General features: G+C 33.5%; 2 protein-coding genes across 8 annotated transcripts; both read right to left on the bottom strand.

The window, feature by feature from the left end:
* Window positions 1-11,655: 11,655 nt before the first annotated feature.
* On the bottom strand, window positions 11,656-76,728 carry FHL5 (four and a half LIM domains 5). Of its 4 annotated transcripts, XM_031964502.1 has the most exons (9): window positions 76,604-76,711; window positions 69,957-70,020; window positions 61,324-61,502; window positions 35,649-35,820; window positions 27,857-28,031; window positions 26,639-26,808; window positions 21,191-21,377; window positions 20,596-20,606; window positions 11,656-11,895 (listed from the first exon to the last, which is right to left on the bottom strand). In XM_031964502.1, the coding sequence occupies exons 3-9, from the start codon at window positions 61,428-61,430 to the stop codon at window positions 11,809-11,811; spliced, it is 909 nt and encodes a 302-aa protein (XP_031820362.1). In that variant the 5' UTR covers window positions 61,431-61,502; window positions 69,957-70,020; window positions 76,604-76,711; the 3' UTR covers window positions 11,656-11,808. The 4 variants fall into 4 exon arrangements, with proteins under 4 accessions (XP_031820362.1, XP_031820361.1, XP_012404677.1 ...); XM_031964501.1 differs by lacking the exon at window positions 20,596-20,606; XM_012549223.2 differs by lacking the exons at window positions 20,596-20,606; window positions 61,324-61,502 and having other exon boundaries at window positions 76,604-76,728.
* Window positions 76,729-83,732: 7,004 nt separating this feature from the next.
* On the bottom strand, window positions 83,733-117,714 carry UFL1 (UFM1 specific ligase 1). Of its 4 annotated transcripts, XM_031964505.1 has the most exons (21): window positions 117,478-117,714; window positions 113,760-113,905; window positions 111,275-111,303; window positions 109,642-109,739; window positions 108,549-108,663; window positions 107,184-107,314; window positions 104,360-104,418; window positions 102,758-102,904; window positions 99,631-99,806; window positions 97,447-97,626; window positions 95,332-95,452; window positions 93,404-93,526; window positions 91,305-91,422; window positions 87,903-88,069; window positions 87,691-87,821; window positions 87,401-87,481; window positions 86,923-87,008; window positions 85,906-86,086; window positions 85,441-85,655; window positions 85,064-85,107; window positions 83,733-84,796 (listed from the first exon to the last, which is right to left on the bottom strand). In XM_031964505.1, coding segments are annotated over exons 1-21 (2,427 nt in total). In that variant the 5' UTR covers window positions 117,555-117,714; the 3' UTR covers window positions 83,733-84,794. The 4 variants fall into 4 exon arrangements, 3 of the variants coding, with proteins under 3 accessions (XP_031820365.1, XP_031820364.1, XP_003769349.1); XR_004233645.1 differs by having other exon boundaries at window positions 85,064-85,655; window positions 117,478-117,554; XM_031964504.1 differs by having other exon boundaries at window positions 83,733-85,107; window positions 117,478-117,554.
* Window positions 117,715-144,179: the final 26,465 nt, after the last annotated feature.

Here is a 144,179-nt window from a genome sequence, read left to right on the forward strand (position 1 = left end):
AATAAGAAAAGTCAATAAGTATTTATTAAGTACTAAAATGTGCTCAATATGCATTTACTAGTACAGCTACAAAGAAAAGCAAAAATAAAACCTGCTTTCAAAGAACTCACAGTCCTTTGGGAAAGGTTACATGCAAACAATTATGTACAGACAAAATGGAGATATGTACATATATACACACATATATGTGTATATTTACACATATACATGTGCACATATATTTATGATAAATTGAATTTAAAAAAACAAAGTGAAGCTCCTAGAATTAAAGGGAAATTGGGAAAAGATTCTTGAACAAAAGTCAAAGAGGGCAGAGATGATGAGTAAGAGAATTCCAAACATGGGTATCAGCTAGTGAAAATATATGAAAGAGTTTGTAAAGACAGAATCAACAGAATTTGACAACAGATTGGATATGTGTATAGTAAGAAAGTGAAGGGTTCACAATGTCACGTATATTGAGAATCTTGGTGACTGGGAGGTTGATGATAACTTGATAAAAATAAGAAAAAATAGGAAGAGGGGAAGACTTGGATGTAGGGGAAGATAATGTAGGGGATAACTTTGGACATGTTGAGTTTAAAATTTCTATAGGACATCCAGTTTGTGGTATCTGGTAGGCAATTGGAAATAGATTAGAAATAGATTTGAGAGTAATCAATATAGACATGATAATTCATTGCATGGGAGCAGATGAGATAATCAAACAAAATAGTATAGCAAATTATTGCTTGTTCTTCTTCATCAAAGAAGACAATGACTTTGGATAAGTGCACATCTTTTGGCAAGTCTTACCACATCACAGTCTTCAACTAAGGGCCTGATGATAGGTTACATTTCTAGTGTAGCTAAGTCAAATACAAAAGTTTTGGTGCTTCAAGTGATGCGAGTTTAGTGGTAGAGAATTGACGTGAGAATCCCCTCTTTGGTCAGACATGCAGGTTCAACATGAAACAATTCATGAACCCGAAATCTGTTTGTGGCAAAAGAAAGTTTTATTGACACTGAGAAGCCAGCTTTGCTAGGAAGACAGACTTAGACAGACTTCTTAGTGTCAAGAGTCTTATTAGGGAAATAAAGGTTATCACTGAGAAGAGGATGTCTCAAAAGCGGGCAAGAGTCCTGCTAGGCAATTGTGCCAAGAGGAGAGGTCTCTTAGCAAAATATAATCCTACTTTGGACTTCTGCAAAAATTTGGAGTTTAAAATGGTCGTTTTATAAGAAGTCTGAGACTTGGTTCCAGTTGAAAATAGAGTCAATGCCCCCAGAACTGGATAAATATCTTGGAGTTTCAAGCCACTCAGTAGGAATGTCTGACCCAGATCTCCAACTGAATAAAATCATTTTGAAGGCTTTTTCCCAGAGCCTGAAATTTAAGAGGATCCAGGCTACCCCCAAAAGATCAATGGAGGGTGATTTGACCAAGATTTCCAATTGAATGAAGTCACTTAACTTGTCTGGGAACATAGGCTTTCCCAAACTTTTTGGAGTTTGAGACTCTGAAACTCCCTTCTTTTATAGATCAAAGGGGACAGTTTCAGAGTTCATCCCCATTGCTACCCCCCAACCGTCAAAGGGAATAATTTCAGGATTCACCCCCATCACAAGGACACAAGAGTTTCCTGCGTCAGTATTCTCTCCCTCTACTCAAACAGATAACAATAACCCTCATACCTGGATAGCTTTCAAGAGTTGCTGTGCAGGAAAACCTTTTTATTATATTGGGGCAGCTTTCTGATGTCCCAGAGTAGGTATGACAGGTGTAATTTGCCAGTCCCATACTTTAAGACTTTTCAACCAGAACTTGTATTTTGTTGGCGTATCTTTCCAGATGAACTGTTGGAGTAGAACTCCAATGGAAGGTGTCAATCTAATCATTTGTAAGATATAAAACTCCCAAATTAAAAATTCATCTGGTACCAAACATTTCATTTATTTATGTCATTCACTTTAGTTTCTGTTGGGTATTCTATTTGAAAACATAGTATTTTTAAAAATTGAAGGCTTTAAAAAGTCCATTTTACAGTAATTTCAATTCTCTGCCCCACCCCCAGCCATTTTCTCATTTTTACCCTCCTCTTATTATGCCACAGTTTTCTTTTATTGTCCTGACTCACTTTCCCTAATCATCCTGACTCAGTTTCCCTAATTGTTCTGCCTCAGTTTATAATTGTTTTGCTCAATCCTGCAAAACCTCCCCTCCCGCTTAATCAGAATATTTGATAAGGATAAAAGATCTCATATTTTAAAATATCAGAATGCTTCTCCCCATCCCAACCTATCAGAATATCAGATACTGTCTTATCAAGATGCCTCTCCCCATCTCTGGAGTGCCTCCCCCTATTATGTCATCCCATCTCCAGTGGCTTGCCCCACCCTGTGGGAGTCCTGTTCCCACTCTCAGCACCCTGACTCTGCCTCTCCCTCAGTCTACCCCCTGAGTCTGAGCCACGTTGTCTCTATGTATTATGAAATACTCTCTAATCTCTATCTTGCCTCAGTTTCTCTGGCATTATACTCTCTTCTCATTTCTATTCTTGAGTTTCCTGCTTGAGGCAGAATAGTAGTATAAGATTAGTTTTCCGAGTCAACAGTCACAAGACGAAGAGGGGATAATGCAGAAAAGGGTCCTTGGGTTTAGAAAAGAAACTTTTATGACGTTAATTTTATAGGCATTGCCATAATAATCAAACTATTTTTTTTCTGGTGGGAACATCATCTTAATGTTACTGAGTCACTGAAGGGATGGATGTCTGTTAAGCTCATTAATGTTTCTCAGTGAAAGTCCTTTATGGAGATCCACTCCCTAAATTTATTACCATTCATGGGAAAGCACTTGACCTAGATACTCTTTGCTCAGCAGAGACACAAAACATAATTTTGTTATAGTAAACTATTCTCACTTTTTTTTTCAACTGTATAAGTACTCTAATCTTTCCAAAAGGTAAGATTAGCCTTTTGACCTTGAATTTGTTATCATCTCCTACTCCTTTCTGACCTCCTAATTTTATAAAGTTCCTTCTTTACCTCTATCCCTAAACAAAGCTAGACTCCATTTGGGCATTCTTCAAGGTGGCTAAAAGACAGTATATTCAGACTAGCGAATCAGAATGAAAAGAGTTTCCACTTAGGAATCTGTAATGTTAATGTCCTTCAGGGACAGGGCTCAGAGAGGAGAACTGAGTTGAATAATTTATTTGCAATTGACCTTGAATAGTTAGCTCCACTTTTTAGCTAGCATGACAATTTCCAAGAAAATCAAATGACCTCCCAGAAATATCAACTCTGCAATCCTTATCTGCCCCCCTGCCCCACCCCGATCTTGAAGAATCTGTTTATCATTAATTTTCTTTCCCATTTTCCAGAAACTTTATTGTATAAGATGTTATCAATGATTTGTAGTTTCTGCAGGACAATGATTCACTAGTCCCATGGTCACTGTTAAGCATTGTTCTTTTTGGTGCCTCATTGTAAAGTTTTCCCTGGTTTCCTGTTTGTGGAGTCCATTAGAAATGGAATCTGTTCTACCATCTTTCTTTTAAATCTCAGAGGCTTAAGCCAACGCTCTTACAGTAAGGAAGGCAGACTTTCTGCACTTAACTTCTTTCTCTCCAGTAAGGAAAGGAATCTATTAATGTTTGTAATTTTACCTCTGCACATCTTATCTCAAAGGGCAAAGGTCTTTTGGCAAAAAGAACAATGAGCTAAATATAGACCACAGATGTTGAATGCACCACCTTTGAAAATGTCTTTCATATTCTCATCAGGAATGAGTAAATAATTTAGGTTTGAAAATTATTTTGGCAATTCTTGGTCATTTTCCTAAATGTCTTTGAAAGAATGCCTTTTTTCCCCTCCTAAACATATTTTCACATTTATCCACAAGAAAAGTCAGATCAAAAAAGGAAAAAATGAGCACAGAAAAAAATCAAGTAAACAATAACAAAACAAAACAAAAAAAAAAAAGGTGAAAATACTTTTGTGATCTACATTCAGTCCTCCAGAGCCCTCTTTCTGGCTCTCTCCATCACAAATCTCATTGTTGAAAAAAGTCAAGTCCATCACAGTTGATCATTTCATAATCTTGTTGCTGTGGGTACAATGTTCCCTTGGTTCTATTCACTTTTATTTAGCATCAGTTCATGTATGCCTCTTCAAGCTTTTCTGAAATCATCCTTTTGATCATTTCCAAAAGAATGCATTTCAACAAACTTCTAAGAGTTCTCTGGATTTCAGGTCCCCTAATTTTTTTTCTCAATCATTTAAAGATTCTGTGGTCTCCCAGGTGAACTGAAAGGGGAGAAGTAGAAGGAAGAAAAGAAGGGAAAGGAGGAAAATGAGGAAGAGGAAAATGACGATAGATAACAATCACCATCAATTCAAGAGGTTAGGCTCAGCAAAACATCATCCTCTACTTTAACTATTTGTTCCAAATGTTTCCCTTTACAATGTATATGTGCCTAAATAAGGCTTCCAATCTTTGAGCTGTGCTACCCATTGTACACCAGGAGAAATATGTTTAGACTGTGGAGGTAACCTTCTAGCAACTAACTGTTAGTGGCCTCTAAGATTATTTAAGAAGCATGATTCTTACATACCTTCTCATTATTTTGAGTAACTTTTAGGGAATATTCTCCTTTATAAAACTTTTATCCTAAGGAAATGACCCAAATTTTTGTAGAAAATATTTTTTCCAAATATTTCTTCACGTAAGAAGAGATTCTAAATTACAAATTTGAGGAAAATCTTGCCCTCTGAATTATGAGAAATTTTTACTCAAAATTAGAGATATCTAATCACTATGTATAGTATGTCCCACTCTGGTGTTTTAAAACAAACATCCAAAATTGTGAGGTATATGAAAACAAAAAAAAAAAAAGGGGTGTTGATTCATACTACAAAGAGAGGCACAGTATCTGGAGGAAAAAAGTCCTGGAAAGGACATCCTTTGTATGGGTTGACATGAAAGAAGAGCTCAATTAGAGGATCAAGGGGGATGTAATAAAAGTTTACTGACAGTACCACAAGGGAACTCTGAAAAGGCACCTAGTACCTTAGTTTTACTTACATTATTCCCCTAGTAGAGCCAATATATCTTATAAAAATTAACTTGCAGTATTGTGTGTAATTTGCAAGGTATGAGAAAAGCCCTTGTGTTCTTTTTGATGACAATCTGAATAGCTTTAGAGGGAAGTAGCAGCTATATTGAGAGAAAAGAGGTGAAGTGAGTCCTGGGAGTTATTGATGAAGAATCAGGATCAATAGGAAGAGCAGATAGTGGAGTATCACATAGTTTAAGAGGACAGATTTAGCATAATCCTACTGGTTATAGAAATGGTCCAAGTCAATATCAAAGCACAAAAATGAACACTGAAATGGGCTGTTTCTTTTAAAATATTTTATTTAATATTATAGAAGTGAAAATTGGAAATATAATAGTCCATAATTTATATCAATTTTTATTTGATCACATAACTGTGGTGGTCCTTGAGAAACTAATTTACTGAAAAGCTTAATAAAATATTAAAAAGATCAGAAATTGTGAATTTCTCTGGTTAACATGACAGGAATGATTACTATTTGAGGGCACATCAAAAAAAAGTGACTTAATAGCATAGTGCTTATCTCATAACATCTTGATAGACAAATAACTTTTGGTTTGGAAGAAATATCTAGAGAAAATAGTTCATGTCCTCCTAGAAGGTGGAAGTAAAAATAAATCACAATTGTTATTTCTTATCTACTTAATACATGCGCAGCTAATTTTAAAAGAATTAGGTAGCAATGAAAAAGAAAATTCTAAAAACATTTTCAGGAATACAAACTCCATAAGACTCAAATGTATTTAAAACAATTTACAAGAGACACAAAACTTTTGGTGCACTTATAAATATATATCAGTGACTATATATGTCTGTATTTTGTTTGTACTATTTAAATATCTCTAAAGTACATTTTACCAAGAAATGATGTGACTTTTCAGTGAAGTAATTTTTCTTGCAAACATTAAACTACTAATCATTTAATCAAAAGGATAATGTTTAAAAATTAAATTTAACTTTTTTTACATTTTAACTTCTATTCATATATTCACACAATGATACTAACTTATCATTAAGTCACATAAATGTTAATCATCTGATGTCCCCAGATTGTGCTCTCTCAGCCCACTTCAGGATCAGATCCCCTCTTCCATAAAGGTACAGTTTGAGGAGCATCTTTTGCATAAATTTTTTTTTGAAACTCCCAACTTGACCTGTGCTCTCCCTCTATACTGCTTGTCTTCTCCCATCATAATGTAAGCTCCTAATAGGGATTATTTCATTTCTTTTGTCCCTATATCCTCAATGCCTAATATAGTGTCAACCACTGGTGCTTAGTATGCTTAGTAAATAGTTGATTGATTGATAGTAGGGATGATTTGTAGTGACTCACTTGGTTTCTGCCATTATCAATGACATTCCTTTTTAATTCAACTACCAAAATAATAAATATTTCTGAGTGACTTACTACTAAAAGTTTTCAACTATCTAACATTTTATTTTTTGTTTCATAATACTTTTCCCCTCTCTGATCCCATATTACCTTAATACCCAACATTTTAGCTTTGGGGTAATTTTAAATCCTTTTCTGTACTCACTGTAACAATATATCTTAAGAGATGCTTCCTCTTTCCTTAGCCATTATTTTAGCATAGGGCCTCATGACTTTATTCTTATAATTTTATAATAGCTTTCTCTCTAATGTTCCCATATCTTATAATCTCAACTCATTCTAAAATTATATGCTTGAATAATCTTCCTAAAATGCTATCTTCATTAAATGATCAATGATTCATTCAAGAACCCTCGATGGCTCTCTATCACCAATTTTTATCAAATCTCAACTCATCAATCTAACATTTGACAACATTTAACAATTGACCATTTGCTGGTTTATCAGCCTCATTTTTTATTACCCTTTATAAACAGACTCTGTGATTTCTGAATCATTGGATTGCTTGAATCCACATGACTTATTTGTTCCTGCCCTCATCATTGAGTATGTCATTCTTTCACCTTGTCCCCTTCCAATTCTACTGCACTAAATCTATGTCACTTACATCATACATCTGATAAGTCTTTTATATTTGGAAGTAACAGCCCCACTATACTTTGTCCTGGTCGGATAACATCCAGAATATTGTATTTGGATCCAGGCACTACCTCAGAAGAGGGAATTTGATGGTAAAGTGTCTCAAGTTTATATCATGGGAGAATCAGTGGAAGAGACTAGGGAAGTTTAGCTTGGAAAAGAGAATATATTATATATTTTCTTCAATCATGTAAAGGATTTTCTGTGGAAGAGGGATTTGACTTAATTCTTTATTATTATTATTATCAATTGACTTGAAGGATAAGACTAGAACTAGTGAGTGGAAATTATAAGGAACTAGATTTCAGTTTAAGACAAGGAAAAATAATCTTAATAATTGGAATTTCCCCAAAAGTAGAATAATGTGGATTAAAAGATTGTAAATTCTTCAGTAATGGAGATATTCAAGTACAGGCTAGAAATCCACTTACCAAGACGGAATTTTCAGATACAGGATAGACTAGATGGGACTGAGGTCTCTCTGAAACTGTGATTCTGATTCCCATCTGATTCTATTTACTTTTTCACTTGGCATTATCTCATTACTAAGATATTTAGACTTTATTAATTTACCTTTCTTGATCATGTTATTCTGTGCATATATTCAATTATTTTCATATGTGTATGTCAGGTCCTAGAATCTTTCAAGCTCCTTGAGGGCAGAATTTGTGTGTGTGTGTGTGTGTGTGTGTGGGGTGGCTAAGAAGGGGAGGAGAACAGAATCAGATTTAAATGACTTGCCCAGGGTCAGACTGCTAGTGTGTCCAAACCTGGATTTGAACTTAGATCCTCCTGACTCCAGGACTAGTGCTCTATTCACTGTGCCACTTAACTGGCTGTGTATGTGTGTATGACATTCTAATTTCAGTGTACAATAGATATAATAGTACAATACTCTTCCAATTAGAACATGAATATATAGAAAAAAATTTGCTTTTAATAGATATAAACTTATTTTCAAATGTGGTAGTGTGATACTTTACATTCAAAGGTCAAAAACAAAGTATAAGGGGAATGATTTGCATTGATTATCTAAGTTTAGAACTTATTTATTTAGAATTTATTATCACAATAAGAAGTGATTTTTGTGATATAGATCTATGGGTGTTTTAATTGAACAAGTCTCCAAAAAATGCCAAACTCTTAAAAAATTATGTGTGAGTGAATTGAATGTCACATTCAATTGGACACAACTGGACACAATTCAAACTGGGCAGACAGCTCTGCTTTCACTAGTTTTCTTGATATATTGAAGAATTATGATTTCCTTAAAGTGGGACAGAAACTTCTATAAGTTATCTAAAACTTAAGAGAACTTCTTGAAGTTGAGAGGAATGAAATGACTTGTTTGTGATCATATAAGTCATGAGTGATAAAAGGAGAATTTGAACTTAAGTATACCTAACAATAAGTCTACTACTCTGTATTCCACTTGACATCATGTCTCTACTCTTTAAAATTTGTGATACAATGTCACTTCTCTACTCTTTAAAATTTATGATACAATGTCACTGTTGAGATCTTGGGTACATCCATTGTATTCAATTTTAGGTATGTAATTTTAGAATAATACTCAAAACATATAATATTGATGATTATTCTTGGTATTCTACTATGTGCCTGTGGAGATGTCCAGGCACTATTCATTTAAAAAAAAAAAACTTTGAGCAACTTTTATCAAAATTTTCAAGGAATTTGACATTTTTATCAACATTTTAAAATGTCTTTACACTTAAAATGTTTCTAAAATTGTTTTCTAAAACTCTATAACAATTTTAATCATATCTCTTTTGATGTTATTTTAACCAGTGAAAGGATGTAATTAAGCCCCATCATTGTTTTTTAATATGTATCATTAACCACTCTGTGAAAATTTTTTAAAGAAAATATATGTGTTTGTGTATATGTATTTATCCCTTTTCTTTCTTAGCTGGGAGGTCTAGGAATCAAGAAGTATGACCATCCTTGGATAGTAGGTATTACAAATTATAGGATCATAGACATAGGATCATAGATTTAGAGCTGAAAAAGGGTAGAAGGAATCATTAATTCAACCCCCTCATTTTATAAATGAGTAAACTGAGTCACAGAGAGTTTAAGTGCCTTGCCCAAGGTCATAGAGCAATTAAGTGTTTGATATAGGATTTAAATAGGGAGTCTTCTGGACTCCCTCCTGCCAGTTTAGCATTCTATCTAGTAAACTAATATGTCTTTGATACTTTGAATACTTTGGCAGATCTATGATACAATCACTGAGAGGTTTCAGGTTTAGTTCAGACCATACTGAATAAAATAAAAATTGAATGCTCCTAGTGTAGATCATAACTGCAATTCTGGGCAATCCTTATACATGTGTTTCTATAAATCTGGCATAAATTATATTCCAATGCAATAGAGGCTGCCTTCTTTTAATATTTTGCAGCTATCAGGGCAATGTTTAGGTTTCCCATTTTCTATCCATCTTGATGAATATGACCTGCCTGCTCATTTTCCTGTCATACATACACTTGATGAAGGGTCTTCAATTCAAGTGATATTAGCATCGATTGAAGATACTGGAGATGTTTGGCCCAGGAAAAACATGATGTACAATGTATGCAGCTCTCTTCAAATATTTGAAGGATTGTTGTATGGAAGATAAATTATATTTATTCTGTTTGCTCCTAGAAAAGACTTTTTTGGAGAAAGTGATTTCATCTCAAACATATAGAAAAACTTTAACAATTAGACCTGTCTTGAGAGAAAGTAGATTCTCCCAGAAGTCTTTAATCAAAACCTGGATGATCGCTTTGGCATATATTATAGAATGGATGCTCATTCAGGTATGAGTTGGGTTAGATAGTCTCAGAGGTGCCTTCCAAATTTGAGATTCTATTACTCTGTCTTTTATATATTCTCAAGCACAAATTCATAATGGCAAGACATTGGAGCCAACTTGCAATCAATATGCATCTTTTCTTTACCCTGTGAGTCATTTGTCACTGTAATTCCAAGAATTTCGGTGTATTAAAGATATTTAGTATTAAAGATATCATAGAGGTGGAAATATCTCAGGATTCTCTTAATGATTGATGTCATAAATGAAGAAATGGGAGGGGGCAGGAGAGGGTCTCTGGAAGCATCCCCAAAGGATGTGAGGAAGGAGAAAGAGAAAGGAAGCCAAGAGAATGAGAGATGGGGTCATCCTTAATCTAGATGTGCAAAGAAAAACATCTGTGTCCTTAAGCCCCACTGAATAAACTTTCTGATGGGGTTTGCATGACATCAAGATGGAAAACATCTAATAACTGTCATCATTTTGACTAGTATCATCCTTCCTTCTTTCTAACTCCTTTGCAAAAACTTCAGACACTCTTTGGTCCCCAGTTTAGTTACTGATCAGATCCTGAGACAGTGTATATATTTTCATGGTTCTTATAATGTAGTCAGATTCTGTTATAGCATTACCATTATATGTGCATTTTTTAAAATGCAAAACCCTCAACCTTTCCCTGACATTTCCTTTCCAAAAAAACACAACTAAAAGACAACGTTTATTTTAAATTTGTCTCTTTAGGGATAAGGATAATCCTGATAATCCTGGTGAAAGAGCAAGCTTTCATATTTCATGGTATCTGTAGTGTTTCTTTTTAAAACGTACATTTAAAAAACCTATGGAATATGTGGAAACTGTGATTAGATTGTACTAGAAGTGTGGGATATCTTTTGTACTTTAACAGTATACCTTAGCTTTAGGGGAGGAGATTTCAAAATTTTGTTTATAAGTAGGAATCAGCTTGTTTGGAAACAGTTTCGGCTCCTGAGTCAGTGTGTGTGAACAAGATTGAGAGACAGGTGATAAAAATCCAATCAGCCTTGCCTGATATTTTTTCTGCAACTCACAAAGAACCCAATTTTGTAGCATTAGTATATCTTTTTAACTAGTGGAAAATGATTTGTGTTAATTGTATATATATATATATATATATATATATATACACATAATTCCTTCTCTTTGAAGTTTTTGGATATACTTACTTGTGCATTATGATTATTTTGAGATTATTCTCATCTCAAAGAGTTAAGTCATTTAGGACTCCTAGATAGAAATTACACATTCAATTTCAGTAAAGTGAAACTGTCTTTAGGATCTAACAGTAGAGTGCAGTGTGATATAAGAAAAGGTATATTTTAGATGGAGGAGCTAGATAAGCTTTTTAAATGTTAAAATGGTTGCAAATAAAGTGTACAAGAGAACTATTCAGATAATTTTTCTCCCCTAAAACTTTTTTAGAAATTAACATCAGTATCTTGAATTCAAGATAGCTAGATGGCACGGTAGATAGAACATCAGGCCTGGAGTCAAATCCAGTCCCAGCTGAGGAACCCTGGGCAAATTAATCCTGTTTGCCTCAGTTTCCCCATATGTAAAGTGAGTTGGAAAAGGAAGTCACACTCCAGTACCTTTGCCAAGAAAACTTCAAATGGGGATTATGAAGAGTTAGATATGCCTGCAACTACTGAACAATAACAAGATCTTACTTTGACTTTGAGTGAGTTCTAAATTTAGTGAACGAGAAACCCTCAAGAAACACAAGTGAAAGGTAAGTTGCGCCACTCAGATCTCAGATTCTGTGTTGGAACCACATTCCCTGCAGAGAATGGCTTCCTGATGAGTCAGGAAGCCTTGGCCCACTAACGAGGCATTGCATTTTCCACATTTGAAGCAGTCGCTGTGCCATTGTCGTTCCTGGAATGAGATGTACTGGGGGCTTCCGAGAGCTAGGAAGGAATTTAGAAGAAAACACATTTTTTCACATGTAGGCAAGTAACATCAACCCACTATTATCTACTTTCAAGCCCCATAATCTGTTCTAGAGAAGGATTCCTGAATTCACCAACTGCATTTGCAGACCAAGTTCTTCCATTACACACAGAAAAAGCAAATAGAGAAACAGAAATGTAAACACCTTCCCTATCCCCATAAACTCAAACTCAAAAAAGAAAATGACATTGAAAAAAGGTAAGAAAAAATATAGTATATAATAAACATTGTCATTGAATCACAATGAAAATAAATCTATGTCTTTAGTGAACTGATGCAGAATAAAGCAAGCAAAACCAAGAAAGTAATATATTAAATGATTTCAGCAATGCAAATAGCAAAACATAATAATTCTACAGCATTCTAATCATGAAGTTTGTCTGTAGAAGGGTCATAGAAGAGTGAGCATTATGGTACCATATGGTACAGGTTGGGTGGGGGAAATGCACTGGTTCTGGACTGAGGATCTGGATTTGAACCTAACCCCCCTGATATTATTTCTGTGGTGATGGGCCAGTAAGTTAACATCCCTGAGCCTCAGCATTCTTAACTGTGAAAAGTTTGGACCAGAGGGTCTTTGAAGTCCCTCTCCGCTCTAAATCTGTGATTCTATCCCATTCTATCACTGGAGAAGTGAAGAGCTATAAGGAACATTGCATTGTGTGATATATTGGCTGGTTTTCCTTCATTGCTTTTTTCTATTCTATCTAATATATTCTCCTACAAGGGAAAGCTCACTGATTAGGGGAGGAACAAAGAATATATTTAGAAATCCAAGTGATGTAAAAACAAAAGATACCAATAAAAAAAATTTGTCTTTTAAAAAGATCTATATTTCCTGATATTCCATGCTTCCATATGTTTTTCCTGCACAATGGCACCTTTACTATATGCCTGATACCAAGTTGTTTTGGGGGCATGATTAGTGAGGCCTGCTAAGCAGGTGACCTTAGAGGTATGCTACCTAAACCCTCCTTTCCAGTGAGTGATTGTCCCACTATCTCAACTTCAAGTTCATAAGACATGGAATTAGGATATAAGGTATACACAGTCACATTTCCACATGATCCTCCCCCTTTTCCCAGTCTTGTCAAGGAATGTTGAATTTAGTTGTGCTCATCAAGGGTGTTTGGCAATGACTTAGTGAGATTATGGGGACTTTAAAAAAGGAGCCAAGGACATGGATTTTTATGGGAAAAAATCTTATCTCCATATTGTGATCTATGTGGTCTTTCATTGGTATTTCACCGAATGATGAATATTAAATATTATATTCAGAGGATAATAGATTAAGAGTAGAAGCTACCTTAGAAATCATCTAGGTGAATGGTGGTATCATCAAAAGGAATGGGGAAATTAGGAAGAAGGGAGCCTTTTTATAGGAAAGAATGAATTTTGGAGATGTTGAATTCATCTTACAGATTGGCAAACTGAGGCCCAATTCTAAGAATTATAAAAGGAACCTTGGAAATCACTTAGTTCTACTCATATTCCTCAATAACATCCCCACAAATGATCATCCAACTTCTGCATGAAGAGTTGTTATGGCATTTTGTTTTCCTTCCATTGAACTTCATGAGGCATTTTTGTGTTTAGGAGCAGAGATAGCCGAGTGTTGCCAAACATACCAGTTGAGATACTTAAATCCTTGTAGTAATCTCTTCCATCTTTTTATAAGTGAAGAAAAAGAAACTCTCTTAAGAGTTACTGGGCACTTTGCTTTAGGAATAATTATTATTATTTGTCTTTTCACAAAGAGGACTAATAACATCAGGAAAGTGTTATCTTGACTTGTAAGTGAAATTGGATTTACTTCCAAAGTTACTATCCTCACTCTTCCTGGACAAGACATAGATTAGGACCACTGGAAATGGGCCTAGATGCAGTGGGAGACATTAGTCTTTTTAAGCTAGGGTCTTAGGTTTCAGTTTGTCTGAGACAACATTATTCAGTGATTAAATCTAGATAAAAAATGAGGCAAAGAATGGCCTCTTTTACATACTCCCCCCAAAAAAGAGAGAGAGAGAGAGAAAAGGTAAGTCTGGGAAGGGAAGACCTTCATCGTTTCAGGCCAGAACTGAAATACTTATTTTGCTTTCCTTTATTCCATATGAACTTTTTCATATTTCCATATTTCTCATTTGTAAGAATATTGCACATTACTCTTTTTGGAAGAATACTACACAGAAGGGTTATAGGACTTGATTCATTGTTGGGGTCTACCATTCACTAGCTGTGTGACTTGAAGTGGGTTGATGTCCCTTCTTTGTGCCTCAATTTCCTCAAATGTCTAATGAGGAGTCAGGGAATAAACTAGGTGATTGCTAATGTTCCTATCAGCTCAAATATTTTATGATTCCATGAAATATCTACATGCCTATTGGGCATGTGGAACTAGATGTCTATTATACATCTTAAACTCAAAATGTCCAAATCTAGATTCTTTATCTTCCTTCTCCCAAACTTTCCTCCTTCCCAACTCCCTATTACTGTGAATAGTACTATCATCCTTCCCAGTCACCCAATCCCCAAATCTAGGTGCCAGTGTTAACATTTTTGCTTCCCATAACTTTTTTAAAGCATGATGGTGCATATTTGCATTATAGGAGATTTATTTCCAACACATTTATTTCTAGTCTTTTTTTTTGTTGTTGACAAGCATTTTACATTTTAGAGAAAACTTATAACAAAATTTTCTCATCTTAAACTAGTTTTACAATCCTTTGCATCATATTTCAATCATGTCTAACTCTTCCTAACCCCATTTGAAAGTTTTTTCTCAGTAAACATACTAGATTGGCTTGCTATTTCCTTCTCCAGCTCATTTTTATGGATGAGGAACTGAGGCAAATGGGGTTAAATAACTTAACCCAGGGTCAACTCAGCTAGTAAGTATCTGAGGCTAGATTTGAACTCCAGAAGAGGAGTCTTCCTAATTCCTAATTCCAATTCTTTACACTGTACCACCTACCTATGAAATTGATGCTTATATATATATATATATATATATATATATATATATATAGAGAGAGAGAGAGAGAGAGAGAGAGAGAGAGAAAGAGAAATAGCAAAAATCCATGAAGCAAAGATAAATCAACTTTGTGCTGATTGGTTCAAATGAAGTTTTTAAAAAATCTCTTAAAAAACATTGAATTTTGCCCTAGTGTCCTAATTATATTCAAGTTATTCACAAACAGCTCATCATGCTCAATCTCTTCAGGGTTTCCATATGCAGGAGTATTTCTCAAGTTCATAAATATGCCTTATTCATGTAGCAGAGAGACATCAAGGTAGTTCATCTCAAATTAAATTTGAACATTAAAACAGAAGCAGCTGGTAGCAGTGATTTGAAATAGGCTTGACCTAACTTTTAAGAGAGTATCAAATCGCTCGGTTCTCAGATTTTCATTTACTCTCTGGCAGGAAGACTTCTTTATAGAAAATGAGATCATCTATTAACTGGATACCATAAGAGAAAGAGTTTCTCCTTGCATGACAGACAAGTCAGATTTCATTTGCGCAGAACACAATGCTATGACAATAGTGATTCCTTTTGAAGAGACCATAAGCTTTTGTCTTTCTATAGACTTATAGCATTGTCAGAACTGAACGGGATTAGAAATCACAGGTTTATAAGGCTCATAGATTTAGAGCTGGGAATCCAAATCTCTCACTTTATAGATGGAGAAACTGAGGCACTAAGAGATTAAGTGATTTATTTAAGGTTACATAAGGTAATAAGCACAAGAGAAAGGATTAGAACCCGGATGTCTTGTCAATGCTTTTCTCACTGTACCATTTTTCTGGACTTTCCTTACTCTAAAAATATATAAAATGGTGGTAGAACATTTTTTGATAAGGGAAAAAAATCAACTTTTATTTGAGTTTCTTTTGAAGTATAAAAAGCTCATAATTCTTTATACTACATCAATACTTTAAACTACTTAAGATTTTCAAGATGTGCTTCTTTATCCAGACAATCATATTTTATAACTAAATGACTTTTGTTTTCTTTTGCTTAATGTAAGATGAATTGATGATAAAATTTCTGTTAACTAGCTTAATCTCCCTTCTCTCTCTCTCTCTCTCATATTTGAAGGAAGATTGGGTTAAATGAGATGATCCCTGGGAATTGCTTCTAGAATAATTATTTTTATAGCACTTTTTGCTTGATATCAATGCTTAACCATGTGAGGGTAGTTAAATGTATTGTTCTTAAATTCTCCTTGATGGTCTTCTAGTTCCATCAAATTTCAGTTGTTTTAATGATGAAAAAAACGACTCAATGATTAGTGAACATGACTCAATGATTAGTGAACAGTCCCACTTAAACAATCTTAGCCTATGACTGTTTTAGAGTAAATCAGGAACTAATAGGTTTTTCAGTGTCCCCATTTGTACAGGCAAACACATGGAAGCTTTCTCATTATTTTTTAGTTATTTCATTCATTTCCAACTCTTCATGACTATTTGGAGTTTTCTTGGCATAGAAACTAGAGTGATTTGCCATTTCCTTCTCCAGCTCGCTTTATAGATGAGGAGACTGAGGCAAAAGGGTTATGTAACTTGGCCAGGGTCATAGCTAGTAAGTGGCTGAAGACATTTTTTAATTCACAAAGATGAATCTTCTTGACTCCAGGCCTGGCACTGTGTACACTGTACCCACATGGTGGAGTTGCCACGTGGAAGCTTAGGTATATGTCTATTTACTCTTTATGTACAAGGTGGAGTTCCCCTCTAAGGTAGATTGATGCTACAATGGTAGAATTATAGGAGACAAAGTGCAGAGTAAGTTAGTAGTTAGAACTTTCAGAATATCTTTAAAATTCCATAATATGTTCTTTTAGCTTTCTGGATTCTTGGTCAGTTCAAACAATTTGTTAAACATACAAAACTGTTAATTCTGGAATATCCCTAGGCTTTGGAGATTCCATTTTTAAAATTTCATTGAATAAACATTGAAAAATGTTGCAAAACCCATCAGGGAACAACTCTGATCTTGGGTTCACACTTAAAGACCTTTCCCAAGGATTTCAATAGATACAGAATATATTGACCCAGAGGGCAACAAGATATGAATTACAGTGTATAACATTGAGAATGTATTACCTGAATTTTGCTAAGGGCAGGCAGAATGTTTATTTCAAAATAGGGCAAAACAGAAAAGACACACACACACACATATATATATGTATATAATGTATAATATATATATATATTATACATCTATATATAACACAATATATATATATATATTATATACACATTATGTTTTATTTTATATATTATCTACTATATGAATCTGTGTATATACTTATATATACATACATTCTACTTTCACATACAGAGACATACAACATGGATAGCTAATTTTAAAAAAAGACTAAAGTTAAAATGAACATGATTTAACATTTATTTGATGTATTAGCTAATTCAGGCTTCCAACCCAACAACATGAAGATGGTTTCTCATTTTATAGTATGTAAAAATAAAAAAGATATAGGGCTGGACTAAATCCTTTTTTGACAATAATAAACTTTGAAAGTTGCTTTTCAAAAAAAATCCCAAAGATCACCTTGACTGACAGTGAGGCATAATGGTTAAAATGAGGCATAGTGAGTTAGGATAGCCTCAGTTCAAGGTCTGATGTTGACAGACATATATAGCATTAGCTGTGTTGACTTTGACAAAATCACTTAACCTCTTAGTGCTTTAGCCAGTTCTTAAGATTATAAGTTACAGCTCAGTTGATATAAGTTGGGAGAAAGTTTTTTTTTCTCCAGAGTTCTTCTCAACCATTGCTGTTTTCTGTGGCAAATAACCTGGCTGAGAAAACTGATAGACACGTCTTAGAGCTCATACAAAAATCATAGAAGCATATGTTCCTCTCCTCTCTTTTTTGTGCTCTCTGTCTCTCTCTCCCCTCTCTGCCTCTGCTTCTCTCTCACTATCATACACACTCATTTCCCCCTTTTTACTTAAAAAAAATGCTATAAGTGAGTGGAGAATATAAAAATCCAGTTATTTGAACACAGATTTTTTGGATTCCAAGTAATTGACTATTTTTTATCAATTCTGCATATTATTTTTTTCAGTAGTCTAAAGACTCTGGCATTTGCCACTTGTTACAGAATTCTTTGTCAATTTGCCAATATCCAGGGAAAATAACTTATGTTTTAAATAATATACATATAGATGTATATGCATCATAGACATATATGTGAACATATGCATATATTATGTCCAAATATCTGTGTGAATATATAACCTTTTAAAAATATGTCTGCAATGGTGACTCTCCTTTAATATGTGAATTGGTTGTGTTATTTAATGTGTCTCCTATACACACCCAAGATCAAGCTCTTTGTAACCTGGATTCTATATGTATATTTTCAAACTTTTCAGACAGATGATGATTGAACTATCATACTTTGGCTCTCAATTCATATGTGCTTCTTCTATGTAAAACTTTTTTTTGTATTAGAACATTACCATACAACAGAATAAACAGGTGCCCAGTTATTTTGTTTAACGGTGGTTATAATGTGGCTCCAGGGTCACCTTGCTGTAATTACCACTAATTCAGATAGAATAAAAAGTCAAACATCTGGTATTTAATTTGTATCATTTCAAACATCTGTATATTTAGGAATAGATGGAAAATATTTGACTGATATTTTTTCTTAACTAGATGTCTAAGGCTTGTTAAGCCATACCAAGGCTAAGAATTTAAATAAATAAATAAAGTACATGTCTTGGGACCAATTTAGTGCTCCTAATTAGAAATCACAAGCAATCTAAGTGATTCTTCCTTTTACAGTTGGAAGGCACTAACAGTAGCTATTCTCCCCACCTTCCAAAATGTATAAAGTACAAAGTAAATTTACTGGTTAAGAAGGATTTCCCTGGTGGCAAGTAGTTAGAAGAGGTTTACCAAGCAGCTTGGGAAGACTTTTAGGCTTGCCTCTTTGCAGGCTTTAGCTTCCATCCAACTGTCCTCCAATTTTGAGGCTGGATGTTAGGTTTCTACTTTGAAGCCTGGGATGATTCAAACATATATGTAAAAGTAGCTTTCTCCCTCTCTTTTCCAGTCCAAAGAAGAGTGGTACTTTAGAATCATACATTCATAGATTTAGACCTAAAAGAGATCTTAGAATCTATCTGGTCCACTCCATTTTACATTCAAAACTGAATACCAGACAAGTTACATGGCCCTTCTTTCTTTTTCAGTGGGGGATGGTGGAATGTCTGCTTGGTATTTCCTAATACCCTTGAGATTGGAGATGGAGGGAAAAAATAGGAAAGTGTAGGGATTGTGATTCTTTAATCATGTCACCAAAACAGAGTGAAAAAAAATTGAGTATAATATACAAATATTAATCTTGGAAATGGTAGTAGGCTCCAGGAGCCTGTATAGAGAGGGAGTGGGGATAAAAATATGGTTCTACCACATTGCTAAATGTGTCCATAAATTGCTTCTAAGATGAGCTGTTGCTTTGTGTGTACCTGAACAGGTGTCTGGCAAGCTGTGGTTCTCCTGGTCTATGATTAACATTTCAGCAGGGTCTCTGAGGGAAAGGTAATGTTGATTTTATTCATGGAAATTTATTCATCATGGATCAATTTACAGTTTGTTTTATTTTCAGATCATTTTTATAGGTGTTTTGTTCCTTTAGTAGAACACTATCTTTTGGCTTTCTGGCCAATTCTTAATTAAAACTCATTTCAAGTGAACAGAGAGAAAATAGAATACCATACTTGTTAGCAGGATTTTAAATTCTGATTAATGAATGTCTGACCTGTGCAAACCACCTGATTACCATGTTGGGCTATTCATATCAATACTTGCATTTAATTAAACTCTTGCATTTTTGAAGGTCCTATAGGCCTAGTAGACAATCATTTTAGATTTTCATTTATAAATACTGCCTCTACTCAATCCTTCCAAATTTTGCTTATTCCATTCAATTCATTCATCCATTTATTCAGCAAGCATTAATTGCCTAACACTGTATTAACTGCTGGAATACAAAAGCAAAAAAAAAAAAAAAAGTAGTTCCCACCCTAGAGGAGTTTATCTTGTATTGGAAGAAAAAATACTTTATACATATAAGTAAATATGAAATACAAAATAAATACTATGATCTTAGTAAACAAAGGAATCAGATTAGGCTTCTTGTAGGATGGATATTTTAGCTGAGCTAGGGTAGTCTAAAAGAATTCTGGAAAGTAGTATGATAGAGCAGAAAATGCCCAGGTCTGGAATCAGAAGACTTGAATTCAAATTTTGCCACTGATACTTAATGTGTGAACTTGGGCAAGTAACTCAATCTTTCTAATTCAGATAAGCTTCCTTATCTATAGAATGAGGTGATTGACCTAAATGATCTAGAGATCTCTTTCAAGTATAAGATACAGGATAGATTGGATCCTTAGGACCTAATTCTAAAAGCCCACTTCATTTATGAAATCCACCCTAATATCTATAGGTCACACCTATTTTTACCCCTTTTTATAGCCCAAGCTTAGTACCACAGCACTAGACCTGAAGTTCAACTTTAATCTCAAATACTAGCTGTGTAACCCTGGACAAGTTACTTAACGTCTGTTTGCCTAAGTTTCCTCAAGTGTAAAATGGTGATAATAAGAGCACCTACCTCAGAGGTTTCTTGTGAGGTTCAAATGAGATATTTTGGGAAAAAAAAAAAAAAAAGAAAAGAAAAAAGTGCTTAGTACCTAGGTTCTATATAAATGTTTATTCCCTTCCCTGGCACATAATAAGCACTTATTAAAAGCTTATTGACGACTGCTGATTCCTTAACTGCCTTTCACTTCAATAGGTAACTACTATGGACAAAATACTGTGTTAGGTCCTGGGAAGAAAAAGATGAAATAGTCCTTGCCCGTCATGAAGCTTATATTCTGCTGTTCATTTTTCCCCAGCTAGTCTAAAAGGTTCTTTGTGGGGAAGGACCATATCTTTTTGCTGGGTGATTTGTTGTACTCAGTAAATACCTATTGAGGGCTAGATTGAAGTGCTACATATTGAATATTATTATTGAATAATTGAATATATTGAATGATGTTATTAGAATATTATTTTCTGATTGAATATATTGAATGATGTTATTAGAATATTATTTTCTGATGTATAAATAAGATTCAGTTAAATTTTTCTTTTGACTTCAACTCTCTAAAGTGAAATCATAGCTTGTCTGTGAAAGGGCTACAAAAAAGTATGAGGAAACTCACCAGTAATGGGTTTGGTGCAGCCTTCACATCTCTGGGCATAGAGGCTGGCAAAGCAATCTTGGCAATATGGATGATCATCTTTGGAAACGAAACTTTCTCCAAATAGCTGTTTATTGCATCCAGTACACAGAAAGCATTCCTTGTGCCAGGGCTCATCACGGTAAGTCATTCCTCCAGTAGTTATCACCTAGTTTAGGAAAACAAAACAAAATGAACATATTGAGCCCCTGTTGCTGCTCTGGGCAAATGGGTCATTCTAGTGCCTGCCTACAACATCATGAGAAACATGAAAGGCTTATGCCTTTCCCCTTTCTAACTCATCTCCACACTAAGTCAGGCAGCTGAATAGCCTATTGGGTAGTCTTGGACTTGAGAGTCAAAAAGCCATCATGTTTAATTGTTTCATTCATATTTTAGCTATGTTATTAAGCTGGACAGATTATTAAACTTCTTTCAGACTCAGTTTCCTCATCTATAATACGAAAGTAAAAATTACTACTTGCTTAAAAGGGTTGTTGAGAGGATTAAGTGAAGGTATATAAAATGCTTTGCAAATCTTTAAGCACTATAGAAATGCTAGTTATTGTTTATTATTATAATATACTATATAGCATTATAGTATATAGTAATTATATCAGTTTGTAAGAGGATATTGCCTTCCTTCAAAAGTCCAATCCCCTGGTGGCCTGTCCCTTGCCCTCAGCTATTATTTTCCCTTTCTAGAATGTAAGTTCTGGGGCAGGGATATAATGAAGGGGTGGAGAGTCAGGTCTTATAAATTCTGTAATATTCAATTAATGGGAAATCAGGGGAAGGATTTGTGCATTTGGAGTTTCTAAGGTGTGTTTACTAACTTAGGCACCCATTCTTGCAAGAATGTAAAATTAAGGCCTTTATTCCCCCCCTCCATCCCCCAAACTCCAAAGCATCTGAAGTCATGTGTTTTCCCCTAAAATTCAATTTAAATTTAGCAAAGCTTGGTTAAGAACCCACTATCTGCAACAAAGCAATTCATGATCTGGTAAGTAGGTTAAGGCCAAAGTGCAGTACACCCAAATAATCATAAGTTTTAATGTGACCTTTTTGTGAAGGCTTTAACAACTTTCTAAGATTATAAATTTGAAGGGCAGATACCTTTCTGCACTAGGAGCTGTCTGCATCAAGAAAATCATACTTTAGATATTTTTTTCTTAATGTGATAAATAGAGACTATTAAGCCGGTGCTTTGAAGTTGCCAAATCTGGAGTGAGCCCATTGCAAACCTTATATGATACATGGAGCAATATGACATCTTAGATTGCACCTGTGGATTTATGCAAATTAACTCTATAAGACCTCTGTAGAGGACATCTATTATACAATCAATCCATAGGTTGATTTCCCCTGGGTTTATTCTTCTGTAGAAAATTATTTCTGTTATGTTAATTATAAGATTATCTTTTTTTTCTTTTGGAATGTAAAGAAAGAGGAGGGTTGGATTTTTCTCTGATTTAAATAAAACAGTTTTAAAAAGCTGCTCAGCATAAGTAAATGGGATATTTTATGGTAAGAAATAAAGCAATTTAAAATAATTCTCACAGACTTCAAAAAAAGCTGTCTTTTTGGTGACAACCAAAGCAGAATTCAGAGTTTCTTTTAACCGTTCTATAAAATAACTAGTAAGCAAAGATTAATAGATTGAAAACTCAAATAAAAGTAACATTCCTATCAAATAAGAACCAGACACACACATTAGAGACTGTTTAATTAGGAATAAGAAACTCTCTTGCATTTAGAATTATTTGAATTGTATTCTGGCCCTTAGTGGGAGGTAAAGTGGTTTAAGATTAGGCCAAGGATTTCTACCTTCTCATTTCTCTAAGTTTTGCCCTGAATGATCTTGTGGCTTTTATTACAAGTCTCATCTTTGATAAAATAAATGTAATAAGGCTTTTACAACTCTGTAGATGAAGGATAATTAAGTGAGGGATCAGGGTATATATATATATATATATATATATATATATATATATATAATCACATACATATTTTAACTCAACTTTTGATTTCATTTTAATCCAAGAGATTTAAGATTCAGAATATTTTGGGTTTTTCAGAAAAATAAATTTCTACTTTCCAAAATAAAAACTTATGGCTAACACTGATAACAATAACAAACATTTTTTTAAAGTTCTAGATGTCAAAGACCTTTGCCTGCAAAACATTTTCTTAAGTTTGGCCTCATATTGGCCAGATACATATTTATTACTCAGTTTGCCTTAGAAAATATGTGAATTCTAAGTTCAAAGGAAGCCTTTTGGGAGTGGGTGGTGGTAGTGGGGGGGACCTGGCAAGGTTTACCCCTGTTTCTTATCCAATGTAAACATTTCAAAAATTCTTGATTATCCTAAAAAAAAGTCCTATATATAGCCATGAGGCCTCTGCTCTGCCAAAATGTAAGTTTTTTGCACTCAAGTCATACTTTTCCTTTGATTAAGCAGGGAAGCCCCCACCTCAGGCCCTCTTCAGCATGTAGACAAACTGTGCTGTGTGCTTAGTACTTTTCTATCATTCCCATGACTCTATCTATATCTTGGCCTAAGTACACAGGACATTTAGCTGAGGAATGTCAAATTTTTTTTTTCCTTTTAGACCACAAGTTCTTAACATTTTTTCATGTGTTAAAAACCTTTTTGGCAGGCTGATAAAGTCTAGGAAGCTCCTTTCAGAATAATAGTTTGTTGTTTATATTCATAATAGGAGGAAAAACTAAATTTCTATGAAAATTAATGAAAATAAAGGTGTAAATTTTTCCCCCAACTGAAGTCACAAACCTTCTGAAATTTATACATGGATACGAGGTATAGAACCTTGTCTCTGAAATAAAATTATACCTTGGACTTGAATGAATACTTTTAAACTATATATCAGTCTGTTATATCAGGAGCCCTATCTCTCAATGGGTGAAAAAGTTCTCTAAATCAGTGCCATGTTTCTCAAGTATTCCTATAGTTCACTCAGTCTAATTTCCTATTTATACGCATTCTAATGACCTTGATATGCCTTTTATTTATGGCTGTATTATCATTCATGTTGGGGAAATCTCATTGGTATCTCACCATAAGCAGTGTACATATGCTCTTACACTTTAATATTTGAAGGGCCAACAGGGGGAATCTCTCTACAGATGGAAATTGTTATCCTTCTGTAATGTAGTCAATTTAAGAATTTTTAAAAAAAAGTCTTTAAGAGCCAAAAAGTACATTTCTCTACAACTAATCTTAATTTGAATCTCTTTAAAATTTAGTTAGACTGATCTTTGGCTGACAGACATATGGGTCCATTACTAAGCTCATAATTGAAGCCTTTTTAGCATGATGTTGTTCAGTCATACTGGACTCTGTGGCTCACCATTTGGGGTTTTCTTGGCAAGATACCAGAATAGTTTGCCATTTCCTTTTCCAGTTTTTTTTTTTTTTTTACAGATGAGGAAACTGAGGCAAACAGGATTAAGTGACTTGTCCAAGTTCACACAGTTCTTAGATATCAGAAGGTGGATTTAAACTCAGTTCTTTTGGGTCTACTGTTTTATCCCACTGTACAACCTAGCTGCCCCATTCCAGCATAGAAGGATTTTGACTGAATTCGTGTCCTTCTGGCAGATTCTTCAAGAGCTCTACATGACACCTCCATGTTACGAGTCATAAGGGGAGGATATTAATGAAGAAATAATTAGACATAGATATATAGACTCTATCAGTAAGATTTTATCAGATATGGGCAGCTAGGTGGTACAGTGATAGAGCACTGGTCTTGGAGTCAGGAGGACCTGAGTTCAAATCTAGCCTCAGATACTTGATATTTAGTAGTTTTGTCACCCCAGGCAAGTCATTTAACAACTATTGCCTTGCCAAAAAATAAATGTTTTTTTTTTTAAAAGAATTATCAAGTTGAGTTTGTGATGTTATAAAATTAAAGAGAATGAAACAATTCCTTCTATAAAGAAGCATATATATATATATATATATATATATGTGTGTGTGTGTGTGTGTATACATATATATGTATATATACACATACATACATGTATACTATACATATTTATATACACTCATATATATGTGGGTATATATATGATGTTATGTCATGAGTATATGTTGTATGTATATATCATAAACACACACATATACATGTATGTATTTGTTTATAGGATGATACATAATGGATACTGAATATAATGAATGTATACTTTGAAGTCAGGACCACATGAGTTGAAGTCCATGCTCCAACATATTCTACATTTGTGCTACTCAGTAAATATGTAAGTTCCTAAGCATGAATATTCATAAAACATGGACTGGATGTTCCATTTCTATTCATGGTTTTTGTACCTTCTTTCTCTCAGTGACCCAGGCAACCATCTAAGGCTGTAAAGCTTCAGAAACTTTTCAGATATGCATTGATAGAGGAAATTTTATCACTATGAAATTTCATTCACTAGTGAAATCATAGGTCTTGGCCAATACATATTTTCAAATGTAGACATAGACATATGGTAGCTAGATGAGAGTGAGAACAAATAGAGGAGGAATCCATGTACATTTTGCCCTACTACATAAAATATTTTTTTTGAAAATCACTATCTTAAACCAGTGAGTTGCCATGTCTTATTCTTCTGTGCATAGTGTTTAGTATTGTATTCACAAATACTTCACAGGTTAAATGGAGGGTAAAGTATGGAGACCAGTTTCATTGAATTAAAACAGTAGACTTTTTTTTCACATAAAAAACTGGAGGAGAAAAAAAATGGAATTGAGGGAAGTTTATACTCTTCAAAATGGACTTTTTTTGGACGAAGAACTCAGGATACTACTAGGTCACATGATGCTTAGACCATCTCTGGGATTCTAAGCTCAAGACAAAGAAAATCCCCTTTTTGTGTGTTCTTCCTTCCTGCTGTCAAGACTAAAATTTTTCTAATGATCATTTAATTCCCTTGGGCTTAGTGCCCAGTGGCAAATAACTTGGAAATACAAAAGGTTTAAACCATGGAATCATTAGCATTGCCAGAGTATAATGTGAGGAGTCAAGCATCCTGTTTAAATTGGCTTCCTTCAACACTTTCTGATCCAAAGTCGTATTTCTTTGAATCGGTTACACTCAAAGGATCAAAATTTGTTTTCTAAGAACTATTCAGTATTCAAAATGCTTTTGGCTATCTCCTTGAAAACAGGAATTCATGTTTCACAGCAGTCAGTGGAACTGAATATCAAAAGTCCTAAGATGATTTGGGGAGGATGAAATAACCAATTTGTGTCCACTGTTACAGCAAGAGCATATTTTTCTGAAAAGGTTTGATTTTACAATCAAAAGTAGCCAATGACCTCATCTGTGCCCTTATACATATATAAATATAAAATCTGTAAGCTTACAAGATTCCATGTATTCCAATTTTTTAAAGGTAATTACCTTCTGGCAACCACTGCAGCGTGGAGCAAACTGCTTCTCAAAACAGGGCACACAGTAGTTTTTACTCTCTCTGGAGATTAAAGGGTCTGTTCCTATAGGTTTTTGGCAAGACTGACAAACGAAACAAGTTTCATGCCATACATTTCCCTTGAATTCCATTTTACGGGAGCCTGAAAATACAAAAATCAGAATATTCTAAAAACAGGTTAAGCAAGTCTATACCATCTTATCCAGCTATATATCAATTTATTAAAGAGTATTTTTTCAAGTTAGGGAGGAGTAGACTGGGAGAAGGATGGTGGATTATTTAAATTGGTACTGTTTCTTGAAAATATATTATTGTCTACCACCACTAAATACAATGTTTTTCTTGAAAACACTCTCCAAGTACTATATATACCATTGACATGGAAACATTACCCTTCAACAAGACATTAGTGGAATGAATGGTTTTCAAATAGTTTTCAAAGTCTAGATAAATTTGTGAATCTTAGACCTATTCCAAGGCTAAGGATACTCTGAATCCATCCCTGTCTTTTTGAGGATAAATCCCTGCTCTCCCACAAAATGTTCATGAGGTCAATGTCAGGAACATACTGTAGAACTGATTAGAACATTGACGTGCCCCCCAAAATCAATCATTTTCTGAGAGATCCAACAGGACATACTTTTTAATAAAGAGTATTGGAGCCTAAAGAGCATCACTAGCAGGATAAGAAAGGTTGTATATCTCTCTCAATGCAGGGATTAATCTTATAATTATGTTCATCCTGGCCTTTTGTCCTTATGAAAATGGACAGTATATGAAAGTCCCAAAACTTTGCTCCAAAAAACTGGAGATGAGCCAAATGAGACTAACTTTTTTCTAATCCCATTCACACTAGATAACTTGGCATATGGTCAGTTACTCCGGGGAGACGTCACATTTATCTTATTGCTGCTTTTTGAAGTCTTCCCATGACCCCAAAATTGGTTTTAGAGAGAAGCATGTGGTAAGGGAGCTTATTTATGTACCAAGAGGAGAGTGGTTTTCAGGTTGTTTTTTGGTTTTGTTTTAAATCAAGAAGCAACACAAGATGATCTTTGGAAAGATGCCTCACTTCAAATTAAGGGGTAATTCTTTGTCAGCTGCTCATCTATTCAAGTGCCTGAATTTAATTAAAAACTGTAATATGACAACACTTTTACTTAATGAGTGAAGAGTCCTTGTTATCTTACCAGGCAAAATGTTCTTCTTACATTGGAAGCACTTGGAGGAATACTCATTAGAATAACACTCAGTACACAGCAAGGTTTCATCCTTGGCAGCAAAAGGTTTTTCCACCAAAGAGTTATTACACTTGGCACAGTTGAAGCACTCTTCATGCCAATGTCGGTCTTTGTAGGAAAGATCCTTTGAGACAGTAAATAAATGTTAATTAAAAGAATTTGCTGCAAAATAGGCCATTTTATAAGACAAAAACCAAATACTCCCAGGACCTGGGTACCAGTAGGTTGTGCTGGTTGCTTGAGGGAAAATAGTGATTCTATTTATTTATAGGAAGAAGAAAACTATGGGTTTAATGAACCAAAAAGGGGCCAAAGCCTGAAGCCTTCTTGGTGGATCACCTAAAGGATGAGGCAAAATGAGCTGAAGTTTTGCTTGTTCTTCAAATTCATTACTACTTTGTTTTCAGCTAGGGAGGGAGTTACAGTGGACGGAGCACAGGACCTCAAGAATACCTGAATTCGATCCTACATCAAACACTTACTAGCTCCTATATCTGGGCAAATCCCTTAATCTCTCATTTTCCTCATCTGTAAAATAGGGATAATAATAGCACTCATTTCATAGAGTTGTGAGGATTCAAATGAATTAACATATATGAAGTCTTTATGCAAACTTTAAAATGCTATACAAATGTTAGTTTTATTATTATTAATTATTATTATCATCATTGAGAAATATTTTTCATAGAAAGTTGGGGCAAGTTCTAAAGAAGGGTGATAGTGGTATTAGTGCCTCCTCTGGATTGTGCCCTGCCCATTAATTGCTGCCAACAGGTAAATTAAGTTACGACAATATGGTTGCAATCATGATTAAAAGTTGGCCCTTAATGTCTAAGAACCATGAAGGAAATAGTGCATTGCTATTCAAATGAAAACATGAAGGAGCTATGATTTCAGCAAAGTCAGGAATTCCCAGTATGAGAATTGTGTCTGTAATGTGGATTAAAACCCATCTATGATTTATAGTAGGTAAATTTTGGGGAGATCAGACTCACATAATCTTTAGAGTTGGGAGGGACCTTACCAGTCACTTAGCCTAGCCTATACACGAAAGAAATTCCCATTCACAAGTTATCATATAGTTACTCTTTGAAGATTTCTAATTGAGCAAACTCATTATCTTCCAAATTAGCACATTTCACTTTTAGACATGAGTCAATTGTCATGAATATCATTTGAACCCATTTTTTCCCTGACTCTTGGCCCTATGTTTTACTTCCTATGCCTTGTTATTTCTATGCCAATATTATATTAAACTATTCCATATTTATTTATAGATACCCAAAATAAAGCAGATCATTCATTTTCTCTGAAAAATAGAAAGTTAAATAATGCAAAGGAAAATTTACCAAAATGTATAAAGTGTATCTTTTTTTCTTAGTTGATTGGTAAGAAATATTCTGTTACACAGACCTACAAGTTTACTTATTGACAATTACAATTGATTCTACTTTAATAACAAAGTAATCGTGGATCTATCCTTTTCTTTCCATGCTTTGTTACACTACCCTATGTCCAGGACCTCATTTCTGCTCTAAAGGACTATTTTGTTTCCTAATTGGTCACCCAGCTTAGTTTCTCTCCTTCTTGAAACCAGTCTTCACAACTGCTCCCAGATTAACTATTCAAATTTGATTGTGTCAGTCTCCTGCTAAAAATGCATCAAAGGCTCCCTATTTTCTGGTAAACAAAATCCAAATGCTTTTAAACCGGCATCCCAAGCATTCTGACACATTTTGATTATATGATCTTGGCCCTGTGTGACACAATTTCTTTGTGTCCCAGGAAACTCTAAGTTTATATAAATTGAAGTTCAGGGGCTAATTGCATTACTAGAAGGACTTTCTTTTTGTGAGCTTCATATAACAATTGAAGCAAGATATAGACAAGAAATAATTAAAAACCAAAGAAATTGTATTATGCTTTAAAGAGCCATTGACAATGAATTAATTTAAATAGTAAACACATTCAAAAAATGACATGTCTAAACATCTAACAGAAAAGCTAATTTTGCTTTAAAAGAAAGTAATAAAATAGTAACACAATTATAGTAGTAGAAGTTTAATATTTCTCTCAGAGATGGATAAATATGACAAAAGGTAAGTAAATATGAACATGTAACAAGCTAAGTAAAGAATTCTAAGCTAAAAGATTCAAGTTGGCTTTTGAATGTGAAATTTAAAGAATATACATTATAATAACAAATGCAAACATGAAGAAATGCTACATATTCTATTAGGTCATAATTTAATAAAAAAAAAATTAAAATAGTGAGCACAAGCAAAGGATATAGACCTAAGCAGAAAACTGATAAAATGAATAATGAGTATATATTATGCAGAATAGTGAGTGTGTCAAAGAACGCACTATATAAATAGATGATAATGATGAGGCAGAATTGCAAATTTCTGCATTTTCAGGTAGGCATTCCTTAATGGAAAAAATATTTTGCTATTCAACTTATCAATCTTTTTTCTGTTTTGTTAATGTATATTTTAAAATGATCCATGATCTGAATATATCATTGTAAAAGTTTGAAAAATAAACATAAGTAAATCTATAACAAGCACAAAAGGGGAAATCTTGAAAACTAGAGTAATAGTAGTTAAAATTTAAAACAAAATGATTAAGAACGGATAAAATGGTTATTTGAAATAATAAAATTATTAAACCTTTAGTAAATCTATGTAAAGGGAAGAGGGAAGAAAATCAAATTATCAGAACAAGTAGAAGAAGATCAAATAACAGAGAAGCAAACAAAAGAATGATCAGTAATGATTTTGTAGCAATATATAGCAAAACTGAGAATTTTAAAGAAAAAAGGATTATTTTTAAAAGATATTAAACACCAAAATTTCACTGCCTAAATAATCTTAGGGCAGCTAATTAGGGTTATATTCACCCATTTAAAAGTTGAAAGGGTTATTTCAGAAATCATCTAGTCCAATACTTCATTTTAAAGATGTGAAACCTGAAGCTCACCAAAGTAAAATAAATTATTTAAGATCATATAGGTAGGACCCATCACATATGGGATTTGAACCCAGATACTTTAACTTGAAAGGTAGTAACCCTCTAAGTTTCATTTTCCACAATTATAAAATAAAGGAACATACGACATCCCTTTTAACTTTACATCTATAATCCTAGGAGCTATATAAATATTGAAATATAGATTTCTTTCTAGTTACCAGAAGTAACATCCCCATAGAGGACATATGTGTATTGATTGTTTTTTTAGTAGATTTAGTAAAGATTAGTAGATTTAGTAGAGAAATATTAGATTGAATGAGATACAAAGAAGTTCTGTGATTTGACCAAGGTCATAAAACTCACTTCAGAAGTAGAATCTGAACATAGGTTTGACCCCAAACAGTATATTATGCCTGGACCATACCACCTTGCCACTTAATGTTTGCTAAACTGAATTGAATGTATCAATAAAATCACAGCTATCTTCAAACATAAAGTAATGTTTCAATATTCCCAAAAGATCTGTGATTTCATCTTTCCTTTTTTTTTTTTTCTTTTCCCTGAGGCAATTTGGGGTTAAGTAACTTGCCCAGGGTCACACAGCTAGGAAGTGTTAAGTGTCTGAGATTATGTTTGAACTCAGGTCCTCCTGATTTCAGGCTTGGTGCTCTCTTCACTGCACCACCTAGCTGTCCCAATCTGTGATTTCATCAATGGTATTTCCTTTGATGTAATCTCTTCACAATTATCTTCCTCTTCCTTAAGGTAATTTTCTTTTGAAGACTTTAAATAGCAAAATATGTGCAGAGAGAATTAATTAAAATTATTCTGTAAAACACTCCTTTACTGAATTCTTGAATCTTCCTCATGAATAGATCATCTAACCTCCTTATTCCTAAATTAAAATCAAAACAATACAATAAAACAGCATTATTTATCTACATTTATTTATTCCCCATTATTTTTCTTCAGCAGTTCTTAACCTAGATTCTGTTAATTTGTTTTTTTCTAATATAACTATATTTCAATATAATTGATTTCATTTGGAATACAATTGGTTTTATTTTTTGCATTTAAAAGCAGTATTCTGAGATTTCCACACTGACATTATTCTGAGTGTGTACTTCCAAAGGGGTACAGTTATACAAAAGAATATAAGAATTCCTGAACTAATGAATAAAGTACAGAATCCTTAACCTGGTATTAAGACCTTCCAAAGTCTCTTTTGAGCCTACTCTTCAATCTTATGTCAATTCCCTTTATTCTAAATTCCAATCAAACTATTTTTTCTGTTTTAATCTCATCCTGGCTTTCTCTCTTGCTTATTCATCCAGTCTATTTTTTCTCCATTCCTGAAACATATTCCTGCCCTCTGTTTAAATCTTACAATTTCTGTTAAAATCTTTCAGTTTAGGCAAAACCCACTTGAGTCAGTAGCCATCTCCTCTATGGAACTTTACCTGATCCTCTCAGATGAAAATCATTTCTTTCCTGTTATATTTTCCAATGGGATTTTGAATGGTGCCTTTGCCTCAATCACCTCTACCTTGCATACTAATTTATATGATTATTTCCCCTATTAAACTGTAAACTACCCAAGGGTAGAGATTGCCCTTTGTAGACCCTAATTCATGTTTTGCATCTGTATATCCATAGTAGGATCTCATATGTTTTGATCCAGACTTGAGATTTCACTGCTTTGGAAAACTCCTGTCATCAACGTGGACCAACAAACTCATCTGTAAATTCTAGTTTAGGAATTTGCTGAGAATATGAAGAGATTATGTGCCTTGTCCAAGACTGCACATCTGCATGGATCTGAACCCAAGTTCTTCCTGACTTTATTACTAAATGCTTTCTCTCATCTATCATATAGAGGTTTCTTTTTTTAGTATTTTATTATTTATTTTTAATATTTTTTAAAATGTTGATTTCCAGATTTTTTCCCTCCCATCTCAACCGTACTCAATCGTTTCTTGAAGGCAAGAAATATGACATCAATTATTATGTATGTTTAAATATACATTTTAAAATTTTTAATTCAATTATTGGAAGTTACCATGTATCTATTGTGTGTCAGTGCTGTGCTAGGTAAAATGGTATAGATGATTCATTTTGACTTGAATATAAATTGGATTTAAGTTAGGTAGGATTAGGTAGGATTACTCAAGGTTGTCAGCTTCACTCTGTCTTCCAGAGTCATCAGAGCCCAGTGGTGAGACAGTCAAAAGACCACTGGTGATAGCTCTGAATGCAGTGGGGTAGGTAACCTTGGAATCTTTGGTGATTGATCAAGCACTCAAGGCTCCACAGCAACTGCTCCCACCACCTTCATTGCCTGTTGGAACAACATGTTTATTATATCCACCTATTCTGCCTGCTTGAGGTAGATACCCCCTTATTCCCCAACTTACTAATTGGATTTGAACTCTGTTGGTTATACCCAACCTGGTTTAGCTTGTCTACTGAAATGGTTTTACTAGAATATGGCTCAATGTTATGCTACAGCTTCTTGGAGGTAGAATGTGGTTGAGCAACTCTGAGAAGAGTTTGTCAGCCTTCACACCAGAAGTACTAGTACTCTCTGAACACCCCATGCTAAAGTTTGATTTCCTGGAAAATCTGTTCATCATTACTGTATATGCTAGTTATTGATGGTATACTTATACAAGTTTTGGATAATGAACCATGTTCCTGTGCTTTTCCAGTCATCTGTGGAGTGAAGCAGGGTTATGTGCTTGCTCAACCATGTTTTTTTAGCATAATATTTTCAGTGATGTTGTCAGATACTGTAATGAAGATGAAAATGGAGTTAAGTTCGACTACTGCGATAACACTAAATTATTTAATTTGAAAAGGCTGCAAAAGCCAAGACTAAAGTGGAGGGAAAGTTGTTGTTCACCTTTTTGTTCACAGTTGACTATGCACTTAATGCAGTCTCCAAGGCTGAGATGTAACAAAGTAGGGATTGATTCTCTACTGCTTATACTAATGTTGGCCTATCACTTAAAACCAAGAAAACAGAGTTTTTCCACCAGTCAAACAATCCATATGTGAAACCACTGGTTAAAGCAAAGTGGAATTTTTGAATGCTATGGATAAGTTCACTTACCATAGCAACGCATTTTCCAGTGATGTACATTGTAGCTGATGATGTTGACACATGCATTGCCAAAGTTAGTTCAACATTTGAGAGACTTCAAAAGAATTGTAGGAAAGAGGTATTAGGCTGCCTAGCAAACTAAAGGTCTACAGAGCCATTGTACAGACTTCATGGTTGTCTGCCTGTGAAAATGGGACAATTACTAGCACCATGCCAGAAAATTAAACCACTTCCATTTGAATTGTCTTAGAAAGATCCTGAAGATCACCTGGCAAAATAAGTTAACTGAACACTGAGACTGGGATCCTTTCTTGAACTGAACTGTCACGCATTCAATAGCATAGGGGACAACTCTGATTGGACTTAGGCACATTCTTCATATGCTAAATTGCTTAAAGACTGTTTTATGGAGAATGCTTACAAAGCAGGCACTCACAGGACGTAAGAAGCCATAATTCAAGGACATTCTCAATGTCTCTCTGAAGAACTTTACTATCAAATCATGGGAGATGGGAGACACTGGCATAGGACTTCTCTTGTGCAAAGGAGGGTTGTGCTTTATAGCAAAGCAGAATTGAGATAGCTCAAAAGAAATATGCTATGTATAAATTTAAAGATATCACCCTCCCAAATGGTCATAATTGACTATTTGTGCCTTGTCTCTGGTAGAGTCTTCCTAGGCCATAGATATAGCTGATCCTGATATCATGATGTCATTTTGGTTCTTTTAAGAGTGTGAAGGACCGAAAATAGAAAACAAAGTGTTCTTTTAAGAGTGTGAAGGACCGAAAATAGAAAACAAAGTGTGTGCTAGGTTCTAGGAACACAAAGACAGAATTAAATCATCCCTGCCCTCAGGGGCACATATAAATTTAGGGGACAGGACCTTTGGTTCTTTACTACAGGTAAGAAAATTCTCTCCTTAACATGGGTCAGCGGCTTCTCTGGAGCTTAATCTTTGAGAGTTGTTTAGTGTACTGAAAATTACTGCATCTTACTCAGTTTCATCTATTTAATATGTGTCAGAGATGGGACCTAAACCAAGGCTTTCTTGGCTTCTAGGCTAACTTTCTATTCATTGCATCACACTGCCCTTTCCACACTCACTGACCTCTAACTATCTACATTTGAATATGGATATATTTATTTGCATATATATATAAATGCATTCAAAATAGAGACAAGGTAGTTGGGGAGAGAATGTCTAAGAAATATCTAGGAAATAAGAATATCTATATTTAGGAAAATTAGAAAAAGCTTCAATTAGGTACTGGTGTTTGAAGGAAAATTAGTTATTCCATGAGGAAGAAATATATCCTAGGCGTGAAGGACATGGAATGACACCTTGTCAGGAATACAATGGTGGTCAGTTTGGTGGGACCATAGAGTGCATGAATAAGATTGAAAAGGACTTAAATACTGGATAAAAGAATTTGTATTTGAATCCAGGACAATTTGATGTTTCTTTGACATTTGTGACCGAATGTTATGTATTCAAGGTTCACATCTTAGTAATGATGATGTTAAACTCACTCTGATCTTGAAAGGAAAGAGAAAACACAAAAGATTCAGCTCAATATGTTAGTTTCGGACATTCATCTTAGGCAGTTTAGTGAGTTCTGTCATCTAGGAATAAGATGCTAGTTGGAGCAGGTAAAAGCTTACCTTTGAATCACACCCTATGGTCTGCTTGCATGCTTCACAGGTGTTAGAAAAGAGCTGATCATAACACGGGATGCAGTAAGCATCATTGTCCTTTAGTGTATACTTCTTTCCATAAAGTAATTTCATGCAGTGTCGACACTCAGTTTGATTATTTGTCATTTTGGAGATGATTCTGTTAAGGAAGAAATGAAAAATTCTGTGAATAAATTATATGGATGGGGATTATATATATTGTCTTTCATAGGAAGCTCTGAGCACAGTAAAATTCAGAAATTTTCAAGGTCTCTTCATCTCAGCACATTTTCTAAAAGAAACAAGTGAAATCCAGAAATAAAATAGACAGATAAGTCATAATGGCACTTAGACTGACTAATGGCAGTTCATGTATCCTGCCTACACATTCTATTTCATAAGAGCAGTTGACAAAATGCATCAAATCAACAGCCGAATGATGACAGGGGTCTTGTACTTGCCATGCACAGAAGCTCCATCAATCAATGGAGAGTTTTGTTTGTGTTGGAATGAGGAAGTTTGAGCACAAGGGAATAAATATAATCTGCTAACATTTTCCTGATTATGTTATCATTTGTGGGAAAGAGTTGAATTCTATAGGAATGCTAGTAGTTTTCTGCTTTACCAACTTAAAATGAAATAATTTATGTACACTGTCATTTACCACTTCATTTATTCATTTCATAAATGAATGCACCTCCTCAGTGCTCAGTATTGTGCTGGTTTATAGGGTCATGGATTTAGTACTTGAAATGACATTAGAGATTTTCTAGTCTGTAGCACCCTCATTTTGGATGAAGTGAAAGCCACAAAGGTTGTGATTTGTCTAATATCCCAAAGGTAAGAAGGGAATAAGGGACTGACTGATCCAGGGAAAGCCCAGTCCTCTGATTTCAAATTCAATGCTCTTTTGACTGTACCATATCTCTTTCCCCACTACCAACTATGGGGCACAAGAGGATGTATAGCATGCACAATGACAATGACAATAAAATTATAGTTGATGATATAATTTGACTTTACTGTTATGATACATTTGTGTACTTTTTTCCTATTAATTCTTTTCAGAAATCTTGGGAATAAGATAGTGCATGTATTAAAAATCTCCATTTTATAAACCAGTTTTAGGGACACTCCAAATTACTTTTCAGATTTGAACAATTCACTACAAATGGAGATCAAATATAGGTTTTCTTAACTTGAATATGAAATACTTCTAATTTTTGTCTTGAGAATACTTTCCTAAAATATGTAGGACATATGTGAATATTTGAAAAATCTATGATTTCACTGGGTAATGAGGTAGTGGAAAATAAGGAGAAAAAGGTGTTGGGAAGAAATTTTCCAGTCTTACCAATCTAGAGTCTGTCATTAGATAAAAACTAAAAGTTTCCTGAGATTGTCACTTGCCCAGAGTTACCTTTCCAGAAAATGTCACAGGAGGAGTTTGAATCAACATATTTCTGAAACCAAAGTTACCTCTCTATTAACTCAGTCAAGCATTCTTTTAAGACACACACTTCAGAATTAAAGAAAAAGTTAAAAATAAAAATAAAATTAAACACTCTGGACCAGTAAAAAAGGAATAGGTCCTTAGGAAAAATTGTAGTACACATAAAATGCCAGCTTCATTAGCCATTCCCTGAGACTGTATAATGTTCTTTTGGTAGGGAATTTACTCTTGGGCAATTATAGTTTAAATATGAATATGGAAAAGAGTTAATTATTATGAGATTGAGGAATACTAATTATTATGAGATTGAGCAATACCACATGAGGCACAGAGTGGAAAAAGACTAAAAACTTTTTTTTCTTGAGACTGGGTGAATGAATTGTCATAGAGAAAGAATTTGAAGAGATATTTTGAGAGATATTTAATTCTTACTTTGTAGAGAAGTTAGCCAAGAATTCCTGAGGTACTTTGACTTCCATTCTGAGAGATTCAGAATCTATAGTAAGGAGGAATTATCAATGGTAGCTAATAGAAGGGACTCTGGCTATGATCTTTCTCATAAAAGATACGTTCTAGAAACATTTAAATTATGGCTTTGTACTATTTTTTACAATGTTAATAAATTATTTAGCCAGTAACAATGATGTTTGTCTAAGCCTAAGAAATTAGGGAAAATTAAAGGGAGAGAGGAGGAGGAAAGATAAAATCAGAGGGAAGAGAGAGGAAGAGATTATTTATATATGGGAAAAAGAGGTTTCTCACCTTTAATTATACAGTTAGATCAGGGACAGGGTTAATTATTGAGGAAAATTATTTACTGTTTATTTTCAAGAAATTATCAAAATACAAACATTTTTTATTCTTAGAACTCATTATAGAGAAACAATAAGTTAATAGCAGGTAGAGGGCAATTATTGGTGTCATTGTTTAACTAGAGCAAGCACTTAATAATCATAATGGGTTATAAGTGGAAACCATCTCTAAAGCCTGTTACATGTACATACATGTGTATTTTATTACATGATACAGTACAAAATTTTAAGGAAGCATACCTTATTTCACTTCCTTTGACATTGTATTACCTCTCCATTTTAAGTAGGTAGTTTACATAGATTTGTCGTTAACCTGATACTGAACTTTTTCAAATTCAACCTGGGCTAGTCCATGGATCGATAGACATGCGAGCTGTTATTGGTACTATACTTAAGGTCTTTCCAAATTGGTAGAATCTGTCAGAGATAAAGCTCTTCAGACTTCAAGAGCTTGAAGTCATGTGGATATAATGATGAGAATGAAGAGTGGCAATTATTTTTTTTTAATTTTAAAATTCTTACGATTCAATGCTGAATGTTTTATTTTTTAGTTTTAAATTTTCATACTATAATTCCATCCCTTTTGACTCTTATTACATATTCTATTCCCTTGCCTCCTTATTTCTACCTCTGGTAAAAAAAAAAGTTTCTGACAAATTGTTATAAGAATACATGTTCTTTATTAATAAAATTATCCTTTACTACTAGAGTTCCAAGCTATGGATTTTGTCAGTACTTCTCTGAGGTCAGAAGAAAAAAAAATTTAGACCAGAAAGTTCCTAGTGAAGTATGTCCCAAAACTCTTTACAAGGATCACTGAATTCCATATTTGATTATTGCAACAGAAATGTCATTTTTCCAGTTAATAGAAGTCTTCTCAAAAGGTTATAGAGGGCTTAGAAACAGGAGGAAAATAGATTTTGTCCTCTTGAAATATTTAAAAATATATGTCTGATTCATATTAAAAACCATCAAGTTTCCTCTCCTACCCCTTTCTATATCACTCACCCCATAAATACCACTTACTATTTCATTGCCAATTGTTAACAAATCAAATCTAAAGAATTAAAAGGGACTTTAGAAATTAGTCTCAGAGTGGTTAATTCACTTTTCCAAAATTATACTGATAGCTTTCATATAACTTTTACATTTAGAATTTTTTTATTATCATCCTTTCTGAAATCTGTATCCACTTTTCCTTCTTAATTTGCATCCTCAGTGTCCCTGATGTGGCTTATGGCAATAGCTTCCTAACTTGTCTCATTCCTTCCAGTCTTTCTCCTCTTCCTTCACCCATGGTCCTATCCAATTTTTGCACTATTTTATAACATTAATCTCTTGTCATGTTACCTCTGCTCAGATACTTTCTAAGGTTCACTTATTGAATTAAATCTAGATGATGTGAAATTTTGAGGCTCTTCATGTTTTGGTTTCAATGTACTTTACATTTAGTTTATAATGTACAATGTCCCACTAATTCCCCCAGAGTAAATTGTTTCTTGAATATATCCCCATGATTCCTTTCCTCTGTATCTTTTCTTAATGCTATTCCCTTTTCTGGGAATTCTCACCTTCATCTCTGCCTAGTAAAAATCTTTCTTTTGATATTAAATTTATTCCATTTGGCATCAGAAAATAGAATTAGGAGTTATGGATAGGCATAGTAACCCTTAATATATGGAGGCATTGACAATTTTAGGCTGAATATATTGAAAAATCTTTCAAGCAATTATGGTTATCCCTAAAATGGAATAGGCTGCCTCAGGGAGTAAGTGAATTCTCCCTCTTTGGATCTCTTTTAGTAAAGTTTGGACATGAATATAGAATTCCATATTGTAGAAGTATTTTTTTTTCTTTTTTTCTGCTATGTAGACTGAATGGCTTCTGAGACCATTTCCAATTCTGTATTTTGGTAAATCCTCATTCAAATTCCACCCTATCTTCACTCCCTCATCTAAACTAGAAGTTCTCAATTTATAATTCTCTCTGAGCCTCAGTTCCCTCATCTGTAAATAGGATTTATAATCTCTACTGTCTTAAGATTGTGGCACAACTCAAACAAATAATGAATAATAAATATTTTAAACTTCAAAGCAGTTGTATAAATTATACTAGTTAGTAGTAGGGGTAGTAATAGCAGCAGCAGTGGTAGTAGGAGGAAGCAGAGTCAAGATCTTGGAGCAAAAGCAGGAACTTACCTGAACTTTCCCAAATTCCCCCTCCAAACAACTTTAATTTTGGTTTATGGATTTGAATCAATAATTTGAATTATGGATGACCTTAAGAGAAAAACAGGTGGCCCCAATGCTAGCAGCAGACCTTGGAGACAACTACAGCAGGAACAATAACAGCTTTGGGATCAGATGGTAAGGGGGTCAGTCAAATAACTAGTCAGAAAGAAATCTTTTGTTGGCACTGAGTTAAAGACTCTGTTGCATTGTTAATATACAGTTCTAGGTTGCAGACCCAGGCCAAAGGAGAGCCCTAATACCTATAACTGCAGAGGAACAGGGACTATTAGCCACAGTTTCAGGGTAGAGAAAAGTACTTGTGATCGCTCATATGGGAAGCACAAACATAGTCTCAATTCTAAGAGAGAAAGAAACATTAGCTCTTTCTGCTGTAAGAATAGAGGGGTCTGCTCATAATTCCAGGGCCAAAAGAAACGATACCTGATAGCACTTGCAGCATCAGGAGAGTAAGGGCCCTGGTCACAGTTCCAGGGTATAGGAGAATACTTGTAGTTACTTAAAAGAAAATTGGGTTGCTAATCTTAATTCTAAATCAGAAAAGATCACTAACTAATGCAAGCTTTGGGAAAGCAGGGGACTTGGTCACAGTTCTAGGACAAAGAGAACTACTAGCATTTGTGGTTACAAGGGAACATGGTTCCTTCCTGGAAAAATACTAGAGTACAATGGTTCCTTTCTGGAAAAATACAGGCCAGAAGAGCAATGATCTTTACATGTCCCTTTACAGAACTCTGGGATCTAGCTCTGAAGCCAGAAAAGCTTGCGACTGTACCACTTTTATCCCAGGAGCAGAGACCAACTTAAAAGTCCAGAAATAGAAAAATTGACAAATGACAAATAAAAGAAATCTGACCAAAAAGAGCAATGATAAGTAAGATCAAGACAAACTTTAAGAAGAAAAAAGTCAAGTATGCTGCTTTAAGCAAAGCCTTAAAGCTATAAATATCCCACTAAGAATTCATAGAAGTACTCAAAAAAGATTTCAAAAATCAATTAAGAGAGGCAGAAGAAAAATTGGGAAAAGCAATGGGAGTGATGCAAGAAAATTATGAAAAAAAGAGTCAACAGTCTGGTAAAATACACAGAAAAGTGTGAAGAAAATATGAAGAAAATAATACTTTAAGAAATAGAAATAACCAAATAGTAAAGAAGCACAAAAAAACCACTGAAGACAAAACTCCTTAATAAAGGAGGATTGGTCAAATAGAAAAAGAGTTATAAAAATTCACTGATGAAAAGGAATTTTTAAAAAGTATTCTTAGCTGAATGTAAAAGAGCTATAAAAGCTCATAATTCCTTAAAAATTAGAATTGGTCAGATATAAACTAATAATGACTCATGAAGAAACAAAAACAAATTAAAATTTAATTAAAACTAAATAATCTAATCTTAAACAATGAGGGGGTTGGTCAAAGAACAAATCATAAAACCAGTAATTTCATTAAAGTGAATGACAACAATGAGATTACATATCAAAATTTGTAGGATGCAGTCAAAATAGTACTTAGGGAAAAACTGTACCTTTATACCAACAATATAAGAGTAAATCAGTAAATTGAGCCTGCAACTAAACAAAATTACAAAATTATACACTAATTATACACCAACCAGAAATCCTAAAATCAAAGGACAGATTAATAAAACAAAGTAAGAAAACCATTGAACTAAGAAATAAAACTATTTTTATGGTTTATATAGTTTATATAGAGCTGATTTTGTGAAGACAAAACAATAAAAGATAAATAATTTATTTATTTAATTAAAAAAGAAAAAAAACAGATTATTCATATCAAAAATGGAAAGGGTTAATTCACTATCAATGAAGAGAAAATTAAAGCAAGTATTAGGAGTTATTTTGCCCAATTATAATCTAATAAATGAAATAATATAAGTGAAATATTTACAAAAACACAAATCAATCAGATTAACAAAAGAAGGAATAAAATGCCTAAATAACTATTGTAGAAGAAACTGAACAAGTTATAAATGAGGTTCCTAAAAAAAATCCTCAGAACCAGATGGATTCACAAGTTAATTCTATTAAAGAACAAGTCCAATATTGTATAAACTATTAAGGGAAAAAAAGACAAAAGAGTCCTTCCAAATTCATTTAACTACACAAATATGGTGCTGATACCTAAAGAAGAAGAACAAAAAAGGGGAAAACAAACTATAGACCAATTTCCTTAATGAATATTGATAAAAAAAATTTAAATAAAATACTAGCAAGAAGATAACAGCAATACAGCACACCATGATCATATGTTATAAACAAATGAGGTTTTTATTAGGAATGTAAGTCTGATTCAATATTAGGAAAATTATCAGTATATTGACCATAACAATAATAAATACAATACAAGTCATATTATTATGTTATTATCTTAATAGATGCAGAAAAAACTCTCAAAATACAATACTCACCCCTAAAAAAATAAAAATAAAAATAACAGAAGCATAGAAATAAATGGAACCTTTCTTTAAAAAAAAAAGCTTTTTATTTTCAAAATATATTCATGAATAATCTTCAATATTCACTCTTGCAAAACCTTGTGTTCCACTTTTTCTCTTTTCCTTCCCTCCCCGCATCCCCCTAGATAGCAAGTAATATATGTTAACCATGTGCAATTCTTCTATACATATCTCCACAAATATCATGTCACATGAGAAAAATCAGATCAAAAAGGAAAAAATTAATCAATCTACACCATTTCAATCTTATCTTGGGATAGGATGTTAGGTTTGGGTCAATGCCCATTTTTCCCAGTAAGATGTCTCTCCAGACCTCTCTAAGATCATCCTGCTGATCATTGCTTATAGAGAAGAATAATATCCATCATTCTTCATACCATAACTTATTCAGCCATTCTCCAACTTATGGACATCTACACAGTTTCCAGTTTCTTGCCACCATAAAAAGGATTTGTTATAAACATTTTTGCACATGTGAGTCCTTTCCCCTTTTTTATGATCTCTTTGGGGAAAATGCCCAGTAAAACCACTGCTGGATCAAAGGGTATGCACAGTTTGATAGCCCTTTGGGCATAGTTCCAAATAGTTCTCCAGAATTGCTGAATCAGTTCATAACTCCACCATCAATGATTAAGTGTTCTCAGTTTTCCCATATCCCCTCCAACATTCACAATCTTTTCCTGTTGTCTTAGCCAATCTGAGAGATGTGTAGTACACCTCAGTTGTCTTAATTTGCATTAACAAAATCAACAGTGATTTAGAGCACCTTTTCATATGACTAGAAATGGTTTGAATTTCTTCATCTGAAAATTGTCTGTTCTTATCCTTTGACCATTTACCAATTGGAAAATGGCTTGAATTCTTATAAATTTGAATCACTTTCTCTTTATTGTTTAGAAATGAGGCCTTGATCAGAAAACTTGAATGTAAATTTTCCCCAGTTTATTGCTTTCCATCTAATCTTGCCTACATTTGTTTCTTTTGTACAAAAACTTTTTAATTTTATAGTCAAAATTATCTATTTTGTATTCAATACTGTACTCCAGGTTTTTCTTTGGCCAAAAATCCCTTCCTTCTCTACAGATCTGAAAGGTAAACTATCTTTTGTTCTAATTTGCTTCTAATATCTCTCTTTATATCTAAGTCATGAACCCATTTTGTTGTGTCCTGCTTTCTAGAACTCCCAAGTTGGGATGACAAAATGTATTGTTGCTTTCTAGAGCCCCACACCAGAGTGATTAAAATATAGTTTCCTAGTGGAGAACTGATGAGGCGGGACACTCCTGAAGATGGTGGAAAAATGAGGTCTGTTTATTTCAAGGACTTTCCCCTTTGTATAATATGTAACAAATGTGCACATGGGACCACATAAACAACTTGCTATTGTATGTAGTTTGCCACCAGGTATCACTCTTCCACTTGCTATCACTCTGCTTCAATCTCAACACAGGTTGTCACTGCCCCCCTGACTTCTCAGGAAGGCCGAGAGCCCTTAGGGTAAATGGGGAGCTGAACCAGACATTGTTAGCAGGTTCCCTCTGGGATGAAGGGTCTTATACCTTACACCATAGTTTCCCCACTGACTGTGACTGGATTTGAGCCAATGCCTAGTTTCTGCCATACTAATTTCCAATTTTCCCAGTAATTTTTGTCAAATAGCGATTTCTTATCCCAAAAGCTAGATCTTTAGGTTTGCCAAACACTAGATTATATTAGTCATTGACTATTTTGTCCTGTGAACACAACCTATTCCACTGATCAACAATTCTATTTCTTAGCCAGTATATCAAATGATTTTGATGACTGCTGTTTTATAATAAAGTTTTAGATCTAGTACAAATAAGCCACCTTCATTTTCATTTTTCATTAATTCCTTTGAAATTCTTGACCTTTTGTTCTTCCAGATGAACTGTGCTCTGTAAATTTCTAGCTCTGTAAAATAATTTCTTGGGAGTTTGATTGGCATGGCACTGAATAAGTAGATTGATTTAGATAGTATTGTCATTTTTATTATATTAGCTTGGTTTTCCCATGAACACTTCATATTTGTCCAGTTGAGTAGATCTGACTTTGTGTGGAAAGTGTTTTGTAATTGTGTTCGTATATAGTTCCTGACTTTTTCTTGGCAGGTAGACTCCCAAATAATTTATATTATCTTCATTTTATTTTAATTTTTTATTATTTTATTTTTTTTAATTAAATTAAATTTTTTAATTTTTTAAATAGAATTTTCTTTGTATCTCTTGCTGCTGGATTTTGTTATAGTAACATAAAAATGCTGATGATTATGTGGATTTATTTTGTATCCTGCAACCCTGCGAAAGCTGTGAATTGTTTCTAGTAATTTTTTAGTTGATTTTTTAGGGTTCTGTAGCATACTGTCATACTGTAAAGAGTGATAATTTGGTTTCCTCATTGCTTACTCTCATTCCTGTAATCTCTTTTTCTTCTCTTATTGCCAAAGCTAACATTTCTAATACAATATTGAATAGTAATGGTGATAGTGGGCAACCTTGTTTTACCCCTGCCGTGATCTTATTGAGAATGGTTCTAGTTTATTCCCATTACATATGATGCTTGCTGACAGTTTTAAATAGATGCTACTGTTTATTTTAAGGAAAACTCCATTTATTCCTATACTCTCTAGTGTTTTTAATAGGAATGAGTGTTGGATTTTATCAAATGCTTTCTTCGGCATCTTTTGAGATAATCATATGATTTTTGGTAGTTTGATCATTGATATAGTCAATTATGCTAATAGTTTTCCTAATATTGAACTAGCCCCTGCATTCCTGGTATAAATCCTACTTAGTCATGGTGTATTATCCTGAGGATAACTTATGGTAATCTCTTTGTTAATATTTTTATTTAAGATTTTGGCATCAATATTCATTAGGGAAATTGGTCTATAATTTTTTTCCTCTGTTTTGACCCTATTGGGTTTAGGTATCAGCATCATAAGGTATTTGGTAGGACTCCTTTCCCTATTTTTTCAAATAGTTTGAATAGTATTGGAATTACTCATTCTTTAAATGTTTGGTAGAATTCACATGTAAATTCATTTACTATTTCTGATGTTCTGCATTTGATTTTGAGATCTTATGCACTAATACATGATCAATTTTTGTATAGATTCCCTATACTGCCAAGAAAAAAACATATTCCTTTCTGTTTCCATTCAATTTTCTCCAAAAGTTTATCATAACTAACCTTTGTAGAATTCTATTTACCTTAACTTCTTTCTTATTTATTTTGTGATTAGATTTATCTAGTTCTGAGAGAGCAAGGTGGAGATCTCCCACTATTATAGTTTTGCTGTCTATTTCTTCTTACAGCTCTCTTAACATTTCTAAGAATTTGGATGTTATACCATTTGATGCACATATATTTAGTATTGTTATTACTTCATTATCTATGATACCCCTTTAGCAAGATGTAGTTTCCTTCTTTTTCTGTTTTAATTAGCTCTATTTTTGCTTTTTGTTGATCTGAGATCAGGATCTCTATCCCTACTTTTTCTATTTCACCTGAAGCATAATAGATCCTGCTCCAGCCTTTTATCTTTACTCTGAAGGTATCACTCTGCTTTAAATGTGTTTCTTGAAAACAACAAAAGTAGGATTCTGGCTTTTAATCCAGTTTGCTATTTGCTTCCTTTTTATGGGAGAATTCATCTCAGTTAAAATTATTAAGTCTATATTTTTCTGCTATCTTGTTTTCCCCAAAGTCATACTTTTTTTTTCCTTTCCCCTTTTTTCCCTCTACCCCAGTATTTTGCTTCTGATTATAGTATTCTCCCTTAAACAGCCTTCCTCTTTTACAGCCTTTCCCCATTTCTTATACCTTTCCCCCCTTTATTTCTGTTCTCCCTTCCTTTTAGTCTCCTCCTATCCCTTTCCCCTTTCTCCTCCTACTTCCCTATAGGGTGAGACAAGTTTCTCTATGAAACTAAATATGTCTGATATTCTCTCTTTGAGCCAAATCTGATGAGAGTAAGGTTTCACACAATTCATTCCCACCCCCCTTCTTTCCCTCAATTGTAATAGATCTTTTTTCCCCTCTATGAGATGTAATTTACCCCATTTTAACTCAATTTTCCTCCTTTTCCAGTAGAATCCCCTTTCCTCCTCTAGTTTCTTTTTATATCATCACAATAAAATAAGATTATACCTGTACCCTCTAAGTATACCCCATAACAGAGATACAGATCTTAAGAGTTAAACATATTATTTTCACATATAGGAATATAAGGTTTTTTTAACTTTTAAAAGAAACATTTTTTTCTTTCCTTTTAGCATTTTTATGCTTTCCTTGAGTTCTGTATTGAAAAGATCAAATTTTCTTTTCAGCTCTGGTCTTTTCATTAGAAATGAATGAAATTCACCTGTTTCATTGAGTGTCCATCTTTTCCCCTGAAAGATAATGCTTAATTTTGCTGGGTAGTTGATTCTTGACTGCAATTCAAGTTTCTTTGCCTCTTGGAATATCAGATTCTAGGTCCTTCGATCCTTTTAAGTGGAAGCTGCTAGGTCCTAGATAATTCTGATTGTGCTTCCTTGATATTTGAATTGTTTCTTTCTGGCTGCTTGAAATATTTTTTCCCATCTGATAATTCTGAAATTTAACTATAATGGTTCTTTGGAGTTTTCATTTTGGGAATCTTTTTCAGGTAGTGATTAGTAAATTTTTTCAATGCCTATTTTAAACTTTAGTTTTAGGACATCAGCAGAGTTTTCCTAGATGATTTCCTGAAAGATGTTGTCTAGACTTTTTTCATCATAGTTTTCAGGAAGTCCAGTAATTCTTAAATTATCTTTCCTAGATCTATTTTCCAGGTCAGGTCTGTTTTTCCAATGAAGTCTTTTACATTTTCTTCTATTTTTTTCATTTTTTAGTTTTGTTTGATTCTTGAAGTCTCATTGAGTCATTCACTTCCACTTGTTCAATTCTAATTTTTAGTGAATTATTTTCTTCAATTAGCTTTTTTTATCTCTTTTTGCATTTGGCCAATTGAACTTTTAAGTGAGGTGTTTTGTTCATTTAATTTTTTTCCCATTTCACAAATTCTGTTTTTCTAGTTGTTTTATCCATTTCATCAAATCTATTTTGTAAGGAGTTATATGATTTTTTTCCATTTCACTAAATCTATTTTAAAGAGTTTTTTTCAGATAATTTCCATGTTTCTTTTCCAAACTCTCTTGAAAAGTTCTGATTTCCTTTCCTCATTTTTCTTTTAACTTTTTTTTAAGACTTTTTTGAATTCTTCCAAAAGAGCTTTGTGAGATGGGACTTCATCTGGAAATGATTTGCCTTTAAGATCTTTAGGGTGTGAAATTTTTCTTCTCTTTATTCATAAAAGCTACCTATGATCAGAGTTCTTTTTGCCTTTTGCTCATTTTTAAAGGTTGATGTCTGCTCTTAGGGCAAAGGGGAGATTGTCCCAAACTTCCTGAACAAGCAACAGTAACTGCTCTGGGTTAGTGATACTGACTTTCTACCTGTGCTGGGTTCCAGCATTATTCTGGAATTCAGAGGCTCATTGCCTTTTGTATTTGCACTGGATATCTCATTGCTAATTTGCCAATGCACCAGCTTGTAACCAGGACAGAGTGGCTAATACTACTGTATTTTGCCTGAGAACCTCCCAATAGATTCCAATGCATGCAGATGTCATACCACCCTGGGTCCCTGTGCTGCACCTGAGCTTGCCCACCTCCCCCTGTGCCCAAATGAAACAAACTTTTTCTGAAGTTCTTACAAAATATTTCCTGCTGGAAATTTGTTACCTCCAAACAATTTTTGAGTTCTGTCACTCCAAAACCAGTTCAGAGGCTTGATCTGGTGTTGATCTGAGGGACACCAGGAGAAGCTCAGATAGAGACCTTCTTACTCCCTGCCATCTTGGTTCTGGCCCACCCCCACCCCCCAAAAAAACCTTTCTTAATGTAAGTAGTATTTATCTAAAACTATGTGAAAGCATTATCTATAATGAAGTTAAGCTAGAAGCCTTCCCAATAAGATTTGAGGTGACGCAAGTATGCCCATTATCATCATGATTAGTCAGCATAGTACTGAAAATACCATCATATTAAGAGAAGAAAAAATGAAGGGATTGTAATAGGCAATCACTCTTTGCAGATAATATTATTGTAAACCTAAAGAATCCTAAAGAATTAACTAAAAAAAACTATTGAAAATAATTAACTTCACATTTCTATATATTACCAACAACATCTAGCAGCAGCAAAAGATAGAAAGAGAAATTCCACTTAAAATGACTGCTGACAATATAAAATACTTGGGAGTCTATATGTCAAGATAAACCCAGTAACTATATGAACACAATTACAAAGCATATTTTATACATATAAAAGCAGATCTAAATAATTGGGTAAACATTCATTGCTTATGGGCAAGACTGAGCCAACATAATAAAAATGTCAATTTTCCTTTAATTCACTTATTCAATGTCATTACCCAAAAATCATTTTACAGAACTAGAAAAAAATAACAATTCATCTGAAAGAACAAAAGGTCAAGAATATCAAGAGAATTGATGAAAAAAAAATAAGACCGAAGGTAGAGTAGAAGTAACTGAGTCTCAAACTGTATTATAAAATGAAAATCATTGAAACAGTATGATACTGGCAAAGAAATAGTGTTGGATCAGTAAGTTATATTGAGTATACAAGACAGAATAGTAAATGGCCATACTGATCTACTGCTTGACAACCCAAGATCCAAAGATCTTTTGGGAAAAGAGTGTATTATTTGATATAAATGTCCAGTAAAATCGTTTTGCATTTTCTTTTGCAACATGATTAATAAACAGTATACTTTGCTTGACTGTACATATAGAATCTATATCAAATTGTTTACCTTCTTAAGGAGAGGGACTAGGAAAATCTGAATCAATTTTTTAAAAAAGAATGTTAAAAATTCTTTACATGTAATAAAGAATAAAATTTATAAAGTAGTAATTATAATTGTTGAAATATTTCATCAGGTGCACTTATAAAATTAGTTGTAAGAATGCTGTAAATTCTGTTTTATTCTTTTTCTCCCAGGTACTCATCACAATGCTTTGTTCATGGTAGATACTCAATAAGGTTCTTAATAAATGAATCTACTTTTCTAGTGTACAATATATATAAAATAATTCATAAATATACCTCTGCTGGATCCTAACTAATATGAATCTTTGTACTAGACTGCTTTTTAAAATCATCTTAGGGGAAAGAGTCAAATGCAACACAAGTTTATTGGGAATTTAGTTTTAAAATACAAAAAATTAAAAATCCCTTGAGAAGATGTTATGGGATAATTACTGATTCAGCCCAGGTTTCCATACTATCAATCTTACACCTAGGACTGTCCACTTACAACTGTTATTTAAAATAATGACATCTACCCCATGAAAAAATCTTAACTACCAACCAAAGAGTAAATTAAATTCATAACTTTGCAAGGTGGATGTGATATTTTGTGTGTGTGTGTCTGTATATATATATATATATATATATATATATATATATATATCTGTAAATATATATATATATATTGCTTAATAAATGTTTTTAAAATATTAATTTGAAATTAACTTTTCTCGGTTCTGTTGAAAATCAACAAAGACAATAGGGATGGCACCCAAGTTGTTTAAAAAGGTATTGGTGTTAAAAGTGGGAAAGGAAGGACAATGAATGACACAGAGGAATCCAGTTTTCAGTTTTCCAAACTCAAATCCCAATATGATCATATGATTAATCTAATTATTTCATTTATTCAGGTCTCAGTTTCCCCATCTCTAAAATTAAAATGTTGGAGTAGATGATATTTTGCTAAGGTCCATTTCCAGTATGACATAGTATGATCTATGAAACTGGAGACTGTTGAAGTAGGAATATTTGGGTTTTTTTAATGAACAAGGAAACAGAAGCCAGGATATGTGGGGAAGTGGGGAATTAACTCTTTCTGAAGAAAGAGTGGGGAATTAACTAAGGAAGATGCCATGTGAAATCTTAAAATACATACTTAGGGCTTCATAGTTGTTACTGGATCTATGAATTAATTGGAATTAATCCCAAAATAATATTCAGTCAACCAAGGCAAGATAAGACAGTGAATATTTTTATCAGATCTGTCTAGTAATACTTGCTCTTTCTGAAATGTTACAAAATTACCTCTGAGCTTCTTTGCTACGTTGTTCCTGCATTCAGTATTTTAAAGTTCATCCATATTTTGGTCCTGCTGAGGGCTGGATGCTAACTTAAGGACTTTGTATTTTCAATCTCTTCCCAGAGCATTTTAAGATAGGCTTATGGGTTGGAGATGAAGGATATGGGAAGATTAAGTTAAGACAAAATTCAACAGGCACAGTCAATGGAAAACTTCTCATCTCTGAGAATTTACAATCTTTGAGCATCATTGACTTATTATTTAAAGTCATCTTTGCGCCGGCCATCACATAGCAACAAAGATCTTCCCTTAATTCCCTGGGTTTTTACGGCTTGTTTTTCATATAAAACAGTGCAACCAGAAGAAGGTTGTATATCTTTTCCCAAAATTATGTATGACCATGTAAAAGATAAGTATAATTGAAATGTACATATACCTTTGTTTGGCTAGCAAGTTCAAGTGGCATCAGTCATCGGAACTTTAAGGAGGCTGAGCCTTACATACTGTCTATCTGCTTTGTATGTAGCTTGAGCCTTACATATTTGTCTGTCCGCTTTATATACTGCTATCAACTATAGAAATCTGGATTATTTGGATTTAAAAAATAAGATATGCCTGTTGGTTACATATTACCTATTTGAACTCTCACTATTTTTAGGAATGAATAGATTTGCTAGAAGACACAGCCAAATGGGGTCCTCCCAGCTCTCTCTTCCTCCCTCCGTCCCTTGTTCTATCTTTCCTTTTCCCTGCCCTCTTCTCTCCCTCTTCTTCATTCTGTCCTTCCTGCCTTCCTTTCACAAATAGTTTATTATTAGCATCTATTTATGAAAAGTGCATCTTGGTAAACATCAAGGAGACATGAAATTAAATAAAAGAAATCTGCCTTGTAGGAATGTATAGTCTTAAAGCATACATACAAATATCTTTGTTATAAATGAGAATATATGGAAGTCTTATGATTTAATTGAGAATTGTCTCCTTCCAAGGAAATCTGTAATCTATTTTAACATAGTACAGGTAGTTTCTGGGAAGATGGTAGAGTAGGTCAAAAAACTTTCAGTTCTCCAAATTTTTTCCACAAAAGACAGAGAACATTGCCTCAGAGCAACACAAACTTGAGGTAAAACAGTGGTCCTCCTAAGACAATTTGAAAAGAACTGACTGCTTAGGACCAAAATTTGGCCTGAGTGAAGTGTAAAAACCTCCAGGCTGACTAAGCAGAATCCACAAACAATAAGCCCTGTGGATTGCTGAATGAAGTGGATGCCTCAACCTTAAAGATTTCCTTGTTGCAGACATTTTGGGGGCAGTGAAGATGAGGAATGGAGGTGGAAATCCTGGCTGAGTAGGAGAAGATTGAAGGACCTTCCACTATCAAGGAATGTCAACATCACCTATGCTGATTACATGCTTCTCAGGCTGTACAGCAAGGAGAAGGAGCTAACATCTGGTAAATTCAGTAGCAGAGGAGTGGGACCCTATTGGTTATGGGCAGAAGAGTAGAGTCTCTGGTTTCAGTTCCTGGGTAGAAAGCACAGCTGTAGAATGCAACCACCTAAGGGAATACAAATACAGAGTATTTGTGGGACAGTATGGCTGGGGGCCATGGCTTAGAAGTGTAGAGGAAAGCCTAGGGTTGATTAGCGAGACTGCCCTCAGAAAATACAGTAAGAAGGACCTGAGACTTTGGCATATCATCCCCCATGGCTCAGCACTACAACTGTTATTACAAACAAACAAACAACAACAACAACAAAAAACAAAACAAATAAATAAAAATGAGTAAGCAAAGGAGAAAGAATCCAACCACAGATAGTTATTATGGGGATAGAGAAGATCTGGATTCATATTAAAAAAAAATAGTAGAGTTAAAAAGATCACTCCTTTTGCAATGAGAAATGTCAAATGACCCCAAATTCAAAAAGAGTTCTTGGAAGAACATAAAAAAGGATTTTAAAAATCAAATAAGAGAGATTGAGGAAAATAGAAAAAATCAAGAACAAGAAAATTATGAAAAGAAAGCCAATTGGAAAGAGAGAATCAAAAACTAAAGGAAAAAAATAATTCTTTGAAAACTAGAATTGGGCAAGGGGAAGCTAATGGTTCCAAGACACCAAGAAATCATAAAACATTAAATCAAAAAAATGAAAAAAAATAGCATTTTGTAAAACATCAGAAAAATAAATTTGGAGAACAGATTGAGGAGAAATTATATAAAAAGCCAGATTATATGAAAATTACAATAAAAAAGAATCTTCATACAATATCACAAGAAATTATCAAAGAAAATTGCCTTGAGGTTCTAGAACAAAAATGCAAAGTAGAAATAGAAAAAAAAATCCACCAGTCACCACCTGAAAGAAATCCCAGGAGGAAAATTTATAGGAATATCACCATCCAAGTTTCAAAGCTCCCAGATTAAGGACAAAATATTGCAAGCAACAAGAAAAAAGTTATCATGGAGTTATAATAAGGATCACACAAAATCTAGCAGCTATGTTGAAGAACTAACTTTTTGAAATACTATATTCCATAAAGACAAAGAGTTGGGATTAAAACCAAGACTAATTTACCCAGAAAAGATAAATAAATATTATCCTGAACAGAAAAAAAATGGATATTTAAAGAATTCAAAAACTTTCAATTTTTTTTTGTAACAAAAGACCCAGAACTAAGGGAAAAATTGACACACAACATTTAGGAAAATGTAAGGTAAACATTAAAGACCAATTATAGGAGACTCATTAAAGACAAATTATATATTAAAATATTAGCAGTACTCATATGATTGTCATCATTATTTAGATAGTTTTAAGAAAGATGTGGGTTCAGCTGAGTATGATGGGGTGATTCTAAAAAATAAAACTAAGTAGAGAGATTCATACAAATGAGGCATAAGAGGAAAAATTGATACAGAAGAAGCTAAGTAGTGAGGAGGGTGGGTAGTACTGGAAACTTACTCTCAAAGGGAAATGTTAAAGAGGGAACAACATTTATAAATACATACATATTTGGAAGGGAATAAAACTTTTCTAAATTCAGAAAGAAATTAAATGGTAAAGGAATAGGGTGAGGGAAAAGAACAAGAGAAGGATTCTTAGAGGATTAACTGTAGATTAAGAAATAGGACCTGGGGAAGGTACAGGTTAAAAGTAAAGCAGGGAAATGAGGAAAGATAGGGTAAATAAGGTGATAAGGATAGTGAAGAAAAATAGGAAGGACCAGAATATACAACATATAATTGTAGCATAGAATGGGAATAAAATGGAATTTACCAATAAAACAGAAACAGATAACAGATCAAAAAATTGAATTCAGCAACATTCAGGAAACATTTTAAAAATCGAGAGATACACACAAAGATAAAATAAAGGGCATGAGCAGAATTTAGAATGTAATAATAAACTCAAAGTTAAAATTAAAATAGATTTAATCAAAAGTGAAAAATAGAGAACTACATTATGTGTCAACAATATTGTTCCGTATTGTTTGCTTGCCAAAAAAGTAACAGGAATTATATGGGTATAAACATAAAACATAAAACATACAAATAAACTCAGATCTAAGTAACTGAAATAATATTTATTGTTCACAGATAGGTAAAGCCAATATAATTTTTAACATTAAAATTTTACTTAACTTTTTCTATTTCTTCAAAGTCACCATAATTAAAATATTAAAACAATGATTTTACTGAGTTAGAAAAAATAACAAAGTGTGTTTGGAAGAAAATAAAAGGTCAGGAGCTTCAAAGAAATCAGGAAAAAGAGATGAATAAAAGAAGTATAAATAATTCAGCATTATCAGACATAAAATTATATTATAAGGTGAGAGCATTGTTGAAATATAAAAGGATAATTTTGATTATTTAAAATGAATATTTTCTTGTATAAATAAAACTTATGTAACCAAGTATAGGAGAATATTTTCTTGTAAACTTATGTAACCAAGTATAGGAGGAACGCAGAAAATTGGGAAAAAATTTCATAAACAATCAGATAAGATATAATTGGGTTGGAATATTGCGATGGTGTAGGAAATGATAAGACTTGGACTTATAAAGGAAGATGCTACCCACCTTCAAAGAAACAGATGATAGGAGGAAATAAGCAGAGTGCAGCCTTATATACCACCTCATCATGGTCAGTTAACCCCACAAATTTATTTTAAACTACCCAAATAATGATGACACAATCATGAGTATTGCTAATATTTTACACACACACACATGTGTGTATTTAAATATTATGTATATGTATACATATATATGTGTATATATATATATATATGTATATATGTATGCACTTAATTGTAGCCCTCTTTAGGAGTAGAGGGAGGGAGAGGGGGAAAAGTAAAATAAAAAGTGAACAACAGAGAATAAAAGAAAACCAAAAAGGAAGCAAAGAGAAGTTGGACAGTTTTGAAAATAATGTGCAGTATTTATCATATAGGCTTTTTTGACATAGAGATTCATTGTTTTATATTGAATCCTTTCTTATGTTCTGTTGTATAGATGGCAATTGTTTTCTTTAACATTTTGTATGTAATTTTAAAATAAAAAAATTAACAGAAAAAAACAAGAACCAACAAAACAATCAGACAACAGAGTTGTCTGAGGCAACTTCATATATAATAAATATAAACAGTATCCTTATGAGTTTAGGTGATAGATAAGTCTACTTGCCAGATGAGGAAAGTTCAAAGAAGACTTCATAGAGAAGATGGCATAATAATTGTCCCTTAAAGGCTAGGCAGGATTATAGCATTTAAAGATTGCTGCAGGCAGGCATTCCAGGTATAAGTAGTACAGAAGCATGGGACATATTTAAACAGTGAATAATCTAATTTAGTTAGCCTGTAGACCTTATGGGGTATGATATAAGATAAGTATAAAATGGGGCCAGATTGTGAAGAATGTTTTGAAAATGGAACAAGCATTAATTTAACTCTTAGTGTCAGGCACTATTTTAAGTGATAAAGATATTAAGAATTACTTTGAATGACCAAATCATTCTGATTATTATAAATACTTAAATTAACAACAAAGAACAAATGAAGGAAGACACTATCCAGAGAAAGAACTGGTAAATAGAAGTAAGTATAAAATAGTTTTACATGTGTGTGTGTGTGTGTGTGTGCATATATTTGTCTCTAATGGTAGCCATCATCAATTGCAGGGGGAGGGGAGAAAAAAAGGGAAAAAAAAGTTATATGATAATTTTTATTATATACTTAAAAGATATAGTAAGCTGTACATAATAGATTTGCACATATAATTATCTTTTTTTCCTCCTACTATGTTATGGAAATACTTGTTTTATTTTTTTAAAAAAGAGGTTATTTTAGAAAAGAATGAGCAGGAAAAGTTCTATTACTTTAATATGAGTTTAGGAGGAAATAAAGGAATCCAAAGACCAGAATATTTTATTGCCACTCCAGATGTGTGATTTCATTGGTATAGGGTTCAGAAATTCTCAATAAATGCAGATTGGTAAATGTTGTATATTGTCTTAGAGAATTTTCTGGTTCAACAGATTAAATGACTTGTCAAGAGTTACATAGCTAGAATGAGTCAAAAATAGAACTTTGATATAGTTGTTCTTAACTCTGGAAGTCAGTTCCTCAATTGATGGTGCAGTGACCTTAAAGTCAGGAAGACCTGAGTTCAAATCCAGAATCAGACACCAATTAGTGGCATGACCCTAGTCAAGTTACTTAACTCTTAGTTTTGTGTAAAATAGAGATGTACCCTTTCAGGAATTGTTGTGAGATAATAATTGTAAAGTCTTTAGTGCTGTGCCTAGCATATAGTAAGTGCTATGTAAATGTAAGTTATTATTATTGATTTTGAAGTCAGCTTTCCAGCTGATGGCACAATGGATAAGGACTGGTATCAGGAAGAAAGTTCAAAGAGAACCTCTGATATTTATTAAGTGGGTGGCCCTGGAAAAGTAATTCAACCTCTGCCAAGCTCAGGTTCCTGGTGTGTAAAATAAGGATAATAATGGCACTTACTTCCCAGAGTTTTTGTCAGAAGCAAATGAGATAATTGTAAAGTTTATAAAGATTATAAATTGTAAATTGTAAAAATTGTAAAAAGCACAGTAAAATAGGAATTATTTAAGTGCTAGCAATTATATTTGTAAATATTATCACATATATATTATATTTATATATATATTCCTATATAGCAAGCTCTGCTGTCACAATTGATAACATCTTTCAATTCTTTTGACATTCTGTAGAGGAAAGATGCTTAACATTTTTGGTGTTACATAGTTCTTATGACAGTCTAATGAAGCTCTCATCTGAGTAATGTTTTTAAATAATTGAATTAAATAACTAAAATTACATATATAAAATTATATGTTGTTATTCTTTTCTATCCACATCATCACAACCTACATAGAACATACTTAATGCATTTTTGTCAAGTTTCAATCTACTCTACTTGGCAAGTATTTTTTTTATGAACTCTCTCTATAGTAGAAACATATTTTCCTACAGTTTATTGTGGCTCTCTGCCACAATAGCTGAGTGATTTTGGTTTATTCATTTTATCTTTTCTGAGAAGTTCTTCTGAGGACTAGATTACCTCTCAAAAAGATTAGTAGCTTGCTAATTTCTGGGTTTTTTTTCTTTTGCAAGACAATGAGATAAATTGATTTGCTCAGGTTCACATAGCTAGGATGTGTTGTGTCTGAAGCTGAATTTCAACTCAGGGTCTCTTGTCTTGAGGGACCATGATCTATCTACTGCACTATCTATCTGCCTCTGACTGCTGATTTTCAACATCTTTCCCATTATTCAATCAACTAAACTACCATGTTTATTAAATAATATTTAGTTAATACACTGAAGAAAATTATTCTTGTATTTGCTCGTTTATCTTTATGTGTTTATGTGTTTAAACCCCTAAAAATCTAAGTTTTAAATAAACATCAAGGATACTAGATGTATAGTTTATTAATAATGTAACCAATGATAACACAAAGACAAATCATTATCTGCAATGATTTAACTGTGATAATTGTCATAGCCAGAATCAATTCAAACCATTAAAATAAATATAGCTAATTTCACTTATAAAAATATAATCCCACACCATTCAATTTCTCTCAAGATAAGAAGCAACAACTAGGTGATTCAATCGATAGAGCATCATCCTTGGTGTCTGCAGTACCTGAGGTCAAATCTGTCTTCTAGCACTCACTAATTGTGTGACTCTGGGCAAATCCCTTAATCCCAATTATTTCCCCTAAACAAAACAATAATAATAACAACAAAAAACTTACTTGGTGTCTCCTCTCAAGAATCTTTTTTAAAGGTAAAAATGAAAACCTATTCACTGAACCCAGATGACTTTGGAGGGGGAAGTGAGAAAGGATAATTTTGCACTCAAATCCAGTTCACTTGCAGGTTATGGTATCATTTCTCTGATGCCATGGTCCTCTTTGAGAAAGAAAACCAAGCAAGAGCTAGGAGCACCTCTATCTTTCCTTTCCCTCCATCTCCTCTCTAAGAGGGCTTTTTATTGCTCATATCAGTGGAACAAGATGAAGATCCAAAAGGTCCTATCATCTTCACCTGCATTGCAATCTAATGTGCTCAAAAAGCCCATCAGACTACTGGGCATTATCATTTGGTTTTTCTATCAGTTTTGTTGCTGAATCCTTGGGTTTTCTGAGCCTTTCCACATGCCCTGTAGCTGAAATTCCTTTTTATCTTGTCTCCCCCCACTCGCTAGTATGAGCTCCTAGAGAGCAGAAACTATCTTTGGTTTTTGGAACATAGTTAAGTGCTTATTAAATGTTATTTTCATTCATTTGTTTATTCATACATAGCTTCACCAGAAAAATTTCTCCATCCTCTTTCTATCTTCTCTAACTTCTCTTCATCCTTGAGAGGAAAACAATGTTTTCAACTAGACTCTTTTTCATATAATTTTCTTTATAAGGTTTTTTCATAAGTTTAAAGAATATTTACTTACTCTTTCATTTTCTCACAAACATGACAGGTATTTTCAGTTGTCTCACTGGCATGACAAGTCTCTTTGAAATAATAGCTAAAAATCTCCAAACTGTCAACCAAATCATTCTTTCTATAATATTCCATTTATATCTTAAAGATAAAATAGTCTCTGTGGTCTCTGTGGAAGAGCCTAGTAAAACAAGTGTTACTTTAGTGTAAGGATTCTTAGTTTGGGGACACCAAAGACCTCTTGGAATCCCTGGATGGATTTCAAGAGTTTTGTGAATTAAAATGGGAAAGAAATATATCTTTATTTTCACTAATACCTATGTGACACTTTTTAGCTCTTTAATTCAATTATTTAAAAACATTACTCAGATGAGAGTTTCATTAGATTGTCATAAGGACTATGTAACACACAAAAAAAGGTTAAGCATCTTTCCTGGGCAGGATGTGGGAAGAAATGATCTAATTCTTAAAAGATAGCATCAATTGTGACAGTAGAACTTGTCTTATAGGAATATAGTACTCTAGCCAGAGGAAACAATGTAAGCTAAGTCATAGAGATGAGAAACCATGTAACAGATTCAGAAAATAACTAGGTAAGTCATCTCTACTGTGCAGTGATAAGATTGGAAAGAGTCAAATAGCAGAAGGGTTTCAAAGTCAAAGTCCAACAATCCACATAAATACACATATATACATAATATGTATACTTATAAGTGTATTTGTATGTGTATATATGCATTATTGTTTGCTTTTCTCTCATATCTGAGTCTCTGTAACCCCATTTGGGATTTATTTCGTAAAGATACTGATTTGCCATTTTCTTTTCCACCTCATTTTACAGATGAGAAAATTGAGATAAATGTGATTAAGTGACTTACCCAGGATTATACCGTTAGTGTCTGAGGCCAGATTTGTATTCAGAAAGATGATTCTTCCTGATTCTAGAGCCAGTATTCTATCTACTGGAGTGGCATATGTATACATACATATATACACATATATACTTGCACACACATATATGTGCCTATATATATATATGCCCATGAAGGCATGCATAAAATATACAATATATAACATGTATCACATACTTGTGTGCATATATGTGGGTTTACTTTACATTACATTACATTTACATTACTTGTGAATTCACTGGTATAGGGAATTTCCCATTAGCAAACATTATATCAAAGAAGATTGGCAATGAGTCTTAGAAAGTTACCTTGGGGAACACTAAGAATTTAAATAACTTTCTCAGGGTCATACACCCACTATGTTTTTCAAAGGTAAGGCTTTAACCTAGGTTTTCCACATTCTGAGATCATTTTTCTATCACCTATACAATATCACTTTCCCTGAAAGTTTGTTCCTTCTCCTGTTCCCCTTGACCTGTCTGTCTCTCCTTTCTTTCTTTCTCTGTCTCTGTCTCTTTTCATTATCTCTCTGTCTCTGTGTCTCTATATCTCTGTCTCCTTCTATATCTATTTCTCCTTTTTTCTCCTTTTCTTCCCCCTTATTCTCTCTCCCCCATTGCTTTCTCTCTCTCTTTTACCTTTTCCTCCTTCCTCTCTCTCAATGCTAGACATGTTATAAATCCAAAATAAAAATTTGATCTTTGAAACCTGAAAAAAGTTTAGAAAATTTGATGAAACTGAAGAGAAATCAGTTAGTTAGGATGCATATTCAACAGAATTCCTATGGTTTGCTTCTCCAAAATCTATGGAGGACCTTAAATTGTTTATATATTCTTTCCAACAAAAAAGATTTCTTTGCACAAAGACAAACATTTTAAACCTACACACTTACAAATGGGAAAAAATATAGGACAAATACAAGCACAGTGTAGTGCTAAAACACTAGATTAGTAGTAAGATTTGCATTCTAGTCCAATGTGTGGCACTACTTTGTCTAATCCTGAACAAATCACTTAGCTTTTCTAGGTCTCAGTTTCCTCAACTATAAAATTATATTAATACTAGTCTCAGTTGATCCTGAGTAAATTATTGAGCTTTTTTTCAGTAAAGTGAGGACATGAATAGCTCTCTACCTACTTTCACAGAATTGTTGTGAAGGTCAAATGTGATTATGAATGTATCCATACATGGATAAACCAAGTTCTAAGCCATTATTCATTTGGTTCTATCAGAAAGAGCAAGAGACTAGAGGTCAGAAAACCAGGGTATTAGCTCAAGCTCTTTTGATAACTAGTTCTATGATCTTGAGTAATAATAATAATAATAGCTAACATTTATATAACCCTTGAAGATTTGTAAAACACTTTGTATATATAAACTCATTTGATCTTCACAACAACTCTGTATATTAGCTGATGTTAGCATTTCCATTTTACAGATAAGGTAAGATACCAGTAAACACTGAGGGACTTAAAACCAAGCTGGAGCAGATAATAAGCATCCATAGCAAGATTCAAATTCACTTCTTCCTGATCCCAGATCCTGTCCTACCATGCCATCTAGCAGCCTCTATCACTTTTTATCCCCAGACCTCACTTTCCTTACCTGTAAAATAAGTGTGTTGAATTAGATGTCCCCAGGTCCTTTTTCTTGTTCTGAGATGCTGCCGCCTTTGGAATATTGACTTTTGGTTCTGCATCTGTATTTATCATACTAACAGAGAAGGCTGTTTTCCTCTTTTAAAAATAACTTGAGTTTTTAATTCCGCCATCAATCAAAATAACCTAAAACAAGCATCAGAGAAGTGGAGTGGAATGTTTGATATTAATCTCAAGGGACATATTTTGCTGGCCCCGTTTTGTCGGAAGCTGAATGTCTTATGTTGAGCATTCAACTCCAGATTCTCTGGGGAGTTGACAAACAGTTCTCCCATGAAATAATGCAGCTGACTGTGGCTTTCCAGTGGGTTAATTTGTTCTCTGGATACTGAAATAACACATGGTATACTCTTTGCAGAGATTGATATAATTATGATAACTCTTAGGAGAATAAAGATAAATTGCAATTCAATCAGTCAAGAATTTATTCATAGCTCTAGAACGAGAAGGGACTTCTGAGATCAACTGACTTTTTTCTCTTTCTTTTACATATGAGGAAACTGAGGCCTAAGGAAGGTTAAGTGATTTACTCAAAGTAACACAGATAATAAAGGTACTAAATATTCAGAAAAAAATTGTTCATATATACTTTGAGTACAGAGTTAGTGCTTTTAATCATTGGGCCAATCTGCCTTCCCTTTCAAGTGCCTCCCATATGCTATAACTTTTGCTTGGCACTGGAGATAATTTCAAGAGGGAAATGCTTAATGAAAATATACATAAGTAATGTTCATATTTTTAAAAGTTTCTTATTTTTAAAACCAACAAAATAAGACTAATTTTTTAAAGTGCTTGAGGTTTGTACCAACTATGATTCATTTATAAGAAGATAATTTTCCAATAAAGCTTATAAAGCAAAGGATTGTTTAATTGATGAAGTTAGTTTTGTGTTATCCAGTTTCCCAGATCTTATCTTCTATATTTTCCCACTCTTGTTTGTTCTTTGGAGCAATTCATTGATTCTTACATCTTTTTTATAGCAGTTATCCGAAATGTAGATCACAGAGACAATGTAATATTTTTGAGATAGAGTATTCCTAAAATCACTAATTAAATTCAACATTTATTTAAATATCTACTATATGTAGCACTATGCCAGTTATTGAAGGATATAAGAGATAAGACAGAATATCCCTGCCTACTAATGAGTTAACAATTTAGTAAGTGGATATGACATCTATAAAAATAATGACAGTATTTAAGTGCATAAAAACAATGTGAGATTTAAGTGTAGAAAAGCTATTTCTGATCTGGGGAGATCAAGGAAAGCTTCCAAGAAGGTAATGTTTGAGACAGCCTTTACAAGAGAGGTAAGAATTTAACTGACTGGATGGGAGGGTAATAGAGAGGATATTCTAGGCAAAGGGAATACACTTATTATAAATAATCTAGAAGGACAAGGGCAGATTCTTTACCCTGTTTCCCCACTAACTCATTATTTGCTTTTTATATTGGTCTTCCAAATTATACACTATCTTCTTACATAATTTTTTAAAAAGGAAATTGACTACAGAGGGAAAAAATGGAGGTAAAATACAAGCTATAAAAGTTTTTAGCTTGTAATATGGACCCCTAAGAGCTAACTACTGGATTATTAATCTGTTTTATGTACATTTTTTTTGCCCAATTTCTCTTTTGTTTGACAATTTGTTTTAATTGTTGATGAAATGGACCTCAGAAACCATTTGGTTCAAAGGTGATGATACAAAGAGGAAGATAAGCAAAGTATACTGCTTTCCAGCATCTAATTTTCATAACTGGTATGAAGCCTTTGTAATTAATAGCTTAAAACTAGTTTACTGTAATATGTGACTATGGGACAAAATATATTGCATAGTTGTGACTCAGCTAGTAGAAATGTGGGTTTTGATTTATAAATCACTATGATAGAGAAACAATTTCATTCAAGAGACTTTTTTTGGAGAAGTAGGGTTGGTCAATGCTAGACCTTTCAATGGGTCACAAAAGATATCTGACCTGGGTCTGAGAAGAAAATCAACACAGACCATGAGAGACCTCTGTTTCAGTTTGGGAACAGATTCAAAGTTTATATTGTTGGAAGAAATGATTGGAGGGAAAGAAAATATTCCCATCTGCTGTTAGTTGCTGAATTGAGTTTAGAGCACAAAAAAAGTTGAGTTTGAAATGGAGTTGAACAGAGCTAAATCTAGACTTTAGAGAAGACAACTGATTGGATCCTTATTTATGATTCATTATGAGGCAACTAGGTGGGCTCATGGGGCAAAGAGTCAGGAAAAACAATGTTCACATCTGATCTTCTTAGATATGATTAAAAAAAAAGCATGACAAAAAGTTACATGAAATAATTTCTATCCATGTACATTAGGCACTCTATAAATGTCAGTCCTATGCTGTTATATATTTTTATTTTACTTTATGGAAGTAAAATATTACAGGAAAGTGCATTGCCCATTTTTTTTCACAGAATTTTTGTGTGCTATTATTATTTTGTATCATCTACTCTTTACCAAATACAGGGTAATGATTAAACCATTATAATGATCATTATAAAGATAATTTGTACAATAGACTCCTATTTGGCTAATTTAACTCAGAAGCAACTCATTTAATTTCTGGCTGCCTCAGTTTTCTCATCTAAAAATTGGAGAGATAATAATAACATCTCCCTTCCAGGATTATTTTAAGGATAAAATGACATGTATGAAGAGTTCTACAAACTTTAAAGTACTACATAGTTGCTAGCTATTATTAATAGAACCCCCCCAAAATGAACAATAAAAAAAAATAAAAATTCTCAGCTTACTTAGGTTAGTTTTCCTATACAGTTTAAATCAAATTAAAATTCTAATGGTTATATTCACTTCTATAACTAACAAGAAAACAATACAAATTCAGTTTTCCCCTTGGTTTTAAGACATGTATAGCTTAGGCCACATTGAGTTATAATATAGAAAGTCAAAGTCCAGCACATACACCAAATATAAGTTTAGCTGGTAAACACATTTGCTTTTGCTTTGGGTGGTTCTAAAGAGCTAAATTTACATGTCCTTTCAAATTTGAGAAATCAAATAAAAGTGACTTTCTTTGAGACTAATTTTTTTTTTAAACAGCTTTTACTTATGTGTAATTTAGGTAACTGTAGAAGCAGTAAAATACCATGGGGAGGTCACTGAATATAGATTCAGGATTTGCATTCAAGTTCTCAACTTGGATACTTTGCTACCATTATGACCTTAGCTAAGTTGTTTAGTTTCTCTGGGCCTCAATGTCTTCATCCATTTAGGCATAAGGACCTTTAAGAAGTCCCTCAGGCTCATAATCTACAAGACTTTTATCTCAGTTCTTAGACAACATTATACTAGTATTTCTAAGAAGCTTGGTCTAGAATAGTGGTTCTCAATTTTTGGCCTCAGAATTTTAAAACCCTTACAAATTATTGAGAACTCCAGAGAGGTTTTGTTAATAATGGTTAATATCTATTAATATTTACCATATTAGAAATGAAAAAAATAATTTGCCTTCTAGAACCTCTAAAAAAGATTCTAGGGAACCTCAAATTCCCAGATCACATTTAGAGAACTGCTGGTCTAGAAATTTGGTAGATTTAGGAATTTCACTTCTGGATCTCAGAGACTTGATCCTGGAATTTCTCCATTTTTATTAATACTTCAAGGTCAATCCATTATTGCCACACCACTGCTATTGACTGATTCTCATCCTTCAGTTTTTGGGATAATCTGGGAATTCCTTACCACTCATTCTGTTACCATCTTTAAAACTGTGTAGCTTATTTCCTTTTGGGCCCTAAGATTTCTACTCTTAGCATTATCATACTGTTATGAATCTTTAGAGCAACCTCCTACAGGTTTGATACCTTAGTTTCTATATGTAATGTTTCTATCAGTTCTCTTAGTTTTTGTCTGTTCTCTTTTTGTCTGTTTCTCATTTCCCTTGTAGAGCCTAAACCCAAGGCCATAGATTCAGCATTAAGACTAGCCATGGCTCAATTGTCCTCAAATGTACTAATGTTGAAGTTTCCCTTCCCAGAGATAGAAGTCCTTTGATCAGTGGTTGGCAATGAGAATGCAAGACAACGCCTAGGCATAAATTCCCTATACACACACACACACACACACACACACACACACACACACACACCAAAAGGATGGCATTTACAATTTGTCTAAAACTGAATCTGACATCCTGAGCTAAACAAGTTTGTTAGGAAAAACTTTCTCATTTAAATAGGAGTGATAAATACAATTTCACATATCACATAATTCTTCCCTGATATAACAGAGTCAGTTCTAACAGTATAATATATTGAGTTTCATATATTCTGACACTGATGTGTGTTCTGGAGGCTATTGTTTTATAATCATCTTCTTCGAATTCATGAAACAAGCTGATGAGAGAAGTTGCCCATCTATATTTTATTCTGACTATTGCGATAAGGGCCTGTCAACATTTTTTATTTCCTCTCTTATTTTCAAGCTATAAAAAGTTTGCTTTTTCCCCCTTATTAGAAATATGTTTGAAATGTCTGTATATTGAAATGTCTCAAGTTTTGATAGTTAAAAATATAATGTTAGCTGCAAAAATAAAACTGATAACATTTAGAAAACTTCATGATTTAGTGAAATGATACTGATCTAAAGTCAAAAAAAGAGCTGTGTCATCCTTGGCTGTGATCAGGTGTTATGGGGATATCTTCTTGTTGAATTATATGATATGGAAACTTGGGGACATGAAGGCTAGACAAGCTTTGAAGGTCCTTCTAGTTCTAAAATTATGAGTACAAAATGCCCTGCTGGAAAACATAACTCATGACCTTTTTTGGTATGTAGAAATTTAACAATGTGTAGGCAGAAATGAATTTCTCAAAGCATTGCTAATGTAGCAGCCAGCTTGAGTTCAAAATGGATTAGTGCCAGATCAGCATAATGAAAATAAAGCCCTCTAAGAGGTTACTCCTTCATTTGAGAGGCTGATCTTTTTGGTGAATTCAAAACATCTTATTGCTGACAAATATGAAATTTGGATTTGGGCTGATTCGGGGTGTAGCTTTATACACTTAATGTAATACTTTGTTATTTTTTTTAATGTAGGCAAATAACTGTTGGCAAAGGGATGGAGGAAATGTAAAGCTTTAACCTGAAACTTCACATCACATTGAGCATATAAGTCCATATCCTTTATTGGGACTCTTTTCTAAAGTGACCTGGGCTGAATAATTGCCAGTCATTAAGATGATGTAGGTCAAGTTGTACACAACAAAATTTATTTTTTTTTTTGCTCAATAGATTTACAGACTGACCAAGAGGTCTTTAAATCCTATTTTTTATTGAGGTCTTTTTATTGTATGCCCAATACTCATTATTTCCTCTGTTTATATCCAATACTTAAATTACTTACATTATGCCTATAGCATATTTATTCCAATAACTTTTTTATTTTTTTACTTCTCTGTGTTCCTCCAAGTACCAACTAAAAGCTTATCTTCAACCAGAAGCCTTTCTGGTTTTGTTTTTATCATTAATGCCTTTTAGAAGTATGTGTTAGTAAACAGGGGTGTGCCAGTGAAAGTTTGACAATTGGCTCTACAGGAAAAAAAAAAGTGTGCTCATGACAATTAAATTAAATTTAATTGCATTATTAACATTTTCTCCATCACTTTTGTTAAATCTAGACAATCAACCAAAAAATAAACCAAATTCTAATTTGTAATGTTTACATATTGCCAAAGTGTAAAATGCTTATACTGAAAAATTAACATAATTGGCTGATTTTGAGCTGGCTCCTGCACCCCCTTGGCTCTTCTGATTATCTCCAACTCATTTTTAGTGTACCTAGTTTGTAGAGTTACTTATATATTGTTTCTCTATTAAATACTGAGTTTCTTGAGGGCAGAACTATTTTTTCCTCTTTTTGTATCTTCAGTACTTAACAAAGTGCTTAGGACATAATAAGTATTTAAATACCTGTTGCCTTGATTTTTCTGTCCCTCAATTTCTCATCAGTCTTTCTTCTGATATCAAAATGAGTCTTTTAAATAAAAGTTTTTTTCTCCAGAGACGACATTAATTAATCCAACATTATGGATTCAAAGTAACTAATATGTAAAAGAAACATTTGAAAAATGTAGCTACTTCCAGCACATTCTGCAAACAGAATTTTTTTCTTCTCTAAAAGGATCTTGACCTATCATTAAGAATTCAATCATTTCCTGGGGTCATCAGCCTTTTAATTTTTTTTTTAACCATTGTTCTAGTTAGTTGGTTGATTGCTGTACTTAGTTCTCTAGGAGGACCCAAATGACATCACTGTCATTTTGCCATTGTGTTGCAGTCAAGGTACAGTGTGCCTCAGATTGGCTGATCAGATCAACACCATCTTGGAAGATGATTGAGCACATATAATCCACATAAACATTGGGTGTAGAGATGTCTCTAAATTTTCACATCTCATTTCTTTTGAGCTACTACAATTCTGCTTCACTCATAGAGCACAGTGCCTTCTTTGATGTGGGCATTCCATGCTGGATTGTCTCTTACCAATGTCTCCTGTGTCATAGAAGTGATTCCAAAGTTTTCTAAAAAGCCCTCCAAAATGTCCTTGCTTTGCTTCTTCCAACTTCCCCATGACTGCTTACCTTGTGTGAATTCTCCTTAAAATAGACATTTCAGCAAAATCTTTATTCTATTACCATTGCCCATTCTAAACCCCAGGTCGTTCATATGATCCACTTTCTTGGCTCCTTCTCCCACATTGCTGAACAATACTAGATAAAGTCATGCAAATTCTCCACTGGGTCCTCCAATTTACAAATTTATTCTCCTCAAGGATCTCACACATTTGGAGATGACCTACATGAGAGAGTTTAAGTGTAGGGTGAATAGGAAGTCCTCAAAGTCTTAAGTGTATAGTAGCAGGAATCAGGCAAGGTCATAGAGCAAGTATAAGAATTTTAAAAAATATTGGGAAAAAGAAAGAGGAAATAAGGGGGGAAGGCAATGAAGACACTGAAATGAAAGCTGATTTAAATGACATCTGACTTTGACATTCCAATGTGCAACAAAGTATTTGGCTCTTCTCTCTCTAAAGAAATGTATTTCTCGTAAGTTTAGAATGACTGAAAACAAACATTATTGTGTTTCAATATTCCTGAACACAATTACTCTTGATGCTATGTAAGGAAGTTAACCTACTAAACTTAAAATCCCCACACAAATTGTCGCCTTACCACAATGTTGGCAGAGCTAACAAAGTGAGGTAGCAGAAATGTCAGTAATGTGATGTTACATTAAGAAACCAGTCCCTTATTTCTGCCTAAATTCGAATAGACATACATACAAATTTTTCCTCTCAATCAAGGGATTTGGATTAGCTTTAAGCATATAACAAATATGTTATTTTGCCTAAGACATACTTTTACAATATTTATGTAGTCAATTACTTTCTCAATTACTTTCTATAGATTTGCCTATGAAGGAAATGCCAGTGTTTGAAAAGGACATAGCTGGGTATATGAAATCATACCTCAAATAACTTGTTATTTATGGCAAATCTATATTTTATTAATGTTTGTGCTATTCCCACACTTAAGAAACACAAATAGAAATAGCTATATTTGACCTTAAGATGGATCATAAGATAGAAAAGAGGTATATGATTCAAAGAGTGGAGGAGGAAGTTGAAATGTGTGGTATGGATCTTTCCACACATAAGCTGCTTTATTCTTTGCTTCAAGAATTATCACTGTAGGAGTAGCTTGTCTGTATGGGCCATGGAACATCAGATCATAGAACATCTCTAGAAAAATAACTCAGGGTTACTAACAGTTTCATTATTTTGAGTTTCTGAATACTGGATAACTTTTTTTTTTTTTTGAAGACAGGACACATACTTTTTTTTTTTTTTAAATTTCAAATCAGTGAATGCCTTCAAAGAATGGAATGGTATGTTTTTTCTAAGAGTCCTGAAGGTTACCACATTTATAGTATTTATTAAGCATTACTATATACAAGATACCACATTAGATTATGATAATACAATAATAACAAAATAACTACTGTCCCTGAGGTACTTCAATTTGACTAGAAGATAGATTCATTCATTTAGGAAAATGAAAGAGAAATCCAAAATCCCTGATGTTTTTCAGATAAAGAGAGCACATTTCAGAATGTTGAACCACTTCAGGAACTCAGAATACAACTGTAAAGCATTATTTATAAGCTGTGTTGTCCCATCCTCACAGGATCAATACAAGTCATACGAAGAGATCTCTTTTGAATACACTAAATACCAACAAGCAGCTATTGGTCACAATATTTTACTAAGTTTTGCAATAGAAAACTTCAGATTTATAGCTATTTAATCAGCCAGAGCTTTGGCTAAAATGGTTCTGGAAATCTCATGAAGATGTCTGATACTTTAAACAATATTTATGCAATTCCCCCCCACAAACAAGGGAGGAAAGAATTTACCCAAAGACTCACATTTGATGCAAGCAGCTTCACACTGTGTCTTATGAAAGGATGAAAGATTAGGAATATATTATATACCATGATTTTTTTTCTTTCTCCAACAAATACATACATTGAATCCAAAAGAAGCAGATCAGGCTGCCAGGGATGTTTGAGGGTATCCTCCAACTTCAGCTCTGTGGGAGAAACATGAATTTAGCGTCACTTTGTTTTCTCTAGGTCTTGTGACATGTAAAGAACTAACTCCCACTCTGCAGCTGAACAACCACTCCCTGCCCAAATATATTTACACACTGTGAATAGCAAATCCCATGCAGGACATCCCTAAAGGAGAATTCAGCCAGATGGATAAATTAAAAGCTTTGGCTGAAAACTACCCACCATCCACCTGTACCCATAAACCCATATACCATAAACCCCCATACCCACATACCCCTACATACAACTGGCATAAAATAATAAAGGTAGCATGCACTGGTGTAAACCTTGAGACTTCTTCGGTACAATATTGTTTTAAAAATAATTACTTTTCTGCTTGTATGATAGAAATGGCTGACTAGAAGACACTGGTTATTAGGCAGTCATACTAAAATAATTCCTTCAGGATCAGAATCCAGCCTGGGGATCCCTACTGGAGGATTTCTCCCTACTGTTCACTTCCTACATCTTCTCCAGCAGGTCCTAAGGAAATCTTGACATTTGAGCCCAGAAATGACTCTTCTCAGGAAATTATCTTTTTGAGGGTTCCTACCACAATTCGGGGAGTCCAACTCCATGACCATATATTAACATAAGGCATGGAATAAAGGTGGTAACTGAAGGAGAAAATCAAATGTGAGTTCATTGTTTCAACAATTCCCTGGGTGAGGAAATTCCCTCTACCAAAGGTATCTTCAATAATCTTAAGAGAACTGACTTTAAGGCTATTTTATATGACTGACTTAGGATCACATAACCATCATAGGTCAGAAGGAAAACTTGAGCATTGATTTTTCTGGTTTTAAAGACAGCTTTCTATATACCATGTTCACTCTGATGGATGACAGATATAGACATGAGAGACATGTAGATCGATATAGACAGAGCTATTTAGATGCATATATTTCTATTCTAAGTCTAGGATTTTTCTTATTTTGTTCCACTGTGTGAGGTTGTCTGGATTCTAATTCTAGTTCTTTTAATTGTATGACTATCTCCTGTAATTGTAGCAAAGATATGTGGTCCCCATGTATGGAAAGGTCTATGTGTTGCAAGGAGACTGTCCTTGTCTGTGGCTTGAAGGGAGGCAGAAAATCTCTACTTCCTCCACCCTTCTCAAAGGAAGTCTTTTATTCTTGCCAGAAAGGGAAGCAAAACACTGGAGTTGTGTTAAGGACCATGCCTAAGTGTGAAGGGGCAGGACAATTCTCTAAAAACCCCCACAGCTGTGAATCATAATGATGTGGTTCTAGTGGTAGAGAATTGTGAGAATCCCCTTTTTGGTAGAAGGCACAGGTCAAACGTGAAAGAAATCAGGAACCTGAAATCTAAATGGCAAAAGGAACTTTTATTTTTTTGCTAAGAAGCTCTCTCTAAGCATACAGATCTCTTAATAAGATTTGCAAAGAATGTATTAACAGAAACCTATTTTATGAGCAAATCTGGGGGGCTGAGGGCAGGCAGTTTGAGCTGATTATCAGATCAAGATTTCCCAATTTAATGAAATCATTTTGAAGACTTTTCCCAGAATTTGGAATTTCCTGAATAGGGATCTGGCTACCCCAAAAGATCAATGGAGGGGTTATTCATGATCTCCAATTGAATGAGTCGCTTATTTTAGAAAAGGCTTGTCTGGAAAGTATACCCCCTCCCAGACTCTCTGGAGTCCGAGACCCCAAATCTCCCTTCTTTTACATATCAAAGGGGACACAGTTTCAGAGTTCACCCCATCAATAACATACTTGAAGGGAATTGCAAATCAGCCTTTACTGATGCAGATGTTGCTTGTGAATTGGGAATGAAATAAATTGGAGGCAAAAGGGAAAAGCAGAGAGATCAGAGAATGTAACTGCCTCTTGGTCTCCTTGTATTGTTATCCTTTCAAATAAAGGGACCTATTCTGCTGGTCAGAATTAGATCCCCAGCAGTCACTAACAGGTGGCTCCTGTAACACCCAGCAGCTATCAACAGGTTGCTCCCATAACAGAATTGGGGTCTACCACCCTGCTCTTCTCAGACTAAAGGGGTACTAGGCCTGGAAGCATATGTATCTATTTCCTTAAATGATTGTCTAGGGAATATGATTGGATTACATCTAACTTTTGACCACTTTGTCATTTTGGGAGGAGTACCACAATTTTTACAAACGAGGCTTGGCCCTTTTTGTCATCTAAGACCAGTTCCACAGTGAACATACATGACTAATAGCAAACAAAATAAAACAAAAAACCCAAAACCTTTCTATCCAAATCATAGCAAAACAGAAACCAGAGGAAGTATACATAGGATAATAAATGCTAAATAATATAGAATGAAGTTCTCCCAAAAGCTTTCCCAAAAGGAGAAAACAACTCAACCAAAAGAGAGTATCCTAGATTACACCCATGGGAAAACACCCCTAAGTCCCCAAGGTTGCAATCTGGGACTGGGGACATGTTGGAGACAGCTTGCTTCTTTTATGTTTTCCCAGAGTCTTATATTTCAGCTACCTCAAGAGGAGTTGTTCTCTTCCATCTTTTCTCAAAATTGGAAGGCAGGAGTATCAGATTGAAGAGGCCCCAAAAGGGAACTGGCTGAGAACTGAAGCTCTTACCTTTTACCAATTCTGCCTCACCCTTTACACAGGGCAAAGTCTTTATATCCACTGATAAAGAGCCCCATACCACTGGGCTTTAGGATAGGGGGCTACATGATATAACCACTTAGCCTCAATTTTCTCATCTATATGATCAGAATAAGACAAGTCCTTCCTTTACAGTTATCACAAGAAAAACATTTTTATGCCTTGAATTGTCATGCCCTGAATAAAATTATACTCCCCCCACCCCCTTTTTCCTTGCCATTAAGACTGGGAGAATTGAGTTAGGAAAAAGCTTGAAGCTCCTTTACATTCCATTGTATAATAAAATCCAGGTGCATTATCTCAATCCTTTCTAGGATATTTCCCCCTCAGTTTGAGTATTGCTCCTCGCCTTGCTGTCTCCTGTAACCCCAGCTTTCTTATCTTGACCCTTATCCTGTCAGGATTAAGTTATGATTCTTTCCTGGAATTATGGCTTGTCTGCTCATCCAGTGTCTTCATCCCCCTTATCTGCTTTTGTTTCCCCTATAAGATTGTATACTCAGATTATTCTGTTTGTAAACCCTAGTTAGCTATAAAAGTTGCCTGCCTCAGTTCCTTGAGGCCAAATGATTTTTGAACATGAGTTCTGTTCAGCTGGCTAGCCTAAAAAAAAAACTCTCCACATTAAAAAGATTGAAAACCAATCTCTGTCTTGCCTCAGTTTCTCTGGCATTACAATATACCTTAAAATATCCTGGAATGGTGTTTATGATCAAATAAAACTGGGATGATGAGGCTTCACTGAAATTTAACTTTGGTATATTGAAAACATTGACTAAATAGAGATAATTAGGAAGATTGAATGATTCAGAATAAAGTTATGAAGCATATTTTAAGTAACATTAAATTTCTTCACAGAAGTCCTATTGCCAATGCCTAAATGGAATATGAAGCTGATCTAGAGTTCTGGATGGCTGTGTCATTTGAGGACAATTTCTAGCAGGTTACCAAACTGGAAAAGTTATCATCCCAATGATAAGATTGTCTGAGGATCAACCTATCTAAGCACGGGAAAACAATCAATCAATCAGCATTTATTGTCTATTATGATAGGCACTGGGGTAGGCTGGAAGGATAGTGATAAAAATGAAACCTCTCTAAAGTAGCCTATCAGGGGAAATATGTACATATACAAATACCAAAAAAATACAAGATAATTTGATGGGGTTAGGGTTCTAGCAGCTAAGAGCTTCATATGTAGCAGGTGCCATTTTGAATTTTTCTTGGTTTTGTAGAATACCATAACCAAAGCAATGAACTTGAGGTCCAACTGCTAGAGATAAAGGAATGCCTTTACCTTAATTATGTCTTTGCCTGGAATTCACTTCCTCCTTATGTATACCTCTTAGAATCCTTAACTCCTTTTAGAGCCATTTGGATCCAGAAGTAAGATATTGTTTAGGGCTATTGAAGATGGCCTGGTTGCAATGGGAGACCTTGGCCTTTTAGAGTGAAGATCTTTTCTAAGGGAAGGTTTTTTTCTAGGTCTCAGTTTGAGGCAGCTTGAGTGTTTAAGGCAACAAGGTTAAATGAGGCCAAAAAAACCCCAAAAACATAAAATATAGTACTATGCAGATGATCAACAGTTTCAAAAATCACTGAGAAATGGAGGAGAATGAGTGAGGAAAGGCCATTGGAATTACTGGCAGCCTTTGAGAGAATAATTTTATTAAGAACGGGAACAGAAGAAAGATCATAAGAGGTTAAGTAGTAAGAAAGTGAACAGTAAATATAAACAAAGATTTGAATTTTTTTAGAGAGAAGTCTGTTATAGCCTGTTAATGATAGGATGCAGCAAAAAACCAACAAAAAAACCAACCCAGGTCCTTTGTAACTACATAAGCCTTAAGGAGGGACATTGACAGGAGGCTTTTGTTGAATTTTAATTAAATTCCTACAGCTACTTCTTCAGGCAAACTGGGGAAAGCCTTTACAGGATTATCTTGCCCTTAAAGGGACCTTTGTTACAAAGTGCCTTTAAATTCCTGTCAGACAAAATTATGACTCCATAGTTATTGTAGCCAATCAGAAGGCTAAGCTATAAAAGTCAACCCTCCAGGTTATTTTTTCTGCTACAAAAGAACTTACTGGTACCCCATTTCTTCTCTAATTCCTTTTAGGAATTTAGTCCGTTCATCAAGCACCACAATGGTGAGTTCATTAGGAATTTCACCTGCCTTATGCTGTTTTCTCCCTTCTTAATGGCCAACGCCCTTTTGGAATTTAGACCATTGTCAATAGCATAACTACTTTACACTTGAAGATAATCTAATCTTTTTAGACACTTTGTGTCTAAATTCTTTTTAGACACTTTGTGATACCAATCCCAAACTCCCAATATATTTTGGTGTTCAGCCCCTACACCTATCAATACTCCCAAGGACTTGGGAGTTCCAGGACTATAAGAAGCCACACAGCCAGAAAGATAGCATTGGATAAAAGTATTGATGGAATAGTGAGTTTCTGGGCCAATCTGGAAGCTACTGAACTTGAACCGGCATCAATATCACAACAGTGGCAAGAATTTTGAAGATGGTCCTGGTCTAAGACTCTAAATCCAAAAGAGTTCCTAGACTAAGCAGGAGCCAGAAATCAAAAAGCGAAAAGGGACAGTTCTTGAAATGGAGAATTAAATGTTTACATTGCTTGCTCAGGGCTATATATTTGAAAGACTTGTGGTTTTATGAAGCACCACTTCATAGTAATGTTCTAAGTTGCAACTTCTCTACAAAAGCTCCTCTAAACTTTGACTGAATTTAAGGAAGCAAAGTGTTCAAAATGAAAGTGGAAGAGTCCCACTGTACTCTTGGCTCTAGTCAGATCAGGACACCTGGAGCATTGTGTTCTATGAACCACATTTTGGGATTTTTTCATGACTACTAGTTAGGATATTACAAAATGTTTTCCTTTCTTACTTGCCTTTTTCCAAGTATTTTCTTTTTTAAAAGGTTTTTCCTAATTCCCACCATTATTTCATATTTATTCTGTCCATATTCTGTATTACTTATTTGTGACACCGTTATGTTCCATCTACCAGTCATATAACACCTTAAAATATTGATATTTTAAAAATAGTCCTTTGAAGGTTTGGGGTCATTAAAGGAATTTTTCCATTTCTTGAAGAAAATTTGACCTGTTCTTCTCATGTTCAGTTTTGGACCCAACTTGTCATCCACTGATCCTGTATGTGCCACATATAAAAATTAATGGTATTTAAAAATATACTATATCCTATTAGAATGTTATCCCTTTGAATGCAAGGAATGTCTCATATTTATCTTTACATCCTCAACGGCTGACACTAATGCCATTAAATACAAGGAATTTTTCTTGGACTAAATGGCTAAATTTTAGATTCAATAAACTTGTGATTGAAAAATAGAAATTGATGCTTCTTTATACTTAGCACAGTTCTTGCATATAGTAATTACTCAGTAGCTGTTTTCTCATTCATTCACTACATCACAGAAATGTTATTAAGAAAGCCTTTTGTAAACTACAGTATAGTATAATTTGACTTTTGGGGCTGGCAATTTGCTTATTTTATATCAAGGTTCTAAATGGCCCCTTTTGTTCTATAAAGTGCTAAGTATATAATAAAGATGACATTTCTTTACAATGCCTTTGCATCATCTTTGTATGACAGCAAGGGCATTTTAAGAGGGAAGGACGTCAGTATTCAATTGTCTTAGACACTGGCATTTCTAGATTTGAGCATTTCCCTTCTATCCCATTTCCCCATATATTTCCAGGCTCACTCTCTCCAGATCATTTCCATTACAACTGAGACAAAGTTAATTTCTTGAAAGTGTTTTTATCTTTAGAATATTATGGCCAAAATAGTGAAAAATAAAATACAGGTTTAAGTCTACAGAGTAAAAGTTTCCTGAACCAAATCAAATCTAGCTTTAAAACAACAGAGTTCATAAATAGCTTACCAGATATCAGTCTTCATTACTCTTGTTGGCTTCCATTCAGAGTGGTTTGAATGTTTCCTAAGTGGATGATAACCAAGGAAACTTATATACCTAGCTGGAGACAGATGTAGGTAGTTGCTGTTGCCAATCCTTTGTCCCACCCCCACCCACCCAATTGTATTATGACAGTGCTACTTTGAGAGCATAATGTGCATGAAACATTCTGGTCATATTTCCTCAAAGGGCAGGTGGTCGGATATAGCTAGAACATATCAAAAAATTTCTTTCTTTTTAAAACTATTGTATGTGCACTAGAAAATTGTTTTGTTTCTCGCTGAGGCATTTGGGGTTAAATGACTTGCCTAGGGTCATACAACCAGTTAAGTGTCTGAAGTCAGATCCTACTAACTTCAGGACCAGTGCTCTATCCTCTGTACCATTTAGCTGCCCCACATACAGTAAATTTTTCTAGATTACTCATGACTAGTTTATTAACTAATCAATAAAGCATTTATTAGGTGTCTATGTTTCAGGGATTATGACATGTGCTGGAGAGATGAAAGGCAAAAGTCCAACAACTTACATTTACAGTTTAAGTGAGGTGGGTGGGAATGTATATGGCTATATAAACATATAATGTATACAAGTGTATGAATATAGTCATACACACAAGAGATTGGGCAGGGCAGAAATCTACTAACTCTGGGAATCAAGAAAGATTTCATGCAGAAGGTAGCTAAGTTTATAAAGTCTTGAGTTAAATCTATATAGAAACTAGATACTCTTTAAGAGGTAGAGGCAAGGAGGGAGTGCTTTCCATGAAAATATACTTGTGAATATGTGTTGTGTTTTTCTTCCTGAGAGCCAAACAGGCCAAATGGGCCACAATGGATAGTATCACTGACCAAATGATTAATAATTATTGTTTTTGTTATCATTTTTGCGTAAATGGAAAAAATAATTTGACTTTGAAATAGATTAACTGTAAAAACTTCAAGATAAATTTTGCCACAATGTAGTGATTGAAAAAGCACTGAATTGGCAGTCCTAAGTCTGTGGCTCTGCTGTAATTTAATATCTAATTTTGGGCCAAGAACTCTCTTTTCTGGGACTCCTCAGCTGTAAAAATGAAGAAAATGGACTATACGATTTCTAAAATCCTTTGGGGTCCCTTTCTAGATCTTAATTTTGACCTAAGTTAAATTCTTGGGTATTAGTAAGTTAATGGATTCCACAATATTAGGCATCCAGTTTCAAATAAAATTGAAACCATTTTGATTTTATTTGGCATCAAGCATGTTATCACATCTTTCAGAACAGTTGAAGAGCAGTTAAACAGCAATTAAGTAGTATTTTGAGTTTGCTCTAAAGAGACGATTAATTGTCAATGTTTTGTTCTATTATTTCCATTATATGTTCATTTATGTTAGGAAAACATGTAAATATAAATCACTTAATTGCATTATTTAGCAGATTTCCTTCCATGAATGGAATGATCAATGAATGCTTGTGCCAAATTTCAACCTCAGGATTGTTAAGCAAAGATTTCTTACTGGCATCTCAAAACTCAGCATATATAAAAATAGAACTCATTTTCCCAATCCCTACTCCCTAAACTCTCCTGTCCTCCAAATTCTTGAGTTTCAATCATGTTCAACCCTAGACACCTTTGGGGGTTTTCTTGACAGACACTAGAGTAGTTTGCCATTTCTTCTCCAGCTCATTTTATAGATGAGCAAACTGAGGTAACATGGTTTGGTGTCTTACTCTGCATCACATAACTAAGTGTCTGAGGTCAGATTTGATTTAAGAAAGATGAGAGACTTCCTAGACTCCAGGACTGGCATTCTATTCACTATGCCATCTAGCTCTCTCTCTTCCAAGATATCCTAGTTCTTATTGAGGGCATTAAACAATGTGAAGTTTTTGTCTGAATGACTGTTCCGATGACTAATTTTTTATGGCAATCTTCAATTCATACAGGAAAAGGCTCTCCATTTCTATCATCCTAACACTATTCCTTGTAGCTGTTTGCAAATCTCATGTTATATTCACATGACAGTAGGCAAGTTCACGGCAGTTTAAAATTAAAACCTTTGACTAGTTCACATTACATTAATTAAATTTTAAAACTCATTAAATGTGACCTGATATTTATAATTCACACTAAGTGGAATTTCACATTATTTAAACTTGCATTAATTGCTACCAATATTTCTAGTCTACTTTGTATAAATTTCAATAAGGACAATTCAGTAAAGCAGTGGTTTTAGAGAAGGAAAATTATCAAGGAAATTCAATATAAGGTCTCTGGCAGAGGAGCTAAACTACAAAGGGACCTAAATACAAGTCCCAAACCTACATTTTACAGATCAGGAGACTGAGACCCAGAGGCATTAACTTGCTCAGGTCATACAGCTAATAAGTTGCCTGAGGTGAGATTTGTGCTGAGTTCTTCCTGGCTCCAAGTTCACTGTATTCGCTACTGTGTTATGCCGAGTTAGAATGGAAACATATAAATAAGCAGCTTCTGGAAAAGCAGCTTTTAAAAATTGGTAAAACAATATAAATTTGCAACTGTGACTATAACAAAATGGTAAAAGGTAAAACAAAATGCTTAAGTATGCCTAGTACATTTAAGCCATTTAAAAAAGCAAGTTTTTATTGATATTTTGTTTCACCATCATAGTTATCCCAAGTAACTCTTAACCCTTGCCAAAGAACCATTGCATGACAAATAGAACTTTTTAAAGAGGAAAAAAATCAGAATAACTGATCAATACATTAAAAAAAATCTGAAAACATGCAAATATCTGAAACTTGTGGATCTCCCACCTCCAAAAAAGTGTAGTTGGAGGGTGTCTTCACATATCTCTTCTTTCAGGTACTTATCAATCTGTAATTTTGCTACACACACTTATTTTCGTTTTTTGTTCTTTCCACTTAACACTGTTGCAGTTACTCTGTATACTGTTTTCTTGGTTCTACTTACATTGTGCATTATAATTATATAGATCTTTCCATTTTCTCTGTATTCATCTCACACATCATTTTTAACAGTACAGTAATATTCCATTAACTTATATTCTGAAATCTGTTTAGTCACTCTCTAATTATTAAGGATCTATTTTGGAGATAATGTTTAATTATCACAAAAAGTGTTGCTATATGTACTTTGCAGAATATGGGACTTTTTTTGGTTTTTTGTGGATATAAAACCAGTAATGGAGTCTGGTTCAAAAATTTGGGCCATTTTAGTCACTTTATTTGCATAATTCCAAACTACTTTCCAAAATGACTATCATTTCATAGCTCTAACAATAATATATTAGTGTGCCTGTCATTCCACAACCCTTTAAACATAAGTCTTGCCTTTTTTTTTTTCATGTTGTGCTGATTTACAGGATGTGAAGTAAAAACTCAGGATTGTTCTGATGTGCATTTGTTTTTATTAGTGTTTTAGGGCATTCTTTTTTTGTAGTTATGAATACTTTGCTGTTCTGAGAACAGTTCTGTTTTTTCTATTTTGATCATTTATCTATTGTGTAATTATGGACTTACACTATATATTTTAGATTCCAAGTATTATTTCCTATTTGACTGCTTTCCTTCTTGTCCAACATGCAATAATTTTGTCTTGTCATAAAGTTTTTTGAAGTACACATTTTTTTTGTAATTTTCTGTTCCTGTTTAAAACTATATCTCCTATCCAGCTGTGAGCTTTCTTTCTAATTTTTATATAGAATGATCTTTATCATGTCCATTTAGAATTGTGTTGTGGAGCCTCCTGTAAGATGTTGGTTTAAGTCAAATTTCTGCCAGATTGCTGTGGACAAGTGTCTCCTAATATCTTGGCAATTCTTTTTCCTCTATTGATATTATTTAGATTGTCTCCCCCTTTTTGCCTTTATTTTTCCCTTTCTCTCCTCTCCTTCAACTACTCCTCTCCCTCTTCTCCTTTCATGTATACTCTCATGTTGTAATGTAGTCCTATAAAGATACAATGATTCACATGTAACCAGGATATTACCAATCTTGTCTATATTGTCTCTTTGCTGTTACCTCCAATTGGCATTGCTTTCACCTATGTCCTTGTGGTATATTGAGAAAAGCACAGTGATTTTTCTGCTGTCACTTTGTGGTTGCTGCTATTCTTAGCTGTTTTCATTATTCACTCCTGTGTTTCTAAATAGTTTTTTCTTTTCTGGTTTTCTTGTTAAAAAAACAACAATAAAAACCGCTTTTTTATTGCTGAACATCCATCTTTCCCCCTATTTGGTTAAGCTCAGTTTTGCAGGCTGTCACCTTGAGTGGCATATCAAGTTCCATTGCTCTTAGAACACATTATCTATCCCTCTTTCATTTTCTAGTGATTATACAAAATGGTCTTTTATTAGTTCAAATCTTCTGATTGTTGGAGAACTTGGTTCTGAACTGAACTGTCAGATTTAACCACTGTATGCCTTGGAGCTTTGAAGCCCTTTTTTCCCCTTAAGGCAAACTGAATTCTTTTGATATTTCACTTTCTATGTTAAGAAGTTAGGGGCAGTTCTCTTCCATTCATTCCTGCATTCTGACATTAAAAATTTTGTCCTTGTCTTGTTCTTCAGGGACCCTCAAGATTGTTTTTACTCATCTTGTCTTTGAGATTAGCATTTTGGCTTGTGTAGTGAGGGCACATGCTTTTAATGTTACTGATTTTTTGGCTCCTCTTCAAGATTGTCCTTGACTTGTATATTTGCATTTTTAAACTATTGGTCTCTCATATTTCTGTGGTGAGGCTTGCCATCGCATATTCCATTATTTCTATTCTGCCCATATTTTTTTGCTATGCAGGCCGTAAATTTCGCTCATAATTGTTACTTCTCTTTTGAAGCAATAAGGAACAGTTTGTTATAGTACTATTTTCACTTCAAATTCCACAGGATCCCATCTCATTAAGAGTTTGTTTTTGCAGTATTTATTCCTAGATGCCTGAACTCAATTACTAGATCCAGAAGTCGTATTTTTTTTACTATTAGTTTTCCCCGTTGATTTATGTTTATATTCAGTCTTTCATATTTTCTTCTAATTGCAATCTTTGATAGCTTCAGTCTTTTTTTGTTCTTTTCCCCTATTGCTTACTTTCACTCCTATGAAATTTCCTCGGGTTATGAATATGAAAATCTTCTCAGCCTTCTTCCATGCTGGACAACTCATGGTTTTCCAACCTAGATCTTTATTCCAAATGACTTTTGGGCATCCTAACTGGATGCTGTGCTTCTTCAAGCTCAGTAAACTGGTGCACAGCCCCCCATACACATGATCTCCTTTCTCACTTCCTTTGTTCATTAGCTTTTGGGGAATTCGGAGTTTTGTAGTTCCAAAGCTAGTACTACAAGGGATGAGGCCCTTGACAGGTTCTGGTTTCAAGGCACTGAGGTTTCATTAGCTGTTTATTGCATTCAGGGCAAATTCCCATAGCCCAGAGCCAGTGTCTCCACAGGAGTGGAAAGAGTAAAAGGGGTACTTGGGTACACAGATGCTGCTTACATGGATGATTACAAGCACCAAACTCTAAATCAGGGTCTACAAGATTTAAGTAGTGGTTCCACATGTCTGGCTTCTTCCTTGGTATGTCCAACTGCTTTATCTAGGTTGATTTGCCTCCCTCAACAGGAAGAAGTTATTTTCTCACAGATGACAGTTATACTTGAAGCAGGACCAGGGGCCTGGAAGGTGGCTGACACTCCCAGGGCTTTATAGCTCATATACCTGTTGGCAGAAGTTCATCAGTAGTTGTTGCTGGGAATGAAGAAAGTAGATTGCTTCTCCATAACAATGTCTTGGGATACAGTTTAATCCCCGAGGCTCCTGTGCTCAGGGTTATGGGTTGCTTAATAAGGGCAAATGGAAAAGATAATGACAAATTAGATGGTCGTTTGACTTGTCTAGTTCAGGCTGCCCCACTAAGACCAATGCTATGACTAATCTATATTTCAGAGTAATTGATAGATTCAATGTGAATTATATCTAAATAATAGTCAGCTTATGCAAAAAGCCCAATTTTAGTAGTTTTGGTTTTAGTTAAGTGTTTCAGTAGTAATTGCTTCTGGGAAATTCTGTATTTGTTCTTTTTTCCTAAGTTTTAGTGATGGGTTTTGTTTTTACATTAAAAACATGTATAGACTGCTCCATCATGAAATGTCTCTTGTAACAAAGTGAAACAGTTAAGTAAAACTAAAAAGTGATCTAATTTGTTTCAACTTGTTGTATAATTTTCTCAATAGTTTTTTTTTTTTTTTTAATCAAATAATGAGTACTTATCCAAAAAAGTTTGTATATCGTGTACCTAATTGTTTAATATACTAATGTTGTGTAGTACAGTTTGAGATCTGACACTTGGTACAAACTATGAAAAAAAATTGTTATGAGATCTCTGGAGAGGATAAATGTTCATAATTAAACAAAGAATAAAGATACTCATGTAAAATTTAAAAGGTTTTGCACAAAAAGGGGGAAAATCTTTGAAAGCTTATATGAAAATCATTTCCTAATTCTACAAGGAACTGATTCAAATTTACAAGAAGATGAATAAGTCTACATTTGTTCTTTATTTGAATAATTTCTTTTGCTTCTCTGAAATTACTTGTTAAAAATGTTTTCAAAGCTTTTTAAACTAGAACTGAGCATTAATAAATTAAAATTAGTTTTAAAATCAAATTAATTTTTTTCAAAAGCAAGTGAGTCAAAATTAAATGAAAAAGTGCAATAGGCATTTTATGGACTTTTCTCTGTTAAATTATGACATTAAAGGTAGCAGTAAATCTTCACAACCATTTGGAACACACTTTGAGTCTTGTTTATCTGGATGTGCTCTACTAAGCTGAAAAGATTATGACTTGTAAAAGTGTTTGTAAAATTGCTGCCATTGACAAAGTGTTAGTTTCTTGTTGAATTCTTTAAAAACAATTTAATCATTTTCAGAATGAGAATATATAATTTAAAAACTCTAATGTATTATTTATAACTACTAAACTCATAATCATTCTGACTCAGTGCTTAAGTAAAATTATTCAAGCACTGCAAAGCAAAATATGCAGAACCAAATAGAAAATAGTTTAAAAACTGAAAGGCCATAAATTCCTAGTTCACAGCAGTAGACAAATTATACACGTAATCTTTTCAACTTTATTAAAATAATTATTTTATATTTGCATACATAATGTCAGATTTTAGTTACAAAAACCAGATCAATGTAATAAAAATGACATTTTTATTTATTTTGGGGAAAATCAGAACTATTCTGATGCAAGTTGAGACCACAGTTTGAACATGAACAAAGTTTAGGCAGTAAAAATATCATTGTTACCTTTTGCTTCTTCTGTTTTATTTTGTCAGGGACAATAAACACATCATTTGATACTCACAGATGCAATTATATGCTTACCTGGCAAGATTATTTTTCATGACCACTATACAATTTAAAAAATATTTTTGAGACTGAGTAAACCAAAATATAAATCAATCTATAACATATGTAAGCACAAAGGACTTGGCATTTTTCTATCAGCCATGTGAAAATATCCCTTATTGTTTCTATTCAAGTTATTAATAGATTTTTAAGTCTATAGGCTCTGTCAGTAATTCTACCAAAAAAGCTGCTAGTCATTGAGTTCACAATACTGTAAAATAGATGAAATCAGACTGACTGGAAAACACTAAAGTATCTATGGTTTGTGATTTAGTTTTGCCATTAAGTGCCATAAAATAGTCAAAATGATTAAATTCTTTTGAGAAAGAATATATAAAGACAGACCCCTCCACATTCTACACCATGACAGAGCTGCTCAACAAATTGTGTGGCTAATCTGAATGATTTACACAACAATTAGACTTCAAAGTAAGCTCTAATGTAAGAGGTTACACTTCTTTTAAATATTTAAAATGAAATTTGTGGCTACAAACTGCACCAATTTTTTTTTTTAAACTTGTATTGATTTGTTACATTAACAGTTTAAATGACACCAAAAGTACACAATGCAAACAAATGAGACTAATGACCAGAATCTACCAATACTGACTGCTTTTTTCTCCTCCCTTTTCTCTCTCTACTTCCTCTCCACATGCAGGCAGCAGCTTGACTTTTGGAACAGAATGCAGCAAGCAGTACAAGGGTATCTTTACTATTCCTGTATACATTCAAGTTTTCATTCGTGGGAGAGACATAAGATCCTGCAATTATGAGAAACAAATACGCTGGACTAAAAGATGCAATCAAAATTTAGCACAGTTGTTATTGGCTTTTGGATTTGAGACATTATCTATTATTCTAAAGAAAATAACACTAGAAAATCCTCTTTGCTGATACCAAAAAGCTTAATACTGCCCCCACCAAAAAAAATAAAAATTAAAAAAAAACAACAACAATAAAATACACAACTAAACAAAACAAACCTATCATTAAAAAGTACACATTTTATGTTTGCATATATTACTTACAATGACTGGAAACTGCAAATGTCACTTGTAATCTAGCATTATGACTTTACAAGGAACAAAAGACAAAAGAAAAGAAATTATTCAGTCAGAATTTGAAAAGACAATGATAAACTTGCAAATCATAACTCCTAGTTATAATGTTAAAAAAGAAACTTTCTTTGAATAACACATTTCAAAAACAGGGACATCTCATAACCAGAAGACTGGGATAAAAACATACAGTATGCTGGTAGGAGAGATTTCATAGAGCTTCTCAAAAAGAAGTGGCTGCAGAAGGCAATGTTGAAACACTCAACTGAGAAGTGTTTTGTAACCATTTCTTTAAAAAAATAACTCTGACTACATGAAAAATTTCAGATTAAATTAAAAATCATTACTCCTCTGTTACAGAAGATTTTCTCGATTTGAGGACAAGGTCCTTGATAGATGTGGAAATTTCTTGAAGTTCCTTTCGGATGGCATTATTAGCATCTTCATGTTCTTTGTCTACTTGGTTAACCAACTGGTCATCTCCTTGTCCAGTTTTCTTATTCTGATTAACCAACTGCTTCACAACTAGGCCTTGGTATCTAACCAGCAGAGAATGTTGATCCTAAAGTGGGGAAAAAAAGGAAAGTTAACAAAAGTGACTCAAAGAAATAGAAATAGGCCACTAAATTCTATTTTTTTCAAATCAATCTGTATAGTCACTAAAAACATTCTCAGAAATGTTGGAGGGGGCGCAAAGATATATTAATAATATTTGTGTTTGACTTACAAGGCAAATAAGAATCATTCAATTAATTAATTCAGATCTGAAAACTGTGGAAAAAAATTACAAATACACTAAAATGAATAACTACCTCCGGCATTTTATTGCTAAGAAAAGCAATGATTTGTGGTACACATCGTCCAGGTGCATGCAGCATACAATGAGTTGAAAATTGAAACAACAGAACTGAGGTAAGATGTAGGATAAGAGCTGGGTCTTCTGTAACTTTCAGTTGTTCAATTAGCGCTTGTCTGTGTTGGAATAGTACTTGTCTATGAGAAAAAAACACCACCACATTAGTTATACTACATATTTTAATATATGTAATTAAAGCTCAAGGGCAGCAGCTATATGGCAGTATTTAGTACTGAATCAGGAGCACCTGAATTCAACTTTGGCCTCAGATACAAGCTATTGAGGGGAGTAGGACAAGTTGTTAATTGTGGAAACTGAGTGAAATCCCATTAATTACATTTAAGATTCAATTATGGAGCGAACTCAGTCCCATTTTTATTTAATTCTGTCCTTTGAGAAAACGTTATTGCATTGTTTGAACCTAGTCCTGAGAGGCTGGAAAGCTGGATCATTTCTCCTGGCTTCTTAGAGACTGTTAACCAAGAACCTAGGTTATGTCCACTAGAAACTCAGATTCAAAGAGTTTTCTCAGAATCATTATCCCAAGGAACCCATACATTTTATCTGAAAATCAATCCTGTACAAATTGATCAATTATTGTTTCTATGTCCTTTTGATTATTTACAGGCATTTATATTTATATTTAACTATTCCTCAATTAAAATGTGTATTTTCTCTAACTTTAATTTTTAGTCCCTTAACTACCTGAACAGCTAATCCTTGTAATATTTCACAAAGTGGGGAAAAATATCACATAAATAAAGAAACTAAGATGTAGATAAAGAAAACTGTAGTCAACTATATATTATTACATTTAATAAAGTGAGTGAAAAGTATATGAATGTCAGAGACTTTAAAGGTCATGACAATCAAGTTAATTAAGGGCAAATCAAGCTCTCTCTTAGGTTAAGTCATTCTGTCATAAAAGGCAGTTAGAGAAATATTAACAATAGATGAATGAATTGGGTAATACCTTTCTTTTTTCTTGTCTCCTTTTTTTACCATAATATCACAAGCATCTGCTGCAGAATCCAGAAAAGAAAGAAAGTCTTCTAAGCTCTAAAAAAAGACATGAAGTACCACATATTATCCTATAAATACATTATTAGAGAAACACATAAAGGCAAGGATTCAAGAAAAAAAACAGATACTGGAAAGCATAACTTTAATTATTCTTTTAAAAAAACAAACCAAACTTGACTGCTTTTAACTTTTAGTTAAATCAGATACTTTGCCTAAACTTTACATTTAAAACATCACTTTTATCTACTTTTTTGTCTCTTTTAAGTTTATAAATGTTAAAAATGATCTTAACATATTAAAGTAGCTCAGTTGGTAATTAGATAGAATTTCACTGGTAATAATATTAACTAACATTTAAAATGAATACTAATTTAATGTCAACAAAAAATTCTAGGCCTAGAATACTAATAGCTTCAAATTTAACTTACTTTTTCATTCAGAGAGTTATGGAGCTTTGTGAGAGGACCTTTCGTCTCTTCTGATAGTTTACCTAAAATCTTTTTTCTGATCTAGAAAGAAAGCAACAGAAGATTAGGAAATGCTTTAATAATGGAATAAAACAATATGTATCTCCAAAGTGATAGTTATTATTATTAATCTAATAGAAGGAAGAAGCATGATGGTAATCTTTGGTTAATATAAATTGCATATATTAATTATCCCTAAATAATTTCCTGCATACGATATTTCTTCTGGAACAGCAAAAAGATTAACATACCTCACTTGTTATGGTAGTTGGATCTTCTACTGCCATCATTAAATCAGCAGCTAAGAAGTTGAAAATGAGATTAGTGATATCTGTACAAACAGTCTTCAGCAAGTGCTTGGCAAGAGTGGTTTGTGCATCATCTGTAAAACATAATATTTATTTTAACATAGCTTTCAAAAGAAATAATGAGAATTAATAAAAAAAAACAATATTAAACACACCTGTAAAGAACTTTGTTCCTTTTTCAAATAATCTAATATTGTTGTATAGATTTGACACCTCATCTTGTAAATCTTTGATGGTACGTTTCCTACTAGCTCCAGATGCAGAAGAAGTTGAAGACATAAACACTGAACGTACCACTTCCAGATAACTTCTATTGAGGTATCTGTGAATAAAAAATATATATATATAAAAACTTAGCACAATTAAATGTAGTTGAATTTACCGATAGGTTATTTTGAAAAATAGTTTAGCCTGAGTGCTTTGGTGATATTCACATAATTTCAAGAAAAAGCAAAGGTGGACCACCTCTAGGTGGTAAATTTATAGTACATATATAGACAACATAGAGACAAAAAGGCAGGTGTGTATGCGTTATATAAATTGCTGAGAGGAGTACTCTACATAAGTAAATAAATAGAAGAACAAGTTAAACAAGGAAGGGAGCTCAATCTAAAGGATGATTCAAGCTGAAACAAGAACAGGTTTGAAGAGAAAGGATATGGGAAATGGTTCCTGTTCGGTCATTTCAGTAGTCATCTCATGACTCATTTTGGAATTTTCTTGGCTCCACATTAAACTGGTTTTCCATTTCTTTCTCCAGTTCATTTTACAGATGAGGAAACTGAGGTGAATAGGGTTAAATGACTTGCCTAGAATCACAAGTCATTAAGTGCTATATGATTTGATTTGAATTCAGGCTTATCTAATTCTAGGCCTAGAGCTCTATCTATTATGTCACCTAACTATCCCAAAGAGATGGTAGGGAAGGTTAAATTAGAAAAGTTAACAAGACAAAATAAAGAGATTAATGAGTGCTGGGAAAAGAAGTAAATATGAATGACAAGTTCTTAAGAAGTAAAAAAAGGAAGTTAGGAGGTAAGCTATAAAAACCCACAAAAAGTGAGAGAAGAAAGATCGAGTACATCACCCACAATGAAAGCAGGAATATTTATTACACCTATGTGCCTGCAATCTAAATTCAAATGTAGACTTATCTCTCTTCTAGAAGAGAGAAAAGGGTTTTTAGGAATGCCTCTCTACTTTCCACATAATCATCAACCATTTACAAAAAAGACAACATTAGAAAAGAGACTTCAAAATTCAAAGAAATAATGTAGAAAAAAAGATCTAAATAAGCAGGGCAGAGAAATGTGCTTTATGTTAGGAAGTTGGGGAGAAAAAAATGTCACACAAAAGACTGAGAACAGAAGTTATCATCCACTTGGATCTTAAAAAAAATTTCTTTATGTAAGGTTCTTTCCTTCAATTTGAGGAGGAGCTGAATCTCTGAGGCAGAAAAAGGTATTTCTCCAAGGAATTACAAAGTTAGATTCACAAATACTTTTAAGTGAGAAATCAGTAATTAACAGTAAGAGGGAAAAAAAGAACAATGGTTGACTCCCAAATCAGAAGTACTAGGGGAGAAATTTTCAATCTGATAGCAAAAATATATATATGTTGTCTTTGTGGGGCATGTATCCAAGACATAACTGAGAAATTCTAAGAGTTACCTAAAAGGCTAACCATTGCCCACCTTTGGTAATTTTTGTGGGCATGATAAGCAACACTGAAAGAAAGAACCTAGAAAATGAAGAAGACTTGGGCTAGAAAACTGAAGATCATAACATAATAGGTGGTGTGGCCCATTAAATGCATATTATTCAGAAAATAGATTTGAGGTAGTGAACAAAAAACCAACATGATGATCTTAGGAAAGGGAGTTGGACTTCTAAACTATGGCTTAAAATATATGACTGATAATTACTTGGCCAGAAATTATGTTTGCCTGCTATTGTGTAAATCAAATGTAAAACAAAACAAAACAAAACAAACAAAAAAACCCTCAAACCTCCCCAAAACCCAAAACATGCAACTGAAAAGAATGAAGAAAGAAAACTACCTACAGTCACCAGAATGAAGGAAAAATAATAATAGGTGAGATGCCCAGAAATTCATAAGCTGCAAAATCCTAGGAGCTAGTAAAAAACAAAGCTAAAGGGGAAAAAAAAAAACCTTTTTTTTTTTTTTTTTTTTTTTGGATCAAATGTTTATACACAAAATCACAGTTTAGGCCCAAACAAATATAAGTAGAGTTCTGAATGCAAAAAAGCAAATTGGATTTCACAGGTATCATTTAGATTTACTGGGATGAGAGTTTTAAATAGAATACTGAATAGATATTCCTAATCATTTCTTAAAGATTATGTTTAGAGTAGAGAGAGTAGCACCGGAACCATAGGAAAGGAGCAATAGGGAGGAAAGAAGAAGTGATTTTTTTTCATTAAGGCATAGTACAGGCCATCTGGCCAAAAAGAAGAGATGAAGATTTCGGGAAACAAATTAAGTGCTACCATATTTGGCAAAAAGAAATGACATATTAGGGATGGATAATTTAAATCAGTTCTGTGTCAGAAACAAAACTAAAAAAAAAAAAAAAATCCTGACTTATTTTAATAAGTGTGTCCTCTGAAAAACGGAGGAAACAAAAAAAAAAAAAAAAAAAAAAAAGGCAAATTTTCTCCTGGATATTGATTCTTACAGGGAGAAACTATATGCTGGTTGGTGGAGTGGAAATGATGGAACTTGAAGGAAATCATTTCTTCTAAGGTCTGATAGAGAAAACTGGCAATTGTATGACATGCACCCTAAATTTGGAGAGAGCAGATTTCAAAGGATTCAAGGAAAGAAGAGATCTATTTCTGATTAAAATTCTATAGAGAAAGTCAGCCCCAGAAGGATAGGAAACTCATGAGTAAGATCCTGAACATAAGTGAAAAATGACTCAGATGAAAAAGAAAAAAAAAGTTATCTGAAGGAAGCAACATTATGAAAGAATCACTATCTACAGGCTAGTTCTTTACCTAAAAAGAAACTTTGCCTAAGCCATACAGTTAACATGAAACTTCTCAGGCCATGAAGATGGAGCTTTCCTGGTCATCAAATGAGGTAATGCTTTTCAGATTTGGCAGATGGCTCCATGGGTCACTAAACCCTGCTCTACTAACCAGATACATTTTCTTATGAGAATGACGGGCTCTAAAAAACTCTAAATAATTAGAGCCATCCAAAAGCAGAACGGTCTGTTTTGGTAAAGTTTCATTATAAGTCTTTAAGCTGAAGTTGAATGTCAGCTTATTGCCTGTGTGGTAATGATTCTTTTTTTGGGTATGAGTTAGCCTAAGTGACCTAAAATTCTGTGATCCACTGAAGGACTGAAGAAACCCAGTAAATCAGTAGGAAAGCAAAACTTGAAAAACTGATTTTAAATTCTGAGCTCTTAATTTCCAAACTTTAAATTCTTTTTTCCTAATGTTATCAGTGAATTTCTACGAGCAAATCAAAATGTTATTTTTTTGATGACTAAAAATTAAGAAGTTAAAGTATATTTCTATACTTGCCTCATTAAATGTTCAGCAAGTTCTGTAACAAATTCTTCAGGGCCATCCTGTATGTACTTCTTTAAAACATCTTCAATTTCCTCAAGTGACATGAAAGAAATTTCAAGCTTTTTCCTACCTATGACAAACATTAACAGTTTTTTAAAACTAACAATATAACTCAGTAAAATATAATTCATTTTATCTGCCCAGAACAAAGACAGCATTACAAAATCTTGTCAACAAAATTTACTGATAGTCGTTAATGAAAAGGAATAAATATTAAAAATCATTTGAATGATTAACTCTCCTAAAAAATTTCCTCTACAATTTAGTGATAAGACACTCATCAAAATGAAGGGAATAACACTTTTATAGCTTTCTTTCTAATCAAATATGATAGAAGTACAATGAAAATTTATTTTGTTGGGGCATGAAATTTCTTATGTGTTTTGAATTATTGAGGGGGCAGGGGAAGGCAGAAGACCTCATAGTTCAATATGTGTGAGAGGTGGGCTTTAACTTAAAGTTATTATAGTTTCTAATCAGGAACTTATCCATTACATTACTTTGGCTTTCATGTTATTTAGAAATAAAAATAAATGTAAAGAATTACAGTAAACAGTAATTTAAAAATAAATAATGAAGCTTTTTAATTCTACAATAAGAACTAACAATTACATAATAGCTACTAGCATGCCCTTTTTAAATGGCTGAAATTATTTTAATGTGTAAAAAACCATTCATATTATACTAAAATGTGGGTATATTAGAAATATACAGTCTTTAAAATCTTTTCTAAAATTTTGTTTTGCTACTTTTCTCTCATATAATGCATGTTATGAAGCTGGATCTTATTGAATGAATTACTATTTTAAGTTACTCAAGAATTGAGAGGGCATGATAACAAAGTGGTTTGTTAGTGGACTATCTGACATATAGTAGATATGTGCCCCATGGCCAGTCACTTAACAGTGACAGAGAGGAATTTTTCTCATTGGTCAGGGTTCTTTATAACAATCAAGTGAAATTACAGGTGTAGGTCCTAGACAGTAATGGTTAATTTTTACTTCATTAAATATCATTATTGTATTTGACACTACAGTTACAGGTTGAAAATGGAGGCACTTAAATCTTTTCTATTCTAGTTCTCTTGACAAATAAGGCTGATTCACATCCTGCAATTTTGCCTTCTTTCTTTTAAAATTTAGCTTAAACACTACCTACTACATAATGCCTTTTCTGATTTTCTCAGCTGCTAGTACATCCCCCATCCTCCAGATTATTTTGCAAATGATGTATTTTCTGTATGAAATGAAACTCTTATGAGAAGAGGATCTATTTCATTTTTGGCTTTATGTGCACATTAGCTTAGCCATAATGGATACTTAATGTTCACTGACTGATCAATCCTATGCCTTAATAATTTCACTTTTCCTAAAACATGAATCTAGTTAAGGGCCTAATATTGTTAACTACCAAAGAGGGATATAACAATTTTTATGAATGCTATAAGTTTCCTATCATTTACTAAAATTCTAAATTTTGTTGGTGAAACAAGTACTCATAGTTATTTTACCCGTTCCAATAAGAAAAGCACAAAAACACCTCAAAGCTACTTTGGATAAAAGCAATGGGTGCTAAAAGGGTATAGCAAATTCAAAGCTGATGTGACTTTATGTGTTTTCCTTATTGTTTGTCACCAGTATTTTTACATGACTCATCGGTCCTACAGTGAAGTAACACTTGAAATTCTGTTGAAATCCAAATTAAAATAATCAATTATCTTACAATTTCCTCCATTAAGGGGATATCAAGTTTCAGTAGCTTTATTAACTTAATATTAACTTAAATTCAAAAGCAGAAAATCCTGATTTAAAATTGAATTTTAAACTTAAGAGTTTAAAACCAATAACAAAATAGTCCATAAAACTAAATATAAATCTCAGTCACACTTAGATGCAGACTAAATACTAAATAAAAATATTGAAATATATATTGTATTTCTTTTGTTTTTCAAGAATTCAAATTTTAAAATTTTCTAATTTCAAATTTGACTGAGCATATACAAAGAAAAATCTAAAGATTAGACTATCTAATAAAATAAGAATGCCACAAACCAGTGTTTGCTGACTGAGTCTCATCATCACTATCATCATCTTTCCTTCCTTTCTTCTTGGTCTTTTTAATTTTGAACTCTCTGGCATTTCCACCGCCGCCTCCTCGCACACTTCCACTGCCCTCTGGTGGAAAATGACATGATTTAGTATAGCCTATTCAAATTACCTTACAGAGGGAAAAGTGATAATATATCGTCATATGGCCCAAGTTTATGTCAGAAAAGAATCAAAAGTAATTGTTTTTCTTGTTTATTTGCTTGGGATTTTCTTAATAAAATTATAAACATGTAATCTCTCAATGAGAAGTAGAAATTGTTAGCTATATTTAAAAGAACAGATTATTTCTTCTAAAAAGTAAATTTTTACTTCCATCTCAAAAACAAACTAAACTTTATAAAAATTTGAAAATGAGAAAACCTGAAAAACAAGTCTGGTGAAACATTATTTTTCAAGTGGGCAGCAAACACATCAATGTCAAATTTTCTGCCTAAACAAAAATTTGGCAAACATACTCATGAAACAATAAAAGTCATGTAATGAAGATCAGATGAATCTATTTAATGTTACTTAGAAAGATAAAATAATAAAAAAAAAAACAAAAGCACTTTCCTAAATTATGATTATGATTAAAATAAAGCCATCTTTGTATCACAATGTTTATTTGCCTTTTAAAATACATTTACATAAAAACTAAGTTCTCTATTTTCAAAATTCTAAGTAGAATTCTATTAATTCTTTGCATATTTTAAGGACTATTACCTTATTTTCTCTCTGCTTTTAGGATGAAAAAGGACTTTATCTCCCAAAGCATAGTACTAAGAGGAATATGACTTTAAATTTCTTAATAACTAGGCCTTCAGGATGGCTTTCATGCCTGAAGTCTTTTTCAGTTTGAGGGACGTTTAACAATTACATTTATTAACTACATAAAACAGCATACTAGCATTGTCATGAAAGCAACCATACCTAAAGGATTCCTTTTAATGATTGGGAAGAAATATGATAGATTATTTACACTGATATACCTGGGCATAAATTTATTAGGTTCAATTTACAACAATATCAAAAATAGAACAAAAAGAAAAACATAACTTTTGAAAAATGTTTTATTAATGTGAGTAGAATATCCTTGGTGCAATTTTCCCAAAGTAGCAAAGAGAGATTTCAAAGTACTATGATTATTTGGTAGAACAAAAGAGAGAAATATAAACCAAATAACAAAAACTAAAATGGTATGCAAAACAAATTAAAAAAAAAAAAAAGATTTTTACATGTCTATGACCAAATACCGTAGCTGTGAATATACTGCATTCCTGATTAATGCTACTTGAGGGTACATCTAAAGATATGGAATATTTTACTTTTTGCTATAAAGAAAATGTTTACAAATCTGTTATTTTCCAATGATAATTAGTAGCACTACCAACAAAAGATAATTTCCACTGATTCTAAACAAAAACATCTTTTTAAAAAGAGTCCTTGTCTATTTTATTGGGAAACCACTTGACTTTTAAGCAAAAGGTATTTTAAAATTAATTGAAGGCATTTACATATTAGTATTAAAAATTTAAGTCACCATGTTGGACACATTCACCATTCAAACTCTTATTACCAACCATGTCCTACAATCATGAGTTCTAAATTCTCAACCTAAGTGCCTTAAGTTTCCAGATTAACATGACTCTAATATTTTCAGTGCATAAGCTGGAGATTTGAAAAATCAATTATCAGTACCTAAACACGTTAATGTTGGCAGTCAAAATTAAAACTTAAGAAGTATAAATCTTCTAACTTGTTTTACTTGCATATATAACCCCCCCCACCCACACACACACAACTCAAGTTCAACCTTTATAAAGTAGATATTATAAAATGAAAATATTTGGATTAGAAACACCTCTGTCTGAATGTTAATACTAATAAGTTACCTGTTGCTTTCCTTCGTCGTTCATCTTTTTTATCCTTTTTACTTGAACTAACACTTTCTAGAATCGAAGATTGTTTCAAATCTTCTTCAGTGATTAAATGAACAGGATTATTCTTCATTTCCTGAGAGGGAAAAATAGACTTATTTTCACTACATCTAAACATGCCTTCTATGTACTATAAAACAAAATGATCTTTGGTTACATAAATAGGTTCTACTTTTTTGTTTGAAAACTATCTTCTAATGCCAGGCGAAATAAGGAATTGCTTTGGATAGCAAGTGTGATGTCACTTTCTCCTCAGAGTTCTTTGCCATTGGACAGCCATATCACTGCTTCTAATAGGTTCTACTTTTTTGTTTGAAAACTATCTTCTAATGCCAGGCGAAATAAGGAATTGCTTTGGATAGCAAGTGTGATGTCACTTTCTCCTCAGAGTTCTTTGCCACTGGACAACCATATATCACTGCTTCTAATGTCTAATACCATTCCATCCTTCCCTCTATCTTTTCTTTTCTTTTGTTGCTGTTTTAACTTTCTCTGTGGTTTTATTTCTATGTCAATAAGCTTGTATTTTCTTGCTAAGTATCAGACAATTCTTTACTTCTGGGCAGTGAAACAAACAATCATATGCAACTAAATGTAATTTGGGAATTTCATCAGTACGTTAAAGAGTGGCTATTTATACCGAGGCACTCTTTTTCACCATTCTGGATACTTGAAGTTTCCAGACAGCTGACTTGAAATAACCATGGCACTATGTATCTATATCCATTAAAAAAAAAAAAAAAAAAAAAAAAAAGCAAAGTGGAAGCAGTCATTAATCTTTTTTATTGATTTCCATATTAGAAAGAATTCCCCCTCTCTCCTTATAAAAACAAAAAGGGCAAATTTTCTATAAGAAATATGTATGTCATTTACTTCTTATTCCTTAGTGCTCTTCTAAGGATGCATGTCTAGTATATTAAGATATAGTAAATATAATATATTTAAATATAGTAAATATAAATATAATCAATACCTGTTACTTTCTAATATTATTTAAAAAATCAGTGGTTACATTAAATGTACAGAACAATTAATATAACTCCAAAAAAAAAAAAAAAAGATGAAGCCCCAATCTTTTGAGCAGAAATGTTAAATTCACAAAAAATAAACCAACCAGCTTCATTTATAGTACTTAGAATAAAAATCTAAGTATAGCCACTCTTCTTAAGAAAACTTTAAGACATGTTTTAAATTCAATGCTATCAAATTTTTATTTGGAGACATTTTCCAGGCATCCTAATTAAAAACAATCATTTTTTAAAATCTCTTTTTTAAGAGTGTAAGTTATAGAAACAGTGCCAACACAAAATGGGAAAGAGTTTCCTCATCTGGGAGTTCCCTATAGCAATAAAATCACAAATCCTATTCATATTTATTAAAACATAACTAGATGATGTGTACTTGGAAGGAAATTAATAACATGTATAATATTAACAATAATAAATGTACATAAAGTATTAAAATGTTTTATGTATGTTCTTGATAATAACATATATTTTAATCAATTAATAAACATTTATGAAGTGCCCAGTATATACCATGTACTTTACTGAGCACTGATACAAAAAGAGTCAAGACAGTACCTAAGTTCCTACCTTCAAACAACTATTTTAAAAGAGTCTTTTCATAATTCTGTTTTCTCAATAATTTATAATTGTCTTCCTCACAATTAAATTCAATTAATAACACTTTAATATATAAAGTATTCATGTATACACAGAATACAGAGAATATGCTGCAAAGAAGTTATGTATCACAAGGAAATTCTTAATCAAATTCAAACTAATTTAAAAACATGGGAGACCTTTCATTCACTTTCATTTTTAAAAGTTTCTATACCTTTAGGAGAATCATTTGAGAAGAAGATTTTCTAAAGAGTCAAATACTAGGAGGAAGGGGTGTAGATACTCAAAGAGGAACAGAGACAAAGTCCAAAGGAAAAAACTAATGGGAATCTGCAAATGATATAATTTGCATCTGTTTTTTTATATTGCCAGTTTCTCTCAAAATAAAACAATCAAATGTTTAAAACATTTCAATGTTGGGTGTATGACAGAAAAATTAGCATACCTTTTCAGCTTTCTGGTGCATCAATTCACTGAACAATTCGGTACAATCTTTTATAAACTTTTCACTAACTACGATAGTATCACTAAAGACCACGGCTGATGGCTGTTTGTTGAATGTTCTCATCACCTGCTGAAGCAACATTCCAGCATCTTCTACTGATAAAGAACTGGGCAGTAGTGGCTAAAATAACAAAGTTAATGTTACATATATACATATGTATTTCTAATCAAACATTTATTAAGCATATTAATATGCAGACTGTTCTACTAGGTGCTGATGGAAAGTGACAAAAGACAAAAAGTTTCTGCCTCCTTAACAGTTTCCTAATTCTACCTAGAGTGATATAACAGAAATAATACAAATAAATAAAAACAAAATAATTTCACTAAGGTTACTAATAACTGGATGGGTAAGGAGTACAAATTAGAAGGTAGAATTATATGTTAAAGAAAGTTAGAGAATTCAAAAGAGAGTAAGTTTTAGACATGGGAGACAAAATACAAAAGCATAAAGACAGACACTGTGAGCTGGGGAACAACCAGTTAGCCAAGTGGACCAGAAAATAAAGTGAATGAATTAGAAGTAATGTGAAATAAATCCAGACTGGGATGCTTTAAATGATGAATTTGGCTTTTGAGATGGAAAATAACATGATCAAATTTTTATGTAGCAATTATGTTGAGGATGGATTAAACATCAGAGAATTAGATAACTATTTCTAATAGTCCAAGCAAGAAATGATGGGTGTCTGAAAACAGAGATGTGACACAGTGAGTATAAAGAAAGGAATGTAGGGAGCCACATGAAGTAATTATGTGCGAGTAAAATCAATAAGGTTTGGCAAGTGAACAAAAATGAGGGAGAAGAGAAGAAATGAGAAATTTTTTGAAGTTAAAAATCTACAAGACTGGGGCAGCTAGCTGGTGCAGTGGATAGAGTACTGATCCTGAACTCAAGAGGATCTGAATTCAAATACAATCTCAGCAACCACTTAACCACAATTGCCATGCAAAAAAAACTGGAAGAATGGGAATGGCAAAAAGGAAGTTAGGCAAAGGAGTACATTTGTGAGATGCTAATAAGATGTCTATATGTTTATGTATAGCAGGAGATTACTTGGAGTTCAAAGGAGAAATACATAAATACGCATGAAAGTAGATACAGATATGAATACAGGTATAGATATCATCTGTATAGAGGTAATCACTGAACCCATGGAAGCTGAGCTCACCAAAAAAATATATAAAGAAAGGAGGGCCCAGGAAATAGTTTTGAGAAACACCCAAATTACAAATGGGAGAGGATGGAAATGATGCAGCAAAGGAGTGAAAAGCAGCAATCTGAACAGAAGAACCAAAACCAGGTACCCCCCCTCAAAAAAATGGAGGATAGAAAATCCAGGAACATGGAATGGTCACTAATGCTGCAAAGAGGTAAAGAAGAATGAGGTCTATGAAAGGATTTTAGCAATATCTATTGACAACTTAAGAAAAGAGAGATAGTAAGAAAAAAATAATTGGGAAGTGAGAAAGCAGAGGCAATGTGAGAGAGCTAACAGACTAAAAAGAGAACAGAGAGGGCAAAGCATGGGCAACCAATTGAGAGAAGAGGTAAGGGAAACTAGGTTTCAAATTGCTGAAGCAGAAGTACAGGCCCAAGGATCAAAATTTACCTAACGTAATACTTCAAAATCTAAAAGACAGAAGATAAAACTATTTCTAAGAGTGATTACAGTAATCTTAGTAGAAAAAACAAACTCTCACAATTGCCCAAATGTTTTTTTTTCCTTGATTTTCCCCCCTCCTTTGTTTGCATAATCAATTCCATCAATGTGGTACATCAATTCTTGCTACTGATGTACATCAACTACTTACTTATGACTTATTTTAAAGAGCTACCCGAATTTCCTCCTAGGAAAACATTTGTAATCTTCATATTATTTCAATGATTCAGAAAAGCATATTTTACTAATTCTTAAATTTATTTCCTTTCAAATACTAGAAAACCAACCACTCACAATTATACAAAAATAAAAATTTTACCAAAAAAAAAAAAAAGTTTCCTGGGATACTGAAAGATTAAATGACTTGCCTAGAAATAAGTGTCTTAATTATGAAGCACATAAAATAGTTCACTGTTAGAGAGAAACAGATTGCTATTGAATATAAATAAAAGAAAACATACCAAAATATCCACCCAAGAACCAGAGCTGATGGCTTCCTCTACTGAAGCTTCGATTTGATCTACAATCCCTTGACCAACACAAGCAGCTTTCAAAAACAAGAGCTGTGCAGTTTTGTATCTTTTCTTTATGTAGCTTACAGCATCTGGGATCCCAAGTCTGGATAAAGCATCAAATTCTACATATTCATCACAAAAAAATTTGTATGAGTTTTATCAACTTTGGATGCTCAAAGACATTCAAAATTTCCAGCATAACATGTTCTTGTTTTTTTGTTTTTTTTAAATCATTTTAATGTATGCACATTGTATTTTAGTCATTTGTTTATTCAAGATGTTATTAGCTATCTATGTTCCAGGCACTGAGATGCAAATACATAAATCCAATTGTCTGATCTCAAAGAGGTTTCATTGTATTGAATGTCTCAGAGTGTGACATTTTTCAGTAGCTTCATAGGCAATTAATCAACATCACTTTTACGAACTGTTCAAATGCTGTAGGAAAACTATCAATTGTGAAATCCTTAATATTAGAGGTGCCCTAAACATTAAAAGAATTAGAGGAAGGATTCCAATAAGTGAGAAGCATCCTCTATTGAAGACTTTTGGAAAAAATAGGGCTGATAGAATGAAAACATGAGAATTCCAATCTGTCATCAGAAGAAAGCATACCTACACTACACTAAGAAGATCTAAATAACCTAAGCATTACAGTTAAGATACAGAGAACCAGAATTCAAATTCTGTTTCAGTATTTACTGATTATGACCTCAAACTAATTTATACCTTTCTCTCTCTAGGCCTCAACTACAATACAATGTTTAATCCTTTTTGTGGGCATTATACAATGGTGTTTAATTCATTTTTAGAAAACTTAAGAATTTTTTTTTAACAAAATTAACAATATTCCTTTGAATATCTTATTTTTTTCATTTAAAAAAATTCTTGATATTTGCGAAACATGAGAATGAAGTATTCACTCAAAGTTTTGGCACTTTAATCATTAACATTCACTTCAGAACTCAGAGAGAAAGATGAAAAACATAGAGAAAGAAATCAGACTTTTAAACTAAGGAATGTCAAATTAAGCAAAATAAATTTCACATTTTATTTGCTATTAAACTTAATTAAAATGGAATTAGTATATATGCATGCATGTGTATATATATATAATATATATATATATATACATATACACACACACACACATACACACACACGCTTAATTTTAGTCTTCTTGGGGTGAGGGGTGAAAGAAGAGGAGAAAAAAACATAATAAAGTAAAAAGTGCACAGCAGAGAACAAAAGAAAACATAAGGAACCAAAGAAAAGATGGCTAGCCCCAAATATAATGTGTAGTATTTATTTTAAAGGTTTTCTTAAAATGAAAATTCACTATTATATATTTTGAATCCTCTTATGTTCTGTTATGCACATGCAATTTTCTTTTGTATTTAAGGTTAAAATTCTTTAAAAGTAGAAAAAATAAACAGAATTAATGTTCATGTAAGTATAATGAGTTTCCCAAAACAGTTCATGTGTCCCTAATATATATCTATGTAAACTGAATTAAAATAAAGTGTTACGATGAAAATATTGGAAAAAAGAGTTAAAAAGCTTAATCTCCTATGATGGTACTTAGTACTCAAAAAAGAGTAATTATGTACAAATAAACATTAAATTAAATTAAAATAAAATATCATAATATGCAATAAACACTTCATGAAGTGTCTATCATGTAGACAATACTCTCATTTTACAGATGAGAAAACTGAGGTTCAGAATGGCTAAATTTTACAAGTTCATGGCTACTAAGTAGCAAAACTGGACTCAAATCTATATTCTCCGACTCCAAATTTATCATTCTTGCTCTATACAATACTCTCTCTCAAGTGTTAGTTCTAAAGTTTATCATTGAACTTTAGAGAGACTAAAAAGGGACTTACCTCCATAACTCAAAATCATGGAAACAAAATTAAACAGTCTGTCTCCTTTAGAATAGGCCAAAGGTAGGGGCAGCTAGGTGGCACAATAGATAGAACACCAGCCCTGAAGTCAGGAGGATCTGAGTTCAAATCTGGCCTCAGACACTTAACACTTCCTAGCTGTGTGACCATGGGCAAGTCACTTAACCCCAATTGCCTCAGCAAAAATAAACAACAAACAAAACAAACAAACAAAAAAAAATAGAATAGGCCAGGAGTTGTTAAACAAGGATCTATAATCTTGTTTTTAAAATATTTTGATCATTATATTTCAATGTAAAAAATAGTTTGTAATATTTTATGCATTTAAATATGTTACTTTCAGAAGAGGCCCATGGCACAAAAAAGGTTAAGAGCCTCCAGTTTAGAATGTTTTAAAACATGGTACAGAATTATGACCAATTACCCAGCAAGCAATGAAACTGAGATGACTGTTATGTAGCAGGAATGTAATAATAAATGCTTGTTGGCTTTTAGAAAGTCAACTTTATTTGGTTGCTAAGACCACCAAAATGGACATCATTTTTTTTAATGTTAATAACAGCTAATATTTAGATGGTCACTTAAAATTTTCAACGTGATTTATTTGTTTTTCATGTATTATTTGATCCTCAAAACAACTCTGTAAGATGAATTCAAAGAACATAATCTCTCTCAGGGAGTGGAATCAATCAAGTATTATCTAAAAAACAAGATAGCTATCATAGCAAGGATTATCATAGTTTTATTGCTATCATTTTGAAGCCTCTCTTTACTAATAAAAATCCATAACGTAAAAAAGGTAAGAGACTAGTAAATATCTGGGACTTATGTAGTATACTGAAAATTTATGAAAAATGTAATTTTACAAGAATGAGAAAAAATGAGTACTTAGGACCTCCTTCAAAGGAAAAAAACACAGATACTGTTAGCAAAAAAAAAAAAAAAAATATATGCTGTGCATTTTAAACTTTTGATAAAGCATTATGGTAATGACAAGATTAAGACCAAGATAAGCATGTGCATTTATTATGATAATTTTCACACTTAAAGAGCAGCAGCAAATGGAAAGCTGTTATGAACAGCTCAGTTTGATTGTTTATGTGACAAATTGAATCTTTGGAAATGTGTAATCAAGTTTTAAAAATTAAAAAAAAAAACGTTACCTAGATAGCCATTTTGCCTGAAAAAGGAATCCACCCAGTTGTTCTGTGTTCTTGAATATATATCAGGAACAAATACAGCTTTATCTTGTCTCCCTCCAACAACTGCACCTTTTAAACGTCCACTATTAACTAGTTCCTCAAGCACAGCTTTGAAGGAGAAAAAAGTACACAAAAATCAATAGGAGCATAAGATCACTAAAAAGTCAAATAATTCTGATAAACATATAATACTTTGCCATGCGTCTTGAAGATATTATAAGATGAGTGAAAGCACTAATTAAAATACTCCACCAGCAAAGGAAATTCTGAGAAATCAATGCACAAAATAGTACTTGTGATAAGGGAAAAATTCTTACTAACATTATGTGAACATAAAATATTAATTTTCCTCAAATTCTCAAACTGAATATCATTACACTAATTATTTAATAAAAAAAAACTTTTTGAAAGGTAGTTGCATGATATTAAATCTGTTCCTTCACTATTGTTATAAAGCTCAAAGTTCTGGCATTTAGAATGCCTATTACATACTAAAAAGTCTGCAAAAAGTTATTACTTTGCAATTTTAAGCCACAAACATTTAGGTAGTTCTTATAATTGTTATTTTTCAAAACAAAATGATAGGTTACAACATGTATAATTTTCATGCCTTCTTGACTAATTTACAAGTGGTGCTATTTGCACTATTATGATTCAAAATTCAATGCTATCCACTATTTCCAGATATCTTACTCTACTGCACATAAAAGCATGCATTTAAAAAAGAATTTTCTTACATGCAATATAGCCGTGACCTAAAACACTCAATAGTTTTTTTTTAAAATTATCATTAACTTTCTAGTATGAAATCTAGCAAACTTACAACATACAGTCCAATTCCAGGTGATCTTAGGTTTTACCATTTTTGATTCATCTGGAATATTTTGCTTTATGATGATTTCTAAAATTATATCAAGAATATCAATAAAAACCCAAATATATTATAGATTCAAATTAAAGTGACCAAAGATAGCAATATTAGGACTCGGACCCTGTTATTAATAAAGTTCTAGTTTACTTCATAATTTTTTCACATTTCAAGTTTCACTTTAAAGTTGTATGAAAGAGATAAATAATAAAATTTCAACATTACAAAAATAAAACCCTACAAATTCCTTTTCCTAATGTAAATTTAATACACAAGTGCTCAATAATCTGGGCAAAAAGATATTCAACTTCCCAGATTTATAAAGGAGACTGTTGTCTCCACTAATTACGACAAATAGAAGTAAAATCAATACATGTGAAATTTATAGAATCAAGAAAAGCTTAATAATAACATTCCTAGGGGCAAGCTCTAAGAGCTTTTCTTAGGGCAGGCTCTAAGAGTTTTCAGAATTTTTATTATAATTTGAGTTCTAAGAATATAATTTCATTTTTGAGTACCTTCAGAAATAATTTTAGTGTGTAAAAAAAGGAACTTAAAACTTTTTTCTTTACCAGGCAATCATTACTTTTAAAGATTTATAAAGGGAAAAAAAAGTAATATCAATTTTTAAAATTTAATCACAAATTTATGGAGCAGCTATTTAGCAAAGGAAACACAGTATGAACCAAACTTACAATAAAGCAGTTGTTCCTGAAATCCATAGCGGGAAATCAAGGAAATTACTGGAGTAGGCCTAAAAAGAATGAGAAAAATAAAATAACATCACTGAAAAGATAAGTACAATACAAACTTTATTTCCAAGTTGGTAGCATAAAGAAATTTCAACAAATTTTCTAAGTAACAATGAAAATGTGAAAAACCATTGTTTAATTTACTAAAAGTGACAGTCAAATTTTTCTCCCTTACACTGACTCCTATGTACATTCCCTACATCCCATTAGAAGAGCCTGTCAAAACACACAAGGGAAAAAAGATCTATCATCTCTGCATGATGTCTGGCTATTTCTGGTGATATTTAGATGCTAAAAACTATTTTAATTTAACAATTAAATATATTTAGCTTCTTACATAGGGGTTGGTCCTGGATCCTTTTTTTTTTTTTTTTACTTTGCATTATATCTCATGGATTCAACTACTATCTGTACAAAAATGATTCCTCAGAAGTATAAATCCAGCCCTAGTTTCTCACCTGACTACAGTCACAAATCACCAGCTGCCTTTTTTTGCATTTCTTGAACTACATATATCATAGGCATCCCAAATTCAACCCATTCAGTACAGAACAAACCCAAGTTTGTTCCTCCAAACTTTCCTTTTTACTAATCAGAGACACACCTCCATCCTCCTAGTTATCCTGGACTCCTTTTCTCACTCCCAAAATGAATAAACAAAAAAGTATTTATAAGTGTGATCATTCCAAACACTGTACTAAGTGCAGGAGACAATACATAAAGCAAAGTTCAGTTCCAATGCAGATAATGGCCCAGAATTCTTAAGGTGGACCACAAATGGTAAAGCTTCATGTCCTCCATCTTTTAAGTCTCAAAACACACTATCCACAGATCACATGTAGTTCACAACACTCCCAAGCATGATGTGAACCAGGATAAAATCTAATTTGGAAATTACTAAACTGAATAAATACAAATATAATAAAACATAGATGATGTTAATGTGGCTTCCTATGTCAATATGCAATTCACAGGCTGCATTCCAGCCTATGTACACATTCCAGCCCTATGTACAGTTTAGTGGTCCCTATTTCTATCTGGGTTTGACCCTATTACTACCTTATCAGAAGGATGGTAGTTTTATTTTGATCTCATTCAATGTCTGAGAGGAATCAAGCAGACTTCCAAGAGATAAAAGTTTGGGGTAGAATGCTCCTGATGGAAACATTCTCACTGTTCCCCCATTCTGGGGTAGGTCACAGGACAAATCAGGCCATTCCAGCTGGGCTTGGGATGAACTAGGACTAAACTTTGTCATTTCTGCATTTACAATAAATCTTTTTCCACTCACAAAGGTACAGCTCTAGTTCAGGCTGTTATCAACCTGGCCTTTTAACTGTTTCACCCTGACTCAAGTCCGTGTCCATTCCAATCCATCCTCTATTCATCTGCCAAGTATCAATCCCTCTCAGAGTTTCCTTTTATTTACAGGAATTTATTTTATTCCGTTCTTTGGAATTTAAAGCTCTTCATAAAAAAGGATCTGTATCATTTTCGTATTTTTAGACTTGGTTCTCCTTCCCATAGTCTACAATCCAGTTACATTGTTCAATTCTGTAATGCCAAAACAAGACACTTTATTTCCCATTTCCCTACCTTTTCAATTCCCCTATGCCTACTGGAAATTCAGGCTTCTCATCTCAATTTCTTATTTTCCTAGACTTCTTTCAAGACCCTGCTTAAATCACATCTTCTGTCTTTCCTAGCATTCCCCAGCTGTTAATGCCATCCCTTTTCTTAGTAAACCTTCATCCTACTCTGTGTATATCTTGTTTGTGGTTATTTAGATCTTGTCTTCTCCATTAGAATGTAAGCTCTTTGAAGTCAATGACTATTTTTGCTTTTCTTTGTGTTTAAGAGAAACTAGCACAGACCTTATTCCTTAGAAAGCCCACAAAACATTAATATATGACTGTTGACTAAAATCTTATTCCTTGTAAGACAATTCCATAAGAGTGTAGACTTTCAGGACATCTTGAATTTTTGGCTACCTGAATTAGAAATCTACAAATCCCTCATGAATAAGATTGTAGAATATCTGGAACCAGACATCATCACTGGTATTGAATTGTTCAGGAAATCAAACTCAACACTGTGGAGATGGTTCCATTGATGTTGCTTATATGACAGCAATACATACAGTATTCAGTGATTAGAACTTGTCTATAAAAAGCTGTCAAACTACAGAAACTGAAGGCTAAAATGGAGTCACTAAGTTATTGAGATTAATAGTGATGAAAATAATATCCTTTATTGCACTTAGTATGCTGGAATAGCAAAGTCAAATAGAAACATCAGAAAAAACTAAGGTTAAGGGTGGAAAAATGTTATCTGCAAAGCAAGAGGTCACATAATAGTCAGTCATCACTTAACCACTCAACACTAAAAATAACAATAACTAAAAACTTTTAAAGTGATTTTGCCAAAAGAGAAATAAATCATAACATAATTCAAATTTGTTTTTTTATAAAATTACACAAGGACTTACCCACTATAGTAATTCCTGCCAGATGGGAACTGAGCTATGTACTTAGATTTAAGATGACTGAATTTTGGAAGTGCTCTTTAAGAAAAAAGAATTTTAAGGTATCAGGGTCTGGAACTCTTGGCCTCAGACTTTATACTACTTCCACGGCATAAAACTGAAGCTTTTCAAAATTAACAAAAAGGATTCTGAAATCCTATGACTAAAAAGAAAGCTCAGCTGGTTTAAAATATGAGGGATTATATCTAATCTAAATTATATTTTTTATTGTCACATTCTTACCGGGTAATAGCACTAAAAAGACCACGTATGCGTGCCTTATGTCGAGCCACAAATGCCTCAGTAAAAATCACTCCCCTGTTGTCAAGGTCTATTTGCCCATTGATAATTTTACCCAGACGCTGGGACAGTGCCTAAATATAAACAAGATGTAAAATTAGAGTAAATAAATGCAAGGGCAGGTTAAAATTATATACACAGACACAAATATTTCATTTTTTATTTGTGATTAGAACCAGAAATACCACAAATGAGTAAACTGAAGAAAACCAATGAAAGACTGAGTAGCTAAGTGAGCTTGTGATAAGATTATGAGGAGAATTATACTAAAATACCCACAACAGATTTTCAGACTACTGTTTCTTATGTTAGACTTTCTTCAGTTGGACATATCAAAAACCATATCTTTCTCTCATGTGACAAACTATTTGTGATGAAATATCAATACATCTGAAAATGAAGATAAAATGTACTATTTTTAAGTGAAATGCCTCCTGCATACTACTCATTACTCAAAAAAGTTTTTTATTGTGTTCGTTGGAAACATTAATAGATTCTCCAATAATAAGATAAAGAGTTCTTATTTTTTCACTTACTAAGCTGAGAGTGGGTAGATAAAGAACCAGAAGTTCAAAATAAAATTAAAGCTTACACTGGAAAATATTTGAAATATCACAAATAGCAAAATAAGAATGTAATTTGATGTGTTTTAATAAAATGTTTACTGAGTGATTAAAAATATTAAATTAACTGCATCTGCTTTACTGTGATAAATCATTTAGTCTCTGATCATTAAATTTTAAAGTTTCCTTATATTTTGATATTATTTATACTATTACCAAAATATTGAAAAATGTAAAAACATTTTAAGTCTCCTTTCCCCCAATCAATTAGTGATCTGCATATGAAAAAAGTTTGTGGTATCTATTATTGGAAAATGGCTGAAAAAAAATACGGTATTTGAATTTGTGGTAATTAATGATTATACTATAAGTAATGAAAAGTAAAGAAATCAAAGAAACAAAGATTTGTGTTAATTGATGAAGAGGGAAAGAAGGAGGACCAAGAAAGCAATTTACACAGTGAATACAATAATTTAGGCAAAAAGATCAATAAGAGGAAGTTGAAGTATAATAATGGGGGAAAAAACAAAAATCAATGAAGATGAAAAGATGACAGTAGTGAGGTGGAAAGTTACAAGAATAAAATACAGATAGTCTCACAAGCTATCAGAATCAGATAATTTTGCTTAATTGTTTTCACTGTCACAAGAGAGGGTTCGGTGGGGAACCCTTTCTGTGAAAGAAAAAAAGATATAAAAATATATTTTTAAAAAAGATAAGACAATTTATATTAATAAGAAATTACCTGTGTCAAAAAGTTTCCTGGAAGATCATAGGTTTTACAAAGTTCTGATATGGGTACTTGACCTGTTTCCTGTAGTTTGTCATTTACTTCCTCAGCTAAGTGATCCAGATAGTTCCTAATTAGAAATTAATAAAAAATGAATGATCAAATTTCTTTTTGTACTTATATTTTTAGTATTACTGAAAGTTAATATCAGTATTAAAGTGTTATGAAAGTAGTATTATCAAAAGGGACATATATTTCTCAAACCTCACAATATAAATAAAAACTATTTTGAAAAGCACAAATTTCTGTCAAGAAAAGAATTGCCATTTTTCTTATTAGTACTTTCCTAGCCATAAAGATATTGAAAAAAGTCTTAGGCTGTTGTTCTGTGTTTGGGGGGGGGGGGGGGGGGGGGGGGGGGGGGGGGGGGGGTGTAGGGTGAGGCAGATGGGAAAAATGCTGCAATCTTTTCTCATTAGTAAATAACTCTCATTTCTCCCAAAAAGGGGGAAAAGAGGAAACTGTATCACTGAAGAAAATCATGTTTTCATTTCTTTGGTGAATGGCAGTGAAAGAAAATTCAAGGTTTATAAAATTTCACAGTGGACAAGAACATCATTTCATTCCATTAGATATTTAACTTTTAAACTGCGAATATGTAGGGGAATTAATATTTTAAAATCACCTTTTTACACAAGATAGTCAATCTCAATACTAAGTTACATATACTAATGTAAAAGCAAATCATGATCATAGATTTAAAACTGCAAGGTAGCTCAGAAGCAAATCATGATCATAGATTTAAAACTGCAAGGTAGCTCAGAAGTTATCTAATACATCCCCTTCACTGTACAGATGAGGAAATGGAGCCCAGGGAGGTTAAGCGACTTGCCCAAGGTCACACTAATAGCACTATCAGAGGTGGGATTTCATACCAACAAGAAGGTATTTAAATATCGGAATGAATAGAAAAAAGCTCACAATAGATAGCAACACAAGAACAACAGTATTAGTTACCAAATGTCAAAGTAGCCACAAATAATCATATCAAATTTTAGTAAAAACTCTATCATAAAAACAACACATTGCTCTGAAATGTTGTACTTACTCATCTATCAGCTGTCCTAAGACTACTTGGACATTTTTCTCTGACTTAATAATGTCACTAATTCTGTTTTCAATATGAGTCAGATCCACATTAATTACCTGAAAAACATACAGACATTCCATTATTAATAAACTGACCTTTTTTCTTAAGTTATTTTGTAGATTTTAATTCTTTAAAAAAATATACAGTACAAATAAGCACTCACCAAATCAAATTAAAAATCTATAGTCTTGGAGAGTAGCTAGATGGTGCAGTGGACAGAGCACCACCCCTGAAGTTAGGAGGTCCTGAGTTCAAATCTAGTCTCAGAGACTTAATACTTCTAGCTGTTTCCCTGAGCAAGTCACTTAACCCTGACTGCCTCAGCAAAAAACAAAAACCAATGGTCTCTACATACATGGTAGTATGCCCTGGGGCTATCATTCCACCTTTTACTTTGGCTTCTGGTTTACTTTGTTGGTGTTACAGTGAAGAATTATGTGAGGACCAGACTAAAATAATTTGGAGATTACTGAATCTGATGAATAACTTTATCTCTTAAATATTATTCACTCTCACTTTGGCCATCTTTCTTCTAGTAATGAATACAACTTAATTTTTCAAATTGACACAACATATTTAATTCATGAACCAGCTACACTCAGCGAAAGAACTCTGGGAAATGAGTATGAACCACTACATAGAATCTCCAATCCCTCTATTTTTGTCTGCCTGCATTTTTCATTTCCTTCACAGGTTAATTGTACACCATTTCAAAGTCCAATTCTTTTTATATAGCAAAATAACTGGATGGACATGTATACATATACTGTATTTAACATATACTTTAACATATTTAACATGTATTGGTCAACCTGCCATCTGGGGGAGAGAGCGGGGGGAAGGAGGGGAAAAATTGGAACAAAAGGTTTTGCAATTGTCAATGCCGAAAAATTACCCATGCATATATCTTTGTAAAAAAAAATTTTTTTTTTTAATTCATATTTTGTGATCTAGCCAAAAAAGTACAGTAGAGGTGGGGGGATTAAAAAAAAAAAAATCTAAGTTTGCATCTCAAGTCTGTCATTATTTTATGACTGTAAGTTACAAAAACTCCTCCATACCCTCATGCCAATTTCTCCATATGTTATACAGAAATGGTAAACTATTACCAGAAAAAATTGGTGTGAAATCCTTTATAAACAAAATATTTATAAAAACAAACATTCACTTATTTTAGAAAGACATGTTTAAGATGTTTCTTTTAATAGCATTTTTCTCAAGTGTAAAGAATTTCAAACCATGCACACGGAATCATTTTCAAAATGCTTCAAAAACATTTTAAAATCGTTGTCCTGTTAACTTAGCAGAGCAATTATATAAAATTTATAGTCACAAAAATGAAGCTAACAATATGATAAAAAAAAATAAGAGGGAAATGTTCAAAGAGAAAAGGAAACTAAATTTGCATAGACTAGTCAACTTAAATATAATTTGCACAGCTGTTTACTTAAATTTGTACGTAAAATTATTTGCCCCTTGGTAGCAAAGATCACTTTAAAAAATCAAGATAATTGGCACCTATATATATATACATATCAAAAATAAAAAAAATGAACTTGTCAAAATCAAATATTTTAGAAATTTTAGTTACCTGCTGTAGATCAACAATATTTACTCGACCTTCAAAAAAAAGCACAAAGTTTAAATGTCACTTTTATTAATCGTATTTAAAAATACTAGAAAAAAATTGGTAGCAAAATAGGAAATTTTTCCAACATGTGTAATTTCATTAATATCTTATTTCCATACAAAGACCGTATTGATAATTATCTGCTTTAATTGTTAATCAAGTATCTCAATAAATCTTTCTTAAGGCATAAGCAAAATCAAATATATATACACACATATAAATGATATATATATACACAATCATATACAATACGCGTACCTACACATGTAAGTTTGTTTATCTGTACCATTTTTTTGGTACCATTTTCTTAATCACATTTATTTCTCAACACATTTCTTCCCTATCACTTTCCCCAGTAAGACATCTCTTGTGACAAATTTAAAAGAGAAGAAAAATGCTTAAAATCAACCAACATAACAATTATTTCTGACAATATGGGATACTGTACACCACTGTCCTTTACCTCTGCAATGAAGTCTTGAAGATACACAACAATATATTTTTAAGATTTCAATTACACTATGTGAACAATTTGTGAGATGAACAGTATATACTAGGTCACCAAAAAAGCAATATATATTCTAATTTCTCAAAAGTTCCCTGGTTTTAGGTAACAATTAGAGGTAACAAGTTAAGAAATTATCCAAAGTACTTAGATCAGAGAATCAAAGAATCTCAGGGCTTAGCAGGAACCTCAAAAGCAGTCATCTACCTTTTATGTGAAGGACCCACCCCAAGTCCTAAAGCAATACTTTTCATTTGTGGAGAGCTCTGTTAGCCTGTCTTTCCCTATATATAGCACAGTGGACAGAGTTCTGCCTAAAGTTAGAAGATCTGAACTGAAATCTGGTCTCATGTAGCTATGCATACGCAAAGGCAAGTTGCTTTACCTCTGTCTCCATTTCAAATATAATGGAATTAAAAACAGCATGTATCCATCCTCCCAGGGTTGTTGTGATAATCAAATAATATACCATTAGTAAAGTACTTAATACAGTACCTGGTACACAATAAATATAAATGCTGTCAATTATTAAGATGTAGAACCTAAATTTTCCTCTTTGAAACTTCTATCCATTACCTCTAGTTATATACCCTTCTGCATATATATATACATACAGAACAAGCACAATCCTTCTTCCATAAGATATTCATATAAAGTCAGCTATAATGTTCTTCCCCATTTTCTCTTCCTTTCCTAGTCTCCTCCATGTAATCCACATATGCCATGATTTCAAAGCTCTCCTTTGGAACCTCTCATAAATAAAGATCCTTACTAAGAAGCTAATGAAGAAGAGGAAGTCAATGGTGACTGATTACATAGGTGATTGGGAAGAGAGAATGAGTTCTTTTAAATGAAAGGGAAGAAAGAAGAAGCAGCAGCAGGTAGGGGAAAATAGTGAATTTAATTTTCTGAATGCAAGTCTGCTTCTAGTTTTCTTCAAGAAGAAATTCTTTCAAGAAAAAATTTCAACCAAAGACATGTATGATTGCAGCTGTGTTTTATACATTATTTTAACTTTGACATGGCTGTTCATAGGAAATTCAGTTTTTTGGAAAAGAAAGAAAGACCTGGCTACCACTAATACAATAATAATCCAAAGGGCACATTTTGGTCATTTCTCACTATTGTCACATTAAAAGTATATGTTCAAAGTTAGAAAGAAGTTGATAAAAGGTTTCCTTTAAATTTTTTTTTTACTACTGTTTGGCTGAAATTAAAATGAAAAGCAAAGAAAAAAGCATTTGCTTAAATCCTTGAAATGTAAATTCTTTATTAAGCACACATATTGTGATATTCTTGAAATAAAATACTTTGTCATTGAACTGATAGGGACATAAAACTTGGAGATCCAAAGAACATCAGAGACAATCTATTTCAATCCCTTTGTTTCACATATAAAGCTAAAGAAGGTTCAGGGAGGCTGTGATTTTTCTGAACTCATATAGTATATAACAAGGATATGATTTGTGGGCTGCAAAATTCAATGTTCTTTCCATCATACTATAATGCCTCAGCCTCTTTATTTGCAGACATATAATTAACAGATTTTTAAAAAATCATTATCATGTTCTGGCCCTGGTTACCAGTGAATTTTTCCAAAACATAAAGTCACTGGTTTTCTCACAATTAGTAAATCATAAAGTAGCTTATAGATAAGATCTCTTACAGATAATATGGTTTTACAATGCAGTTGAATGACTTAATTCATTTTGTAGCCCCAAGTAAGAAAAATTAGTTGAAATTTAGCATTTAAAATATACACCTATATTTACCAAGCATCTGTAATAATCATATGAAATAATTTCAACTACATTTTTATCTCTACCAATAAGATTCTTTAAAATCATGTAATTATCATATTAGCAAACAGTATTGAGAAAAACTTCTTATAAGCTCTAAATACCTATTTCATATTGATAAGTAAAATTTAAGGATACTTACCACCTCGAACATGAAGCTCATCCCTCATTTCCCTTGTTATCTGAGCAGGAGTAATATATTCTTTACCATCAAGTGTGTGAACCACTTCTAACTGCTTCTGAGCAATCAATTTAGTTACAATTTCAATGCAGTTTCGTTCTGATAACCTGTGGAAAAAAGAGGGAAAAATGCTATTTTGATGAACTCATAATCTCATTGGTGTTGGCACTATATCCACCTAGGCAAACCACAGGCTATCCATGAATTCTCATCCCGAAAGATTCTTGTTCGTAACTTTCCATAAATTTTCTTTAGAGGCTCTGCACCTCTATACTAGGAAATCTTCCACCAAGTTGTTAACATTTGTTGAAGTACAACATTTGGGCTTTTCATCATTGAGCCCTTACTCAATAGTTGCCCACAATAATAATTCTGATACTGAAGGTTCTGATAAAGGCCTCATTTTTCCAAAATATATAGAGAATTAACTCTAATTTATAAAAAATCAAGCCATTCTCCAATTGAAAAATGGTCAAAGGATATGAACAGACAATTCTCAGATGAAGAAATTGAAACTATTTCTAGTCATATGAAAAGATGCTCCAAGTCATTATTAGTCAGAGAAATGCAAATTAAGACAACTCTAAGATACCACTACACACCTGTCAGATTGGCTAAGATGACAGGAAAAAATAATGATGATTGTTGGAGGGGATGCGGGAAAACTGGGACATTGATGCATTGTTGGTGGAGTTGTGAACGAATCCAACCATTTTGGAGAGTAGTTTGGAACTATGCTCAAAAAGTTATCAAACTGTGCATACCCTTTGATCCAGCAGTGTTACTACTGGGATTATATCCCAAAGAGATTATAAAGAAGGGAAAGGGACCTGTATGTGCACGAATGTTTGTGGCAGCCCTTTTTGTAGTGGCTAGAAACTGGAAACTGAATGGATGTCCATCAGTTGGAGAATGGCTGAATAAATTGTGGTATATGAATATTATGGAATATTACTGTTCTGTAAGAAATGACCAACAGGATGATTTCAGAAAGGCCTGGAGAGACTTACACGAACTGATGCTGAGTGAAATGAGCAGGACCAGGAGATCATTATATACTTCAACAACAATACTATATGATGACCAGTTCTGATGGACCAGGCCATCCTCAGCAATGAGATCAACCAAATCATTTCCAATGGAGCAGTAATGAACTGAACCAGCTATGCCCAGAAAAAGAACTCTGGGAGATGACTAAAAACCATTACATTGAATTCCCAATCCCTATATTTATGTACACCTGCATTTTTGATTTCCTTCACAAGCTAATTGTACAATATTTCAGAGTCTGATTCTTTTTGTACAGCAAAATAACGTTTTGGTCAGGTATACTTATTGTGTATCTAATTTATATTTTAATATATTTAACATCTACTGGTCATCCTGCCATCTAGGGGAGGGGGTGGGGGGTAAGAGGTGAAAAATTGGAACAAGAGGTTTGGCAATTGTTAATGCTGTAAAGTTACCCATGCATATATCCTGTAAATAAAAGGCTATTAAAAAAAAAATAATTCTGATACTGCTTCTTGAATAGAAATTATTTTTGGTGTCTTGTACTTATAACAACATATAAATATTATTAATCTTGTTCTAGATAATAGCTATTAGTCTAATTCACGGATGGGGCCATTTGGGTATTTAGAACATTGTTTGAGGGCCATACAAAATTATCAACTTAATAGCAAAGCCATGGAAGGTTGTTATCCTTACCTTTCAACTCATTGCATATGGTTGCGTTAGCAAATGACTTTATTTGTCTTATAAAAAGCCCATAGGCCAGAGGCTTCCTACACCAGTATAATCTTATAATTTGAATAAATTAAACTAGTATCCTCCAAATTAGCTGATTTAAATTTTAATTCTTTAAAGAAAGCTAGTTGTAATGTTTTATTATTTACTTAGCCCATTTATACCTGTGAAGTCTACCATATATTTCAAATTCTCTTCATAGTAGTGTAATATTTACTTTAGTTCCCTTCATTCAAAGTAGAATGTCAAAGATCAAACAATTCAAGAATTAAAAAGGCATTCTTATTTTCACAGTATTTTGGATTGCATATCCGATATTTGGGGAAAACCATTTTTGTTCAGGGTTATCTAAAAATACAAGTTGTCCCAAAAGTCAGTATAAATTTTAAGCTAATATTATATTGTAATGTTTTTCTTCACCCTGCATGTAGAAAACTCAGTCTAATATGTTAATATTTTAATTACCTAAGCGATTTTTGACCCTTTGGATATTTCCAGCATTTCTAAGCAGATTATCTAAGGGCTCTAGATTTTCCAGCTTCAATACTACTACTACTAATTAGCTATGTGAGTTTGGGAAAATTATTTAGTAATTTGTGACAACTTTTTGAGTCTATAAAAGCAGAATAATATTTTTTTTTAAATTTGAATTCTTTAAAATTTGATTCTTACTAGATCACAGGTTCTTCACCCGAGGATATTGGAACTTATTTCATGAAACTATCTTGATAACTACATTTCAACAAATTTATTTCCCTGGCAATCTTATTTATACACAACAATATATTATATATGAGTGCATTTAAATATAGATATTATATTCATATTTAATACACTTAAGTATCTATATCTATCTTTACATGTTTGTAACATTAATAAAATATATTTATATAGGCTTCACCAGATGGCTAAAGGAATCCATGATACAACTCTCATAAGCAGTCATCCAACCTTTGATTGAAGACCTCTACTATGGCAGTTGAGGCGGCCCACTTATGTTTTGTACAGCTCTGTCAGCAAGTTTTCCAAACCTAAATCTGCCTCAACCACTTTCAGAGAAATTCCTCCTACTTCTGCCATCTGGGGATTTCATCCCTATTCTCCTCAATGGTCTTTTTGAGTCTCAGTTTCCTTAACAGTAAAGGGAAGTCAACGAAACATCCCCCGAGGCCATTTCTTCCTTTTGGCAAAGTGGTTGAAAAGGGACTGGTCTTAAGAGATAAAAGACCTACATTGGAAACCTCTTGGATACTCCAGCATTTTTTGGGTTGATCTAATTCTAAAATCAAAGTACAAGTCCTCACATTCACAGGATTGTATTTTTTGTCGAGCCCTTTTCATCCTGTGCCCGTTGGCATTTTCTTGGCAAGGATACCAGTGGTTTGCCATTTATTTCTCCAGCCCATTTTACAAATGAAGGATTTCGTGGGGTAAATAAACAAGGTTAAGTGACTTGCCCAGACTGACAACATTAAGTTTCAGATGCTGGATTTTAATTCAGGAAGATGATCTTCCTGATTCCAGCCCCAGTTTTCTTAGGCACTTGGGCCACTAGCATCACCATCACCACCATTCTTTTGGCTGTTTATCACACAGATCCATAATCATTCCTAGTGGTCATTCTGTCCACTGCACATACAGGTCTGGGAAGAAACTTTTACAGTACATGTGCGTGCAAGGGCTAAAGATGCAGCTCAACCCTCCACCCACCCCCAGTCGCCAGTGAAAATTACAGGTGTTTAGGTGGCGGGTTTGGGGGGGGGGGATGGGCCCAAACGCGGCCTGCTGGGAGACGGCCTGACCCCAAGGCCCTCCGAGGGCCGGAGGCCTCAGCGGGCCGGGGAAGGGAAACCTGGCGGCCCTCAGGCCGACGCGAGCCCACATCCCAAGGGAGGTCATTTGGCGAGCGGGTCAGGGTCAGAGTGGGCACCTCTGCGTGGTCTCGGAGAACTGCGCCCGCTGGAAGTCGGCTGCCAGCCGGCGGATCTCGTCCCACGCCTCCGCCATAGCGGCCGCGGCGCTGGTCCGGCCCGCTTCGGCTCTCTCCGACCCACCGCAGCAACCGTTGACACGTCAGCCCAATTCTACAGCGGCCGAGCAGGACAGACTGCACCGAGAGACGAACACTTCCGCCCTCACCGGAACGCGCAGACTAGCGGGGAGGGAAGGGAGGAGCGAGCAGGGATTGGAGGAGTGAAAAGAGGAAATCACGTGCGCACGGCTTCCCCCGCCCCTGCTCGTCTCGCCCCGCCCTTGGGGAAGCTGCTGGGCGTGGCTGAAGTTTTGTGTTTTTGTTGAAATGTTTTTTTTTTTTTTAAAGATGAACCCTCAAGAATTAAGCTTTCCCGCTCAAAATGTCCCAAACAGAACTTATTATATTCCCCCACCGCCCCCAAACTGTAATCTTCCTTCCCAACTTTCTTATTTGTGTACCAACCTCAAGTCACTCATGTGTGCAAACTAGAAGTCATACTAAAAGCTTTTTTTTTCTTTTAATTTTATTTTGTGTGAACTTATGAAAAAACACCAAAAATGAAAAACATTCTTAATTTTCCCCTGAATATATGTATTAAAAAAAATAACTGGGGGGTGAATTTGTTCAGGCTATCTAAAAAAAAAAGATAATATAATAAATAATAATAAACATTTATGTAATATTTACTATGTTGCAGGCGCTTTACCATTGCTATCTTATTTTATCCGCCCAGTAACCCAAAGAGGTAGGGATGATGACCATTTTACAGGAAGGAAGGGAGGGAGGAAGTGATTCTCGACTCTTCATATTCCAGCACCTTTCCCATCCAATTTAAATCATATCAATTGATATTCCATCTCCCATCTATCTGCCTTTTCTCCACTGACAATGCTACTATCCTAAATTACGTTCTATTTGCTAGGACTGTTGCAATAACCTCCAAATTGGTTTCCCTGCCTTAAGGTTCTCCCACCCTCCAATTATAATTTTTCTATTTTTTTTTATTTACAAAACATATACATAGATTTCAACATTCACCCTTGCAAAACCTTGCGTTCCAATTTTTTCTCTCTCTCCTAGACAGCAAGTAATCCAAATATGTTAAACGTGTGCAATTTTTCTATATATAGTTCTGTAATTATCATGCTGCACAAGAAAAATCAGATCAAAAAGGAATAAAAAACAAGAAAGAAAACAACAACAAAAAAAAGTGGGGAAAAAACTATGTTATGATCCACATCCAGTTCCCACAGTGCTCTCTCTGGATGCACATGGCTCTCTCCACCACAAGAACATTGGAATTGGCCTGAATCATCTCATTGTTGAAAAGAGCCAGGTCCATCAGAATTGATTCTTGCATAATCTTATTATTGCCATGTACAATGATCTCCTAGTTCTGCTAACTTCACTTAGCATCAGTTTATGTATATCCAGGCCCTTCTGAAACCATCCTGCTGATGATTTCTTAATAGAATAATAATATTCTATAACATTCATATACCATAATTTATTCAGCCATTCCCCAACTGATGAACAGCCACTGAGTTTCCAGTTCTTTGCCATTGCCAAAAGGGTTGTCATAAAAATTTTTGCACATGTGGATCCTTTTTCCTTTTTTATGATCTCTTTGGGATACAGGCCCAGTAGAGACACTGCTGGATCAAAGGGTATGCACAGCTTGATTATCCTTTGAGCATAGTTCCATATTGCTCTCCAGAATGGTTGCATCAGTTCACAATTTCACCAACAATGTATTAGTGTCCCAGTTTTCCCACATCCTCTCCAACATTTATCATTATCTTTTCCTATCATCTTAGCCAATCTGAGAGAGACATAGTGGTACCTCAGAGTTGTTATAATTTGCATTTCTCTGATCAATAGTAATTTAGAGCATTTTTTCATATGAGTAGAAATGGTTTTAATTTCTTCATATGAAAATTGTCAGTTCATATTAACCATTTATCAGTCCTCCAATTATTTTTGACAGAGCAGCCAAATGGTTTTCCTAAACTACAGGACTGACCATGGCTTCCCAAAATTATTTTGCATTCACTACATATATATCTAGAATGGGTTTATATGCTTAATGTTTCTCCAGCAGAATAAATATCACCTCTTTGAAAATTATTTTCTTTGTACCCAAAGTGTCTAGCACAGTTCCTGGAATATAGGCAGCAGGAGGCACTTAATAAATGCTTTCTATAGCAATACCCTCAATAATGAAAAGTTGCAAAAATTAATCAACAGCCACTCTTTCAGTGTCTTGGAAGGTGCAAGACACTATTACAAGAATTTTAAATTGCTCCAATCCTAATATAAGGTGAAATTATAGGAGATGTTCAGTTCAACAACAGGAAAAATTTCTTAAGTATATGAATAGTGGCCAGGTAATACAGATCCATCTTTTTGGACTGAAGTGGTCAGAAATAAGCAATTCAAATATACTTCTTACATAACAATGGTAGCATATCAATTTAGAGTAATGTACCTCAGTAAGTTAGTCAAATACATCATTGTTAATGAAGATGGAAACTCTTCTCTTGAGTGTCTTGCTGCTAAGTTATTTATATACAGTTGACTCATTTGGATACAAGTACAAAGTAGAATTCTTGGAAATGTTTTCTCATATTTTCTATCATCTCTATTTAGATCTCTATGAAAATATGGCTCTTTTCATTTAATACTAATAATATTGAAGGTTTACACTGATAAGATTTGGGCAGCTGTGTGGGGCCTTCCCTTGCAGGGACTAAAACGCTTTCTCTTTGTACTGAAGATGTCTCTGATTACTTAACTTGGGGAAGGGGGTCTAGCATCCCTCCCATATAGTTTGAATGAGGAGAAATTGTATTCTGCTTTCTTCTAATCATAAGGGGAAAAAGCTTTGGTCACATCCTAGTTTAGCTCCACCAAAGGATTCCCCAAGTACAGTTCTGTGAAAGGATTCAAATTGTATACCTCCTAGAATGTCAGCTTTATACTCTGGTCTTCCATAACTGGTTTAAGAGATCTGTACCATAAAGTTATCATTTTAAAAGGCTGATAATCCAGAACCAGAACTCCCTTTTATTTTTCTCCCAGTGAGAAATGCTGAAAAGTTGGGCTTCAACAATGTTGCAAGCTTTGAGGTAGGGTGGGATAGTGGGTCCCACAGACCAAGAGGTTTTCAGCAAGCGAAAGGTTAAGATAGGTTAAGATTCCAGAACAATTGAGTGATCAACAGAAGCCTTGAGCAAATAAGAAATTGGGGGCAGGGGGTTAGAAAGGCACAGGTGCATTCAGCCAATCAGAGTCTTGTAGTTTGGAGAAAAAAACAAATTTAAGATTTAATAGGCAATCCAGCCCAAACGAGTTGGGGTCAATGACAGGACTTGACCAAATCGCTATTGTGCTTGCTTAATAGACTAACTGAATATTAAACAACACATCCCATAGGATTTTTGAACATTTTTGAACTTGGGATATATGATGGGGGAGACACATGTTTTATACATATTAAGGAGAAACATGTAGTGGGTTTATCAGAATAATTGTAATCTGGATAAACAGACCAATCGCTACATCACCCCAGTAAGTATAAAGATTCCCCCATTTCTGCACTCAGTGTTCCTCTTCCCAAAGAGAAGTGGGGCCTGCTTCTGGCCAGAAATGTTAAGACAATTCTTTAAGATTCTTTTTAATAAATTTTCCTTGAGATATATATGCTTTTCTATATAGTCAGATGAACTATAGAACTCCCCTAAATAGGCAGAAAACTCAGAACTTGTTTTTTTTTTTTTTTTTTTTTTTTCTGGAGACTAGGTGGGTAACTAGTGACCCTCTGGAATAGAGGGGTCCAAAGCATTTCTAGAAATAGTAGAGAAAACTGACATAATTCCCCAAATGCCTAGGCAATATAGAAGCTTGAAATGCCAGCCAATGAGATGCTGATACCAATGAGCATCACAAAGCTAGTTCCTGGTTTCTTACCTGGATGGACAATGACCATGCTTTTCTTACACTTAGCATTATTGTGCGGGTGGGAGTGGTCATCGATGATGATTCAATTATTTCACTACTATTTGTGAGCATAGGAATAAACTCTTCTAAATAAAATAGTGCTAAATGTTGACTTTATGAAACTTTTAAGATCTTTCTGCAGGAGGCTGTTTTATGTCATATATGAGGTGTCTTATTGGCTTGATTATGCAGAAAACAAGGGGGAAAAATGCTACTTTCAACAGTTTATTGAGGTCCAAATTCTAGAAATTTGGTCATGGACATGAACTTTTTGGCATGCTAAGTGAAATTTTTAGATAATCTGGTGAGATAGGTTGAGGAACAGGGAGTCTCTACTTGCTGCTCCTGAAGATAGATTTATTAGTTGCTAAATGACTTTGCAGATTACAATCTAGTGCCTGCAAATTTCAATGCTTAAATGCCACCTCACAGGAGTTTCTTGTAATCTGTTTCTATTTGCACTACATGTACCTAAAGCTATTGCATACTCGGTAATCATTGGCTAAAGAAATTCAAGCATCATGTCCGGTTTAGACTCAAACTGAAATCATTGGGCCAGAAATCAGCATGAGGAAAATTCACGCTGGGAGATGTAGTTCTTAGGCAAGCAGAATTGGAAATCAGTAAGGAAAGCTGAGATAGACGAGCAGCTTGAATAAACAAAATTTAGGTCATAGGATCCCACTAGAAAATTTCCAATATCATTTTTCTTTAAAAATTATATTTTAAATAGAATAATAACAAACTTCTTTCAAAAAAGCCATCGTAGCTCACAAAAACTCAACTGGATTTTTATGTAGTTGTGATCATTTTAAATTCTAACCATTGTAACAAGTGACTCCCACTAAGAATACTTTCAAAATAATTTGGCAGGCTTATTTATATTGGTAAGAATTTTTTTTTTTCTTAATAAAATTGATTTTGCAAACATTGCTGCTGAGTAAGATAATATTGGAAGTACAAGGTCCTTGGTGCTATTAAGTGATAGAAAACTAGGGCCAAATTCAAGGTAAAAAGTTGGTTCATTATTTATTTATTTTATTAAAGCTTTCCCCCCCCCCCCCACAATCTATGCATGGATAATTTTTCAACATTGACCCTTGCAAAACCTTGCATTCCAAATTTTCTTCTTCTTCCCACCCCCTCTTCTAGGTGGCAAGTAATATATGTTTAACATGTTAAAATATATGTTAAATTCAATTTATGTATACATCACAGGAAGTTTATATAGATGATTTTTTTTTTTTTTTTGCTCTATACGGTAGTGACTAAATAAAACTTCTTTTTTCATATATTATTCCATCATCACTGGAGAGAGTATATTGAACTAGCTAGCTGAACTCTTCTTCAGTGAATTCATCTTGCTGCACAATTCCTGAGTCAATGCTTCTCTTTCTTGTCCACAAGGCTTTCTTTGTCAAATGTCTTTCCAAATCAATTATATAAATATTATATAGAACTTCCTATGCCATTCCTTGATCTACCTATGATCCTTTTCTTTTCCAGAGTGTTCACAAATCATCTGTTTAACATGCAGTTGTAGAATTTTGCTAGAGAGCAATGCTAAATTGATTGATCTTTAATTTCTGGAATCTACCTTTGCTGACATTTTGAAAATCAGTAGTGTTTACCCACTCTCATAGCCTGGCATCTTTCTCAAATACCAGCATACCGCAATTAATGACATCTGAAAGTTCTTTCTGTATCTTGGTATAAAATTGGTATGACATTCACTGGATCTGAGGTTTAAATTAATTTTTAATTATGTGACCAGAGTGAGGGATAACCACTGGCATTCTCCTGATATTCAGAGAAAACAAAGAAGATCCTTAATATGTTGGTTGCCAGTTCCCCTACTTTACATGATGAACTTGTGGGAAGATATAAAGAATAGTTTTCCTGGATGGGCAATTGTCTATGGGTTGCTGATTGTATATTTAGAAGTGAGATCCATTTTAATAAGGTCACAAATCCATTTGTACATTTGAGTAAGCACTATTACTATCTCTACACCTAACCTGAACTTCAATTCAATGGTTTTTTAAAATTAAATTTTATTTTATTTTGTTCCATATTCTCTTAATTTTATTTTATTCTCCCCATCCATCCTAATGACATATATATATATATATATATATATGGAGTTACATATATATATAATTTATTTATAAATAAAATATATATATATATATGTTTATCAAATATTCAAAATAGAAACTAAAATATATGATTCCATATAGATATATGCATATATATAATGGATATAATATATATTTTCTGTTTTGAAAGTTATATGTTATGATAGAGAAGACTGAAACAGATTAGGAATTGTCCATTTATACTTTGACTCTTTTATATAATGGCATTATATTCTATACCCAAAGAATAATATGTCCTTTCCTTGTTTTTCTTTCAGTTTTTCTTTCCATTCTCTTTCATATATGTTAGCTAATTCTAGGTCTGAGCCTTTCTACTGTTATTCTTACAAGTTTATGTAATGCTGGAAAAACTGAGGCAAGACAGAGACTAGATTTTTAATATTTTGATAATGGATAATTTAGGCTAGCAAAAACTAGCTGGCTGAATGGGACTCTTGTCTCAAAGCATCCAGCACCCAACAATTAATTCCAGAGACTTTTATAGGGCTCCAGCTATCAGGGAAACAAAGGCAAGAAGGGGCAGAACACTAGGTAATCATAATTTCAGGAAAGGACCATAACTTAGTTCTGACAGACTGGGGGTCAAGATAAAAATGTTGTGGGCAAGAAAGAGAAGTTTGAGGCAAGAGATAACCAGGCATTTGAGATAAGCCATCTGGAGTTTTATGACTCACTGGAATAAGAGAGTGACCAGAGCTTAATGGGATAAGGAAAGTAGGGGAGCATGGCCACAATATTTAATTCAGGATATAGCATAATAATTCAAGGAAACAGGTATTACAATTAAGGGAAACTGAGGTGCTACATTTAAGAGTATTTTTTTTTTTTTGCTTGTTTCAGGTTAGGTGCTCTTGTTTTTATATTTCATCCCTGTATTTTTTTTTTCCTCAAACTGAACTTATTAGAGAGCTGTCATTTGAATTTCTTCAGCTACTACTTTATTTTTTATCACACCTAGATATCTTGTGATTTAGTTTATAGCATATAATGTGTGTATATATCTGTATGTGTTAGCACCACAGTTTTTTAAGACTAGGAATTGCAAATAAATTTAGCATTCTTTTTTTCTGAAGCTTCCTAAGTATTCTTGTGTTTCCAAGGGAGCAAAATCCTCTGCCACTGGTTTTATTTTTTCTCTAGCTCTTCACAGTGTAGCAACTAGACCCAGATCTATTTAGCTCCAGGCACCACTTGTATTCCTGTGTATCCTTCTCCTCCTCCCAGGCAAAATGACAAAAAGCAGTATCACAAAGGAATAAGTTAATGTTCTTAGTCAGTGCTCTAGGTCCTGTTCTCATAGGACCTCAAGTTCTTCTATTTCATCAACCAAATGTGATTTAAAGGAACATGCTGCCAACTCATATCACTGCAGAGGCAATGGTGTGTTCCTGAGATCCTCTTTATTACAGGAATACATTCTCAAGAGATATGCTATCTGCCAAATCAAAGGGAAAAAACAAAATGGTCAAACTCTCTAAGCCCAGCTTTCATCTTGTTTCCTTAACAAAATTTCCTATTTCATTAGTAAACAATATTAAATTATTATACTACTAAAAATACAAAAAAAAAAAACCAATGAGATTATTTGTTTTAAAGGAATGGGGAACTTGCCACAGATGTTATAATACTAAGAGCAGCAGTCATGATAGCATCTGGGAGGTGTGAGAAGCTAGAGATGGCCCCCTGAAATCTACCTTCCTAGATTTCAAGCTGAGGAAATTATTTTTGAAGAGAATTTTGTTAATCTTTTGGAAGTATTAAAATTAAGGATAGTTGATATCTTCTATAATTTATTAAAAAGGTAGAAGTATCTTTGGAAGTTACAGCTTTGAGTCAAATCAGCAAAGAATTTTTAAATGTCTATGAAGTTCCAGGGACAATGCTAATTGCTGAGGTTACAAAGAAAGACAAAATAGTCGGTGCTCTCTAAGGTAGTTGCACTTGTTAAGTGCTATCTTTATAGTCTTATTTTTGCTTCAAGACTGAACATTTGAATGTATTCTAAAATGGATTGCAGATTTTTACTTGACTGATTTGTTTACAAGCAAGATATTTCAGATCTGCCTTATTTCTCCTGCCTGATAATTGTTTGTGAAGTCAAGAAGAGTCAAGGGCCTGAGAGCTGTTTTGAGCACTAGACTAGATGATGTTGAAAATTTTAAGACTCTATGACTTGTAATTTTCTAGTTAGAATGCTTCACAGTCAATCAATAAACATTTATTAAGTGTGTACTATGGATCAGGCTGAGTGTTAAACTCTGGGCATATAAAGAAAGGTAAAGATAGTGTCTGCATCAAGTTTAATCTAGAAGGACAGTGCTTGTTTAAGCATGCAAAGCTATTCAACTATCATCACTGTCATTATTAGCAATGACATAAAAAAGACACTGAGAATAAGACAGTTTGAGTTATCTATTTTAGCATAGCACAATTCAAGTTGATAGGAGAGTTTTCTGACATTTTATCTTTGAAAAAGTTTTATTGATGCTCTTTGTCATTATACCATAGTAATTTATGGATTTAATCCCTCCTCCACTCCTCCTTTTCAATAGAACTTGTCTTTTTAGAAAAGAAATGCAGTTAAACAAAAGTGACTACCACCAAAACTATTTTGGACAACAAATACAGTATTTCATACGCATAGTCTTCAATCTTTACTGACTGGAGGGAGGTGTATATCATCATCTCTTCTCTAGGACTGAGACAAGTTATATGTTTAATCTGAATTCTTTTGCCTGTTAGTGTTTTTATTCATTATTTTAAGTATTGTGTTTATTGTTTTCCATTTCTGCTTTCTTTACTTTGCATCAATTCATACAAATTACCTCATGATTCTCTGAATGTTTCATGCTTTTTTCTTGTGATATAATGGTATTTTTTAATATTCTTGTCCATGTTCTATTCACTATTCCACAGTATATTTAATTTTAGTTGTCACCAGAATATCTAATTTTAATTATCTCAGAGATATTTTAATTCTGATCTGAATAAAAGGAAATAGTTCAATAGATGAAAAATTATGTGAAACCTATTACCTCCAGCCCAAAGAATTCCACATACAGTGGTGCATTTAACATCTAAGAAATCCTTAGGGTATCACATATCCAAAGGAGAGAAACTTGAAGAGATATTGGCATCTGCTATTAAAAATGGTGGGTTACAAAGACCCACCTTTTTGGAATAAGAATTCACTATTTGACAAAAACTTCTGGGGAAATTGGAAACTAGTATGGCAGAAACTAGGCATTAATCCACACATAACACTGTATACCAAAATAAGGTCAAAATGGGTTCATGATCTAGACAGGGGTCCTCAAACTATGGCCCATGGGCCAGATGTGGCAGCTGAGGACGATTCCCTCACCCAGGGCTATGAAGTTTCTTTATTTAAAGGCTCACAAAACAAAGTTTTTGTTTTTACTATAGTCCCGCCCTCCAACAGTCTGAGGGACAGTGAACTGGCCCCCTATTTAAAAAGTTTTAGGACCCCCTGTTAGATATAAAGAATGATAATATAAACAAATTAGAAGAGCGTAGGATAGTTTACCTCTCAGATCTATGGAGGAGGAAGGAATTTATGACCAAAGAAGAACTAGAGATTGTTATTGATCATAAAATAGATAATTCTGATTATATTAAGTTAAAAAGTTTTTGTACAAACAAGACTAATGCAGAAAAGATTAGAAGGGAACCAATAAACTGGGAAAATATTTTTACACTCAGAGGTTCTGATAAAGGCCTCATTTCTGAAAAATAAAGAGAATTGACTCAACTTTATAAGAATTCAAGCCATTCTCCAATTGATAAATGGTCAAAGGATACGAACAGACAATTTTCAGATGAAAAAATTGAAACTATTTCTAGTCATATGAAAAGGTGCTCCAAATAACTATTGATCAAAGAAATGCAAATTAAGACATACCATTAACATTAAAGACATAACATTAAATTATGTCTTAATTTAAGACAAATTAAGAGTACCACTACATACCTCAGATTGGCTAAGATGACTGGAAAAGATAATGACAAATGTTGGAGGGGATGTGGGAAAACTGGGACACTAATACATTATTGGTGGAATTGTGAATGGATCCAAGCATTCTGGAGAACAATTTGCAACTGTGCTCAAAAAGTTATCACACTGTGTATACTCTTTGATCCAGCAGTGATGCTAATGGGCTTGTATCCCAAAGAGATCTTAAAGGAGGGAAAGGGACCCACATGTGCAAAAATGTTTGTGGCAGCCCTTTTTATAGTGTCAAGAAACTGAATAGATGCCCATCAACTGGAGAGTGGCTGAATAAATTATGGTATATGAATATTATGGAATATTATTGTTCAGTAAGAAATGACCGACAGGATGATTTCAGAGATGTTTGGAGAAACTTACATGAACTGATGCTGAGTGAAATGAGCAGAACCAGGAGATCATTATATACTTCAACAACAATACTATATGATGATCAATTCTGATGGACATGGCTTTCTTCAACAATGAGATGATTCAAACCAATTCAACTTGTTCAGTGATGAAGAGAACCATCTACACCCAGAGAGAGAACTGTGGTAACTGAGTGTGGACCACAACATAACATTCTCACTCTTTCTGTTATTGTTTGCTTGCATTTTGTTTTCTTTCCCAGTTTTTTTTCCTTATTGATCCAATTTTTCTTGTGCAGAGGGATAATTGTATAAATATGTATACATATATTGGATTTAACATATATTTTAACACATTTAACATGTGTTGGACTACCTGCCATCTAGGGAAGGGGGTGCAGGGAAAGAGGGGATAATTTGGAACAGAAGGCTTTGCAAGGGTCAACGTTGAAAAATTACCCTTGCATATGTTTTATAAGTAAAAACTTAAAAAAAATTAAAATGGAGGGTTATTTAGATGTCAAATACAGAAATATATAATCTATTTTGGCACTATAATTATTACTCTTGATATAACAATCAGTATTTTTAATTTTCTCATGCACTAAGATTGCTTTTGATCTTTCAAAGCATTGTTGCATCTATAAGCTTATTTGATCACATCATCTCTCTCAATATATAAAACAAATGATATTGCCTCCATTTTATAGAATAAAATTGACACAATGATGTTAAATAACATGGGTTTAGGTGACTTAGATCGTGGCAGAACTAGGATGCATGGTAGCAATAACATGAGATTTAGAGTCAAAGATTTGAATTTTAACTCTGCAACTTATTAGCCGTTTATATTACAAGTAATTTAACTTTTAAGCCTCAGTTTTCTCATCTGCAAAATAAGAGGACTGAATTAGAGTCAATTCAATAAGCACTTATTAAGCATTAAAATCCATCTATATATAACTATCTATTCAATCAATTTCTCTGGTCCTATGTTCTCTGTCTAGGGTGGAATATAAACTCTGGCTTTTAAACAGTTTTATATCTTGACCCCCAACTCACCTTTCGAGTCTCATACATTACTCACCCTCCCATTTTTCATTATTTATTCAAATTGGTTTTCTCTATTTATTACACAGAACATTCCATCTTCTATATCTGTGTATCTACCCTGGCCATGCTCCAATGCCTTGGAATTCTTTTATCACCTTGTCAGGACTCCCATGCCAAGAATACTTCTCTATTCATTCCTATACTTTCTTATTTTTAGGAGACACCTTGTTTTCCAGAGCTGAGGTCCAGCAAGAAAGTTGTGCCCTAAGTTTGGCAAAGCAACAATTCTTTGCACTCAGCCTATGGATGAATTCTGCTGTAGCAAAATCATCCTCTTGGACTCAAACCAGATGGTCCCTAACCTTAGCCAAGTATCTACAGGAACCATGTTCTGGTCATGAAGCCCTGCTATGAATAGGTTTATTGTCACTAGAAAAACCTGCCTCATTGTTGCTGTTCCGTCTCATCACTACATTACACCTCATTACACCTCATTGCTTGGTTCTTTGTCTAGCCCCAACTATGTATGTCAAGGCTTAGCCTCCCTGCCTTGGCTTTCCTAGGTCTCAGAGGAAACTCTGGCAAGTGTGTGTAGTTTCTATACTCCAATAGAATAAAGAAGACTTTTGTCTATAACCTGTGAGTTCTTTGATTTTATTTTTATTTTTTCAGAGTTAACAGTGTACAACCTCAATGAGCTCTTTGCTATTTTCAGATTTTAACAATTAGTGTATCCCCTCTGTGGCTCTTTAATTATTTATTTTCAGGGTTTGACAACCTCCCACTTCTTCTGAGACTTAATTTAAGCACTATCTTCTGAATGAACTCTTTCCAGTTTTTCCTAATTACTAATGTTCTTCCTTCCTGAACTAGTTTATGTTTATTTTCTATCTATTTTGTGTGTATGTATATATGCATGTGTGTGTGTGTGTGTGTGTGTGTGTGTGTGTGTGTATGTTTTCTGTAAGCTCCTTAAGAGCAGAGACTGTATTATTTTGTTTCCCCAAAACCTAAACAATTCCTGGCATATAGGATGTTTAAAAATGTTTATTTTTAAGACCTTGGATCAGGTGCTAAAAGATAAAAAATGAAACAGTCTCTGACCTCAAGGAACTTGCAGTCTAGAGGGATACTCTCTCTACTTTCTATCTGCCTGACTGATCTCCTTTGCAGGCTTATCATCCACATCATATCCCATAAATATGGATTTTTTTCCTCTTCCAGACTTTTCTATTTCTGTCTCACCATTATCATTCTATTCTGTAAAGTCTATAACGTTATCATTATCCTTAGCTACTCATTCTCCCTCATCCCACATGTCCAATAAGTTGTCAAATTTTGTTGTTTCTATTTTCACAACATCTCCTTCATTTACAAAGCTACCATGTAAATTCAGGCCCTCATCATCATTCATCTAGATAATTGCAGAAGCCTATTAATTTTCTCCTTGCCTCAAGTCTACCCACTCTTGTCTATCCTACACACGTTGCCAAATTTAACAATGTCATTCCTTTACTCAACCAACTGTAGTGGCTTCTATTCATTTCCAGAATAAAACATAAACTCCCTTTAATTTTTAAAGCTCTTCAAAACCTGGGTTCAACTGCTTTTCCAGCTTCATTAGATACTATTCCCTTCCCCCATTTTGTAATGTAGTCAAATAGGACTTCTTTTTGGTTTTCATTCTGCCTCTGGACATTTGCACTGGCTGTGCTCCATGCCTGTAAAAGCTCTTGTTTCTACTTATCTCAAAAAATCCCTTTCTTTAAGAAAGAGCTCAGGTGCTAAATGAAATGATCAGAACCAGGAGGTCATTGTACACAGCAACAAGATTATAGGAAGATCGATTGGCTCTTTTCAACAATGAGATGATTCAGGCCAATTCCAATGATCTTGTGATGGAGAGAGCTATCTGTGTCCAGTGAGAGGACTGTGGGAACTGAGAGTGGATCACAACATAACATTCTGACTCTTTTTGTTGTTGTTTGCTTGCATTTTATTTTCTTATTTTTTCCCTTTTTGATCTGATTTTTCTCTTGCAGCAAGATAACTGTATAAATATGTATGCATATATTGGAGTTAACTTTCTTTTACCATGTTTAACATATATTGGATTACCATCTATGGAAGAGGTAGAGGAAAGGAGGGGAAAAATTGGAACACAAGTTTTTGCAAGGGTCAATGTTGAAAAATTATCCATTAATAGGTTGTGAAAATAAAAAGCTTTAATAAAAAAAGAAAGAGCTCAGTCACCACCTTCTTCAGGAGGCCTTTCTTGATTCCCCCAACTGCTTAGCCTTCTACCTTCCAAATTATCTGATATTCAACTAATTCATTTAACTCCTGTATTAACTAAGTACTGTAAGTACTGTATGTACATATACTGTACATCAGGGGTCCTCAAACTATGGCCCGTGGGCCAGATGCGACAGCTGAGGACGATTATCCCCCTCACCCAGGGCTATGAAGTTTCTTTATTTAAAGGCCCACAAAACAAAGTTTTTGTTTTTTACTATAGTCCGACCCTCCAACAGTCTGAAGGACAGTGAACTGGCCCCCTATTTAAAAAGTTTGAGGACCCCTGCTATATGTAACTACTGTAACTTTGGGGGAGGCTAGATGATATAGTAGATAGAGGGCCAGTACTGGAGTCAGAAAGCTCTGAGTCCCAATCTTGCCTCAGTTACTTATGGCTGTATGACCCTGGGCAAGTTTCCCCTCTGCCTCAGCTTTCTCATCTAAACAATGTGCTGGAGAAGGAAATGGCAAACCACTACAGTGTCTTTGACAAGAAAACACCAAAAGGGATCATGAAAAGTTAGAAACGATTGAAAATGACTAAACAACATTTTACTAACTTTATATTTATGGTTAATTCATGCTTGTTGAATGACAGAACATATAAAAAGATAGCAAGATCTTAGGTTTGTAGATTTCTAACTGGAAGAGAACTTAGAGAATACCTAGTCTAAATATATATATGTATATACACATACACATATACATACACACACACACAAGGTAATATAAGTGGATGGAGAGTAGTAAGGTTCTCTCCATCCCTACATCCCATAATCCTAGCTATAGGGTACTTCAGCTACTTCATAATAAGGAATAATTGCTTTGTTGAAGTTTTTGAAAACTAGTTGATAACAATGTCTAGAGTTGTTCCCCTTCCTCAATTGTATGTGTTTTACAGACAAGATGTTTCTTGCTGTAGGCAAGAACTATATTATGTATTTAATTGGAAAAGTAGATAGCTATAAATGCTAATTTGTTATAAACCAGAGAGTGACTAAAAAGAAGCAGAAAGAGAGAGAAAGGGGAATTGTCAGTATAACTAGAGAAAGAAAATGTCTAAACAACAATAAAATCCTAAATATGGAAGAAAATGAATTGGTACCCAGTTCTTTAAGGAATGTGTTTAATTCATTAGCATAAGACCCAGAAAATTGTAGTTTAAAATGTTGATATAGATTATGGAATAGCACTGGACCTGTGATTTCATTGGTATGAGAAACTCCTAACCATGTTGGTCTACATCTTATATAATTTTGGGGGGCTATATGGAGTACTAAGAGGTTAAGAAACTTGCCAGACACAGTGCCATCATATATCAGTCAGGACTTGAACTCAAGTCTTCTTAGCTTCTAGGCCAGTCTGCAATTTAGGATTCCATAATACCTCCAATACTGATCTAGTTGTTAATTTTCTTTCCTTCTGAAAGACCAAAATTATATCATTATATTGGGGTTAAGGCACATTGTGTCTCAAAGTGGCTGATCAGATTAATATGAACTTGGAAGGCTCTACCACAGGTTGTAAAAAAAATAGCCCATATCAACATTTGGGATGTCTCTAAATCTGCATATTTTACTTTTCTTTTGAGCCAACTGCTGTTATGTTTTGCTCATAGAATACAGTACTTTCTTTGATACAGGCACACCCTACAAAATGCCAGTATCTCCTAATTCTCACAATCGATAACAAAGTTCTCAAGAGAGAACTTGAGAGTGTCCTTGTATTGCTTCTTCTGACCTCCATGTGAGTACTTGTTTTGTGTAAGTTCTACATAAAATTGTTTTTTTAGGCAAAAATACTTTTGCTATGCAATGGCCAGCTTGTTGGAGTTGCATTCTCTGCCCTAGAGTTTGAATGCTTGACAGTTCAGTTTGAGAAAGGGCCTGTGTCCAGTACTTTATTTTGCCAGATGATATTTAGAATCTTCCTAAGACAATTCAAATGGAAGTGATTCAGTTTTCTGGCATGGCACTGTTATACTGTTCATCCCCAGACATACAACAATAAGGTCAGCAAAGTGCTTCTGTAGACCTTCACTTTGAACAGTTTAATCTACTCTCTCATGCTTTTCTTTGTTTGGGAAACTGAGTTTGCTCTGGCAATGCTTACATCAATCTGATCATCTATGTGTACATCTCTGGAAAATATACTGCCAAAGTAAGTGAACTTAATCACACCATTCAAAAGTTCTCCATTTGCTATAATTGATGGTTCCACACGTGGGTAGTGTGGTTCTGGCTGGTGGGAGGAATACTATTTTCTTAAATATTACTAATTTCTTAAGTAAATGTGCCAACATTAGTACAAGCAGTAGAGAATTGATTTATAATTCGTTGTATCAGCCTCAGAGGCTGCATTGAGTGCATAATCAATCAAATGGATCTAGTTATTACTAGAAAGGGATTATCTTGAAAGACTTCCTGACCTGGGAACCAAAGAGAAAATGGCCCGTTTGAGGTATAAGGATCCTGAAGAATTAGGAAGAAAAATTTCATCTCCTTAAAGACTTGGGAAATGAAGAGTTATCAACTTGGCCTGGTCTAAGCATTAGAGCTAAGAAAAAAGGGCAAATTTCTTTGCCAAAGTAAGGTCTGGATGGAGATAGATTTAAAATTGGAAGGAACTTTAGAAATCATTAAATCCAGTCTCTTCATTTTATAGACAAAAAAAAAATGATGTGCAGAGAGATTAAAAGTGATTTGATCAAGGTCGCAAAGCTAAAAAATATCTCTAGTATGTATACATGATTTAGACATAAAGGGTGATACCGTAAGCAAATAGGGAGAGCAAGGAAGAGTTTACCTGTCAGATTTATGAAGAAGGGTAGAATTTATGACCAAACAAGAGATAAAAATACATTATGAAATGCAAAACAGTTAATTTTGATTACATTAAATATAATGTTTTGTGTTACCAAAACCAATGCAACCAGGATTAGAAGTAAAGCAGAAAACTGATAAACAATTTTATATCAAATATCTCTCATAAAGGTCTCATTTCTCAAATATGTAGAGAACTAAGTCAGATTTATAAGGATATAAGTCATTACCCAACTGATAGTCAAAGGATTTGAACAAATAGTTTTCAGATGAAAAAAATCAAAACTATCTATGGTAATATGAAAAACTGCTCAAAATCACTACTGAATAAGAAAATGAAAATTAAAACTGAGGTACCACCTTACAACTATTAGATTGGTAAATGATAAATGCTGGCAGGGATGTGGGAAAATTGGGACACTTGTCTACTCTTGGTGGAGTCATGAACTGATGTTTTACAATATGTCTAAAATGTAAATGGGTTTTACATGACTGAACATCTATAACCTATATCAAATTGTTTACCATCTTAGGAAATGGGGAGGTCAGGGAGGAAGGGAGTAAATTTGGAATAAAAAATTTTTTAAAATGAATCTTAAAATTTGTCTTTATATATGATTAAAAAAATGTTATTAAAAAACAAATAAACATCTAGATTTGTACCCAAGTCTTCTCTTTCTAGACCTACTAATTACTACACTATGATGACTTTTCAAATAGTATGCAACTGATTGGATGGGCCAGTCTCTTTACAAATGATTACTTCCCAGTAATCTAGTTTTGGTCAGGAAATAATTACTTACTATCTGAGACCCAGATATTGAGGGCAAAAATAGTGCCTGTTTGAGGGAGAGATCCGAACACTTAGATCCCACTTTTGATCACTGGGTGATCTTCAGTGAAATATTTAAATTCTCTGGGGCTTAGACCCTCTCTGTTAAATGAGGGGACTAAATTAGGTGATTTTTGAGGTTTCTTCTAGATCTACAGCCATGATGCTAAAATGGTAGACTGAAATAAAGATATAGAAGGAAGATGGTGACACCACAAATTCTAACAGCTAGCACAGTGCCTGGAACATAGTTACCTTCTCAACCTTCTCATTTTTCATTTCCTATTGATTGATCTACTAACCAATGACTTGTAATCACCTATGATCACACTAGTCATAATGTGGAAGGAATCTTAAAATATATATAAACCAACCTTCTCATTTTACAGATAAGGAAATAGACATGGAGAAAGAAAATGAATAAAGACAATTGTAGGCAATTGATCTATGAGGTGGGAATGGAGCAACTACTGTCAAAAGGTTGATAGTTTTGCTTAGTCTCTGAAAGTAAATGTAGATAGTCAGCTTATAAAAATTGATCTTGTCCATGGTTTAAGGGACTTAAACTGATCTTGATGCTGAAAATGTTAGCAAGAGAAGGAACATGAGAGCCTGATAGGACATTCTTTGCAGCAGAACAATGCAGAGTCTTCTTAATTAAGGAGTTTTTGGTCAATTTTCTGTGTATTAGTATTTTCTTTTATCAGAGGTCAAGTAAGTGATATCTAAGAGACAACAAAGATGAAGAAAAGACTGAGTAATTAAATTTAATTACATAAAGCCTTGCTAAGAAGGAGTTTAGTGTAGGAATAGGAAAAAGTGGATAACAGGTAGGCCTTGAGACTAGGAAACATAGATTTAAGTCTCTTTTTGATACATGAATGGAAAAGTATCTTAATTTCTCAGTGCCTAAGATAATATTTCAAGACTTTAATTTGTGGAATCTTCATTGAATCATTAGGAATTCCCTATAACAACTAAATAACAAGATTAAAAAAAAATATCCAAAGTCTTGCTGGTAATTGTATTTGTTTGATATCAATATACAGAGGATAGTTGGGGGCAGTTTCTCTTTGCTTTACATCTTGGCAGGATTCTGCTAATTACGGATCAAAGGCAGCTGAGACATTAGCCCTATATCAAAGGAAAAAATGGGGAGCCCATTTCCAAAAAAAAATATTTTTTAAAAAGGTCTCCTTCTTAAGTTCCAGTGAGACTCTCCATAATTGGAGATCCTCAGTTTACCCATCAGGTATAGAAAACATGCAGTTTACTACAAGAGTAAGTAAGGAATGAGAGATAGTAAGAATGACAGAGTACTGAGAGAAATTAGTTGCCAAGAAGAATGATATGTTATATTTCATTTGTGCACAAAATATCTGAGAGTAAGGAGGATTATGTAATAATATGAAGAGATCTTAATATTTGTGATTCTTCCTGTGTCAATGTAATGCCGGAGAAACTGAGCAAGACAGAGATTAGAGAACAATTTAATAGTTTATTAAATGGAGAGATATACTGGGATCAAATGGATCCATGGTTGGTCCCAGGGCTGAATGAGACTATCGTCTCAAAGAATCCAGCCCTGAGTATCGGGACAGCAAAATTTTTATAGGATAACAAGAACAATGATATAATGGGGTAGGTACCTGGATGGGGATAACCTAATGGGGGGAGGCACCTAGGATGACATAATGGAGGGAGGTACTGGAGAGGTTACTGATATTCTAATGATGTCTAAAATGGATAGACCTTTATCCTGTCAAACATTAAGAAGGAATGATTATAGCCTAAAGATATAAAACCTTTATCTCCTCAAACATTAAGAGGGAAAGGTTATAAACCTGAGGCAGAGTAACTAAATAGGACAATTGGAGAAACTGGGTCAGGACATTAAAGGGAAACTGTGGCACAACATCAAGAAACATAATGTATGCACAGAAAGAAAGTATATTTTCCCTTCTAGAAGAGGTAAAAAGGGCTGAAGGAAAGTAGTGGAAAAAATGCTAGTTTGGGAAGTGGAGAATCTGGATTTATATTCCACTTCTGACCCTTATTATATTACATATTATCTTATTATATGTGTGATTTTGAGCAAATCACAACCTTCTTTTTTTTTAAAGAAAGAATTATTTTAGTCTTTTGTGTATAGGAAAGAAATACCACATTACAATAAATGCAGAATGATCTCTTTAATATCTCATAAATTTGTCAGATGTTATGGTAACCTCTGAATGGTCTTTAAAATTGAGGTGTCAATGATATCAACTATGGAGAAAAAAGATAAGGAAAAGCTGAGTATTTTTTTTCCAAAGGCAATGAGGTGACTGTTGTTTCAATCTTGACTCCTCCTATATCTACAATATGAAAAACATTACTATCCCTCAAATTAAAACATTAAATCCTAGGATCATAAAAAGATTTATAAAAATGGATAAATATAACAACCAGTTTTGTTATTTAGGAAAGTAAATCTCAAAGAGACTAAATATGTAAAAGTGAGAAGACAAAATGCTAAAAAATCAAGGACCATTCAATCTCTCAAACCCTTTAAATGAGTTTGATCAACCTGGTCTTTCTCATTTAACATAGAATGAGACACCCTGGTTCAGGAGCTTGTCACTTCACATGAAATCACAACCTTCTTGGATCTCCTTGGGGAAGGAAGGAAAGAACAGTTTTGAACAAATAATCTCTAAGGATCTTTCCAGATCTAGGCACATGTAACTTTGTAGTAGTGGTTGGTCACCACCTATTGAGAGACATTAAGGCTATTTGTTAACTTTATATAAGATTATTTTCTTCTCATGGCCTTTATATAGAATGTGAAGGAGAATCAACCAAGATACATTAAGCCTGACAACTATAAAAGATTCACTATTGTTGAAGTCAAATGCTAGCTTCAAAAGAAATTTAGAAAGTAGAATCAGAGTTTAGGAAGTTCTGGGTGAGAAACTGAAGATTTTAGGAGTACAAATGGTGTTTGAATTGATTGGTCACAAAGAAGTTAAAAAAGAAAGTCAGGTATTGGAAATGAACTAAGAAGATGATGAGAATGAAATTTTTGCTTGTAGACCATTGGTTAAATATAGGCTTGTTCATAGGACTATTAAAAGTAAAAATTTTTCTGGAATTTTGTGAATCTTATCAAGAAGCCTTTAAAGTAAAAAGGGAGGACAAGGGAGAAAACTACCCATATAGATTTGCCATGCCAGATACCAATAGCAAATATAATGTAATAAAAAATAAAGCAGTGGAGAAGACCAGTAATTTATGGGATATAATATCCAAAGAAAGAGTTAGCAATAAATTCATGTCCTCTACTCTCTATATGTAAAGATAGAACATACTGCAAAACTTTGATGGATCTATTATCTTATTGATAGGGGTAGTTCTTCAATTACAATTGATTGCAATGGGGTCAATAAAAGCACTACATAATTTCCCAAATGCAATCCAGCCCAGTTTTTTCCTATTATTCAATTCTGGGCTCAGATGATTGTCCATGTTCAGTGTCTGTGTAAGATTAATGTCCTTTTCTTTTTAAATTACAATTGATGCCTTTTATTTTTGCCATCTCTGCATATTTCCCTCCCTTTTTCCTACCTGGGGAGCCCTACTTTATAGTACAGATTAAAAATGAAAGATGGGGGGGGGAAAGCAGTTCAATAAAATCAAATATTACATTGACTACATCTGACCGTATATGAAAAATTGAAGAATGTAATACTTCTGGAATGAAGGGAAGAAGGTGCTTTTTCATAACTCTTAGGTCAACATTTAGTCATTTTAATTACAGTGTTCATTTTCTTTTACTATTCTTTCCATTTCAAGATATCTTTTCTAATAGACCTGTATTTTGTGTTTTTCATCCAATATATAAAGAACATATAGATAACACAGGCTGAACTAGAGATTCTAAGATAAGGAAGCAAATTTGATCTCATAGATACAACTGAGATTTAGTAAAATGAGACTCATTACTGCAACAAATCTGTAGAAAGGGAATATTAACAACAGCTAACATTTATATAACGCCTTAATATCTTCAAAGCACTGCACGTGTATTCTGTTTTAATCAGTAATCAACAAGCATTAATAAAATCACATAAAATGTATCAGGCAATGTGCTAAGTGTTAGAGATAAAAAGATAAAAGAAAACTAGTTACAGCCTTAAGGAGCTTAGAGCCTAATGAAAGAAGCCACATTTCAAAATCAGAAAATCCAACATAAATACAGAACCATAGAGGTTATATACTATTACAACTCACATTATACAGTTAATAAAACTGAGGCTGAGAGAGATTGTGACTTAAAGTCACACAGCTAGTGAATATTGTATTCAAAAGTAGCAGAAAAGAGAATAAAAAGGTAAGTAGATTAGGGCTGTATATTAAGATTTACTCATGTGAGGAAAATTCAGGAACTTCAGTTGAAAGACATTTGAGTAAAGAGTAATCGAAAAGAAAAAAAATATATTGCCATAGGAATATAGTACAGAACAAAAGGTCAGAAGAAACGAATTCATCAAGGAACTTAGAAAACAGAAACATGGTATAGAATTGATGTGGGTCTTCAGTTGGTCAGCCATCTTCTAGATTTGTTTCACCACCCAAAACCAAACAACTGATTTTTTTTTTCATTGTTCAAAAGGTATGTTAAAAAAAAAAGTAAGGGATGCACTTGTTCTGGATCTGATTTTTAGACTGCAAATAGGGACTGATTGCTGAAACAGAAATGATGAGAATTGGAGGAAATGACCACTGCATCTCAGCATCTGAGACAGGAAGAAATAACCTTGAAATAATCTAATGCACACCCTAGATTTATAAAGAGTTGACTTCAAATACTCCAGATAAAAGATAGATGCTGGATAATTTTGTGACTTAAAATTCCCCCTTTTTTGGTACTTTTTTCTGGGCGAAAGAAACCAAAGTTAAGTGTTTTCCGGAGGTTCATATAGCTAGTAAATGTCTGAGATGATTTGAACTCAGGCTCTCCTGACTCCAAGGTAGCTTTTCTAACCCTTGCCCTTGACTTAAAGTTCCATAGGTGAATTTCTCTCCATCTAAATGTGCTATATGATTGTGACAGAATACTAGAGTGGTTTAAAAAATGATGAAGTCAATGATCTTAGAAAAACATGGATAGACATATGAAATAATGAAGAGTGAAATGAGAAAAATCAAGAGCAAGTTGCACACAGTAGGAACAATATTGTCTTAAGAACAACTTTGAGTGACTAAGTCATTTTAACTGTTATAAATACATAAATTAGCTACAAAAGACATAAAGGAAGACATCTGCATCCAGAGAAAGAACTAAGAAATTTTTATATAATGTTTTTACATACATACATATGTATATGTATATGTATACACATAAATAAATTACATATATACTTTTGTGTCTAATGGTAGCATCTCTAGGGTGTGGGAGAGAGGGAAGAAAAAAGGAAAAAAAGAAATTTATATGATAAATATATATTTAAAAAGAATAGCAAGTTTTATATAATTGATTTACAGTTTCATGTGCTATCATTTACCCATTCCTTTTCCTATTTCCTCTTCTTGCCCTCTTCTAATCTAGCTTCTTGAGCCTTACAATCTCTGCTTCAGAACTGTCATCCTCTTCTAACTTTTTATTTAGTTTTATATTTATTATATTTTTATATTACTCATATTTAGTTTTATTTATTTCTATAATAAATTGTTATAGAACATTATGTATATCTATATATTATATATTTAGTTATATTTATTTCCATAACTAAAATTTCTCTAAATAAAAATATATATATTTATAAAATCTCTAGATAAAAAAATCTAAAATAATTATTATAATCAAAAGATGGATTTACCCCCCTCAAGTCCTTTTAATCAAGATTTCTCAAACACTTTGATGTTAAGTATCTAGAGTTAATTTATTTTTTAATTTTATTCCAAGTATATAAATCATAAATATAGGGAAGTTCTGGTGTGGAAATTGCCTCCAGAGATGCAGATCAACAATGACCTCTAACTTAAAGATTAAAGTAGTTACTTGGGGACACTAAGAATTAAGTGGCTTGAGCTTGATCACACAAATACTACTTTCAAAGGCAAGTTTCAAATTTGAGCCTTTTTTACTCTAGAAACAACTATTTTTCCTCTTTATCAAGCTGCAAACAACTATTATTTATATGATTCAGGCAGAGATTTATAAAATGAGAAATGAAATGGTTTGTTTTATTTTGTTTTGTTTTGGCTTTGACCCTCATTATTGGGGGACTTTTCTTAGTAATTTATAGGAAAATTGCTATATTTCTTCATTCTCTTTTGGTTATTCAGACCTGATTTAAGAAATCTGGACCCAGTCTAGGTCTTTAAGAGCAACCAAAAAGAAACAACAATATTGCATAATTCTGGCCTACTTTTTAAGAAATGCTTTTCTTCCCTTAAGTAGATTCTTGATTTTCCTCACTTCTCTAAGTTTGTGCTTTGCCTGCCAAATGAACATTTTTAGATTGAGGGAGTAGTGTCTCATTCTCTATCTGATGTGTTGTCAACAAAAATGTATTTGATAAGACAAAGTAACATATTTGCTGCTGTTGCAAGCAACTATATATATAAACAAACAAAAAATGATCACATCTGTCTGTAAAGGGAGTAAGACTGGTGATTGTACTGACAGTAGGGATGAATAAATTAATCAAGAATGCTAAAAATATTTATTGAGCAACTACTCTGTATAAGACATTAAAAAGAAAAGCAAAGTCTTTACTGTCAAGGAGTTTGCAGTCTAGCTGAGGAAATAAGATATCTTTGTATTTATATGAATATAAATGTGTTTGTAGGTATATATATATATATATATATATATATATATATATATTATGTAGATATGTACTCATATATGACAAGATTAACAAAAAATAACATGTTCAATACTAAGGGGATGAGAGAGAAAATAAAATACTCTCAGAATTCAGAAGACAAAGAATATGATTTGGAATGGACAAAGATGGCTGTACAGAAGATTTGGGTTTTGAACTGTCTTGAAGTACACTTCATCAGCAAGCATAGAGGAATTTTGCTGGCAAGGTGGGGAGAAGCAGGACACTCTTGCTTTGCCTATACTTGGGTCCAAGTTTCAATCTTGGATGGTAGTATTAGGATGAGGAGGAGCAGTAGCTTGTGGTCAAGTGGAGTGGGTACCCTTTTCACAGTTCTAGAATAGAAAAGAATGCTTGGGGTCACTTGCAGATCAGAGCACAGGCTAGGAGAAAAGTTAACACACCTCTCCTTAGATCATACAATTTTGGAAGAATTGAAAATTTACAGTTTCCTAGAAATATCTTTGAAAATAACCACACAAAACCCCTGATGGTTGGGACAGTGCTCCTACCACCCTAGAACCAGAGCCCTATTTTAGTAAAAAGTGAAAAGTTAAAAATTTGGCAGGAAAAATGAGAAATGTCAGAAATAAAAATTTGGTTTTAGAAAATTACTGTGGTTACAAGGAAGATCAAAATACCCACACAGAAGAAGACAATAAAGTCAAAATTTCTACATTCAAAGCCTCAAAGAAAAATATGAATTATTCTGGAGTCAAGGAAGAGCTCAAAAATGATTTTTAAAATCAAATAAGAGATAAAAGAAAAATTGGGAACAAAAATCAGAATACAAGAAAACTGTGAAAAAAAGAGTCAACAACTTAGTAAAGGAGGCACAAAAAAATGAAGAAAAAGAATACCTTAAAAGCAGATAAAGCCAAATGGTAAAGGAAGCACAAAAATCCAGTGAGGAGAAGAATGCCTTAAAAAGCAGACTTGGCCAAGTGGAAAAGAAGATACAAAAGCTAACTAAAGAAAAAAATTCTTTAAAAATTAGAACTGATGAAGTGAAAACTAATGACCTTTTGAGATATCAAGAAACAATAAAACAAAACCAAAAGAACAAAAAAAAAAAATAGAAGAAAACCTCATTGGAAAAACAATTTACTTGGAAAATTAATCCAGGAGAGAGAATTTAAAAATTATTCAACTTCTTGAAAACCAAGATCAGAAAAAGAGCCAAGACATAATTTTTCAAGAAATTATCAAGGAAAATTTCCCTGATATTCTAGAACCACAGGGTAAAATAAACAGAAATTGAAAGAATCAGCCAACTTCTTGAAACTTCCTGAAAAAGATCCCAAAATGAAAACTCCCAGGAATATTATAGCTAAATTCTAGAGCTCCCAGGCCAAGAAGAAAATATTGCAAGCGTTCAGAGAGACCAATACAAGTATTATGGGGTCACAGTCAGGTTAACACAAGATGAAGCCACAATACATTAAAGAATTAGAGGGTTTGCAAGATGATATTGTAAAGGGCAAAGGAGCCAGGATTACAACTAAGAATAATCTACCCAGCAAAATTGAATAAAATTCTTCAGGAGAGAAAAATAGACATTTAATGAAATAAAGAAATTCCTGATGAAAAGACGAGAACTAAATAGAAAATTTGACTTTCAAATTCAGTACTCAAGAGAAGCATGAACAGATAAACAGGAAAAGGAAATCATAAAGTACTTAATGAGGTTAAACTATATACTTTCCTATATGGGAAGATGACACTTGCTACTCATAAGAATTTTCTCATTATTAGGGCAGTTAGAAGGAATATATTGGATGGAGAGCACAAGTTTGAATTTAATATTATGGGATAATAGCTAAAAAATAAAATTAAAAATGAGAAAGAGTAATACATTGTGAGAAAATGAAAAGAAGAGGTAGAATGGGGTGAATTATTTCACTGAAAAGAGGCAAGAAAGAATTTTTATAGTGGAAGGGAAGATGGAGAAGATGATAGGAAATGCCTGAATTTTAATCTTACAGAAATTAAAGGGAATAACACATTCACTTAATTGAGTACAGAAAACTCTTATGTTACAAGAAAGTATGAAGTAAAGGGGGATAACAGAATAAGGGAGTAATCAAAGAAGAGAGGATAAATTGGAGAAGTTATTAGTGAGAAGTAACACACTTTTGAGGAGGGAAAAGATGAGAGAGAATGAATAGAATAAACCTGGGGAGAGGTGGAAAGGATGTAGGGAAAAAATTAGCAATAATAATAGTGAAAAAATTTGGAA

Source organism: Sarcophilus harrisii, chromosome 4 (genome assembly GCF_902635505.1).
Source record: "Sarcophilus harrisii chromosome 4, mSarHar1.11, whole genome shotgun sequence".
Classification (NCBI taxonomy): domain Eukaryota; kingdom Metazoa; phylum Chordata; class Mammalia; order Dasyuromorphia; family Dasyuridae; genus Sarcophilus; species Sarcophilus harrisii.

Excerpts from the sequence above, each read along its gene's own strand:
- FHL5 (XM_031964501.1), bottom strand. The coding sequence starts at position 61,430 with ATGATAAATACAGATGCAGAACCAAAAGTCAATATTCCAAAGGCGGCA. Across the intron at positions 26,809-27,856 it reads TAAGAAGAACATTTTGCCTG|GCTCCCGTAAAATGGAATTC; the intron begins GTAAGATAACAA and ends TTGTATTTTCAG. Across the intron at positions 11,896-21,190 it reads CTGCACCAAACCCATTACTG|CTCTCGGAAGCCCCCAGTAC; the intron begins GTGAGTTTCCTC and ends ATTCCTTCCTAG.
- UFL1 (XM_031964504.1), bottom strand. The coding sequence starts at position 117,554 with ATGGCGGAGGCGTGGGACGAGATCCGCCGGCTGGCAGCCGACTTCCAG. Across the intron at positions 107,315-108,548 it reads CAGGAAACTTTTTGACACAG|GCACTGTCCCAGCGTCTGGG; the intron begins GTAATTTCTTAT and ends GTTTATATTTAG. Across the intron at positions 87,009-87,400 it reads ATAACTCTCTGAATGAAAAA|AGCTTAGAAGACTTTCTTTC; the intron begins GTAAGTTAAATT and ends GTCTTTTTTTAG.